This window comes from Barbatula barbatula (genome assembly GCF_947034865.1).
Source record: "Barbatula barbatula genome assembly, chromosome: 21".
Classification (NCBI taxonomy): Eukaryota; Metazoa; Chordata; class Actinopteri; order Cypriniformes; family Nemacheilidae; genus Barbatula; species Barbatula barbatula.
Window position 1 is genome coordinate 4,051,119 of NC_136784.1, and position 121,896 is coordinate 4,173,014.

Sequence of the window (121,896 nt, forward strand, 5' to 3'; positions counted from 1 at the left end):
ACAAAATTTGTGTTTGATGCTGATTTTTGTTTTTTTGTGATTTGTCTCAAAGACCCATGATAATCGGGAGCATTTAGCCATGATGGAGAGGATTTCGGGCCCTGTTCCATCTAGGATGATTCGTAAGACTAGGTAAAGTGCTCTAAGCATCTTAAGCTTTAGTTTCTGTCATACATTATAAAATGCTACTCATGCTAAATGCGACACAATGATCCCCTACCACAGGAAACAGAAATACTTTTATCGTGGACGACTGGACTGGGATGACAACTCCTCAGCAGGAAGATACGTCAGAGAAAACTGCAAACCTTTACGGGTGAGTCAAGCTAGTTGGGGATGCATATTATTTGAAGATTCGGAGGGAACTGCGGAATACTAAATAGTTGTTTATGTAAATGTGTGAGGATGTGGTATGCTCATGGCTGTTGGATAATTTTCCTTCCCTCTTTTTTACAGAGATATCTTCTCTCTGAAGCTGAAGAGCATCACCAACTCTTTGATCTTATAGAGAGCATGCTGGAGTACGAGCCGGCAAAACGCATCACTCTCGCTGCTTCCCTGAGACATCCCTTTTTCCAGAGCAACGCAACTGCCGCCGAGCAGAGCGCCGGCAAGAGTTGGGAGGGCAATCGTGACATCAGCCGGTGACAAATAAAATGCATTTAGAATCAACCAACGTCTCTTATGCCAAAAAACTTTGAGGACTCGCAAGCAAAGAGAGATGATGTGCAGTTCGACTGACTTTATACAAAGTATTAAAGTTCAAGAGAAATCAATTCATGCAGTTTTGCTTTTGCTGGATCCGCAGGGTTGTACAGCTTGCAACTGATTTCTCAATCTTCCCATAATGTGAGGACACGCTCATGTACAGCAGAAAAAGCATCATAAATGAACTGTCATGCTTTAACCGATATTTGATCGGACAATACAAGGTATTGTGTAACAGCGGCACCCCAATGAGTAGACGTGAGGTTTATTCTTCCAGTGATCAGCCAGTTGTGGCAAATGATTTTCAACAGTTAAGGGGTTCGAAGCTGGCGCGCTGTTAATGTAACGCTCCTTTTATTCTGAAATTAATTGACAGTCATAAGAAGAATCACTGTTACAATGTAGTAATTTATTGGGCTGAAACGTTTTGTGCATTTGAGCCCTAAGCTGTTAACAAATCATAAAAGCATTACAGTACACACACACTTTACTTTCAATTCAGACCACATAATGGAGCAAGCAGTGTTCTGGTGCTCGATTCCTTGTTTACAGTATTTATTTAGGTCTACCCGGACGTCTCTTTTTGTCTTTGTATAAATGTATAAATATGTTGCGACTATAGAATAAAGGTCCTGCGTCTGCGTGCTGTGAACTGTTTTCACAGCAGCTCCCCAGGCAAAATGTTTTTACGTTCACAAAGATGTTGTCATGTCGTTTCTATGTGGATTGTATGCGTGCGTATGATTTTCTTTGCATCTGTATCAATATGAATTAAAATGTATAACACGTAAATGGACATTTCTGATTTGATTTCACCTGAATTTCGAAAAACAGATGCTCTAAACCCCTCATTGCTTCGTAGTTTGTATTTAATTGAGGCTTGTAGTGCCTTTGGTTACGTTTTTCTTCAAAGGTGTCCGAAGCTGTAATTCGCAGAGACTGTTTTCATTCATGGCCAAAAGATTTACAAGGTCACAGCTTAAGTGTTGAGGTGATCACTTACTGTAGAGCTTTCCTAAAAGCATCTGCTCTCTGATCGGACAGCAAGCTTTATTTAGAAGACATCACGTTGATCTACTACAGCGATTTAAAGCTTATGTGTTGAGACCGGTTGTCATGTGAATCTGGGAACCTAAACACATTTAGCCAACAAACAATATTTGCTAAATAAATTGTTATTCATTTACCATTTCTTGGTTCGAAAAGTTGAATAAACTTGAGTAGGTCAGTAGGTCCTCATCAGGATATGGGACATAATGATCTTTTCTGTAATGTTGTGGACACAGAAAAGCATAATAAAACCATGAAATGTCTGAAATAAGATTATAAAACTATGCTTAGCTATATTGTTTATTAATAGTGACAGGTCTGTTTCATAAGATGCAGATTTGTTTTATTGAGACATCTAAATTCTTTGAGCCCTGAATGAACTAGAAACAAGTGGGCTGAACAGTGTAACAGTCGTTCAGGATGAAAATATTTGGTACGTCATATCTCAAAAACTGACATCATTCAAAACTTCCTTGTGTGTTACCCTCCTCCATCTGTTTAACCTCTTGATTTTGGCCCTTAATCGGTTAAGATCAATATTCATGAAATAGGTGTTTAACTTTTTTCCAATAACATTTAAAGAAATGTAGTCAGTCAGCCTCACTATGCTAAAACATAGATGCTTAAACATATTTGTGATTTGTAATCTCAAAAGCACAGTGTTAATAATATCGTTCCTCTCTCACATGCCTGTGAAGCTAATGTGCTTATAAAGAATGACGTCATTGGGTGATTAGCTGAGGGCAGATGTACAGAGAGAGACGGGTTTAAAAACATGTAGATCATGAACACAGTACATCAGCCGATACAGCAAGAGTTTGGACATCAAGAGTTTTGCCGATTATTGGGTATGTCTGACGTTTGTAATATGTTTTGCTTGATTTCATTGTCCGTAAAGAATTAAGCATACTTTATTATTTCAATTTACTTTATTTACAAAAGGAGACAGTTTTGCCTTTGAAGATTTTTAATTGTTACACATAAGTATTCTATTATATAGAGCTACTGTATATGTACATAATAGAGAAAGAATAGATCTTTATTATTTATTTAAAGATTAAGCTTCGCAAGATTGATTTTCTTATACAAAATAAAAGATAGCTAAATTAAAATTTCAACTAAAAGAGCGAAATGAGAAGTTGTGTATGTGTCTTTTCTAGGTTCTGGTGTCAATGCAGCATGCACATACATTGATCCATTAGGCTGGGATATATGGATATATGGAAATCTGAAAATTATTTATTAGTAAATGATTGAAATATCTAAACTGTGTCTTAAAAAAGCTCCAACATACTCAGTGCAGCAGTGGTTCAACACTTCTGGGAATTAACACGCTTAAGAAGAGATGAACTCTGTGGTGAAGAAATCCCTGGGAGCCCCCATCCGACAGATGACCAGCTGCCTGTCAGGGGTAAGGGACGGGTTCAGTCGAAAAAACAAGACGGTCCGGAGGAAGAGCGCGCCCTGTTGCTACGGTCAGACTGCACACGACTCATCTTGGATTAGGGCTTACCAAGCAGAACTGCACAGGGAAAGGCGAGTGCTAAAACACTTCTAAAACACATCTTCAAAAATTGCCACTATTCAACCAACTGGTGATCTTTGATGGAGTTTGAATGCAAAATCTTTTATAGGAAATTGAGGCAAGTAAAGTTCGCGCAGAAGAGTGCGGAGAGGGCAGCAGAGAGAATGCATTACAGAAGTCCACATCGTTTCTCAAAGGTGCATTTGCCTTTAGGCCTAAGTCAGATTTGTATTTTTCTAGAAACATGACGGACTAACATCTGATTTATTTTTAGCCACCTGTACAGAGGACACATAGCAAGACGGCCACCAAAAAGGATGACTCTCTTTTTGGTGCCTTCCAAGGGCTCAGTCTCAACATGGGTGGAGTTCAGTCTTCCATGCCAACACCAGCAAGTGCAGATCAATGTAAAGTCATGTGATGACAGAAGATAATTCAAATGACTGCAAATCTGATCATGTGACATCTTTGATCATCCTCGTCCAGTTTCTCACCTGATTATTCTTTATTATTGTTATATTGCAAACTTAAGTCCCAAAGCTGTTGAAGTCTCAGTTATTTATTATATCTACAGGTAGTTCTATGAAAACACATCCATATATCTTTTTTTCAATGTATACAAAATATGTGATTTATAAGCACTTTTAAATATTTGTAAACTTTTGTTATTTAAAAATGTTTTGAGTTTAAGGATCAAACTTTAAAAATGTGTTTCTGTAGTTTAAACTACACTAGCACTGCTGGTAAACATAATACAACATGGCTCGTACTATTTGTAGGATATCTACGGATAGCAAGTAGGCCACGTGTTAATTATTTTCATCAAGGTAAAGCACCTGACTTATGCACGGATCTGGCAACGCGATATCCGGCACTTTGGAGAATTGATGGGGTCGAAACTAGACACCGAATCTAAGAGGCACATACTCAACCAGGACTGCACAAGAACAGAAGTACAACCAAACCAGAATCCAAATATTCGGGGAACAATAATGCTAAAATCATCTGGTGTCCTCTTTTGATTGTATTACCTCTCGAAACAACAAAGCAATATAAACATTAACAATGCTATTTAATCTTGAGATTATTATTTATATTTGCGTTAAATATATCATATTAAAGTGACACATCACCCAAAAATGAAATTCTGCAATTTTTTTACTCACCTTCTCACCCTCTTCCCTCAATATCTTCTTTTGTGTTCTGCGGAAGAAAGAAAGTCATGCATGTTTGAAATGACAAGAATAAATGGTATTTTTTATCTCTGAAATAAAACATAAAATAACAAAAAAAGTTTAATAAATAAGTTGTATTCACATTTGAGTTAAATGTATCATATGAATGACTCAATCAAAATAACCACATTGAATAGTAAAATGTTCAATTGTGGCATATTCATGTAGCTAAATCATCTTAAATAAATAAAAAATCTTAACATTTGATTTAATTTGATTAAATTAGGCTAATGTAATTAAATATGTGAATGATGCATATTTATGTAGCAAAGAAATCTAAAATAAAACTTAAATAAACAACTATTTCTAAACATATATTGATTATATTTCTATACTTATCAAATAAAATGTATTCATATTTGAGTTAAATAGATCATATTTGCTATTAAATCAACATAAAACATGTAGACTTCTAAAATGTTCACATGTTACATATCCATGTAGCTGAAAAATCTTAAATGAAACCTTAAATAAATAACGTGTAATATACTTTCATTTTAAGACAAATTGATTCAATATTTAAGTAAACATGATCATAATTAAATGAATATATTTAAACGTACACGTTTTGCGTAACCATGTAGGCTATCTAAAACAACCTAAAGTAATATCTAAACTTTAAAAATAGATCATAAGATAAAATACTGATTGATTTGGTGCTTTTAAAGTGATTAAATCAACACGGTGCACACTCGGTGACGCACACACGCACTGCGCGCTCAGGTAAATACACCTGCGCGCCCCCAGCGTATTCCGTGTCCTCCAGCGCAGGTTGACCCCGCCCATTTCCTCCCAGCTGGGCCGCGAAGGTGTGACGTTCTGTACCCCACCTGTGTTCATACAGACGGCTTGTTGAACAGATAACACGCAGGTGTCAGCAGAGAGGGAGATAAGGACCGCGCCTGCTGTAAAGAAGCCGATTATATTCTCAAACCCCAGCGGGTTTCATCTCGTTCCTTGTGTAAGAACTGACGCTTAATTTGGCGATGCTCTTATAGCGGGACTGGGGCTACTGAGGAGGTTTGCGACATTAAATATACGGCAAGTGCATACGTGGAAATCTTATTGACAATAAATGCACTTATTCCCAGAGGAACTTTACAAGGGCGGATGAATTGCGCAGTGGAGGACGCCTGGATTCATCTTGACTTGGAAGTTTTGACGTCGCGCTGGATTCTGGGCTTTGCTTTTGCTTATGGTAGGGCTTAAACAAATACATACATACAGTGGCTTTTTCAAAGTGGAAACTACATTTTATATTTTATTTAAGTACGTTATTAATATAAGTTTAACCTGTCAAGGCCTTACGAGAATGAACCATGGTTTTACTACAGTTCAAATACATGGTTACTGTGGTAAAACCATGGTTACCACAAAATAAAGGTTTTCGTATCCATGTTTAAAGAACTATTGTAAAACGAGGTATACCGTAGTAAAACCATGGTTTTGGCATAAGTAATAAATACACCAAAAAAACATGGTTGCTACAATCGTACCACAAAAACGTTATTTTTCCGTAAGGGAATATTGTTAACATTGCATTGTAAAACCTCGTTCCGAAAGGAAGCTTTTATGATAAATATACTTTGCTTGCACATACACGACATCAGGATTTAATCTCGTTTGGAAAAATGATTATGACGTCCTCGTGCATCTATTTTTAAGATTCTGGACAATACGTCTGAACAACCGCGTTGACCTCGCGCCTAAAATAATGGATGCAGAGGGAAACCCTTCCAACGGTGCCTCCAGACGTAGCACCAGGGGTCGGTTCTCCCTATCCAGCTGGCGTTCCTCTCCGAAAACTATCTTACGGGAGGAACGCGGTGGGGAGGAGGTGAACAAAAGGCTGCTTTACATTGTCAACCATCAGCCGGACCAAACGGACTCTGTGACCCATCCCACCTCCAAACCTCTTGAGGTTACAGCGCGTTTGGATGGATCCACCACCACCACGACCATGTCCACTCCACCCAGCCTCCGCAAATCAATGTGTGAGTCACCAGGGCCTGCTCGGGCCCCTCTGCAGTGCAAATCGGAGGAAAGGGTCTACGCTGACCAATCCACGTTTCTCCAGAGACAGTTCGGCTCCATGCTGCAACCAGGAGTGAACAAGTTCTCGCTGCGAATGTTTGGCAGCGCAAAGGGTGTAGCAGCAGAGCAGGAAAGGATCAAGGCGTTTGGGATGTGGATTATACATCCATATAGTGACTTCAGGTGAGTGACGCAGTGGAAGGGGAAAATATGACTAGGCTGTAGATAAAATGAGGGATGGTGTTTCCAGAGGTGGGAATTGAGTTAAAGGGATAGTTCACCTCAATTTAAAAATAGTGTATCATGCCGTTCCAAACCTGGATATGATTTGTTCTTCTGTGGAAAACAAAAAAAAACTATTTCAAGAAATGTCTTCGTGGTTTGTGTTGGTACAAGGAAAGTCAATGGGGATCCATGTTGTTTGGTTACTAACATTCTTCTTAATGTATTCTGCAGAAGAAAGAAAGTCAGATAGTTTTGCAAAAACACGAGGATGAGTGAAACAATTTTGGGGTGAAGTTTCCCTTTAAGTAGTGAATGTCACTGTATATTATTCACTGATGTAAGAAATCACATTGGTTTCATTGCTATCATTAGCTGTACAACAAACACTTGTGCCCAAAACCTGACCCTTAAAGCACAAATCTTTCAATCACCACAGCAGAGAACAATGATATACAGGCCTCCCATTACACCCCTTTACCTTATAGAGTTACCATTAGCCAGCAAGAAGATCAAAGCGCTCGGACCCCCTCGGTTACAGCGTGTCGGGTTGATGTTGTCCTTTTGTTCAAAATAAGTACGGAGTTCCATTTAAGACATTAAACGGAAAGCAAGACGGGACCTGGAATCGGATCTCAATCTCAACACCGCATCAGAGCCACAGAAGAGAAAGCAGTTCATTTGATTGTCATGTTTGCATAAGTCGACCTGAAACCAAAACCAACATATTTGGATCTCTGTTTCAGTCTGTATGGGAGTAGAACCGTCATGAGAAAGAATGACTTTACTATCATTTCAGTAGTTCCTTAGCAACTTGTTCATTTTGCTTTAACAGCAAAGAACATCAGCAAAAAGCATCCTTTATTTCCTGGCTTTTAAATATCTTTATAATAGTTTTAAAATACATTTTAATATATTTATGGATTTTACAAACATATTATATATCGCATTCTTTAAAAAATAAACCATTAATAATATATTATTTTGTATTATTTATATTAATATTATAAAATACCATTAGACAGATTTTTCTTTTATATCTGAAAGATAGTTTTTGTTGAGCGCCCATTTTAAACCCCCATTTGTATGCCTTCGTTTCGTTTTGCAAACACATTATATAGCAAAATATTTCTAATATCAGCACAGCAAACCTCCAAAAAAAATTTATTGTCACATTTATTTTGTCAGCTGTGATATGCTGACTTTTTATATTTATCAATATGCAAATAAAATGCAATATGTGACAATACATAAACATAATAAATATATAAAACATAGATCATATATATATATACACACACACACACACAGTGAGGCAAATAAATACAGTGTGATAATATAAATATAATCTATATAGAAAACATAGATAAGATCTATACAGCATATATATATATATATATGTTTACACAGAGTGGGTCACATACGTTCACAGTCCCTAATGAAAAGCAATGATCGTGTACATCGGTCGAGCACCCACTTTAAGTTAACGTGCGTGCTTTGTACTATTTATCAATTTAATATCTACCAGCAGTATCACAAACATGCAGATTATGACCAATATTAATATTTTAATAAATAAGACTTACACTTACACACTTACACTTCTTAATTGGGTTGTTATGATAAACATGTGCAATATATGTTGCCAAGTAATTGTTTGTAATTTACTTATTTCTACATTAAATAACACTCAAAATGAAGACTAGTCTGGTTTACACAGAGTGGGTCACATACGTTCACAGTCCTTCGTGAAAGCAATGATCATGTACATCATTTGTTATGTTGTGCAATTGCAGATGGTTGGGAAGAGGCTTTCACTGCATTATGAGACACCGTCTGACACTGGTTGTTTTTGACAACCTGCAATCTTTTAAATGTTATTTGCCTTCCTAGGGAACAAATAGCAGGCGAAACATATAAAAAAGTAATTCGGTTGTAAGCTCTGTAGATGGTATATTCTTGTAGTAGGTCAAGGGTCACCAGAAACCTCATATTGACTGACGCTCGCTTTGGAAAATATGATCGCGTGTGGAAACCTCAAACCGGCGAGCGCATGTACCTCGCTTGCTTCCCTGAAGATTGTATGTCCAGTTGAAAAAGTGGCATACAGTACATTTACAATTCTCTGTTACCACTTTTGTAATTGCTTTCTCTGTGAACATGGAGTTGTTTGACGTGAACTGCGTGTAAGGTTATGGTCATGGAATACTGTAATGAACGAGGCAATGAAACTTTATTTGTCAAGATTTAAATGTACGACATACATTACCAGGTGTGCTTTACAGAGTAACGTCAGAAAACAATCTTTTATTCATCAACGCAGGTTTGGAGTTGACGGCTTGTTAAATTACAAGGATGATCGCCCCAGAGTGACTGACAAAAATGGTGGCGTCTTAAAGACTGTCTCTTGAATTCTTCAAACCTGCAACCATTGGTTTCCCAGTCTAGATCTTTAAACCATTAGCAAAATTAAGATTGTTTAGTTTGTTTTTTAGACTTTAAGATTCTCTGTCGCCATCTCTTTTTAAAAGTCACAGGTTACTTTATGTACTTTGTTTATGTTGGTTGAGGTTAGGCTAAGCATCGGTTTGTAAGCATTATTGCTCTCAAGACTAAATTTGTCACAAGTGCTTAATTAATTACAATATGTGTAGTATTATCACAATGTCTGGTATATTGTGACACGCATAATCAGAATGTGTTCATCGATCCTTCTAAAATTATTTTCCAACAGGTTTTATTGGGACTTGGTGATGCTTTGCCTGATGATGGGTAATCTTATCATTCTGCCATGGGGCATCACCTTCTTCGAGGATCAGAACACACTTCCCTGGATCACTTTTAATGTGGCCTCCGACACTCTCTTCCTAGCAGACCTCGTCTTCAACTTTAGGACGGGCATCATGGAAGGGGACAATGCTGAGATCATCCTGGATCCGGATGTGATCCGTCGTCGCTACCTGCGCGGCTGGTTTCTGGTGGACCTCATTTCTTCCATCCCGGTGGACTACATCTTCCTGATTGTGGATATAGAAGCTCGGCTCGAGGCGGCGGAGGTGTACCGTACCGCCAGGGCATTGCGCATCGTACGCTTCACCAAGATCCTCAGTCTGCTCCGATTACTGCGCTTGTCAAGACTTATACGTTACATTCATCAGTGGGAGGAGGTGAGTGATGAAGAGCAAGAAATGAGTACGAGACAACAATAAAGTATCCACTTTATATAGGCTAATACATTTATAAAGGATGTAAAGGATGAAATGCTGATTATTTAAAGGGACGTGATCGCACAGTGGCAATAGGGAGGCAAAATCTGACTGATTTTTTACAGATATTCCACATGACCTATGACCTGGCCAGTGCAGTGGTTCGCATTGTGAATCTGATCGGAATGATGTTGTTACTGTGTCATTGGGACGGCTGCTTTCAGTTCATGGTGCCCATGTTGCAAGACTTTCCTGCAGACTGCTGGGTCTCCAAAAACAACATGGTGGTATGTGAGATAACGTGTTAGCGAATGAACGTTTCTGTGATGCACGTAATGAAGCCCCATAATCCTTTAAATCTGACCTGTGTCAATTCTAATCTCATTACTCCAACATTCCACTTTTCATAGCTGTACAATAACCATTCAATATTGTCTAAAAAGTGACACTGACAGTCTGTCCTCTACCAGAACTCCACGTGGGACGTCCAGTACTCGTATGCCCTCTTTATGTCCATGAGCCACATGCTGTGTATTGGGTACGGAGCCCAGGCCCCCGAGGGGCCGACTGACGTCTGGCTCACCATGATCAGCATGATCATTGGTGCCACCTGTTATGCCATGTTCCTGGGCAATGCCACCAACCTGGTGCAATCACTGGATGCCTCCCATCGACAGTACCAGGAGAAAGTATATATTAGCTGCTTTGCTGACTGATTCTCTGTAGACATCTATAAGATGTTGGGTTTTGTTGACATTTGCACTGTTTGTTTACTGCAGTATAAGCAGGTGGAGCAGTACATGTCCTTCCAGAAGCTGCCTGCTGATATGAGACAGAGGATTCATGATTATTACGAGCATCGCTTCCAGGGCAAGATGTTCGATGAGGCGAATATTCTCGGAGAGCTCAGCGATCCACTCAAAGAGGTTTTTTTTATATGTTTCTGCATGATTGGCTTTTGTAATGGTTAGGTATGTGTTTTTCCATTATTGTTCTCTTTGTAGAAGAAGACCTATAGTTGAAGGAGCAATCTGTAACTTCCCTCTCTTTCAAAGATGAAATTGCAGATTACTTTACCTACTTATCTTTGTGTTGGTAAACATTCTGACCCAACGGCTCAAATTATTACTATTAGTTGTGTACTTCCTTTTTAACCCCAAAATGGACAATGTACCAATAATTTCATAATCAAAATGTATGCTCAATGGAATACATTTAGGAAATGGTGTAACACTAATCCTAATCCATCTCATATTGTGTGTTTGTCCTGCAGGACATTGTGAACTATAACTGCCGTGGACTTGTGGCCAACATGCCGCTTTTCGCAAATGCTGACCCTCATTTCGTCACTGTGCTGTTGACGAAGTTACACTTCGAGGTCTTTCAGCCAGGTGACATGGTCATTCGCGAAGGGTCGCTTGGTCAGAAAATGTATTTCATTCAGCATGGCTGTGTCAGCGTGATCACACATGACAGTAAAGAGAAGATGCTTAATGACGGCTGTTATTTCGGGGGTGAGTTTGATCTGACGAATAGCTCGTAGTGTAAAGTTTGTTCATGCAATGATGCTACTTTTTTTTTTTAATGGTTAATAAGGACCTGATCAGACAGAACACGTCTTTTGCTGTGAGACACGCCTGTTTTGCGCTATGAGCACCCGAACTTGAAAAACTCAAGTCTGAGCAGAAAAGCACTTGACCTCGTGTGCGCTTTTTTCCATTGTCCTATCAAATTAATGGAGAGGTGGTGCTTCTCTTGTGGCAACGGAAGTTTACAGATGGTCAGAATGCTTGGAGACATGGAGGAGAAACTTTGTGGCTATTTCAGGTTACCTAGCAACATAAATAATTTTTTTTCCAACATGAGAAGCGCGTTCTCTGTGATCGTACCCTAATACTGCATCTAAGTACTGATAATTACAAAAAAAAAAACATTCATACATTGTGAACGACCTAATACTACCTCTTTAAGCACTCATAAACATCCAGACTTTTAAATGTAATGTAAAATCTGTACTTTTGTTTTTTAGAGATATGTTTGCTGACCCGTGGACGTCGTACAGCGAGCGTCAGAGCTGAGACCTACTGCAGACTTTATTCTCTCAGTGTGGACAGCTTTAACACGGTTTTGGAGGAGCATCCATTAATGAGGAGAGCATTCGAGAGTGTGGCCTTGGACTGCCTGGCCCGTGAAGGTTTTGTGAACTCGCCCAAAGCCACGGTGGATGACGGAGACTGACATATTCTTTGCATGATCCCTATCGCTACCCTCCGTGAACCTTCACTTACCAGAGATCTAACAGACAAGATTAATGTAGATCGACACAAAGAAAAGTGTTCATGTAAACATATTTGTGATGCCTTGACATTAATGACGTTGTACAGATGCAGTATGGTGTAATTTATCTAAGTGAGATATTTTTATAATCGTAATAGGAATATACATTTAAGCAGGCTTTTAGTTTTAATGATGCTTAGTTGATGAGTCTAGAGCTGCTGGATCGATGAAATACTTTTCATTCAGGTAATGAGCTAGCAGAGACATTGTTCAACGTGGTAAAATATCTATGCAGAAATATTTTATAAGACTAAACTAGTTATAGACATGCAACATGCTCAGACATCTCAAACATTCGTGCAATGAAAATTTATTTATGTACTCTTTAACCCAGCAATATCTTAAATTAATAGTATTTTTGATCGGTTAGCCCCGATAATTTGCCACTTTAACAAATTTGCATTGACCAAAATGACCCAGTATAGCCCTTCAACTGATCAATGCATCAGACTAAAACAGCCACCAGACTAAAACCGTGTTCAGTTCTGGATGAACGTTTTTAGATTAATGCCTGATGGACGTAATCTAATAATAACATCAAATTGATATTACACGAGTTAGTCTCATGAGATCTCATAGTGAGGTTACAGGCGTGTTACTGCTATCCTGATCAACACTGAGCACTTAATAATATAAGAATTATATTATAAAAAGACCTTACTAAACTGGGACAGTCTGCCCAGTGTCATCTTAACTTGAAATAAGTATTAAACAACATGACTCATAATCACAGATTAAACTCATTTCAGTTTGCCCCGACTCGTAGGTCACAGTCAGTCCTGTCCTGTTGTACTGGAAAATCCGTTTGATCAAGATATATTTTTACAAATCATTGTTGTTAACCATATTGTTGCCCTACATGATAATTACAATTACAGGATGCATGTTGAGTATTACAAAATAGTGGGGATTTAAAGCACAATGTATATGTAAACGAATGTGATTGGAGAAGTAACACTCATTTTTGTTTTGTAAATATAAATGTTGAATGCTGAATATGAATGTTAAATTCAACTATGATATTGTAACCCTGTTGTTTACAGGTAGCAACAGAGATGGAGTAACTGCACTGCACTTTTTACCTGTCTGCTGTCACCTGTATAGTGAAATTGTAACCACTAGGTGGCCACAAAGATTTTATTCTTACTAGGACAGTTCTTGATAGAATTCATTCTAAATGATGCAATAATAATAACTGTAGCATACTGTCACTGTATATGGTTGTATATAACAGTGTGGTAGAGTTCAGTTCACATTATGTAACCACTGCTTTATTATTTGCCTGAAAGTACCATTTATTGAATTGTTTTTCTTACTAAATAAAACTTAACTTCAAACCAAATAGTCTTGTGTTGTGATATTATGCAATAAACATATTCATTGTATACGTCCTTTGGTGAGATGGCAAGATAAATAATACAATGTTGATTGGTCAGGTAGGTTGAAGGCCAATATAATAAATCAGAAAAAATTGAAATAAGAGAAAAAGGTTTGTATTGTAAATAGCATTATGAACTCTCACTTTTTTTACCACCCAAACCAGATGTAGTGTGTTTTGTTTTAGTATCCATTTAAAGCCAATACAATAGCCATTACATTAAATATTATTATTATGTATTATTATATTAAATCCTTTAGAGTTTCTGTTTTTCAGAAGGGGGTTTAATGGAATGATGTTCTAATAATGTTTTAGCAGGGTATTAAGAATTAGAGATCTGATTGAAAGGTTGAGTTGGATAACAGACCTGCTCTACAGCGCCCCCATCCTCTCAAAGCTGTTATCTCATCCGGGTCGGCTCGTATAGTCTTTCCGGTCTACGTTTTATAACCACAGATCCGGGGAGATCATAAAGGTAAGCAGTACTTTCATGTGATTTGGTGTGTGTTAAAATCAAGGTCTTGGATATTTCTATTGACTACTTTCACCGAATTGCTTGTTTAATTGATTAAAAATACAAACGTCGTGCAATGTCGGAAAAATCCCTCAAATGTCAAAGCGCGTCAATGTGGAGGTCACTGCGGAAAGAGCATTTTCGCAGATTTAACGTGTTTCCTTCTTAACATTTTATAATGAGTCCAACGTTAGCTTGTGTGTTTTTTGTAATGCTGTATCGTTTCCGCGCCGTATTTCTGCGCAAATGTGACTTTGTTTGCTGCTATAAACTCTTCATAGTAGTTGTCTGTCTCTTATCTCGAGTAAATTCCCGTCATAGATTATTTAATCTATAACGCAACATATTTGGTTGCATTTTAAGGACTCTTGGCTTACTTAATAAGTATTCAGTTCTCTAACAAAAGATGTCAGTATAATCTATTAAATTTTACCATGTGCATAGAGATCCTTAATGTAATGGCTGGATACTTTTTTTATTTGAAACAAAACCCTCATGTTTGAAATGGATATCGTTTTAAATAACTATTTTGTTTACAAAAAGAGCATTTAAAAGGGGCTTTGAAAAGTGTACGGTGAGTTGTTATTAAACAGTACACCACGTGACACAACCTTGTTTACGAAACTCCTTTTACACAATTTCACATCTGACCTTCAACATTTACGTAAAATGAGAAAATTAAATTTTTAATATTCTTTTAATTATGCTTTTTAATATTCTTAAAATACTTTTTGGTTTGTTTTTAATTGTATTGGATTTATTTACATTTTTATCTCTGTGTGCTCCCTGGAAATCTAACCCACAACTTTTGCATTGCTAGTGTAACTCTCTACCAATTGAGTTACATTAACACTAAATTGCCTCAAAAATATTTTCCATCTTTCAGATAAGGATGCTGTCCTGTCTTGGCTGTCCTGTTCTTAGCAGGGTGCTCAGCACCGGGGCTTCACGGGCCCCGGTTGCCATGGCAGCAGCTGGTGCATCACGTGCCCCTGTTGTCTCCACCCCAGCTTGTTCCCCAAACTCCATGACACTGGTGCGATACAACAGCACCACTCAACAGGTAACTGTTGCCATAAAGCTGTGCATCATGTGATGATCAATTGGATCAGTTTATATAATCAGTTTGTGTCATGCAGGACAAACCAAAGAAGACCAAATTTGGACCTCTTGCTGATCAGGACAGAATATTCACTAACCTGTATGGACGACATGACTGGAGGTAGAATAACATTGAATTTGATCAAATAACATGTTATAGCTATTTTTCAAGCAATATGTGTTTTACAAATCGACGTGATCCCAAAACACTGCATTTTAAAAATGCACAACGCCTTGTATTTAAGGCTGAAGGGTGCCCTGAAGAGAGGCGACTGGTACAAGACAAAGGAGATGTTGGATAAAGGAGTGGACTGGATCCTGAATGAGATCAAGGTGTCCGGCCTACGTGGCAGAGGAGGTGCTGGCTTCCCGACCGGGATGAAGTGGAGCTTCATGAACAAGCCCAGTGATGGCAGGTAGAAGTACATCCCAAATCAGACCTTGAGTTTAATACAAAAGAAATGTTAGAATCGTGTCTGTCCTATTCTTCCAGGCCTAAATATCTTGTGGTGAATGCTGATGAAGGTGAACCCGGCACCTGCAAGGACAGAGAGATCATGCGTCATGATCCTCACAAGCTCGTTGAGGGCTGTCTGGTGGCCGGTAGAGCCATGGGAGCTCGCGCAGCTTATATTTACATCCGTGGAGAGTTTTACAATGAGTCGTCCAACCTGCAGGTGAGATTGAAAGGACGTGCTTCCTTGTATATTAATGCAATTAGATTCTTTGTTAAACGGTTTTTGTTTCATTTTTTTTAGGTGGCCATTAATGAGGCTTATGCAGCCGGTCTGATTGGCCGAAACGCGTGCGGCTCGGGTTATGACTTTGATGTTATTGTGATGCGTGGCGCTGGGGCGTACATCTGCGGAGAGGAGACCGCTCTCATTGAGTCCATTGAGGGCAAACAGGGGAAGCCCCGTCTGAAACCTCCCTTCCCTGCTGATGTGGGTAAGTCATAAATGCGCGACACAAACATACGCAGATGGACTTGTTTGTATTTATCTACAGAGTTTTGTTTTAATGGTGTTGTATACTATACAAATGGTAAATACGCTCATGTTGCAGGTGTGTTTGGTTGTCCAACAACGGTTGCAAACGTCGAGACGGTGGCTGTGGCGCCGACTATCTGCCGTCGCGGCGGCACGTGGTTTCTTGGTTTTGGACGGGAGAGAAACTCCGGCACAAAGCTTTTCAACATTTCTGGCCATGTGAACACCCCCTGCACGGTGGAAGAAGAAATGTCTATTCCCATTAAGGAACTTATCGAGAGACATGCCGGTACGATGGACCTGGAAATATTTCATACTTCATGATCTGATCTTGTTCCATAAGAATATTTAACTGTAAATCATCTTGTCTCTGTAGGTGGTGTTCGAGGGGGTTGGGATAATCTCCTTTGTGTTATTCCTGGTGGGTCTTCCACGCCCCTGATCCCACGTCACGTGTGTGATGATGTCATGATGGATTTTGATGCCCTCATTCAAGCTCAAACTGGTCTTGGCACAGCAGCAATTATTGTCATGGATAAATCAGTGAGTTACCATGCGAATTAAAGGTGAAATCTGTCATTTTTGTGACAGTACTAGTGGCTCCCCTGGAACATAAAAAATCTAAATATCTGTCGAGTCGATGTTATGTCCGGCCCTGTTGGGCTGCTCAGAACAGATTGTCAGATTGTAAATGGGGTTTGGTGCAGAGAAGATTGTTTTAAACTTCAATCTGTAACAATTGCCTCTCCATAGCAATCTGTTTGTAACAAGGTTATTTTAGTTTACTAAAATTAAACCTGTGAAAACGTTTCTGTTCATTGAAATCAAATGAAATATTATTGGGAAAACGTATACTAAACGGAAACATTTTGTGTTACCTCGGAAATAAAATCACTGGAATAATTGAAAAGCACTACAATTATAATAATAATAAACAAAATCAATTAAATTAATACAATAAATTAATTAATCGTATATAGGAATATCATAAATAAACAAATAAAAGCATAAAGCAAAATGGCTAAAAATGTAACTAAAATGAACACAAATCTAAAAATAAAAGCTAATTTAAAATATGAATAAAACAAAACAATAATAACTCTGGTTTGTAACATAAAATTGCAGCTTATATTACGATTGGAGGCAAATTACATGAAACAAGCATTTATCGCAAAATTTTACATTAATAACTTCGGAAAGTGCAACTTTAATTAGTTCAATTATAATGTTTAGAAATGATCTGCATCTTTTTTTATAGATATGTATGGTATAAAAAGTTTGTCATGGTTTGTTTGCATTAATTCAATGTGAATAAGAGGGCATTAAACATTTTGTTAAATGTTTATAATAGAAATATAAGTAGTAATTGTTCCAGTCTGTGCTTGGTTATAATATTAGCAATGTATTTTATATTGAATTTATATTCATATTTATTGTATTATAATTGTATTAAATTAAACTACTCAACAGTTCTTTGCGGACGAGAAGTTTGGCCCACATAACGTTTGTTTCTGTTGTTGCCGCTAAACCGTAATAAACAAAAGCGTTTCGTATGACTAAAGGAATTTATGTTCCTTTACAGAGTGATGTCATCCGAGCTATTGCACGCTTAATGGAATTCTACAAGCATGAGAGTTGTGGACAGTGCACACCTTGCAGAGAGGGTAAGAAACTGATATCCCTGCGACTCTGTTGTAGGGTTACACTTCCAGCAGATGTGAACTGCCGAATAACTGTTTTTAGAACACAGAAACAGCCTAATGTGGTTACCAGGTACTTCTTGTCTAACCACATATAAGAACACAAATATGTGTATGAACCATTTGGCGTCTTGTGTTGCTCAGGAGTGGACTGGATGAATAAGATGATGTGGCGCTTTGTGAAAGGCGACGCGCAGTCAGCAGAGATTGATATGATCTGGGAAATCAGTAAGCAGGTTGAGGGCCACACCATCTGTGCTTTGGGAGATGGAGCTGCATGGCCAGTGCAGGTATATACAGAAGTGCAGTCTGGATATTTATTTAATCTTTTCAAATGTTATTCTTCTGAAAGGTTTTAAATGAAACTTTTCTCTTTGTTCTTCAGGGATTGATTCGTCACTTTCGGCCTTTAATGGAGGGCAGAATCGAAGATTTCAAACAGAAACAGCAGGCCCATGCTTGAAGACCCCATCTCTGCGTCCGTTGTCAATCATCCAGTCATATAAAGTTATTTAAGCAAAACCAATAATGTTTCTTGCTCACTGAAATGTGAACTTTAGTCAGCTGGCCTCACCTTGTGTATATCGGGGGCATGGAATGAAAATTACCAGTAAAGTTCTTTGAACCTTGAAATAGTTTTGACTAAATCTATTCAGCTATTGTCATAGACTTGACATCATACTTTTGTTTGGATTGTAGTATTACACATTAAAGAGAAACAGTTGAAAAATGGTTAATGTAAATTTTGCGATGTTAATAAACAGTGAATATAAGTAAATACATCTTTAACAGTCTACTCTAGAATCTAAATCAGTGTTTCTTTAATTAGCTTCGTTTTCGATTATGGTAATTCAATTAAAACAAAATTATGCTTCTGTCTAAAACATGTAAAATGTTGTGCAAATATAGTAAGCAAAAAGGAAAAACATAATTATTGAAAAATATTGTTTTTCCATTAAAATGTAATAGCTTAAATAAAGTAGTCAAGATTATTTTATTGTGGCTGACAACAAACTGATCAAAACTATAGATTTTACCGAATTTTTTTTGCCTCTCTAATGGACTTTGGCCAGGCCTGGGTGTCTACTATACACAGTCCTATTCAAGTGGTCAACATATAATTAGTAAGAAATGGACTTGGTTGGATGAGATGGTAACCTCCATTGCCAATTTCAGCCAATACCTGGTGGACACGGTTGCAAACTATTATTAGTTAGGTAAAACCTCAACTGCCCCGTGTGAGGCTCGAACTCACGACCTTCAGATTATGAGACTGACGCGCTGCCTACTGCGCCAACGAGGCTGTGACGTTAATGTCGGATAATGCGTAATTAACCAGTTATAGACTTATAGAAACTGAAAAATCATATTTTATGATGTTATCTTGTTTTTATTGTGTTAGCTTGTTGTATTTTTATTATTATTTTGGCTTAAATTAAAACCAACCAACTGCAGTTTGATTCATATTAATTGGAATGCACAAAATAAAAGTTATCTCATTTTGGAAATAAACTCATCAAATATTTATATTTAAATAAATGAATTCCCTGCCGTTGACGTGTTTTAAACATATGCTGAGCAGGTACAATTAATTAATAATGGTAGGTGTCGAATATCTTGTGTATTGCTCTTGAAATAAATTATATAAAAGTTAAAACACTTGTGTTTTTCAATGTTTATATAATATATATTTGTTTTTTGTATATATTACTTGATTATTTAATCTATTCGTTTTTTTTTTGTGAGAACAGTTTGTGCAAAAATGCAATTATTTTATAGTCTATATATATTTTATTTAAAGAGGCCTCAGAAAAAAACTAAATAGCGGTACTTTTTAAATAAATTAATAAATGAAAGTTAACTACTTTGGGATTATTATTAAAAATAAAAACCCAAAGTCCCACAATGCTTTGCGTTTCCTCCGCTATCTCGCGCCTTTCCATCTTGTTCCTCTCGAGAGCTCAGCGTCGTAGTTGTTGTTGTGGTATGTAATAATGGCGGCAGCAGGAGGCGGATTAACAGCCTCGGTTGCTGCGGCGGGTTTAAACACCTCCGCCGCAGTTCGTTGTCGTTTCCCTGGTCGACGGTGGACGTCTCGGAGCCTGCTAAAGACGGAGACACGTTCTCATGTCGGTAGGGAGAGAGATGAAGATATGAAAGGGCCAAGGCCTGTCGACGTTGGAGCTACGCTCAGAGAGGATCCGTCACTGTCTCGGCTGCTTTTGCTGGCGGATAAACACAAGCGGCAGAGCGAGGCAGGATTCTGTACGAGCGGGAGCGATGAGGTGAGGGTTTTGCTCGGCTTATGGTTACATCAAATGTCGTTATAGTACAGAGGAGCGCGAGATGCATGACAAGTGCTTGTCAGTGGGGGCGGGGGGGGGGGGGGGGTGTCAGTTTTTGCAGAGATGCCCTCACCTGCAGGATTGCGTGGTCCTGGGGTTTGCAGATTTGAGTAGTCTCTTAAAAGTATTAAGGAAGATCATATAGTGGCCCATTTGTCGGACTTTAAAGCTGTGGCGGTGTGTTTAACTGTAGAAACGCGGTTTCCCTGGATACTGGGATCGTTTCTGGGTCAGCAGTGACAATGTGGCAGAAACTTGTTAGCTGGTTTAAAAATGGGATGTTTTTCGGAGAGTGAATCTTGGTTTTTGTAATGTGACCCGGAAAAGTCAGTTTGGTTTAATTGCTCATTTTTGCAGTTTATCGTATTCTGGTTTGCAATCGCTACTAACTTGCATGAAGAGTAAAAGATCTTTCTGTAAATGTTGTTATTCTATATTAGGATGTTAGACAGCACTGTTGCTTTCTAGAAATCTTCAGACAGACAGTAGGGTGTATCATTGCAATGCAGTGAAGCCTTTAACTGCGTTTTACTTTATCACAAAACCAATCCTATTCATTCAATGTTTAGTCCCTTCATTGCAAACGTTCTCTTTAAGGTTTACTAAATTATCGCGTGCTTTTTCAAAACCTTACATCTAAAGTGGTCTTAAAGGGGTCGTATGACACTGCTAAAACGAATATTATCTGGGTTTTTTAGATGTAATGCAATATGTGTACACGATTTCAACTTTATTCATTTAAGATTATTCATACCATGCATGTTTGCAGCTCCTCTTTGCCCCGCCTCTCCTTTACAAAGCTCATTGCTCAGCGAGTTGTGCTATGATTGGTCAGTTAACAAATGCGTAGTGATTGGTTGAATACTGCAAGCGTGTGACAGAAATGTAACACCTCTTAACATATTTGGAACATCAGCTTCCACAGCAATTGTACCGACAGGTGCGCTCACCTTACTTGCGTATACATTTGGGCGGTCTTAGTTAAATCATACCACGAACTGACGTAGATTTGTGGGGGTGTGGTTACACGAGGCGTTTCAGGCAGGTCTGGGTGAGCATTCAGTTTTAGATAGAATGCATGTTTTGTTCGTACACTTAAATTTTTGATAAATGCATGGGCAACTTATAACACAGCAAAGACACAGAAAAGCACGCCACATGACCCCTTTAAAGCTGAACATAAATACTTCTTATGATGTGCTGTGCCATCACACAGATGCAATATTGTAGCCTGATGCAATCTGATTAAATGGATTGAAACTCGGGCATCTGCCGTCTACCCAGCATCACCATTCCATTCCATTGTACTGTATGCAAACTTGAATAAAATATACTGTTGAAAACAGTATGTCCACGTCTGAATCTTTCTGATCCTTGAGGAACTGTAAGTACAACATTCAGCTACTGATGACAGCAGAAGGTGTGTACAGGAGATGCAAATATATTGAGAAAGACAGTTGTATGTTAGATTGGATACTATTTTCAGTGCTATTATAAAGTTCTTTATCAATAAGTTTTCAAGTTGTTTAATCTGCTATATCAAAGGGTCATGTCATGATACTTAAATGGGATTTCAGTGTGTCAGTTCTCTGATATGGGTTACTGTACTGTATCAGCCTGTATAACTATTGCTTGTATTGAATATACAGTATTTTGCTTTTAGGGTGCTCTTATGTAGATCTGTTATCACTCTTGTATAAATATACTTGGCAGCATTAGTCGTTGTCTTCTTTTGTATCTGTTGTAAATAATAACAGTTATTAGGAAAACTGGAATTTCATAGTGCTGTCATTTGTAATTGTGCTCTGTGTACTAATAAAAACCTCATAAGAAACTGTAAAATTTTATCAGTAAAATTTGTAAAGCTAAAGTGTTTTAAAGCCACCGAAAAACAATTACTATGCATGGAGCCAACATGTAATTTTGTAATAATATCATAATTTTTCCACCTTTTTTAGGAGGGAGACTTTTCTGGCTTTAAAGGGGACAACCGATGGTCCTCACATTCTGGCAAAGGTTCTTCAAGTAAGCTATTATGATAATGTTCTTATGTGCCAAAATGTCTGGAAAATTGTATTAAAGCAGACAAAAGCGAACTTTCACTGTTGAGGAGACAGCACGTGTGATGAGATGGATTTGTAGGAATCAGACATTGAGTCCAGCTGGATGTGTTTTGTAGGCACAATACAAATGCAAATTCTTTTGAGTGCATGTTATCTGCAAATTGCATCAAGCAAAATGTTTGTTTAAAGCTGCATTGCAATATCCATATTTTATATATTTAGGGCTTTTCATGCCCTTATTGTTGATAGGACAGTATAGACTTGATAGGGAAGTACAGGGTGGAAAGAGGGAAGCAGGGCCAGCAAGGACCTCATGCCGGGATGGGGGGGGTTGCTCTTTTTGCTTTTAATTTAAAAACATATTTTAAGTCTAGAAGTAAATTTTCTAAACACTGGTTCTAATTTGAAAAATCATGAAATATATTTTCAACTCTTTTAAAGGCAGTACCCTTAAACCGGGATCCTCACAGGTGAAGTCTGTTAAAGTGCCAGCAGAAGTAAAAGCTCCAGAAAAATCATCTGACAAACCCATGAGGAGTAACAGAAATAATTCCAAAACTGACCAAACTTTCACGAGGCCCAAAATGGTTATAAAAATTACAGCAAAAAAGTTGACCAAGACGGAACCGGAGAAACATTTGAGTCTAGGCAGTTCAAAGAAGACAAACAACAGAATACTCAGGAGCCAACAGGATGCAAAATCTGTGTCCTCACATGCAGCAGAAAATAAAAGTGGAGCAAAGGAAGAGGAGAACATTTCTGAAATGTTACAAAGTCAAAGCTCTGGTGAACCGGAAAGACGGAGAAGGCGGCGAAGGCGGGGCAAGGTAGTGTGGACTACAAAATTAGTTAAAAGTAAAGAGAGAGCTTCTCGACTTCGATCCACTAAAGACCAAAGCTCTCTGGCAGAAAATGCAGAGACACTTGAAGTTAACCACAGGAGGAGGAGAAAGGAGATTGGTGCTAGTGGACAAGAAGGTACTCTATCCCCAACACAAGTGGAAAAAAAGAAGAGGATCCCAAAGGGTGCCTCTCTAGAATCAGGTAGTATACAGCAACAAAAAATACATGATAGTCTAGGACAGGACTCCAGCATGCATAGAAAGAGACGGCGGCTTGGCCACAAAAACTCGGACTCTACATGCCATACATTTCAACCGGTTGAGGAACAGAAACAGCCAATTGGAGAGACTGAGAAATCCACTTCGGCAGGCCAGACAGAACTAACGAATGTCTCCGCCAAACCAGTTGTTACTGCTCGTTCTTCCCGGGTCATCAGGGTTCCAAAAAGGTTCATGGATGACGCAAGCATGTCTGCCCTCCCAGAAAGAGGATCCCCAAAGAAGACAGCTCTGTCTGAAATCCCGATGGATACTTGCAAACTAAATATAGAGATTTCCCAATCCCATGATTCCGGAATCAAGCAGGAGACTTTGGAAGAGCCGCAGATCTTGAAGAACGCTGAGATGAGTATTTTGAAAGAGTTGAAATCTCAGCGAGGCAGACCCGTTTTGAGTTCTGCGAGGGTCACTGGTGGTCCTCGCGGAAGGGGCGGGAGAATCAGTCAATCCAACGACTACAAGATATACTGGAAGTTAAAGAAGCTCAACGCAAGCCTGGCGCGACGAAAGTTGCAGCGCATCACCAGTGCTAGTAACAGACTATACGGCAAAGATGCTGTTAAGATGGAGACCCACGATAAGGGAGAAACTGTGGAATCAGGAAGGAGAAAAATTCAGGACGTGTGTTCTCCAGGGTTGGTGCCAAAAGTAGTCATTCGTATTGGAGTACGTTCTGATCAGTCACCGCTGTCATCTTTGGCCGAGGGGTGTGACCCAGCAAAAGAGAATGGTAGGATTTCGCTATCACTTTCAAATTAAATGTAACAGAGAACATTTTTAACCTTATGCCTTAATCTTATCTGCTGCGTTCTCCCCCAATGTTTTTTTTCAGTTAAGGCTGGCAACCTTGAAGGCACCAATGAACAGATGGTACCTAGTGGACATAACAACCAGATGATGATGGGGCCCAGTGGTACCACCCAAAGAATAAATCTTTCGGGTGCCAATAAGAGGATGTTCCACCTGCTGAAGAGAGCCAAAGTCCAACTGATTAAAATCGACCAGCAGAAACAGCTCAAATCTGCTCAGGTAAATAATTTTAGTTATTTTTAAGGGAACGTGTGTCACTCATGCCCCTCGGTTTGACCTCTGTTTTTTTTACGCCTTTATAAACATCTCGATAATTATATTTACATAACATACATGCTTTGCAGCTTCTGTCCAGCTCTGCCAGAGTAAGAGATGGATTGCTAGCGGGCAGGGGGAGAGGCAGAGGCAGGGGGAGAGGCAGGGGCAGAAGTAAGCACATAGTCGCAGACGACGCAGAAGAGGCTCCACAGGTATACTTGTATAATGCATTTGTATGTACCCTGAAGCTTGTTTGCATAAATGCACATTGTAATGTTGTGTTACTTCACTTCCACAGGAGAATTTGATCTGTGGTCCTCGTATAAAGCATGTATGTCGCGCTGCGGCAGTGGCACTCGGACAGCCCAGAGCCATGGTTCCAGATGATATTCCCAGACTTAGCGCTCTTCCGCTGCATGAGAGAGAGGGGTTCACCTCCTCACCTGCTGAAGAGGGTACACACCTGTTTTGACCCATATATTAAAGTCACATTGAATCCAAAATGTACAATTCATTTTTTTAGGTGATATTAGAGTTGTTAATAGGGTTTGTGTGGGTCATTTTTATTTATTTATGTGCCTTCATGATCTAATCAAAATCAGAAACTTTCTCTCCCCCTTCAGACAACATGTCTCCTCTGCATGACTTTTTTTGTCTCGGCCCCTCCCTTCTTTTTTTCTCACTAATGAAGCTGTTACATACGTCACGATTAGAAAAAACATTATCGCAACGCAAGTTTCACATCAACGTTAAAAGTCCTGCTTGTGAAGAAGTATCGTGTCTTAATGCAGAAATATTGTACAGTGTTTTTGGTTACATAGATCATTCCTATTATGTAATTTTTTTTCACATTTGTGTTATATTTTAAGGCTGTTTTTACATTTCGCCCCAGTGGGTTTCACACACACAAAAAACTCCAAAACAAATCAAATGATCTTTACTCGTGACTTATATGAAACTGCCCTTATTCTTTTGTCAGCTACTTATTTCTTACTCTGTTTCTTGAAGATGTTGCATCTCACTCAGAACCTGAGAGTGAAGAATCTGTTGATCAGAAGCCGTCGTTTAGGCGTAAATATGAAAGCGTGGGTTTTAGCAGGCGATTAACTCGCTGCTTCCACTGCAAGGGCTGCACTAAACTGGAGGACTGTGGGAAGTGTGTGTTCTGTCTGGACAAGCCCAAATTCGGTGGACCCAACAAGAAACGGCAGAGCTGTGTGTAAGTGAAGAAGATTTATCATGCACTCAAATTTGCCACCCAAAAAATGAATACTCAACCTGTAGTTGTGCCAAACCTGTTTACATGTATTTGTTCTGTTGAACACAAAGAAAGATATTTGAAAGAATGTTATCAAGTGACATTTCTTGGAGATCATTGACTACCATGGTAAGAAAAATGTAATTGGTAGTCAAATATGCCCTAGAACCAAAATAGTCAATGATTTCCCAGTTGCTAACAGTTTTCAATATCATCACATTACCGAAGCACAAAACATTGTGGAGCTGTTTAGTTAACATATCACAAGCACTTATCATTATCAAGAGCATTTTCCTTATTTTCAACAGGTTGAAGAAGTGCACACGGATCGAGAAGAACAAGACGAGGCGATTTAACAAAGGTACGTCGTCTTGAATTGTATTGAATCAAGAGTAGTAAACTAAATATTAAAGTTTTCTCATAATGTACTACACATACAATATACACATGCATCTGGTTAAGATGTTGCAGTTTAAAAATACTGGGACCCAAGGACATGCGTGCATCCAATGGATTTTATTACTATTTACCACTTTTTGACTAATTCTCTTTGACGCAGTCCAGATGAGGCGACATCGGCCAGCAGCGGCCGCTGGCACATACAGCAGCGACGAAGAAAACGAGAAGGAGGGTGGAGATGAAGGACAGACATTTAGCCCAACCAGGAGGCAGCCCAGACGACAGGTCACGCCAATGTCCTACAGAAAACTGCTGGACTATTACTCCTCCGATACGGAGAGTGTCAGTTCTGAAAAGACAAAGACCAGCACGACCCAAAAGATTCCGTCAAGTGGTATGAATAAACTTATGTTTTATATTCACAGGACTGGGTAACTTAGTAAAACTGTGTTGCTGAGGCTAACCTCTTTTCATGTTTGTCAGATGTGTCTGCTCCTTTAGCTTCCACTGTAACTGCCCCAGAAGAAGTGGCAAAACAGAGAAAGCAGGGAGTTTACAGGGCTTTCTGGGCCCAAAGCAAAACGGATAAGGTACATAATAATTTAGCAATCGTGTGTTTTTTGAACTTCATTATTTTGAAACGTGATGGAAGATGAAGATCAAGCTCAGACTGATTTCTCCTTTTTTTCGCAGGGCTCAGCGGAACAAGTGTCATCCAGTGTTTTGACTCCACTGGCAAACGGCTTCACCCAAAGAGGCGTGAAGTGTCCACAGAGGACGACCAATAAGATTCGCGTCGACTTCAAGGTCAGGGAGAAACGATAACGGGCAACAAACTAAACAACAAATAAAAACATATGTTTCACATGTTTTTTGTACCAAGGTCTTCAAGCTTGTTCCGTTTCACAATTAAATCAAACATTTTTGTTTTACTCTATGCAGGAAGATTGTAACATCCAGAATGTGTGGTTGATGGGAGGATTGAGTATTCTCACTTCAGTTCCCATCATGCCTCAGTCTGTGTGTCTGCTCTGTGCCAGCAAGGGACAACACGATGTAAGACTGCAAACTACCTCTTAGTAAATCACTGAATAACATTAATATTCAAAATTACCAGTCAGAAAATATCAGTTTTCATTAGAATAGCATGAATGATAATGCTTATGAGATTTTAAATGTGACACTGATTGTTTTCCAGATGATTTACTGTCAGATGTGCTGTGAGCCTTTTCACCATTTCTGTCTGCCTCCGGACGATCGGCCGAAGGAGGAGAACAAAGAGAACTGGTGCTGCAGACGCTGCAAATTCTGCCACGTTTGTGGCCGCAAGAGCAGGCAGGCAAAGGTACTTCACATTTGACACTTTCAGCAGTTTGACAAGTTGTTGATGAGGCTGTACGGATGGAAACCTGACAGTGGATCTTCTGTTTCTCATTTAGCCAGTTTTGCAGTGCAAGAAATGCATGAACTGCTACCACCCAGCCTGCTTGGGACCCACCTATCCAAAACCTGCTAAAATGAACATGTCGTGGGTGAGTTACATGTCTTTCCTCAGCATAACATGCTTGATTTGTTACTGGCCAGTCGATTAATCTTTTTCTTTGTAGATTTGCATGCTGTGCATTCGGTGTAAGAGCTGTGGTGTGACGCCAGGGAAATCCTCAGATACACCCTGGAACTACGAACTGGACCTTTGCCCCGACTGTACCAAACTCCACAGCAAAGGTCTGAGAAATACTGTTTTTATACAGTTCGGCCGGAAATATTAGGATGTGTCTGAATTCGTCCTTGTGTGTTTGTCTCAGGTAACTTCTGCACTGTGTGCCTGAAGTGCTATGAAGAGTTTGACAGCAGCATGATGCAGTGTGCCCGGTGTGCCCACTGGGTCCATCCCAGGTGTGAGGGGCTCACAGGTGAGATTGTGTGTGTGTGTGTGTCATTTCCTCACTGATCCCTACACTGTTCTAGATTGTTCTCTAGTTTTTAAAAGACAGAAGGTTATGTTTTGTGGTTTAGCAGAATCTGTGACCATAAATTCCGGTCACATACTAACATGAATAAAATGGTTCTTATTGTATTTAATTTTTGTCATTTTCCATCATCGTTCATCAGACGATCTCTACGAGATCTTGGGTCGTCTACGGGGTAAGAGTCTGGTATTCTCCTGCGCCGCCTGCAGTAAGACATTCCGCAGCGGTTGGCAGGAAGTGGTTCAGGAAGCTTTGAAGAACGGCCTGCAGAAGATCATGAATGAGTTGAGGAACTGTTCGTCCACCCACCTCCTCTTTGTTTGTTCACAGGTAAGGTTAAATGGTTTAGTTTGGTTTGGAGAATAAACAGACAGCTCCGTTTTCTTTTCAGTGTCATGTCGAAACAACTTTTAAAGGGAGTGTTAAAGGGTGAAGGAACCATATCATGAAACATTTTTAAAGATTTCAATAGATTTTCTTTGTATGTTTTCATCGGAGCAGTGCAAGGCCTGTCCAGATTTGGAGATTGTGGAGGAACAGTCTGTCTGTTGTCTGCATGTTGTGGAGCAGAAGTTAAAGAAGGACCTGTACACCTCTCTGGTGAGATGTTTTTCATGTTCTTATTGTGTTTAGCTTCCATCCAATTCAAATCTTTTACAATCTTTATTTATTTATTTAGGTCTGTGAGTCATTCTTTATACTCCTGAACCTCACAAAAAGTATTTTTTATTATTTTTAAAACTAACTACGATTTACTTTGTCCTTTCAGAAAGCGTTTCATGAGGATGTGGTGACAGTCATAGTGGATAGACTAAAAAAAGAGGAATCTTATCCTGAGGATCTCAAGCTTACCAGTCAAGCCAAGATTAACTATATAAAGGCAATATATTTATTTCCTTGTGGCTTTAATGGAGTTTTTAAGCTCGATGGCCATTTTAATGCAACGCCTTCTTTTTGTGTGATAGTCGTACAACCTGATTTTGAATGTAAATTTTGCTGTTTTTATCATTTGGTCTTTGCAGGTAGTACAGCAAGTTTTTAGCTGGTTCAGGTGTCAGGACCCTAAAACATGGAATATGCAAGAATTACCAAGGTACAAGCCTAATTTGGTATTTTAATTAAGTCCATACTAAGTTCCACCTTAAGTCCTATAAACAACATTTATGTGATGCTTTTGACTACCGCATAAATCATTTTCATCCTCAATTTAAAACAAAAGTAATGGAATGTAATTGGAAGTCTATGGGTCGAACAGAAATATTGAACACGTCATTTTCACTAACTAGTTTGCAGAATGTTAAACGTATTTCCAAACATAGTTGCATTGTTTTTACAGTGGTATGCTCCCCGAGGCAGCACTTCCCCCAAGTGATGAACACAGTTATGCACAATGGCTCAAAAACCAGGACCGCACCATTAAAGGGCCCGAGGTGGACCAAGAAAACCCCACATCAAAATCACATGGTAAATTAATGTATTGTTATCTGCATGCCTTTTGCACTTCTCTTGTTTGTATCTTGTGTTTTAACTTTTTATTTCGTGAACCACAGACCTACAGAACACAAACCTTCCATCATTTGTGGATGAAAGGCAGTGCTCTCTCTGCCCGCAGCTTGGAGATGCCAAACCAAATGTAGGTGAAATTTTGGACTGTTCTGTGTTACGTTGGTTTTGCTTGAATTACTTATCTTTATGCTGTTTGTATAGGATGCTGGTAGGCTGCTGTACATTGGACAGAATGAATGGGCTCACGTGAACTGCTGCGTGTGGTCGGCTGAAGTGCGGGAGGTGAAAGGGGCATTGCTGCATGTTCACAGTGCTGTCACCAGGGGCCGTTTCATGGTTAGTGTTAAGTCATTTTTTATGATTTAAACACTAAATGTTTAATGAAATAACATTAAACAAATTGCAGATAGATTTTTTTGTAAGGGGCAAGACTGAATTTGTTCAATGGTTTGCTGTCTCTTTCTCAGCGCTGTGAGCGATGTGGCCAGAATGGGGCAACAGTGGGATGCTGTCTTAGCTCTTGTCAAAGTAACTATCACTTCATGTGTGCTCGTGCAAGCAACTGTGTCTTCCAGACCGACAAGAACGTATACTGTTACAAACACCATGACCTCACAAGTAACAAGGTACAGAGCACCTATGTAATGTTTTATTTAGAGTTGCTGTATAACTGAAGTTCAAAGAAAGCTAACCAGCTTTCTTTTGTAGATCGAGCAAGGAAATGGTTTTGAAGTTCTCAGGAGGGTGTATGTGGATTTTGATGGAATCAATCTTCGTAGGAAGTTTTTAACAGGATTGGACCCAGAATCTATAAATGTGATGATTGGTAAGTCAAGTGATACCGTATTTATTTTGCCTTGTCGAAGGGAAAAGACGACAAGCCATGTGTTGTGTCGCACTTTGCGCAGGATCTCTACACGTTCAGAAACTTGGTGTTCTGACAGAGCTGTCTGCAAATTCAGGAAAATTGTATCCAGTTGGTTACCAGTAAGTTATCTGATTAACATATTATGCATTCTTTTTAATATTAAAAAGTTATAAATTAACTTGTTTCATAGAAACCTGTTCTCATCATTTGATGTGATCTCAGATGTTCTAGATGGTATTGGAGCACTGTCAATCCTCGAAGGCGATGCCGATACACTTGTAAAATCACAGAGATGCATCCATCGTCACGGTGCATAGCTCCTTACTGCAGGATGGATCAGGGAGAAAATCATACTATTGTGCACAGCCCAAAAGCACACAGTGGTGTGTATATAAATGTTTGCATGTCAGTAATCAAACAGTTCGGTGCTGTCGTGAAACCTTTTTAAAAAGTGATATTTACAAAGTTTCTGCCTCATAGATGAGAATGCCACGGACAATGAGCATTGTTCACCTGGGCTGTCCCCAACAACCCCCTCCAAGTCCAAACAAGACTCAGGGGCAGGAGCTAAGATGTCACATAGCAGGAGACCAGCAGGAGGAATGTTCAGACCTTTGCCTTCTCCAGGTGAGAATACTTGACAAATAACGTCAAATTTCAATGTAAGCTAAGCCGCAAATATTCATCTTATGTTTTTTCCAGGAAATGCCATTTCCACATCCCATCATATTTTGACCATCAGTGACCTCGACGAGACACGACGGTCAACGCGGAGGCACTCCACGCGCAGTCAAAACGCCTCTCCTCCCCCTGCTGTCCTGTCAGGCCCGATGACTTTGCGATCAGGGGGTGCACTTCACCCTCGGTCACTGTCGTTTAGCCCCCCCGTCTCACCCGTTGGTGCAACCGAGAACCTCATTAGCGCCACCTCGCCTCGAAGAAGAGGCAGGCCTCCCTTATCTCCCTCTTACTCCACCTCAGGGCCCTCACCGCCACGAGCGGCTCTCCGAAGTCCTCGGTCTGTCTGCCTCTCTCCACAACATCAACTGCCTTTTAAAATGACACCACCTGAAGATGCAGGAGCAGCCTGTGTGCCAAGCCACAGAATCCCTGTGATGGATATCATATCATCATCTCAAGAACTGATTTCAGACGCAGATGTTGCTGTGGCTTCTGTGCTGAATGCTAAACTAGAATTTGATGAGGCTTTGCTTAATGAGAATGTGGCTCTGCACTGTGACACACAAGGTGGTGATAATGATGCTGAAGATGCTTCCAAATACAGCGCAGACGTGAAGGGCACGTCGTGTCCTGCGACTGCAGAGGTGCAGATGGGTGTAGACTCGGTGGATGAGGATGCTGACCATTACTTAAACTTCTCTCGCACGGTAGTGGTCCGCGAGGCCGCCAAAGACTCTTCACAAGTAGGACATAATGTCCATCCTAACTCAGGGTCCATCTCACAGCTAGACGGAGCTGATAATGATTCCGAGAGCGACACAAGTGATGCCAACGCAGAGGGCGATACTCAGGAAGTAGGGAATCGTTTTCGTAGTCGGGATTCTGAGCCATTGAAGCATCCAAACAAGGGCAGATCCCTTGGCAACGGGCAGCTAGTTTGCACAATATCATCTGTTGAGAATCAACGTCCTAGAGATTCCGTTGATCAGTCCAGGACCTGTGAAGAACCGGAAATAACTTCTTTACAGGAGAACTTGATTGTTGTCTCTAGCCAACATGAAGCATCTGGAACCGGAGGGCTAGAAGATCAAGATTTGTCTTTGACACATCTTGTTACAACTGGAGAGGAGGTCTTGTTGGAAAGTGAATCAAAAGAGGTGTTTCTCGATGACACCAGTGGAAATTTTATATCCGCTGACGGCAGAATTTTGGACGTGGAGGAAAAATCTGCAGGTCCTGGGGAAGTGTTAGATTCCTCATCCATGAACAAGAATGAGGTTTTAAATAAAGCTTCACCGCTGGCTGTTACAACGAGTAAAGCTCAAAATATTGTGATCGTTAAGCCGACCACAACTACGCAAAGACGTTACATTACCGTACAACCCAGAACTCAACTATTAAAAGCTATTAAGATGAACGTACCTCCTAATTCTGTGCCTGTCAGTGTTGTCTCAACATCTCCTCCCGTGTCTGTTACTCCACTTGCCTCTGTAATAAATGGCTTTGGACAAGCCCCAAAGGAAACCGCAAAGAGTCGTACCATCGCCATACGCATCGCCATGCCGAAACCGGTAGCAGAACAGTCTCCGCGGCAGTGTTTACCAGGTACACCCAACTCACCCCAGGTCCTGCTGGTGAACCGCGCCGGACAGATTCTGGTGAAAAACCAGCAGACCAACACGTTCCAAATACACAGCGCCAATTCCCCCTCGTATGCCCACATCAGCCAGATCGCCAGGATAATCCACAGCGGTAACATTATCCAGCGACCCGTTCCTAAGGTTACAGTCATACCCGTCCCTCAGGACAATCTCGCCAAAAGCGCACCGGCGCGTATCATATCGTACAGCAGCGGTAATGGAGCCGCACAAGCAACCCAAGTGTTGATCCGCAGCTTACCTCAACATTACATCGGAAGCCAGTTGCAAAGTATCAGTCAGCCGATAGAGGGGACGGACAGGGTAATGTTTAGAAACGCACGGGAGGGTGGGGAGGAGGAAATGGCCCAGGCGATAATAGACAAGGCGATGGCAAGTCATCGAGAAACGGCAAGTCTTTTGAATCCTCCTCGAGTGTCTCCCCACCTCAATGAACATCTTTCGTCGGAGTCAAGTCAACCATCTCAGTTTCGTCTGCGGAGTCCGCCGAATATCTTGGCCAACTCGAAACCTCAGGTCAAGGTTAAGAGAGTGTCGTCGGTGACCGATCGAATTGGTGTGAAGAAGTGCAGGACTGACTTTATGGACCACACGACCCCTAGTTCGCAAGAAGACTTAAACAGGCAAGGACCAAAGTTTGTGAAATTTAAAGAAACCGTCATCATTTATTTTCACTTATGTCATACCCGTGTATGATTCTTTCTTCTATGATACACCGAAGACAGTATTTTGAGAAATGTCTCAGTGGAGGTCAATGTGGTCCAATATTGTTTGGTTACCGACATTCTTTAAAATATCTACCTTGGGGTTCTACATTAGAAAGAAAGTCATACAGAAAAAGAAAGAAAGTCATACAGCTTTGAAATGACATGAGGGTGAATAAATAATGCAAGAGTTTTATCCCTTATACTACTTAACAATTATACCAATTCTGACATGTAATAGTAAGAATATTACTTTGAATATGTTTAGATCAAATAGGGTTCGGATGAAGACACCAAGTGTTAAGGATGTCCTCGACTTTGACAACCCAGACACTGGATCTCCCAAACAGCCGCCACATGAAGAATCCAAGCTGGTTGAACCAGACAGGTTAGTAGTGATGAAAATGAAATCCGATTGTTATATCAGCACAAGCAGAAAAATACAATACTGCTTTTTCTCTCTCTTTAGGAAGACTCCAGATGAAGTGGAGCCCACCTTACCACAGGGAAGAGAAACACAAGATGGTGGAAAAGCTCAATTGATGAGCTCCAAACAGGGTGACACTTCTGACTGGGCTCCCTATGCAGGTGATCATATGAATTTTTTGATCATCTTAGAATTGTCTGTTTATAGCTTTAATGTGTACCCATCATACTTGTTTACGATGTAAAACCAAGTATTTTGATTCCAAGTATTTTATTTTTCATAATATATGTCTGTGCACTGTGCAAATTAATTTTGAATTTATAAAGACATGAATACATATAAAAGTGAATATAAAAAAAAATTATGCTCAGGAAGCATAAAAGGATGAGCACCAGGCCTGGAATTCTCTCGCTGTACACAAAATTGATATGCACAGTACACAGACATAAATTATGTAAATAAACGGAAATTATGGATCCGATTAATCGTTTGACGGCCCTCGTATTGATCACACTTCATGTGTCATTTTAGGTTGGAGTTCAGATGAGGATTCTCCATCACCTGGCAAGCAGGACAAATATGTCAATCAATATCAGCCTCAACTGCGCTTTCAGATAACCAGTGATGATGGTTTCTACATAGAAGCGGACAGCGTGGATGGTCGGTTAGCGCAAACTCGGACATTAGCTTCTTTCATGCTTTGGCTTCTTGTAATTTCTTTTCACTGATGTGCTTCTACAGTGGCATGGAAGGCAGTGATTGATGGTGTTCAGGAGGCACGAACAGGCTGTCGGCTGGAGCAGCTGCCGGTTACGAGGGTGAGCGGGGCCAGGGTTCTTGGCATCCTTCACGACGCCGTTCTCTTCCTGTTGGAGCAGCTGCAGGGTGCCGCCCTCTGCAACCAACATCAGTTCCGTTTCCATCAGCACGACAACATCGAAGAGGAGCTGCCCATTAACCCCAGTGGATGTGCCCGCGCTGAGGTCTACGAACGGTCAGTTAACTGAACCCCGATGTGACTGTAAATAATATTAAAAGCTTGGACTTTATCTGTGCAGTGCAGATTGTTTGTAGGATGTTGCCTAAAGATACTTTATTAGTGTGTTATTTCAATCGGAATCTGTTTTATCTTGTTTCATTTTGGTTTGAAATAAAAAAACGCCTCTTACCCTACAGAAAATCTACTTTTGATATGTTCAATTTCTTGGCGTCGCAGCATCGCAAGCTTCCCGAGTCTAGGCCTTGTGATGATGAAGAGGATGATATCACGCTCAAATCCAGCAGGTAAGACATTGAGTAATAAGATTTTTGAATAAGATGTTTTTTACACGATTTGTTTATAGAGTTGCAGAACAGCCCCAGAACATTATATATAAAGCAGCTTTATTGAGCTTTTTGTGATATCTTCAACTTCTTTTTAGACGGGCTACAAGTACTGAGTTACCCGTGGCGATGAGGTTCAGACACTTGGAAAGAACCTCTAAAGAAGCTGTAGGTGTTTACAGGTAATGGAGAAGGAGGATTGTAGTTTGTTGGAAAATAGGAGATGATGTTGATGACATCGATAATGACCGATCCAGCGCTACTTAAAGGAAAAGTTCATCCTGAAAACTCTGTACATTAAATCTGCATACATTTCTTGTTCTGATGAACACGGAGATAAATATTTGAAAGAATGTTTCGAACCATAGTAGGAAAATTACAATGGTCGCCAAAAGTGTCTCACGGAAAACTGTTTGTTTTCCTACAATCTTCAAAATATCTTCTTTTGTGCTCTGTTTTTTGAAGAAAGCTAATTTTCCTACTATGGTAGTCAATGGTGTCCAAGTACTGTTGGTTACAAGCATTTTTCCAAATATATTTCTCTGCGTTCATCAGAACAAAGAAATGTATACAGATTTGAGTATACAACTCGAAGGTGATTTAATGATGACAGAATTTACATTTTTGGGTGAACTGTGGTATTTTTTTCTTGTTTTAGATCACTTATTCACGGTCGCGGCCTTTTCTGCAAGAGGAACATTGAGGCTGGAGAGATGTTGATCGAGTATGCCGGTAATGTCATCCGCTCCGTTCTCACGGATAAAAGAGAGAAATACTACGACAGTAAGGTATGCGCTACTGTAATCTTACACGATCTGGATTTTTCTGCTCCGTTTTTTGTTTCCTTATCCTCCACTGTTTTTGTATTTTTTGTGACCACCTGCTTTTCCCTAAAGGGTATCGGCTGTTACATGTTTCGCATTGATGATTTTGATGTGGTGGACGCCACCATGCACGGAAACGCCGCGCGATTCATCAACCACTCCTGCGACCCTAACTGCTACTCAAGAGTCATCAACGTGGAGGGCCAGAAGCACATCGTAATCTTCGCCCTGCGCAAGATTTACCGCGGAGAGGAGCTCACCTACGACTACAAGTTCCCCATTGAGGATGCCAACAGCAAACTGCACTGTAACTGTGGTGCCCGCCGCTGCAGACGCTTTCTTAACTAGAGTCAACTATCTAGGTGGAGTTCTGGAACGGAGTTGTTTTTGAAGGAGGGGACCCATGTGATAAGTGTTAGAGATCAGTGTATTCTGAAGGAACGTAAGGGAAACATTAAGAAGAGTGTTTTTGTTCTGCAGATGGTGTGTAGCGACTTAAGACCACCAGCATGGCATGAGTGGTTACCTCATATGAGCTGTTTTTATTTCCTTGATCATTCAACCATGCTATTTTAACATCCACCTATGTCTAGCGCTTTATTCCCAAATGCATTTAGCTTCTGATGGAGAATTGTGACCTAAGAACTGCTCAAACTGTTGGGTACCCTTTGTCTTTTGTCTTTATTCAGCATGCCTTTCAATCCTTGCAGGTAATGCAGTACATCTGAAGAATGGTATAAATGAGCTGAGTGACATTGTACAGTAGTTTTTATAGTGGAAGATACCCAGAGGTTTATAAAAGGAGCCGATTATTTTTGCTACTGATTCAGAGGAGCTTCCAGAGATGGGTCGTCCTCAACAGCACCTTAATAATCTTTGCTCTTTTCCCCGAGAATTGTTAGCACTGTATATATGAACCAAGGCACCAAACCACCTTTATAGCAGAACAGCCCGACAAGATTAAATTCCCTTAACTGTGTGTTTTAATTTAAGTTAAATGTTTGCTTCGAACGCTTAAGATGATAACAGCACACCATTCGTAGTATTGAAATTTCGCTTCTTTATGCATAATGTCTGATTCCTTAGATGTGAGTAGGTACCCCAATTCCGAACAGGTTTAAGAATCTGTTGTTTTTATGTTTTTTATATATTAAGGCCAGTCTTTTGGAGGTGTTTGTCGTAATGTCTTGCATACTTGGATCACTTGTGCGATCCCCATCTCTGTTTAACTTCGAATCTGAATAACACCATGCACAAGTATTAATGGACATCTGCTAAAACATACAAATGTGGGTGTGGCCTACCGTTGTCTGTTTTTGGGTTGACTACCTCAGTAGCTCAGTACGCCAGTGACAGCTAGTGAAGTACAAACAATAGCAAGTATGCTGGGATAATCCCACACTAGCTTTGATTTTATGCAATGTGACTGTACGTCTGTTTGTTAGGTTTTTTGTTTATTTGTTTATCCTTGAAATTCCCAGATCCCTTTTTTCTTGTGCTGTTGTACAGAATTGTGGTTTATAATTATAAATGAAGACTGAGGCTTGATTCCGTCATTGCGCATGAGGGAGCAGAGTTCATCCAGCTCAGTCTTTGTATATAGTTGTATACAAGAATTTCTAAATCTGTAAAATTTTCTACGCACTTTTTTATTTATGATGTTATATACGTAATAAAGATTTACAAATGTCTGAACGAATTGCAGCCTTGAATGTTTTATATTGTGCATCTCACTTTGTTTGTTGGTAGAAATATATTTACTCATGAGGGTCAAATAGTCAAGCAACAGTTGAGCAATTCTATGTGAACATACTATTATTTAAAAACAACTTAAAGACATGTACTGTATACACATCGGCTGAGGAAGTTGATTATAAAATTGAATTATCAGTAGGAACGTACAGACTAAACATTTTAATATTTACTCTGATTTACACACTACCAAATAGACTTTACTGTGGACTTGTATTGATCTCAAATAGTGCTATCAGTTAAATGTGTATTTTACAATGTAAGAAGAGTCGGACTGTGAGCGAGACTGTATCTCCCAGAGTCCCAGATTGAGTATTAGCAAAAAGGTAAGTGTTGGTGGAACAAACTATTTTGTTTATGATTAATGTTATTTATGATTATTTAATAAATTATTACTGGTCTGTATAATATATGAAATCTGTTTAATTCTCTCCTTTAGTAGAAAAAACTATCATGAAGCTTTTGGCCATCATAAGCTTAACTGCATTTCTCTGTTGTGGTACAGTGACGTTTACATTATTACCATACTTGTGGTTTAACCTTTTGTAGACTATAATCAGTTTTCTTTGGTTATTTAAGTGCAGAAACAGCATGTGTGTTGTAGCAGTGATCATCATGACCACCTGTTTATTTCACTTATTTATTTGAGACAGTTATTTTCTTTGTCTTTAGTTGTTTATTGTTCTCTTTTGGAAGGGATTCAGAGTTCTGGCTCATCAGAAAGAGAGTTAAAAGAACGAATAATCAACTCTGGGATTGCGGTCTTTATAGACTTCTTGGATAAAGTCAAAAGCGCCACCGAGAAAATAGTCGAAGATGAACAGTTTAAAAAATCAAGGTATAAACAATAACACATTACATTATTTAAAGCGCTCAATAGTTGCCTCTTATTCTGCATTCAACACTTACTATGTTTTGCAGGATTGTGATCCAAGAACGCTTGAAAGAAGTAAAACAGATTAATAAACAAATCTTTGATGTAGCTAAAGATGATTCTCAACGGTATGTCTCATTTTGTATGTAGACATCTTTGGTCAGACCATTTTCAAGGTTTAAATGCAGGTTAATTATAAATTGTAAAAAATGATATAATTTTGCTCAACTGGGGATGATGTTTTAGATTGTTGATTTGTTTGTTTGCATGTTTCACAGCATAAAACAGAAAACGCTCGCATTCTCTGCTGTTCTAAGAAGTGGAACAATGGTGAAGGAGATCGCTGACAATTTCTTCCATCCGTAAGATGTGCACATTGTCTACTGTCTCCATTAAATGCTTAAAAGCCTCATAAGTGACAAATGGAATTTCCTTTCAACAGATTTATGAACATTTATCGTGACACCTTAAAAACTGAGACCAGGGCTGCGATCTGGAGGTAAGCCTGTGTTTGCACTGAAAGAGAACATGCGTTTCAAAATTGCATTGGCAAGACGTTGTTAAAACTTTAGAATGGCCATAGAAATCCGTCATTTTGTTTTTGTTATTTATTGCAGAGAAGTGGAGTCGGAATACCTGCAGGGAGCCCCGCCCGTCCACGATAAACCTATGGGTTTCTTAAGTTACCTTCTAGCCAAACTGTATGTCCTCAAAACACATTTTCCGCATTCTATGCTGTTCTACAAAAACACAGTCAGCTAATATTGTTAACTGGTCTTACCTACACCAACAGTCAACTTTCTATATGTTAACAGGGTGGTGAGATCCGGGTTGTTGAATGCGCTTAAAGGCGGGGTGAATATTACTTTGGAAGTTGGAAAAATAGATCTTGACCAACTTCATGAGGAGTAAGAATTTCACGTCATGCATTGCAGTCTGGTTTTGGTGTAGGGTAGGCCTATTTTATGTCATTGATTTACACCTAAAACTCTTCTAAACCGTCAGCATTTCTGTGCTAATATGTGCATGTATACTGTAGGGGAGAGCGGGGTAAGTTGTCACATGGGTAAGTTGTCACACTGTTCATAACTCCAACACTAGAGGCACTATCTCAAAAATCAAATAGCCACTTTGTGTGACTTCTTCTTCTATAGTAAATTTCCTGTTCACATGTGGTCAAGATCGTTCTAATCTGAGGTTAGCACAATTTTCTTTTTTTTCTGCTTAAAAAGTAAAAAATTGGCACTTTAAATTTTATGCAATAGAGCTTTATTAAATAAAATTGTTTAAAAATATTATTTTGCACAAAATAAAGGAGACAATAACAAGTCTTTTGATACTTTTGCTGCCGTGCTATTTTGAGCTAACCTTGAGATTTAGCCAACATTAGCACACATGTCAGTTTGGGGCAAGTTGTCTCAATGACTTTGGGGCAGGTCGTCACATGTGACAACTTGCCCCAGTACAAATAAACACATAAAACATTTTGATATTGTTATTTATTTGTAATTGCAATACAGTTTTGGAAGAAAGGAAGGGTAAAATGTGTGAAATGCAACAAATGGGCCCATGATGCTTGCACCTCAGGCCAGGCAATTTATGTGTGCCAGAATTGTGACTCTGAAGATGAGTCTGATTAGTCAGATACAGGATTTGTTCAGATGTTAAAGATGTTAAGTTAAGAGAGTTATCTGCTGCATTCCATTCAGTTGTCATGGATAAAGTTCAAAGTAAAGTGGTCTTGCCATTTTATGTGTTTTATTCAAATGTGTATTGTTTGAATTGAAATAATTGTTTTTCCAAATTCTCTTGGCCTGGTTGTTTATATTTCCAGTTCTGGATTGTTTATATTTCCAGTTCTGGATTGAATTTAAAAATTAAAATCAATATTCACAATTAAGTAGTTGTTCTTTTTTTCAGATAATCTATGTGACAACTTACCTGCCGATGGGGCAAATTGTCACAAGTGCACATTCTCTATTCAACAGTCTACAACTCAGTAATGAGATAAGATATGAAAATGTAATGAATACAAATTATGTGCCCAAGACGTTCTTCTTTCATTTGGTATGACATTTATACAATTGTGATGTATGGTGCTCAGTAAATGTTAAACAGTGTGAAAAGTGTGACAACATGCCCCGCTCTCCCCTAAGGCTTCCAATACATTTTTAAAATCGAATCTTTGTATCCATTAAAGCGCGCAGATGTTTACGAATAACGTTCGCGAGAAAGCTGCTGAAATTTCAGCCTTGGAAAGGCAAAAAGAGACGAACGATTTTCTTGCATCACTAAGGTAAACGCATTTATCAACTTTAATTCCTGAATTCGTTGAACACATTTCCAAAGAGGTCTACTTTTCTTTGTGTTCATCGCTTAGAACTGCTTCTGGACTGACAGTTTATTATTGGGATCAACTTTTGGAACACACTGAAAGCTGGTCCTTCCATGAAAAATACTATGACTCTATTAAGTAAGACTTTTCATTTTAATACTTTATATACAGAGCTAATGTAGATCGAGTATGAGAATCAAAACTTTGTGTGTTTTAGACGATGGAGGGAGCTTACGAAGCTGAGAAACGCACGTGAAAAGTATAACGTACTTATAAACCCTGAAACAATGGATGATTTTTTGAAGTAAGGCTGCAGAGATTTCTGCAGTTATATTTAGTTTCTTATTTAAGTGCAAGTATTAGTCTATATTATATACAGCACCTATACATTGTGTGTAGACGTTGTCCAATATACCTGCTAACTGGATTTAATTCTTTTCTAGTTGGTTTGACCAAACTTTTGATACATTTTCCGAAGCCATGGCCCTGAAATACTATACAGTGGGAAATGAGGTTTTTGGTTCCGACCGCTTCAATCAATCCAATTGGTAAATCTAATCTTTGCTTAATATTGTATTGCAATTAACTGGCATGTTTATATTTAATATTCGCATATTTAACAGGTCAATTCTTAAGATCGCTACTGTTCACGGTCTCCCTGTTTATGAAAAACTGACTGAAAGTGGTTTTGGGATTTCAGAGCTCAACAGTTTGCTCAACAGAGTGGATCTTGCAATTCAAATTCTAGATAGAAATTATGTTTATATTTCAAGGTATAAAACCTGTACAAGACATTTCAATTGAATCATGCAAAATGTATATTAAAGGTATATGTGACTTTTATATAGTAGAAAATGTTTGAACTGTTTTGCAGACAGATGTTAGCGTATCTAGTTACAATGATTACTTACATAGCTCAAAAGGAAAAAGAAAAAGGAATAGATGATGGAACATTACTCCCTTTTAAGTAAGTATATTAAGTATTACGTCATTTCTTTCAGTGAATAAGCAAATCACTTGTTTTATATCTGAAGAATGTCTGGTTGCATGTTCTATATATTTGTGTCTACTACAGAGTGATCAAGAACATTGGATTAGAGGTTTGGGACCGTTTCCAAAGTCACATGTATATTGACAGCTCTGAATTTCAGCGAACAGAAAGGTAAAACAAGGCTACTGTGCTTAAGTGTGATATTGAGTGTGTGTCTGTTTGTGTGTCTCTGTGTGTGTGTGTGTGTGTGTGTGTGTGTGTGTGTGTGTGTGTGCGCGCCTGTGTGTGTGTCTGTGTGTGTGTCTGTGTGTGTGTGTCTCAGTGTGTGTGCCTGTGTGTGTGTGTGCCTGTGTGTGTGCGTGTGTGTGCGCGCGCGTGCATGTGCATGTTAATTATTTTCTAATAAAATGGTTAATGAAAATATCAGATGGTGTTTTCAACAAGTTTCTGTCTAATGAACCCACATGGTGGACACATTTGTAGGGAATGGAACCATGCGAGGACCATCATCATTAATGAGTTAATAAAAAGTGGAGAATTTACAGAAGAGCAACTTGAAGAAGCTAAAATGTAAGAGCAATATATATATATATATATATATATATATATATATAATAAACAATCAATAATGTCCTATATATAACTACATTTTAGACATTATGTTATTCATTGATACACATATACAACGATTTTTGATGCATATAAAGACTTTAAATCATATTTACTCATTTGTTTATAAATATGATTGTTAAGGAACTTTATCAATGGCATTCGTGGGACAATAGAGAAAGTGATGAAATTTGCTGACATGGCTGAAGGGCTCGATAAAAGGATTGAATGGTCGATTTTGTAAGATTTACTTTTCTTTTTTTTAATTTGCATTATCAGAACACATGATAATATTTTAAATCCTCGAGTGAATAAAAAGAGTACAGTTAGTAACCGATAGAACTAAATATGTTGTGTTTTACTTTTGCAGAATCATCAAAAAACTGATGCACCACATAATGTTTATTTTTCTCGAAAACTGGAACGAGTTGTTGGAGTAATTGTTCTTTCTGACAGTACCAGAAATACATTAAAAGTACAACATTTAACAAACATTTGGAAACATGTTGTGTAATGAGAGCAAAACAATAAGCAACATTTTGATCAATGCTTTTACGGAAGTTCTCATAAAAGGGAAAAAGTCTCAAATTGTGAGAGTATGAAATAATAAAGCATCTTTTTTTATATAATCTTGAATCCTGGTATGTAACAATGAATATTGCTTTGTTTAGTTGAATGCCTTAATAAAAGTTTTAAACACAAAGTATTAATTTAAATTTAGACATATAATTTCATATATTTCATACACATTGTCCATGTACAATGACGTATAATAACTACTTATCATGTGGTGCGAACAAAATATCAATAATTGTATTAAATAAATATAAAATACATCATATTTTGGATTCTCTAATACAGTAGCTTTAAGTGAAAATACGTTTTTTTTAACAATTTTCAGGAAAAAATAGGTTTGTCAATTTTGTTGTTTTATAAGGACAAGAGTTAATGTAAGGACAAAATTATGAGATGATAACTTAAAAAACTCAAAGAATTGGAAATATGTTGTTTCTTAACACTTTCAAAACATTTGTAAACAATATTTTTAACAGTCATATTTTAATCTGCATTTATGCGTACACCGCATTCTAAATGTTAGAATAACTGCAATGCATCCTATTATTTATTTATATCATATCAACTGGTGACATGCACATTGAAAATCCTTTCGGATATGCACAGATGAAAGCTCAAATTAAAAATACTGAAAAAACCTGCTGATAAAGAACTCAATATGCCAATATGCCTGAGCATCAAAACATAGACTCATCTGCTTTGCTAAACTCGCTCAATGGCCTTAAACCCTCAACAGAGAACAGTTTACTGTACTTTGAAACGCTTTTCTTGTGCAATAGCCGTTGCAGACGACGAGATTTGTTTTGTAGGGGTATGTACACTGTTTCAAGATTGTATAGCTGGAGATAAAGTTCAAAAGGGGTTGACTCATCTTTAACAACAGACACCAGTCCAAGTCATATTGGACCTAACATGATCTTTTTCTTTTAATCTCACTTTGGTTCTGAGAGAAAACCGCAGTATGAGGAGGTCACTGTTCATCTTACTCATAGTTGTGCTTGTCTTCAATGGTAAGTTTCATGTATTCCTAAATTAATTGTAACATGCATTTCCTTTTATGTTTGATTTTGAGTGACATTTTACAGTATATACTGAATGTGTATTGCAATTGGGTCTAGTACTTAACAAAGTCACTTTTTATTACCACAATTTTTTATTATTTGATTCTGTTTTGATTATATTAAAGATGTAAAGAGCACTGACCCAAAAGATGAAGATCAAGAAATAGATAAACTCTTTGTTTTGGGAAGTGAAGCGTTTTTGAAGTTCTTGGACAATGTTAAAATGAAAGCGCAGAATGTTCTGACAGAGAAGAACTTCAACAGAAAAGGGTAAGACCAGATATGTGTGTAGATGTAGAATGAGTGTGATGTAGTACGTTCAATACCTTTTAGCATGACTGATGTTTTCTCATATGGGGACAGTAATGAAATGCAAGACATGTGGAAGTCTCTGAAAGAGCTAATGGAGAGAGTCATTGCTAAGGAGCGAGCTGAAGGAAACCATGATGATTTTCTTATAGCAACAAGGTGGGTTCAACTTTGTTCACTTTGACACATAAGTAATAGTGTCATCATTTACTCTTTTGTCATATCATATGAATTTCTTTCATACGCAGAACACAAAAGAAGATATTTTGAACAATGTTGTTTATGGAACCCCATTCATGTGCACTAATTTTGCGTCATAAAATAGAGGTGAATGGGGTCCAGTGCTGTTCGGTTACCAACTTTCTTCAAAATATCTCTTTTTCTGTGTTCTGCAGAAGAATAAAATCATACAGTTTTAAAATGACAAGAAGGGGAGTAAATAATGACAACTTTAATGTATGTTAGTAACTTTGTATTAGCACCTATGGTACTATTGCTCTTTGTATGACATATCGCTTATTGCTCCTCGAACTCTTTGTAAGTCGCTTTGGATAAAGGCGTCTGTGAAATGTAAATGTTAAAAACAGTAGACCATAATTTCCCTTATATGAAGGTCTTCAAATGAACTGTTAACTAATCTGATAGTCCTGATAATTCATAATGAGAAAAGCATTTAAGTCCTCCTGATCTTGTTGTTTTGATACGCTTTATAGCATGTTTCATCATCTAGGCATGATGTTTGAAAAAGGTGTTTTTGAAATAATGAAACAGGACTTCCATGTAAGGTAAGGTGGCTTTTTATACAATATTTTTTTCATTATCATAGGTTTATATTCTGACCGCATACAATAATGCAAGGATGCACATAATGTACATGTTTAGACAAATGGGATTTGCTTTTGAATCTCTGACAGTAGTTTGGGGTTGAAGGGGATCCTCAAAAACGAGACGCTAGTGGAGCTCTGGAGGTAAGCAGGTATTCTTTCTCTTTTTATTAAATGTTTCCAACATGATCTTCTTTGATCTTAAACCTTTATAATTCCATTAAACCATCCATCATTTTTTATCTGTTTGTTTATCACAGATATGTGGGGTCTGAGTATTTTCCAGATGCCCCACCAGTCTACAGCGATCCTGTCGGGTTCCTGAGTTACCTTTTGTCCCAGATGTAGGATTTTTTTATAAAACACTTTTTTTCCCTTTCTTTGTGTGAAAACACATTTTATTTAATGATCTCAGTTTTTACTGAGTTTAACATACTGTGGTGATACATCATGTTACTAAATAAGCAGCTGTGTTTTTAGATTTAAAAGATTTAAATCTGAATACAATGGAGATGTTTTATACAATATTTGATAACTTGATCTCAAAATATTGATTGGAAATACCAATTCTTTGTTTTGAAAGTTTGGTGAAACCCCACATGGTGCAGAGCCTCAAAGTTGCTTCAGAAGTAATGAAAATAGACATCGACCAGCTTTATAAAGAGTAAGAGATGTACACTTTTACTGTTAACTTTAAGCGTTTCATTGTTAGTTACTGTGATTCCTGAAAAGGTTTTATTGATTTAAATATAATGTTTGGTAAAAATGCACTCGGATGCCAAACTCTGCATTTTTATATATTATAGCTCTCAGTGTTTTCTTTGTAGGGCACAAGTGGCTATAAATCAGGTCAGAGAGAAAGCAATGGAAATCTCTGCATTAGAGAGGCAGACGGAGAAGAATGATTTTGCCGTATCACTGAGGTAATTTATGAAAAGCAAAACAATTAACAAACATTTGTTTGTTTTTCTTTCATGAGTAAATAAAGTAATTGATCAACCAATTATGCTTGTGGCTATGCACAATGGTTAAAGGGACAGTTCACCAAAAATAAAAATGCATTCATTTAACCTCAAGGAACCTCATATCATTCAAAGCCTTCATACGAGACTGTTCTGGAACACAAAAAATATATTTTTGTCTCAGTGGTTTTTTATGCTTACAAAATAAGTCAGTGGAGGCCAATGTTTGGTTACCAATGTTCTTCAATCTTATTTTGAGCTCTGCAAAAGAAAGTCATACAGGTTTGGAATGGCATGAGAGTATATGATGACAGAATTTTCATTTTTGGGTGAACTATCACTAACCTTTTTTAAAGTATTTTCTGTAATTTATTGTTTGGGTGGTTTATAGAACTGCCTCTGCGGTCCTCGTGTTTTACTGGGATACATTTTTGGAATACACTGAAAGCAGTCCATTTCATGACAAGTATATGGACTCCATAAGGTAAAACATAGATTTAGTCCCTCAAATTTCACTTAATGCGTCAATAGTTGCAAAAGAAATGCGGTGATGGTCTCTCTCATGTACGTTTGTATATACAATATAATAAATACTGTAAAGCAAGATGAGTATTGACTATAAAGCCCTTTTTGTCTTACAGGCGATGGAAGGGGCTAAAGATGTTGAGAAACATATCTAAAAATTGTCACTCAGAGATAGAACATCAGGCCTTGAAGTAAATAAATACAGATCAATTATAATAATAGATACAGCTTTACATAACATGACATATTAATAATATTGCGTGACCGCTGTCTTTAAGATAAATGCGATTTAACCTTCTCTTTCTAGTTTGGCGGATGAGCATTTTGGCAATCTTTTTAATAATTTTGGCCAGGAATATTACAGATGGGGGGATGGAATTTTCGGCAGTGAGAGATTCAATCAATCAAACCGGTTAGCACTTTCAACTCATGATCATGAAATAACCTCTGGGGGTCTCTTTTTTAAACATTATTATTAAAAGCACTGTTTTATAATGTGATTATTGATGTGTATTGTACATGTAATCTGTTCTTTTATTCCAGGGCCTTTCTTAAAATGGCCTCAGTTTACCGTCTCCCAGTTTACCAAAAACTGTGTGATAGTGGTATTGGAATTTCAGAGGTCAATAGTTTTCTAAAGACTGCTAATGGTGTACTTACTGAGCTAGGAGGAGAAGATTTTGCGCACAAGTCGAGGTGTGTGTGATTGAAGTAACAGTAGTCTATTAGATTGACCCGGAGAGGGACAGATTGTAAAGTATGTGGGGCAATGTGATGCAAATTAGCCAAAATCTTTTCTTCTGATTTCCTCCAGAGAAATGATTTATGAACTATGGACTGTTTTTGAAAATCAAATTAAAGCATTTGTAAACCGATAAAGCCCTGAAGTGTATATGCTTAATGTCTCTATCTGAATGTGCCTGGTTCCTCTGATATGCAAAATTTAGCAGCCAGTGATTGTTGGACAAGTAAGATTTGTGAAAACATTTTAACCACTTTCTCTCTCTGTGTTCGCAACAGCACTATAAAAGAAAAACTCTTTGACATCTGGGATCAAGTGCTTTCTGGCATCAACAGCAATATTAAGGAAGATGAAGTCCAGCAATCAGTAAGGTAAGACCTATGACAAACAATGTTCTATTATCCATTTCATTTTATATACACAAACAATAGGCCTGCTGTCTTTTTTTGGTATGGTCAAATCAATATATAAGGCTCTGATTTAAGGTAAATCTGGTGTAATGAAGTGTGTAATCTAAAGATATCTGAAGATAAAAACAGAACCTCTTGGCTTCACATTTCACAGGCACTGGGATGAATTGAAGACCGTTTTCTTGAGTGTGTTAACTGACAGCGGAGAAATAACTCAAGATAACATCGATGAAGCACAGAAGTAAGAAAAATTTGCCACTATTCACACAAATTGATTTTATTTCAACCTGTATGACTCTTTGTTTACAGTCGGTTTCTTTTCTAGTTGTGGAATACAAAAAGATGCAGAATGTTAGTGACTCCAGCCTCACTCCCATTCGCTTAAGCATCGGTTTAAATGCATTTCTATAGCGCTTTTTCCAATTTAGCATTTTTGCAAAGCAGCTTGAGAGTAAAAAGAGATTATTTGGTTGGAAACTTTACTTTACATTTATAAAACACGACACTACTATTGTTTTATTGCTCCTGTATGACACATCACATCACATCACTTATTGCAACCTGAACTCTTTGTAAGTCGCATTGGATAAAAGCGTCTGCTAAATGACTAAATGTAAATGCACATAAATATATTACCTTTAAAACAAATATTTTAGGCCTAGATGCAACAGACACTGCATGAACACAAATAAATAAAAAGAATGAAAACTGTACTACCCTTTTTATCCGTAACATGTACACTAACAAACTTTTTACCTTCCTTTATGAAGGACTCTGAAAAATGTAGGACGCATGGTTTTGGAGAAATATGTAAAAATGATCGATGGTCTGGATACAAGGATCAGTGCCTCCATTGAGTAAGCATTTCTTATTTGTTCATTATTATTCATAAGAATGACAAAATCAGTATTTTTCTAAATTGACTAGTTATTTTGCATCTAGTATAAAATTGCATAGATGTACATATACATATATTTTACAGATCTCTTGGAAAAGTAATGCTGCAGACTTTTGCCGGCACAAATAATGCCCTGATCAATACTCTGCTGTTCTTGCTGTCGGATTAATTCTCTAAGCAAGAACAAACAGCACGGGGATTTTATTACATTTCCATGTGGGATATATCAGTAGTTATTCTGGCTTTCCAAATGGATGTAGCTAGTGGAATATCGTTAACATCCTCATTTGCATTAGTTATTTGCCTGGCACATCCTCTCCTAAATCATTTCTGCAAACTGAGATTTTGAGATTGTTATGCATTGGATTACCTAGACAACATTCGACAGATTTATCACTGCTGTTAATAATGGATAACACAGTTCAGGCTGTGGTATTGTTTATGTTGCTAACCAGATTATGTGATTAAAAAATGTTGTGAATAAATTCATTTGTTTCCTGTCTGTTTTTGATCTTTTAAACGCATAATATGACAAATAAAATGAATTTAATGAAACATAATAATTAGTAACTTTTTGTTGAAACTAGTATCTTTGTATTATCACATATTGTATTATTGATCGTGTTTGACACATCGCATATTGCTCGCTTAACTCTCTGTAAATCGCTTCGGATAAAAGCGTCGGCTGAACGACTGAATGTAAATGAAGGACATGACCATATTTGGAGCTGTGCCTTTAAGATCCCGCCCTCTTTGCATGTGCAATGAGGTGACGCTCTTTACCTCACTAATGAGCTGCGCGTTTGTTCTGTGTGAGTCGTCGGTAATTCATCTTTAAAATAAAGTCTTTTTGCAACCCTTGAAAAAAATGTTGGTAGCATTACACAGAGATGAGCTGCACAACTGTTGTTTTGTGCAAAGCGACCAAGAATTTAGTCGAAAACAAACTCACTGGAAATGTTTGAAATCCCTGCGAAGGAAGAGCGAGAGCGCCAACCGCCAGGTGCGACACACGGCCAGAAACACCTCAAGGTTTGATTATCTTCGGTTCACGATTAGTTTTTGACTTGTGTTGTTAAAGAATGAACATAAATAGTCTTTGTAATGGATTAATAACAGTCAAACGTCAGTTGTCGCAAAATAAGCTGCAACAGTCGGGTTTTTACAACGTTAAAGTTAGTGTCACGTGACGGTAACTTCGAAATACAGGTCCACTGACCAATCAGAATCAAGGATTGTATTAGATCGTCTGTCTTGTATAATATTTAGTATTTTTTATGGCATGTACTTTTTAACAGTATACTTTTAACATTTTCGAGATTTAGGCAATAATATAAACATACTATGTGCGTTTTGGCTAGAAGGAATACAGCAGCCTCCACTGGGCATGCGCACTTCAATGCCGCATAATTTAAGTTATTTATTTATTATAAGGTTAGGTTTAGGGTAGGTGTAGGCCTTAGCTAATGTAATTTAGTGTAATTTTATGGTTTTGCATCACTGCCGGCTGGAGCTGTATATTCAATCTACCCACAACCTTTTGTGGCCCAAACTTAACTTTGGAAAGAATCTAATCTATAACCGATGAATAGTATTGGTTTATTGCAGTTAATATATAATGACATGTCCATGTAGATTAATTACAAAATTAACTGTTATAAACAAACGCATACCAGCAGTTAAGATGAAACCGTCTTGAAGTAGTTTAAGTAAAATCAACAATATTAATTTTATAGTTAACTAAAGATTTGTGTCTTGCTGTTTCCTCGTTCACTTATTTTAGCTAATTAATTTTTGTAATCAGATTATTTAACTAATGTAATCAATATACTTAATATACTAAAGTGCTGTTGTAACTGGCACTATAATATAACATGATACACCATTGCTATAATCTACTGTGTTACTTGTGTATTTATGAATTTATTAAGTTAACAAAGTCTTTAAAGATGATTCCTAATTCTAATTGGTTGAAGCCACATTATTCGTTTTTCAACACATCACATTTGTGTTTTATCTATTTTCCTCTACTTCCTCTACTGTCAAGTCAGTTTCAATTTATGCCTTGAATTTATTGTACAGGCCACCATCAAACAGCAGAGAGCGCTGTAACCTACTTCCTCCACCTGCATCCACATGACCAGATCCCCTTTCTGTGCCGCCATGATAGTCAAATTTTACTGATGGTGCCCGACCTTAACTGCAAAGAGCTGGCAAGAGTCCATGTCTTTGTCCTAGTCTTATACGCGATTGTTTTTTGCTTGACGTTGCCTGTAGTTCTGTGAGGCTGGATATCTTTTAAAGGAACAGCATACATTACATCAGATAGGAGAATAGACGTGTGCAGTGATATTATAATGAACTGGCACTAGATTGATGTGATTTTTCAGTTCAGGGTTGGGGAAAAGGGTTAGTTCACCGAAAAATGTCATTTATCCACCATCATGTCAATCTTAATCTGTATTTACACAACCTTGGCTTTCATTGTGTGGACACAAAACCACTGGGACATTTCTTAAAATATCTTCTTTTGTGTTCAACAGAAGAAAAAGTCATATACAGGTTTTGAATGACATTATGATGAATAAATGATGACAGAATTTTTATTAAACTTTTTATAAGTATACTGTAAGTCTATTTGAATAAAAGATAAATGTCTTCTGATTGATTTCTTACTTAGATGGTGCTCATACCTAATACCTGAATACTAATCTTCATTCACACCGATAATCAAAATGATAATGTTGGTCTTTACTTTTCATTGTATTTCAGGTTCTTGAATCAAGTGTGGTAGGACAGTTTTTGTGTCTAAGAAGTTGTGTCCTGTTCTGATTTAATGAGGAGTCTTGTTTTTTTAACTTGTCATGGCTGGCACTTCTATTAGCTGTAAATAGATCTCTGCAGGTGTCTCAGATCGAATCACAGTGCAGTCTAATTTCCAGATTTGACTATCTATCTTATACCACAATTTTAGATATGTGGTATCTAGCATGAAGTAATTCACAGGATTACAAACTGAACCCAGCAATATGTTATCTTAACATTACCTGTTACATGCCATTTAGTATGCGCTTTTCATTTACGATGAATTAGAGGGCAATAATTGTAGGGATGATCCCTCTGGGACGCCCCAAGGTTAAGTGTCTTGTTCAGGGGCACAATAGTGGCGGAGAAAAGGTTGTTATCCCAGTAAATTTTTAGTGGCAGGGTTACTTGAGGTCTTTTTAATATTAGGCTACTAGACTACAATTAGGGCTCAGTGTGGACTTCATAAAATCTGAGACCTCATTAGGTCTTATTTACGTAATGTTAAATTTTTTCCCCTTTCTTAGTGAAGGTGCACTCTTAAAAAAGGTGCCTTGCCATGCCATAAATGTCTTATTTTTGGCAGATTTTCTGAAAAAAGGAACCTTTAAAATACAGATAACCGTTGAAATACTTCTAGTATGAATAACTGGAGATAGATTGATAAAGGAACAGTTAAAATTGCTCAAACCTGTATACATTTCTGTATACAAATAAATGTTAGCAGCTGAGATTTCTGGGTAGAAACATTGCCTACCATAGTAGAATTTCTTCCCCCTTTCTTTCGTTAAACACAAAAGAAGATATTTTGAAGAATTTAGGTAAACGAACCGTTCTGGGTCACCAGAATCTGTTTCATAAAATTCTTGTTCTTTCATCTGATTCTAAATTCTTTCTTTGTGTTCAACAGAACAAAGAAATGTATACAGGTTTAAAACTACTCGAGTGTGAGAAATTCATGCCAGAATTTTCATTTTTGGGTAGAGTAGTCCTTTAAATTGTGCTTTTGTGTGATGATGATGCTCTTAGATATCCATTCTGTAGTATTCCCTATGCAGTAAAGTTCATGTTGTTGGTAACCTGTGTGACCTTTGAGAGATTTAGGTAATTGAAGGCTTTCCGTCTACTCCATTCTGATGGGTAATATGTTCTCTCTCTCTCTCTCTCTCTCTCTCTCTCTCGCTCTCTCTCTCGCTCTCTCGCTCTCTCGCTCTCTCTCTCTCTCCTCCCTGGCTGACACAAACACACACACACACATGCACGTGTAAACCTCCCCTTCCCCCACGTCTGTCTCCCTTTATGTCCCCCTCGCCACCCCCCCAACTCTCACTTATAGCTCGCGAGCACATTTTCAAGCCTCTGTAAGAAAGAGTGAAGGAGAGTGTGTCACTGAGGTCGTGGGGGGAGGGGCTTTCAGACAGGATTTGAAGTTCAAGTGCATGTGCATGTGGAGAAAATGACCCAGAGACGGCAAGACACAGACCGACAACGGAAACAAGTTCCTTTATCTTTTTTTACCAAGGTAGAAATATTCGCCCCGGAGTTCAGAAGGTGGGATTGAACATCACAAGCAAAGAAAATCGAACGCTAAGAGACGAGAGCAGAGGCAAGACAATATATTCCGGCCCCCTCCCCTGAACGTTCCTCTACGGCTCACTCCTCCTCCTGTGACCCCCCTAGCCTTTCTCTATCTGTCGTTCTCTTTCCCCTCCCATCTCCTCATGCGGTCGCAGGCGTACACATGCGCCTTCACCGCCTACCTCTCTTTCTCTCTCCGGCTCTCTGCCGAGCCTGCAGATCGCCGGCTCTCCTCTGGCAGCTTCGTCCGTGTGCCTCCCTGCTGGACGGAGAAACACGCGCAGCCCTTCTACGGTTCCCCCTTTCTCGTGCCTCACTTAAAAACCCAGGCCCCTAAAAGCGGCTCACTTTCCTACTTGTCCTAGCGTCTGGTTACAATCCTCTCTCTTAACGTTTGGTGACTGATTTTCCAGCCCTTATTCCAAAATCTCAGTGACACAGGCGCGAGGAGAGCAGAAAGCAGTCCGGAACGCTGAACAGTAGGAAATGGGCTGATGGGACGAGTTTTTTAAAATGAAGAGGAAAACGTGGTTTGGGAGGAAACGCTGAGAAGTGACTGCTGCTGGGATAGCGGACAGGAGACCTGGAGGAATGAGAGAAGAACGACAGATGAGGTCGTCGAAAATGCGGGAAACGGAGGAGAACGTTTGACTGGTATTTTTTGCTTTAACTGTTTCATTCTTTTCCTGCGTAACTGTTGTTTTTCACATTATTATGTTCACTTTCTTTAAACTTTTCCTCTCGCTCAGCTCATACAGCACACATACGCAGTTTCTCATTCACTTTTTACTCTTTTTTTTTGTTTTTGTTTTATGAAGTACATGCTCTGTACGCTAATATTAGATTTTTACCTCTCTGTATCTCTCTCTCCTTGCTTTTAAATTCTTTTCAGTTTTTAGTTATTCATTTTTTTCTTGCCTCCGTAATGTTGTCTTTTCATACCCATAATTCCCTCTGGAATGTTTAATATTTTGCAAGGCTGGTTTTCGCCATATGCAGTATTTAGGTATCAACGAAAGTTTGAATTTAAAGAGATGTACATCAAGAACGGACAATTATTTGTTAATGTCTCAAAGTAACGTGTTTAATTCTGGTGCCGTTGTGCAAATACGGTACCAGTTTGTTGTGTACATTTCCGTTAGATGTGGTTGCATGTGCGCTTTTGTGTGTCGGCGTACATATATGTGTGTGTATGTGTGTAAGTGGGTGTGCAGGTCTCCATGCATGCTTGAACATGCAGGAGGGTAAACTGTGCTTTGAATTGTGGGGGTCGCCCGTGCTTCTTGCGTTCCAATCCCAGTGTGCCCCTACGCATGCCCCCAACTTCCTCTGTCCGTCATCCCTCCATCCGGGAACCCCCACAATCGTCCATCCATCCGGTTGTCTGCTAGCTCAGAGACAAAAGACGCAAATCTCAGGCCTGTGCATATGTGTGCCATATTTATGAGTAGGCAAAAAGGACTGGGTCCTTTAGTTAGAAGTCATTGATCGTCTTACTGTTTTTCTGCAAAAAGCTCGGATCAGAAAACGGCAGAGAGCGACTTAGCTGGTAATATGGCACGTGTGAGTAAGTAGTGTGTGTTGAGGCATTCAGTCAGAGATTCTGTTTTAAAATGCACGATAGACACATCCTCTTGCAGGGTGAATAACAGGGGTGTCTTTTTCCTACTGCGTGTCGTGATTGTCATGTCTTTGCGGACTGTTGCCTCTATTTAATATTTCTATTTCTGCCTCGTTCTGGATTTTTGTGAGGTTTTTGTTTTTTCGTCTCTCTGCGTTACAGAGGGAGTATTCGTGGTTTATGTCACGCTAAATAAGTAGGTTTAATGTTTGTGTGTGTGTCTCTATGAACAGATTATAGTAAGAATAATTGTGTTCTGTGTGCAATGTCAGTGACATTTGCACTGCATTTTGTATTCGAAATTTTTTCTATTCTATAATTGTAAAATATTCTATATTATATTCTATAGTAGCATATCTGTATTAATGTGAAACCTCATTGGGCACCAATTTTACTGTGTTTCCTGGAGAAACAGAATATTTAGTGGAAATTTAGGGTAGTACTGCATTATTTATTGATTAGGAATTAATTTTAATCGTAAAAATCAGTCATTACACAACAAACCAATGGCCAAATAGTTATAAGGCTATAACATCATAGGTCATTATCAGTGCAAAGAGCAAGTTTTGATAACATTTTACAATTTTGGGTGAGTAAAAAATAAGTCATTTTGTCATGTACTGTGTACAAATTCTGTCCTAACTGTATTCTATTTGGAAAAATAGCTTGTTGTTGTTGTTATTCATTAATCTGCAGATAATATGAAATCCAATATGCTCAGGAAAGCATACTGAGAGTGGTTTGGCCGTCCGCTTTCTGCATTTGGTCGCTTGCCATGGCCCGTTGGTGCCTGCCGTGGATCTGTGCCATGACCCCGGCCTGACCCCTTTAGCACCCAGAGGGACTGCAGGGAGAGAAACTGGGAGAGCAGAGAAGAGGGTGTCGGATGAACTGAAAGACTCTTTGATATAGAAATTCAGATGAGGCAAGCGTCTGGGTCTAGTGCTAGATGGTGAGTGGCATAGAAAACCGTCTCGCGGTCGCTTTTCATCAATGCGCGTGTTTGATATCGAGCCATCGCCGGCCGAGACTTCGGTGGAAAATAATGCCATTGATTTTATCATCAGACGAAAGAAAAGAGCATAGAAGAGATTATGCCAGGTGTCAGGGTTCCTAGTGTTATGAAATATTACTCATACCGCCTGTCTGTTATGTAACGTTACATAACCCAGGCTTCCGTGGTAACTATGTTATTGGAGCTCAACTTATGATCAGGGGGATATTTGAAACTGGGGCTGAAGAAGTGCTCTACTCTATTATTTAGGATGTAGATGAAAATACAGTCATTGTACCAGCTTTTTATTGCATTCAATATGCATTTTCTCCATAATTTAGTGTGCGTACAGCTTAAATAACTGCTGACTTTGAATTAAAACAGCTTTTAAAGGAAGGGTTGTTCACCCAAAAAATATAAATTCTGTCATCATTTACTTAACCTCTTGTCATTTCAAAACCGTGTGACTTCTTTCTTCACAACACAAAAGAAGATATTTAGAAGAATGTTGGTTATCGAACAACGCTGGTTCCCATTTACATGAATTGTTTTTTTGTCCATACAGCAGAAGCGAATGATGACAGAATAAAAAACATTTAGGGGTAAATATCCCTTTAAGGATGTGTTTCTGCTTTTGCCAAAGCTGCAACCTAACTTTTGCCTCTGGGGGATATCTTTACATGTGTTGAAATAAAATTAGGTAAAACATTTGATGTAGCCTACATTTTGCAACATTTTGTGTGAAATCGTTCCTGCACAGCACAGATTTTGAATGCCTGTCAAAATCTTACCCTTGTATGAAAAAGAATGAATTTTGCTTAGTTATTTGCAGTTCTTTGTTAGTAAATGCAAAAAAAAGTTTTTGCATTTACATTTACTCTATTTGTACTCTACAAGTTTTACGTAAATTTTAACTTGTTTATTTTTAACAATAATAATTCCATTTCTGAAACGTAGCTATCCATGTAGCCTTGTTTTAGACTCATCATTCATAGTCAGTGATTATGATGAAGTGTTTATCTTAAACAGAACAGTGAGTAAATTACCGTCGACCTTCTCCAGGTCCAATATCGAGGTCAGATTCTCCATCAATCTTTCTTCTGTTTGTTTATCTTGGAGCTCATTGGTTTTTGGTTTTAAGATGCATTTAGGAGCTTAAATTCACGTCCAGTGCTTCCCTGAAATATTTAAACACTGCGGTTTTCGACTATCATGAATGACTCAACAAACATAGATCAATATGAGTTGACTGCAGCAGTGCTTGGTAGACCTGCAGATTATAATTGTTAAATTTCTAGATGATCATGAAACAGAAATGCTTTACTTTTAAATAATTCACATTTTATTGGTCGACAGGTGTGTATATTAATACAGTTAGTTTATATAACACAGTCGCGTCCGTCATGTGTATCAGACTGGAGAACATTTCAACATCTCATTGCCTCTGTCATACTGTCCCGTATCTCTCCTTCCACCCCCTCCTCCTCTTCATCTCATGTAGTTCTCATTCATAATGGATGAAATTCAACCGCATACTGTACCATACTGTAATGCATTGCTTATACCTCAGGATATCCCTGGTCTGTGTTGGATTTTCTTTTTAAAGAGAGATGGATGAATGCTGATGAAAGTGCTTATGAGAAACCTTCCTGATACCACAGCAATGCCCCCACCGCTTAGAATTTTTTTTGCGAAAACTCAAATATCACTAACATGTATTGTAACTTTATAAGTGTATGTTTGGCAGTAACAATGCGGTAGCAGTGCCAAGGTCACAGGTTTGAATTCCAGGGAATGTTTTTGATGTAAGCATCTGCTTAATGCAAATATGTAAATGCAGGTATTTCAGATGTATGTCATCATCTGACTTTCAAGACCGTATGGCACAACACCAAAATATGTTTTAAAGAAAATTTGAGCTAATGATTTCTAAAAAGGAAAGTTTAAACAAGACTAAAAATTCTATCATGATTTATTCATTCTGATGTTGTTCAAAACCTGTATGACTCTTTGTCCTGGGAAACACAAAAGAAGATTTTTTGAGTGGTTTTGTGACCATACATGGAAGTCAATGGGGAGGCAATGTTGTTTTGTTACCAGTTTTCGTCAAATAATCTTCTTTTGTGTCCTGCAGAAGAAAAAACTAATTGTCGTTCATTTGGATGAATACGATAGCAAAGGGAAAAATCTATGAGATACCTTTTTATATTCTCTAAAATCTCGGATGTTTACATTTAGTTCATTCCTCAGAACTTCATCCGAATCGCTCATGTATGCCGTTTGATTTCTGGAGCTGCAGAAATGAAGCAGAGGCATCAAAAGATCTCTGTGTCAGTGTCAGAAACTGATGCTTTGATGTCTCAATTCGCACGTAGCCACAGGATACGTTTTAAACTTGGTTGCGCTCCGCTACCGTGCGGTGAGATGAATTCCTCAAGAAAGATTAAAACAAAAGGCTATGGGGAACTTTGCCAGCTGAGATCTGATGTGCTTGTCCAAACTTGAAAGGAAGCCAAAGAGAGCACAGGTGCATTGGTGTTATCATGCCGTATACAGAGCTGATGTCTTTTGTGTTGGAAAACTCTGTTTCTGTATTAATGATGTTTATGTAATTGTGTAGAATAGGCTGCAAGCTGTCAGTTTTGAATTAGTTACTATCAGCAGATGGTCATGTGGTTCAGTGCCAAAATGAAGGAGTTTGGTTTTGCACAGAGGTTGGAGTAATTGTTCATTGGCATGGATCTTTGCCAACGGATTTCTGCACAATTGAACGCCTGTCATTCTACACAGTTCCACCTGACATTTGTCTGTTTGTGTATTTAATATTTTGGCGACGATAACAATGCTTACAGCTAAAAAGATCTGTCTGGGCACAATTTACTAAAAATGGGGATGTTTCATATCACCTCTCGTATTAGTCTTCTTAAGGATGCCATAATTATACTTTTCATTTCGTTTTGACATATCATCCATTCCCGCATCCCATCACATCAGGGCTGTGCTGGGAGGCTGTGCGTAATTCTTTATTCAGACACAAACTCAATACAAACTCACAGCGGCGTGTGATTCGGCCAGATGTCTCAATTAGCTGAATGATACAATTTCCAGTCAGTAGCCTAAAACAATGCGTTTGGAAAACATGGGCTGAAAATTAAAGAGGCTGTTTACCAGTTTAAAGTATCAGGTTCATTGTTCCCGCTAATGCGATCAGAAGCGTTTTTGAAAAACATTGAATATGCATCTTAGGGAAATGGAGGATTGCTGTAAAGGGAGGGGATGTCGCAATGGTGCCTTGTTATATAATCTTTCCATCATTTAAAACCGGAGTACCAATGATGCACTAACAATAGATTGAACTACAAATACTTATATCTTATCCTGTTCATACATGGATGTTTTGCAACAAAATGGCAAAGAATTGCGTATTTAATGTTTTGGTTGCATTTCATTCCATTTAGTTTTGTTTCATCATTAGCTTCTCAGTTTTCCTATTTGTTTCGAAATTAAGTTTTCACAAATGCATGCTGTTTAGAGAACAAGCTATTTGACAATAAAAGATAAAGGAATTTTACAGCTTTTATAAGATGAAATGTGCCTGCTGTGAACATTTTGAGATGGGTTTAGCACTTACGTTTGCGGCTTTAATCCATCGTATATTAGTACACCGCTGTGCTCACTAATTCGTACATAAACTAGATTTTGTTTTTTATCACCAAATAAGTTAGCAAGACCCTTTCAAGGGTACGAGAAATGGCTTTGTATGGTTTTGGATTATTCAAAAAGAGAAATTAATAGAATGCAATATGTTTTTGTGTTTTTTTTAACTGACACACATTTAAGAACATTTCTTAGTATCAATAATTATATTTTATTTGACATTGGTTTTAATAATAGTACTATATACTGAATGATATAATGTAAGATTACATGATGCTCAAAATAATTCAGAGAATCCTTCATTTGCAGGCTATAGCCAATCTCATCGGGTGCTTACACTTCCGGTCCGTTTGGTTATAATATAATTTTTGTATATATTTATATTCATATTTTATTAATTGTATTAAACTACTCAAGTTATTGATTCTTTTGTGTAGGACTACCGAACGCTAAGTTTGGCATAAATAATGATCGTTTAGGTTGATGCCACTGAAACGTCTATATATCGCCGCTGTCCTTCCCAAACCTGAGATGTCTAAATTCATTTTTCAGGTAATGACGAAAACACAATTTCTTTCACAAAATATGGAGATACAAGGTTTTAGAAGGATTTTCCTGAAAGTCTTTCCTTTAGAAGGTTTCCGTGATAGTATAATTGTGTATAATGTCTGCGTATGATTTCTTTTGACATTGACACTGTTATTTGTTGAGCGAATGACATTTGACTGTAGGGAAGATTTTGTGTAAATAGTGTTGTGTGTGACACTGTACTTTATGACCGGGGGGAAGAAGGGGGCGGTGGTCTGTCTGAACATACGCTTCTTTGTACAAGTAGTAATTATGAAATTAAAGTTGTGGTGTAAGGGTTAACATCTGAAGCTTTCTGGAATGTGTCCGCATGTTTCTGTGTAAGTGTGTGTGTGTTGGAATGCGTCCAGGCTGATGCAAAGAATTCCCCAGCGCAGTGTAAGTCGTACCTCTGACAAGACCCCGCCTTTCACTAGATATCTCTCTTCCTTTTTTATAGTTTTCTTTTTCCTCATTGTCCTCACGTGTCAGTATCTTCCTGCTCGATTTCCCCTCCCCCCTTCCTCTCTCTTTTCCTCGCCAACCTCCTGCGTTACCCCATGTGTTCTCTCTCTCTGACTGTCTGTCTCTCTCTCTATTTGTTTCGCACATGAATTTCAAACCCTGAGGTGCTGGGGGTTGGGTGTGAGCGAGACAAGGAGACAGACTGTATTTCTGTGAAAGAGGTTGGGTACTTGTGTCCTCTATATGCATGCATATAGTATGATAATTCCCATGCAGATTCTTCTGTATGTTCATCTGCAGTAGACGCATGTGCGTGTGCGAGAGCGAGGGGGAGAGAAACTGAGAGAAACAGAGATTGTCTGTTATCAGTGCATTCGAGTGCCTGGTACTGTTGGTGGTGTCTGATTTGTGGTTTGCATTCTCAATGGCCTGCACATATGTCTGTTACATTTTATGTCTGTTTTTTGTTACGTTAAAAAGATGATTCGCTTTACTATGTGACTAGAATCTGACGTGTCAACCAAATTTCACTCATCACGCTTCTCACACACATTTTGTGTAAGCAGTCTCAAACGTTGTGTATATATCTGAGAGGCTAAACTGATTCTCAAGGGAACTATGATATACTTGTAGAAATTCAATGTTAGCATTTTAAAAGAGTTTATTGTAAAATGAAATGTACTGCCAATATACTTTCTACACTATACGCTATTACTTATTTTAAGGGAGCACAGACATAGGAAGAATCTTTGCATTGCTTTTGGCATTCAATGAGAGTTCTTGGAGTTCTTGGCACCGTTTCATGCATTCTGACTTCTTTACAATGTTAAACCGTGATGGCTTCTCATGCTTAGAATGGTCAACTTGTCAAAAAATGAGTTGGACATAGCTTTCAATTTTGTATCATCTTTTCATATTTGTCCAAAGAGGTCATAGGCTAAAGTTAGCTTGAATTGAATCATTGCGTAGGTGAATATTGGTAGGTCCATTTACACCCGGTTGTTAAACAACATCGTTGACTAATGGCGAAATGCAAGTTTTCGTGCAAATGGTTGGAGGATAAAGAGTTGGAACCATGGCTGAGGGCCATTTCTGGGAATAACTGCGAGGCGTAGTGCTTGTGTGTCGGAAGGCATAGCCTCATTTTTCCTCCTAAGAAACCTTGCATTGGGTTAGTCTCTGTAGCTTTTTTCCCATCCTTCTGAATTATGTTGCATTAAAAAGGAGTTATCACAAACGAAGACTTTTTAGTTGTGCTATCTTTCAACCAGTCAGTTTATAGTTAATTTAAGTAAAAGTGTTGCCAATATACGATTAAAACTTAAACTTAAAATGTATGGAAAGAGTCTTAAAAAAGGTCTTAAAAAGTATTAAATCTAGCTTATATCCTGATTTAAAGAATGACCAAACAGTTACAAACATTGACTACCATAGTAGGAAAAATGCCAATGGTAGTCAAAAGTGCTACAAGAACTACATTCTTAAAAATATCTTCTTTTGTGTTCAACAGAACAAAGAAATGTATAAAGCAATATTTCCTACTGGGGTAGTCAATGGGACATTCTTCCAAATATCTTTCTCTGTTCATCACAACAAAGGAAATTCATACAGATTTGCAACAACTTGAGGGCGAGTAAATGTTTACAGAATTTTCATCTGAACTGTTGCTTTAAATCAATGTGACACCACCTCTGTTTGAAACATAAACTTCCAGATTTCTTTAAGTATCTGACTTTATGTGGGTTAAAGTCAATTTACATAAAAATGACATTTCTCATGAAATCGTATCCAACAATACTTTTAAATCATTGGCGTTATTTGCTTATTGCTAATTGGGTAAGAAAATACGACATTATTTAATAACTGATTTTTAATTTGTAAATAAAATTGGATTTAAGCTTAAATGATACAAATATTAATATTTTTGATAGACTGCTCTGTTACTATGAACTATTACTATTGTATGGCCAGAGCAACTCTACATCATGATTCAAAAACGTCTAGCCTTCGTTCTCCACTAACATAATAACAGCATACACGTTTGGAACAACTGAGTTAAGTAATTATTACTTCTTATCTTTAGGTGATCTTTTACTTTAAGCATCTCTCCAGATGTCAAGGACCACTTGAATATTTTTAAAATAAGTTTAATGAGGAGTTCACGGACAGGTTTTCACATTTTTCACATGCGTAATGTTCTTTGCCTGATAAACTCGAACGTGTTTTGGGATTTTCCTCGGAGTGGCTTGAATGTAAATATAATGGATCTTAAATTGATTCATGAGTCAGAAGTTTTCATCCTTTTTTTTCTTTTTCTTTTGTTTCAGATTGGAGTTCTTTTTCTAATGGAAGAAATGGTGGTTGCATAACAAATGTAAGTAATGTTTGAAAGGGCATGGTGCACAGAATCAATCGATTTTTCTGACTAATGTCATGAACATTATGTTTTGTACAATACTGCATTATAAAAATAGTTAAACGAGGCTGGATAATGGATATTATATACTGTGAAGTTTCTTTATATTTGTTTTTACATAAACATATACACATACATTATATTTATATGAATGCATTTATTATATAGACATTTGTTATATGTTCTGTACAGCTCTTAATAGCAGCGGTCAGGGTCAAGTGTACACTACATTTTAAATTGCCGTAAATTGAAGTAAAGCTTTATGAAGATTCTGCACATAGAAAACACCGCACAGAAACCCAATAGTTTATTCACAGAGCTTTGAAAATGAAAATTAATGAAGTTCAAGTCCAATAAAGTTCAAGGATCTAACACATTTCAAAGCGCACCGGCCACTACTAAATCTCCCATCACGACATGTGAATTCATAATCTTCTCTCTCCTTCATTCATTGCTGCCTCTCTCTCTCTCTTTTCTCCCACTGCATGAGTCACATATTTAACAGAATGTTGATTGCAGAATAGTTCAATTACTATAGATCTCAACCTCTCCTTCCTTTATTGCTTTTTTTATTTACTTGCATAGTTCCCAACTCGTTTGACTTTCTTGCATGGAACACAAAAGGAAATCTTTATACAGTGGAAGTGAATGGCGACCAGGAATGCAACAAGAGACATAATCTGTGACTAGATATGAATGTTAACTCATAGAATATTATTAGTAATATATCTAAAGTAATATAGCAGTTTATGCGAGCCAGTGTTGTATGAAGGAGATTGTAATAGGGGTTGATGTAATACTGTAGGTCTTTGTCTGACTGTAATGACATGAAAAAAGGCTGAAATCATGTTTATGATGTGGTATTCTGCTGAAACAGATGAGGTGGTTTGTATAAGCGATGGAGGAGGAGACAGACATGCATTGGAGTTTAAGTGTAATTACAAAACATATGTCATAAATATAATTCATTTCGCAATATATCAATAGCATATAGAAAACCTGTTTACCACCCACCGTATACACCATCTGAGACCGTTCATATTACAGTACGATTTTAAGACATGAACTTTGTAGTATGACATTTTTAATTTAAGTATGGTTACCATGGTGAATTTCTATTGGTGGTACCACATAAATAATGTTTTGCCATCTTGCCATGTTGAGCGTTATGTGGGTTTTTGCATAGATCAAGGAAGGTGCCAAGGAAGAACTTTTTTGGTTCCTTAAAGAACCATTTACTCAAAGGTTTTTATACAAACCCTTTCTTTCTTACTTTTTCATAATCCGAACATTTTCCCACAACAAAGTTTTGTAAAACAGAGGTTCTTTGGATGTTAAAGGGATAATCCAACCAAATATAAAATGTCTGCATCCTTTTCTCCCCTCCCCACAAGTTCTTACAAACATGCATCAATTTTATTTTTCTGTTGAACATGAAGAAAGAAATTTGGAAGCATATTACCAAAGGTGCCCCAGAAATGTTTTGCTTTCCTAAATTCATCGAAATATCTTCCTTTGTGTTCAACAGAACAAAAAAAGGTAGTTAATGATGGCCCAGAGCTAACAGTTGCTAACATTCTACCAAATATCTTTGTGTTAAGCCATGTGCTGTATCCCTTTAAAGGTTCTTTATGCGACCATTTACACAAAAATGGTTCTTCTATAGTTTCGTGAAGCTCCTTATTATAAGAGTAAAAGACCACTTGCAGTCCATAAATGACTGTAAATCATGAATGAAGGTTTATCAAATCTTGAGGATACTAAAAGAACGTTACACTGTCTCACATGGAAGTGCATAAGTATGTTTAAAAGACATATTACTCTCGCTCTCTCTTTCTCTGTCACTCGTTCTCCTTCACCCGCATTTTATCCATCACTAGACTCAGTATTGATCTGAATTAATTTGTTTCTTATCGATTTAGTTCTCCGCCCTCTGCTGCATTGTGCAAACACAAGGACACATAGACTGCTCGGACTGGTGCCAACACACACAAACACACACACACAAACACACACACACACACACACACACAATTATTCAATCACATCCGTGACACATATCACTTGCACTCAAACTAAGAGAAATCATGATTTCTTTAACTATCTACAATGATCCTAAAACACAGTACAGATTCAAAAATGATCACTACACAGTGTGTGTGTGTTTCTCAAAATCCTCAACACCTCTCAGGCTGTGTAATGATGTAGTCTGGTCAGGTTCAGATGCATCTTTTGTTTGAGAAAGAAAAGGATTCCAAGCATACTGTATATCATTTTGAAGGCATTTGTGAAAATTTTTAGTTTGAGTGCTCGACAAACATTGAATTGGACTGATATTCCTTTTTGTATGATTTATATTTAAATGCCCATATGCAGTTGTCCACTTTGAAGATCTGAGATTTAAACCTGATCATTACAAAGGATTTTAGAATAAAAAATAAAAAAAAGTTATTGTATCAGAATAAGCAAAGAATTGGATTTGCAAACCTTATAAAGGAATTTATGTTTGATTAACTGGAAAGGCTTCAGGTTTTTAAACAAATTACATCACTCATCACAATGACAAAAACAGAAAAGTGTACTGTGTGTGAGACTACTTATAGTATAGAAATGCATTTCCTTGCCTTTCATCCACTGACTTTTTTATATCACTGCACATAGATTTATATATTGCTGTCTCGGTACATTAAGCCGCAAAGCTGTTGCTATATAAACAGGTTTTTTAATAAAACTTTGTCCCGTTGGTTACAGTAAATTGTGTTTACGATAATGCAAATGTAATTTGGTTCTTTAGTCATTGTTTTAATACATTAAGCAACATAACGCTTCAAGATATAATGTCCCTGTGTTTAAATCAACCCAGATATGCATTTCATTTGATATATATTGCATATTCAGTTCATATTTTATAACTCATCTTTCCATACAGCATAAACACTCTGTTTTTTTTTGTAGTGTGAGATTGTTCTCATTGTTGTAGGAATGGATGATGTTTATGTGGCATATGGGCGTTTCATTTATTCCGTATAAGTGTAGCTCTTAACCTGAAGACCTTTTCATCAGCAGACGTGGGCCTCTGTAAATAACTGCTCCTCATCTAATGCAAAGAGATGAAGCAGATTTTTTAACAATGACAACAAAATGTTAAGCGACAGTGTACACTGATAAACCAAGGTCTGTATTTCTTGAAATCCGTAAATTTTTGTATTGAATGTTCTTTCTGATGGCAGGAACGCACTGGAGCTGCAGTTTTGAGTTGTCAAAGTTATGTCTTCCCCAAGACTGGAATGACGCAAGAATTGCAGCATGTACGGTAATGAATCCAAACTCACCTTTTTGTTCAATTGGGTCTTGATTTATTTTTGGGAGATATTTTACTTCGGTTTAAATTTGATCCCTCTTTTGCATTAAAGTAATGATAGTGAGTCATTTTTGCAATACGGTAATGAGAATATTGTAAGCACGTGAGCACAATTACCATAAACATTATGTCATTATGTACAAAATCCTTTTAAAAATATGATTCTAAAATGTACTTCATTTTCTTTCATTTCTTTATTTTGGGTCAAATATGATCAGGATGTGTTCTTGGGGATCTATCTGTGCTTTGCTCTAGTTTAGGCTTTCGTCTTTTACGAAAAGATTTCAAGAAACAGAAAGACACTTAATAATGCATACACAGATTTTGTAAATGCATTTTTATTCGTCACTTAAACACAATTTTCACATGGATGAATTAAATGAACGTGTATGTAGCTACACATCCAGACGCACACAGCTGGCACTTAGCTGCCGATGAGAACACTGCCCTGGCAACCGATGGGCACATCGCCAAGCCAGCAAGTTGCCATGCAGCGAGTTCCCATAGCAACCTGCCATTTACTGGCTTTTGGAATTAGATATTCGGCAAAGGCAAACACACACACACACACACACACACACACACACACACACACACACACACACACACACACACAGGCTTATGGGAAGAAGTTCAGGTTTTTGGTTAAAGAAGAGTGATAGCAGATGGAAGTTATAAAGTTCAAATTTGTTTATCGACAATTTTACACATTAAATAGTGTTCGTTTTCCTTTTCACTTTTCATAAATGTAAAATATAACACGCATGATTTTGTTTCAAGAGCTTGAAATTTGAAAGTAAGAAATGCTTCACTTCCCAAAATGTCTGCCATCTTTGCTGGTTGGATTAAAAAAAACGTGTGACCTGACGTGTTGTCCCAATGATCCGTGCTGGTAAAGACACACACACGCACGCTTTCAGGTTGGCAAAAGCTGGCACTGGTACCACCCGTGCCGCATTCGCACGTGATTGGACTGTGAATGTGAGCAAAAGAAAATAAAGAGATTGGGGTGGAGCCCAGCCAGAGAGAGAAGGACAGAAGTCTTAAAGGATATTCAAGCGCAAAGAGAAACCAAGAAAGTGAACTAAACAATAGTAACTGTATGAAGTAAGAAATGTATGATTTTGATGCTTAGGTGTGTTGTCTTTTTAACTTTTTACAAAAACGAACGGCTAGAAAAGGCGAGTGTAAAAAATGAGCTGCATTGAAGATACAGTGCAGTTGGTGGAGCAGCATTATTATAAAACAAATTCGACACAGAGCAATTTATATATGGAATAATGCTGGTGCATTGAGGAAAACTTTTATTTGTTGTTTTTCTAATTAAAGCTAAAAGGGCAAACCTTGTTTTTGATGTAACCATGCAGCAAAGATAGGTTGATCTATAGGCTGAATTCGTTTTCTAGGGTATCAGACACGGTAGTTCAATAAGAAGCACATAAAGGCCTCTTTCTTTGTTGAACTGCCTATGAAATGGATTGAAGTCTCCTCATTAAGCATGTGAAAATCCCAAGAACTTCAAAAGATCCAAGTCAGATGTTTATATTGGCCTTCATGTTTGCTAGAACAACCAAACCCTTTGAACAACAACACTCAGTGTGATGGCAAATGAGGCTTAAACTACATGTGTAACAAGTTGATGTTTTTATCTCGTTGTGTGTTGCTACATTCATTTTCTCATATTCGCGTTCAGTCTGTCATTCTGTCTCTTGACATGATGTTCACAAGAAAATCATTTGTGACACTGTTTTTCAGACTTCAAGGTTGTAGCTGTGAAGATGTGTATGTCTTTGGATAAGTTAATATTTAATTCACATTAAGTCATTCAGACGGGCACAAAATGTCGAGTCGAGAATTTGATGTGGGTGGCTAACAGCATAAATGAAAGGCATTACGCAGTTCATACATTTTATATTTTACAATTTTGTGTATGGGTTTTGTAAGACTAAGTCTGTTAAGACTTTTTGTTAATGTTGTCATTAGACTGATTTTTTTTATGTGTGCTTTTTGTACATTTAGTGTAGGTAAGTGGAGCTATAATTGCAGAGATTAAACCACTTTGATATTTTTAAAATAATCCTTTGAAATGTTGCTTTAAACCGCTTTTACATTAGCAGGTATTACTAGTGTTCATTAAATATATCACCCAGTAACGTTGGAGATAGTTTAACTAGAAGTTCTTCAAAGCCAGCATTACATTCATAACATAGCTTGAAGGTGAGTTGTGCCTTTGTATGATTCATTTAAAAGAGTAAAACTAAAACCGTAGTAAAACTAACCACCACTTTCATAAGGATGAGATTTTAACCAAAATCCATTACTTTTGCAGGAGTTTTAATATTATTTTTTTTTTATTGGAATCTTTATTTTTTAATGTGACATTTATTTATTATTATTTATTTGTTTTAGTATTTCTCCTTATACTGTGTGCATATTAGTAATGTTATCATTCGTGATGTACATGGGATTACATAAATTGTCCACTAGGGGGAGACATAGCTCTGATGGTACGAGTGTTTCATTTGGACCTGCAAGTCATTGTGCGCTGCAGGCTGAGGTAGTTGGTTGTATGGTTTTGCATCATAATCAGCCTGGAGTTAACTGTACAACCTTCTAGCTTTCCCTGCGGTGTCACCATTACATCGAGGTAAGTATCATTGACCATCCTCTGCATGTAGACATACACGTTTCCCTGATTTTGCCTTAAAATTGAGCAGTTACATTGAATTTGTTGTAAACAAAACATGTGTGTGGCATTAGCACAGAAGGCTCTTTGTTGTTGTTTCACTATCATTAGAAGGCTGTTAGTTGGCAGTATCTGCCATGTGGATGGTTTGGGTGAGTGCCCGTTCCCCCGTCCACAAGAGGGCTATAACAAATCGGTCAAGTCGAGTAAATTGCTAATTGACTACAAAAAGGACGAGGTAACCAATAAGAATGAACTTTCTCACTTTCCACAGAGATTTGATGATCTCTTTAGATGGAGGGATTTACAGACTTGTTCAAACAATGTTGGACTTACATCATATAGAAATATATCCGCTTGTTAAAACATGGCTTAAACGTGGTTCACACAAAAATGACAATTCTTTCATGAATTACTCTCTCTAGTTGTTCCAGATCTGTATACATCTCTTTGTTGGTTTAACACCAAGACACTCCCTACAGTGAAACATTGTCCTGGTTACACAAGCAACACGCCTGTGGACACTGATGCCAAGTGGCCATTGGCTGTCGACGCGGACAACCGCGCACAAGAATAAACGAAAACTGGTGCACAAGGATAAACGGAAACCGTAGAGACTACGCCGGAGGTCTGACGCAGAAGTAAAAATCCTCCTTGAGCACTGAGGGACAAGCTCGACACGTGCAGAATGTCATGCTGTGGACTCGGCTGTCAACATTTGTCATTGGAATGTGCTGTATGCGTAAGCGGACGGCCGCGGATGCTCTTCATGACGAAAATTGCGTCATGCAGGGGAATCACAATACCGGGCCAACATCGGGATGGCTGTCAGCCATCGGCGATGAACTACGTGATCATCTATCGGCCCAACCCCTAAGAAACATATTTGGACGAATGCTTGTAGCCAAACAGTTCTTAGACCACATTGACCACCATAGTAGGAATTACAATGGTAGTCAAAAGTGCCTCATAACCCTTTGCTGTCCTACATTCTTCAAAATGTCTTCTTTTGTGTTCAACGGAATAATTTTTACAGAACATAAAAAGTATAACAGATATATATAAAGAACATAAAAAATGTATAAGACATTTTTCGTACTATAGTTCACCAAATATCTTTCTGCGTTTTCATCAGAACAAAGAAATGTATACAGATTTGGAACAACTCGAAGGTGATCTAATGATGACAGAATTCTTATTTCTGGGTGAACTATCCCTTTAAGGAATACGGTTTCCATGTTCAAGTTTGGCGACTATCTACTATTTATTGATATTATACATTTACGTGAAAATTGTATGAACGTAAGATGTACAATACAGTCTCATGGAATCTCTGACATCAGTATTTTTATAAATTGTACAAATGAACCAGATTTCGTTATGGAGATGATGGTAAGGGTTGGGGTTTTTCGATAGTTTTAAAGGCAAACCATTCATCTATATCAGCATTTTTTTGTTCTTTGAACATTGACACTCAATGCCTTCCATTGTATAGACACAAAACCACTGATACATTTTTCAAAATATCTTCTTTTGCATTGTTTAGATAGTCATATAGAGGTTTTAAAAACTACTTGTTTAAAATCACTGCTGGTTATCTCTGCATTATAAGCTAAATCATTCTTATACTGAAATTAGGTAAGTGGATTTACTTCTCACAAAGAGTATTTCAGACAAACAAGGTTTAATTATCCGTCATCCATTATCCATAATCTGTTCATTAGCAGTATTTTCTCAACTGCGAACCGCTGTTCAGACACGTACATTATAATAATTACCATAGTTAAAGCGTTTTCAGATGGCTTTCTAACTTGCGAGGTCGGTATGTGCTTGTGAGTGTTTGCCCGCTCAATCATCTCTCCTGCACTCTTAGGAATTATAAAGGTCTCCACCTGTTTTTTTCTGTCCCGCTGACTGTCTGGTCGCTCTCACGGGCTGCCAGCATCCGCATTGCGTTGACCTTCTCCAGCGCGAGATAAAAAGCGCACATATCAGCACTCTCTGCCTGTCGTTCCTTAGCAGACACACACAAAGACATTCAGACCCACGCTTCAAGATACAAACTGACTTAAGAAAGAACACACGCACTAGCGCACACACCTGAATCAATGCTTGCAGAAACTGATCTATGGGAAATATTCAGTTTGCTGGTGTTTCGACAAATGAAAAGCTGCCGTGTTGACATTAATCCATTTTAACGTTATTTTATTAATATGAAACGACATTCAATCATCATGTGGCATCTGATCCTTTCTGCCAACTGTCTCAAACTCTCCCTTTGTCTGTTTTTGTGTTTCGGCTCATTAGCATTTGATGAGAGCTCTTAATTGTTTAATTTCCTTTTCAGTACAGAAGTGATTAGTTGTATAGCCTAGTTTGTTTGTTTGTTTGTTTATTTGATAAGCTTTGTGCAGTATGTACTCTGTGAATTCACAATGTGGATCATGAATATTTATCACACACAGGCTGTTTGTAGACAGATTGGCAGACGTGGTGATTATGACTCAAGCTTTGTATTTTAGGTGACAATTTGTTAACTTACTCAAATTTCCATTACATTATATGTTTGTTTCCATAGAATTAATTAATGTACAGAATATGTAGATTTGGTAATGAATATCAGTTTGATCTGCATTTCCATGAAAGGTCTTAATGATATGTAATACTTTTGTATATCATGTCTAAATTTGTGCAAATCATGAAGACTCTCGAATGTTCCTGGAAGCATTTGATCTTCTAACGGAGGCATGACAATGTGATTTCTATGTATAGAGTTAAAAAATTATAATTGTCACATGCAGATGTCTGAATTGTGACCTATAAATAGTGCAGAATTGTATGCATATTTCATTCAAAATTCTTCACGTTACTTGTGTAATTTTATATCTCACTCATTCGTCGTTCAGACATAAGCGTCATTGAGTTACTCCAACCTTTCATTACATCAGATCTTTCTGTCAAAGGAAAGAGTTCGCTGTAATGCGGTGTGATGGCTAGTGACACTTTTCATTACTGCAGGGTAATCACCTTCAAGCTTTTGTTGTCTGGGAGAGGTATCTCTGTCTCGTTCTCTTTCTTTCTTTCTTTCTCTCTCTCTCTCTCTCTCTCTCTGTCTCAGTGATGCTATATAATTCCCAACCTCCCTATATAACCCATATGCCTCAATATCTTCCATTTCACACGCACTTTACAGCCTTTAGATCAATCCCAAGGTGTTCGTACCGTTCACATGTTTAAGTGCCAGACGTTGTCTTGGGGGGGGGGGGGGTATGCTATGGACTAAATGCAGAGGAGATGTAGGGGGGTGGGGTGTAGCAGAGCGAGACACCCAGGCAGAGGCGAGGCAGGGACAGTGACGGAAGGAGCGAGACTAAGTCCGAACGACCATGGCATGCACCGACCGGGCGCGTTAATGTTTAGGTGACGTTGATTTATGATGTTGGGGAGATTAGGCATGGTTCTTGTCGGACGTAATGGGAGCAGAGGATGGGAGAGAGGAAGCTTCAGATAATGGTGGGAGCGCACCTTCTGGAGCTCACGAGTGTCAGAACGTCAACGGTAGGAGGGACTGCTGGGAGGGATGGAGAGAGAAGTAAAAGGGAGGTGGAGGAAACAAGTTCGCATTTGTTTTCTCTCAACGAACCGATGTGAGGAAGTACAGGAGCGAGGATGCATGGCGTAGATTTCGTGATAGTTGTAAAAGTATATTACGTACAGATTTTTTATTTATCTATACACGTAGGTTAGCTTGAGCGAGAATAGTTAACTGCAGGACAAGCATCGGCGCTTTGGGGACTGTGACGTATCGGTCTTCTTGAGTCCCACCTTCAGCTTTCTAGCATTTCTTTCGTTTGTTAACTGCAGCTGAAATTGTCGTCTTTCTCCGTGTCTCTACGTTTCATTAGTCTTTTCTGTTCCTGGCTGCTGTTTTCCCCCACTCTTCTTTCGGCTGACACATGCAGCCAGAATCTGGGACACTGAGAGTTACAGACAGAGGAGTAGGTTGCTGCTATTTGGCATCCTCGATCTGCGCCGCACAGCCTTTGTTGTACGAATAACCTTACAAAGACCAGGCGGCTTTTTCATACGTAATGCTTTTATAGATATAGCACGTCTGTTGTTAATCTTTGCACATCGTCGTCACACACCACCAGCTGTTTGTTTGTGTTTAAAAGGGTTTGAAGGAAAGTAGGGCAGCCAGAGAGAGAGGGTCGAGACGGTTTGCTGGGATTGCATATCTGTCTTTTGAGTTCATTCGGTTCATACCCAATGCCTGTCGTCTGCCACCAGGGGGCCAAAAATCTGCGCACTCATTTATGGCGTTGTTACGCTTTAATTTCAGCATCTGCAGGGGGTAGCTGTTAATACCCGAGTGTTTAATGTTAAAACGCTGTGTTTGTGTTTTCTACAGGTCGCAGCTTCAACAGATGCAGGATGAAAGAGTTTGGGTGATTAAGCCGTATGTATTCTTTTGAGGTAGGTCCTGTTGGATGGTAGAAGGTTTGTTTTCCCATCTCCGATCATTAAACGTATAGTGGTTTAATAAGGAATTGGAGGTATACGGCTTACGCTAAATATAAGATATTTTTATTTAGGATGGTCATTAAATGTTTCAAAAATAAACTAATAAAAAACTCTGAAATGGTAATGGATTTAAAACTGCATTACAGATACCACATCAGTGTGTTAATTTCATTAAAAACATGTTATCTAAATATTTCTGTGTATATTAGTGACTGCCCAATAAATCATTTTTGGGTTTCTAAATGTTTATTTTCTGAACTCGACTAGTTCTCAAGGTTTTTTTGCCTATCCTTTAGTATATGATGTACTGAATTTTTGCTTTGCTTGTTCATCTGAACACCTGTAAACCGCAGTGTACATCTTTGTCCCTGAGACCCTTAACCTGTGATGTCTTCAAAGGTCACAGGTTAGGTCCTTGGGAACACAGCTGTATATGATAAACAGCTTATAACATACAGCATTTATTCTTCAATGTGTATGTGAGCTGCATACACGATACATGGTCTCTTGAGACATGCCTTATATTGGCATTATTTATGGTGTCACAGACACCTTATCAAGTCTACCAGTGTATCTGATAAAACTGCTAATTTATAAAGACTGTGGTTTCTGCGGAACAACAAGAGGAGTTTAGTCATTATTAGGTGTTTTTAAAATGGGAAACAAGACAGTTGCCAATTCCCAGTTCCTTTCCCATTGAATGGTTGAAAAACGAATAACACACCTATTGGCTTCCTTTCCCCATTTCTGTTTGGCCGGTTGAAAACCACCAGTCACGTCTGTATATGCCCAATAATCGAGAAACACCCCTTAAGTGTTTTGCAGAGATCTGTACATCAATTTATATACTTTAGTGGCCAGCTATGATGTTCAACTATGGAAAATCAACATCTTTGCTTTTTATTTAAAATATTTTATTAAAGATGTATTAAACATTTGATATGCATGTTGCTTTGGTGTGTTTGGAGTGACATTATGAAATGTGACATTTGTGAAAGGTAGAATATAACATTTTACTTTTTTGTGATCTTGTTCTTTGCAGTTTTGTACATGGGAATAAATCCCATATTTCCATTTTGTACCACACACCTCGTATTAATAAAAGCAAACATTGTACAAATATGATTTTTGGTTTTATTTCACAATTTATTAAAAGTGGCAGACACACTTATCACACTTACATTGCATTTTACTATAAGTACATGCCACTAAATATGGCCTCTGCCTCGTTTTCAGCCTCAAACCCAGGGTCTGTTTCCTTTAAGAACATCATAAACTGTGACTGACATTATCGCAATACAGTTAGCTGAGTGTGTCTTTCTATGCCACTTTCACTTCGTGTTACCCTTGAAACGGCACAACTGATTTCCGGAAACCGGTTATATCAGCTTCAGGCCATCTTGATGCAACTGACGGGGGCGAATCCCATTGGCTGACTTAGTGGCCTGGCATCTCCGAGCGACAAATCAAAAGCCAGCCTGGGTTTGTGACCTCTATACATTTCGACGAATCCATTTTATATGCCGTACCACCATCACGCGCTCATTATTGTCAAATGCTGTGATAAATGTTCCCCTGAAGCAGCTTACATGAGAGCTGGTGTTTTCTTTCTGCTGTTAGGATAATTATATTATCAGTATACTGTATATATTTATCAGTGAGCGAGCGAACTCAAACATACACAGAGGGCATTTATCACATTTGCTTTAATTAAATTAGATGCGGTTGTATCCGTTAATTGTGTAGGCGTTGTGATTTATCAAGCGTTGGATGTGATATGTATGTTGTTGTTGTCCTATGAAATGATCATGTCAAGCTTGATTCGGTTCTTGCTGTCATGAGTTTGCGAATGACCCTTGGTATCGTTCTTATTTTACGATTATTTATTCAGACATTCCCATATCGACATTGAATTTTATCTTCTTTAAATTATCTTTTCCTACAAGAAAATTAAACAATGACCTGAAATGAATTTGGTAACACTTTAGTATAGGAACCAATTCTCACTATTGACCAGTTGCCTATTAGCATGAATATTCTTAGCATATTCGCTGTTTATAAGTACATATATAGCACATATGCTACCTGACCATATTCTACTTCCCTAATCCTACCCAATACCTAAACCAAACAATGATATAACTAACTATTAATAAGCAAGAAATTAGGAGTTTACTAGGCAAAAGTCGTAGTTTCCTTTACTCACAGTTAGTTGTAGGCACTGGAAGCACTTGTTTTTGCTGCTGCTTGTGTGTGTGTAGGCTATACGAAACACAAGATATGGAACATCAACTTTCCCGTCTGGTATTCAGTATGCATTAACAGCTATACCACATTTGTTTTTGAACATTGGAACGAACTAATGTGACTGAGGAATAGTCAATGTTTTCTTGTACAGCTGCTTTGTAACAATGAAAATTGTAAAAAGAGCTATATAAATAAAGCTGACTTGACTTGACTTGACTCAGCAAGTGGTCTCCAAAATTATAGGCTCCACACATGCATGCAGTGTCTTTGTGAATCGAGTTTGATTTTGCAAGCCTCTTAGTATTATCAAGCATGAACTGAAGTGATTGCTTTCAAATGTCTTGCTTCAGAAGACTATTTGGAGATACATTTGAACATTTACAATGCCAAATAGCATTGAGACTGTCAAATAGTATTGAGAATGTCAATATTAAACGCTGAACTGATAAGAAACATCAATGGCTATCAACCAATGAAGTTCCAGCTCCAGAACACTTGCACAGTCCCAATGAGGCACCTCAGGACCTTTAGTGCCAGCAGTATTTTCACCTTAAGTCTAAAATACACTTCGAGACTTGCTCAGATTTTCGGTCTGGACTTGTCGCAGGAAGTCTGTGCCAGTCTGCAGATTTGATCAGTTAATGTGTTTCTATCTGAAACTTTCAAAAAGTCTGCAAGCGTGTGATGTCTAGTTTAAAAAATCTGTTCAGATTTTAGAAATCTTGTAGTGTATTTCAGACATTATTACATATCATAAAAACCTTTCTGTGGGTGGCCAGTGTACTTTCAACACTGGAAGCAGGTGAGTCATGCAACATTTATGAATATGTAACTTAGTCACATAATAATAGGTAGATTGATAACCATGTATGTGATACAACAAATAATAAACGGTTTACTGTATTGAGACCATGGAAATTGTTGTTTCAAATGAATACCTACTAATCCCTACAGGTGTTAACGCAACTTTGAATTTGGTTGCCAATGTGTCCATTGGAATAAATGACACACGTCACCCATTTTTAAAGAAAAAATATAGAATATTAAATATAAAGTGTGTTGCATCGAAAATAGACCATCCACCCCTTAGGAAAATAACACGTGTGACCTATAGGTTTTGGTGTACTCTCCTGTACTTTACTAGGCCTACTGTAAAACCACGGGTACTCTTCAGCGACACGCCCTCTTTCTAAAAGCCCCGCCCTTAGGACCAAACAAAATCTGTAAAGAGACAGGTGTGACATCTGGACCCCCTACTTCACTATCCAATAAATAGACATACATTTGACTATACGTGGCGCTGCCCAGACCGCTCGGATCATGACATCAAAGTACCGCGAGATCTATTCGGACAGAACAGCTTTGGACTTGCTCTCGCGGTACTGTGCTGCCACACGCCGATCGATCTGCGCAGCGCCGTGTCAAATCCAACATCAAATATTGAGACAATCGCAGACGGGCATTTCCATTGTTACCGTTTTGAGGTGTTTTGTAATAACCGGTCACTGGAATTCGTGTTCTGTGTGCAGGTCGGTATTTTTGATTCGAAAACACCACACGACTTTAACACCGTATCGATGTTTATTTATGCGTGCGAATCCGCGCACTCTTTGTTCTCGGGTTTGCACGCCATCACAGTAGGCGGCGATCTGCTATCAGCCTTCGGAACCGAGTCCGAGTGAGAGGCGAGAGAGAACTGGCATTGCCTTTCAAATCCTGCCAGTCGCCCGCCCGCCCACTGTCCGATGCCGTGTTTGCATCCCAAAACATTGTCGAATGCATGAAAAGATCAACCTCTGCAGTTGCCCGAGCGATTTATCAGTAAGGTGCGTTGTGTTTCGAATCTTTCCGAGCGCCGAGCGAACGAACGCGGTCTCTTTTTCCATTGAAAACTTGTCTTGTTCGGGTTAGCTGGCGGCTAACAAAAATCGCCAGTGGTTTACCTGGAACCTCGCGGGCTTCTCGGTGTCGGACGGTCTGCAGCATCCGCGTGACACACCGCATGCAAGAACGTGTTTTTTGGTGCATTCTTTCGAACGTCGCGTTATTCCGTCAATGAAACCGCAGAAGAAATGCAAATGTTTGTGGTTGAAAACGATGCTTTTTCGTGTGTTGTGATGCTGACGTCGGTCTGTTATAAATGCACAACGTGTTTAAACTTCTTTGGGTGTTCTGTCTTGTGACACGTACTTTCTGTGGTCTTATTTCTAGTTTAACGGATCCCCCAAATTATGATGAAACCCCCACGCCCCCCTACACTCCAGTGAATGGGCTGTTTTATTATAATGAAAGAAAACATTTTAGGTTTGGAAACTGAATTGCTGCAATGTTAAATGTATTGTCATATGGACAGTACGCTTTAAACTCATTTTATTATTAAGCTTTGATAACCATTTTAACCTATACAACCTTTACACTGCTTTTTCAATATGTTATGTATTGTGGCTTTGTCGGCCAGTTAATTTATATAAACACAACGTGTTATATTAAAAATGTTTTACATAAATATTGTTGTTTAATTGATGTTATATGAAGGTTTATTTCGCATTTTAACATTGGATGTATCGGCTGCGTTGTTTTCCTTTTTAAAGGAATGTTCACCCAAAAATGAAAATTCTTTCATCATTTGCTCACCCTCATTTCAAACCTTTATGACTTTCTTTTTTCTGCAGAACACAAAAGAAGATATTTTGAAGAATGTAAACAGGACAGTGGCCGTACCAATTGACTTTCAATGGTTTTGTGTCCATATAATAGAAGCGATTGGGTAGTAATAAATTACAGAATTTTCTTTTGGGGTCTATCTCTTTAATGTCACGGTAATACAGTTCAGACTCTTAATTTCAATGGATTGAATAGATTTTGTGCAACCGAAAAACACATTTGACTTTATTTCTGGCATTTCTCTTATGGCAGGATGCAGTAGCCTATTTTAAATTCGCTCCTTTTTCAATTGATGTTTTTTTCAAAAATAAACGTCTATTCCAAGTAAAACCTTATAACCTTAAGCTTTACCCCCTTCACAGTTCAATTGAATATTGTGTGCAGTCTGTAGTGTTCTGTAGTGTTTGTTTAAAGACTCAAGTTATGAATTCACAAGGGAGATAATGGAAAATAACGTGAGGTTACTGACCGAAACTATGTTTGATATGTACAATAATGTGTCTGCTCATATTTGATGCTATCTTGACTTGTATAAATAATGCTCTATTAATGGAATGTTCTGTTCCAGTTTTACAGTCACAAGTCTTAACATGATCTCCAAACCTTACAATTATAATTAAAGCCTCACAATTATAATTTCCTTTTCTGTTCTTGAAAAACAGAATCTCAGGACCAGTCGAGCAAGGGCACCAACACGATGGAAACTGAGAGCCAAGATAGTTCGGAAAGTATTCTGCCCAACGGCAGCACCCATCCACCCAAACGTGGTCGGGGCAGACCGCGGGGGTCGCTCAACAAGAAATACAAGCAATACATGGAGAAAGCAAGTCCCAGGTCACCCAAAAAAGTTGACTTCTTTGCCCCTGAGATAGTCCTAAAGTCGAAGAAGAAACGTGGTCGACCAAAGAAGATAAAAATCCGCGGTAGGCCAAGAAAGATCCCGCTCACGCCGGAGGAGGAATCCGAGATACTTCTAAGGCAGACCCTACACCGCAAACGAAAGTTGTCGAAACCCCTCGGAAGGCCACGTATTCATCCCGTTACAGTAACCCCCAAGATCAAAAGGGGAAGAGGAAGACCTCGCAAATACGAAGCCGTGGCACGGTCACCGTCGCAAAACGATACCGACAGCGGAGAAAAAGAGTACATGTCTAGTGTTGAAGTGAGCATCGACGGTACTAATGACACCCCCCGCAAGAGAGGTAGGCCATTAGGTTCCTTCAAGAAGAAAAGGGGTCGGCCTTTGAGTTCTGCCAAGGTTCCAACCAAAAAAGTCTCAGATGGCATCCCAAGAAAAAGAGGCCGGCCTCCAGGCTCGGGTTCCAAGGTAAAGAAAGTTATAGCGGTGAGTGGACCACCTCGAAAGAGGGGACGACCCCCAGGCTCCACGAATAAAGTTAAGATCGAGAGACGGGAAGCCGATGGGACTCCGCGAAAGAGAGGACGACCCAAAGGCTCCGGGAAAAAGATCACCGTTGTTAAAAAGGACGTGGGAGGCGCTCCGCGAAAGAGAGGTCGACCGCCAGGTTCTGGTAAAATAAAATTGTGCGTACCGGATGAAGTAGATTTAGATCTGTGCAACTTTGTTGGTACCAGTGCTCAGCATCGGAAGAGAGGCCGTCCAAGTAAAGTCAGACTGGCTGTAGTGCTCCAAAAACTCCCCTCATCGTTCACAGTCGGCGCTAAGAAGGAGGTTGACCCTCCCTCTCCCAAGCGAATCCGTGACTCTGATTCTCCGTCGCAAGTTCCAGATGAATCCACAGAAGAAGAGCCAACATCTGAGGAGAAGGATGCAGAGGTTTCAGACGATGAAGATAACACGGTCGATGGTCCGATAGTGAACAACATAAGCGAGCAAGAGATGGGAGAAGAAATGTATTCAAGAGTGGGGTCAGGTAAATTCAAGAAAAAGAAATAATAGGACCATTGAAATGAATTGGTATATTTTTTGACACGCGTGCTGTTGGTGTTGCTTGCCATGCCGGACTGTGTTGAGTACATTTCTCCTACTTTGTAATTCATTTTTGCTCCGAATCTCAGCGAGCACAATGATTGGCTTTCTTTTTCTTTTGCACGGTTAAAAAGTTTGTCTGCATATTAATTGAAAGCATGCTAAATTGGAGAGGTTTACAGCCAGTTGTTTGGGGAGCCAAAAAGATCATACTCAGATTTTAGTTTAATTTAAAAAGTTGAAATATCACAATTAATTTGTAACCGATGCCTTGTGCCAATGATTTTAAAGCACAAGTGTGTGCACAGAATCTGATAACTAAATTCAATGCTTAAATTGCACTGGCAAAGGGTTTTACTAAAGCTGTGAGAATCTCCAGCTTCTTGGAGGGATGGAGGGTCTCTTGGCTCTCTTAAAGGGTTCACCCAAAAATCAAAATTTAGTCATTATTTACACATCGTCGCCTTTTCATACTAACTATGGGTGTCTTTGTCTTTCGAAATCAATTTTTATACAGTATTTCATTTTTGGGTGAACTGAAGCGCATCTGTGTAGTGGTTTTTAAGTATTTCAAAAAATATTTTTCAGCGTAAATTGTGTTTTATAGTGAAACTTTTTTTATGCTTTGTGTCACGTTTGTCTGATAGTTTGCTCATATGTAGGTGTTGACCGAGTGCTTAGTTTATGGCGTCCATCTTGAATGTCATTTTGCTCCGATATTGTGATTGCTTCGATTGTATGTCATTGTTTCGTTTTTCAAAATGTGAAAATACTTCAGTTCTGCTTTGACAATAGGTTCATTGGTCATTTTAATTTCATGTCTGTTTCATTGTATACATTTTTTATCATGTTAACCTTCTTCATTTGTGTATAAAATATAGACATCTTGCTATAAACTGTAGATTTTAATTCAGTCATTCATACATTTAGTTTTTTAACCTATTTATCAATAGATGCTGATAACATGTTGTTTTAGGTGAGATCTTGCATTTAGAAATATTAATAAAACTCACTGTTCAACCGTGATGTGTTACTTGACATTGTGTATTTCTTTAACGAAAGTATTCTGAATGAACCTATTCGTCTGCTATGTTTAAAGAATTGTGTTGCTTTTCATACCAGGTCAGAACTTCACTTGATGTGAAAAATATTATGAATTTCAGGAGCAGCATCTGTTCCCCACTTCCAAATGAAAAGACAGAGATGGCAAGTAAGAGCATTATCACTTTATTAGAATCAGCACATGGTGGGCAAGCAGACATGCTTTAATGAACCACAGAAGTTAGCAGCATGGCTCAGAATGCTCAGGGAGCTGTTATTCGATTGCATTTCTGCAGCAAGTATTTACAAACGCATAGCTTGCATAAAACACTACGCTCCTGAAAGCATTCAGGAATCTAAAAGGAAAATTATATTCACTGCTCTTCATCAGGTTTGCGATTTTTGAATGAATGCTCTAAGCAGGGGATTCGATGCACAGATGGTCTTGCATTAAATTCCAATAAAGAGCAAATTCATTCGGTGCTGGACAATATGTCCATAATACCTCTACAATGCTTGAGAAACTTGTCATCTATCAAACTTACGATCACTATGACGATGGTGGTGGTTAAAGTGCCCATTTAATGCATATTTAACACAAACACATGCAGCGGTGCATCCCTGAACATTGTCCAGTGCTGACGGGGCATTTGCTCCCACATGAAATATTTACAAATAAATTTAGATAACTCTTTCCAGTCTGTATTCAGTCAATAAATAACCACATTTGTTTTACACAATCCTTCTAGTTCAATAGTTTTGTGTTGTGTATGCTGCTCTATAGCATCTGCGAACACAGGTCAGTATTTCTAATATCAGGACATAAATCCACAAAGTATGGCTTACATTAACACATCACAAAAATACCAGGAGCCGCCTTAGTTAGATGCTATCCTCATTTTGCACCGTGTATTTTTTTTGAGATGCCGCTGATCTTTTAGTTGACGTAAAGAATTAACGTGGCAATGATCGAATAGTCCTCTTAGCCTCTTAGTACAAACTTAACCTTTGACTTCACTGCGTGTGTTGTCACTGTAAGACATTATTTATTACACATGGTCACTGGTTTATACTCCTACGTAAATCATTCAGGTTAAGGTCCATCAGGAAAAAAAATTAAAGTTGCTTTTAAAAACCTAAATGGGTAAACTAATTTTTGCACGCAACCAATGAAGGAAAATATCTGTTAACTTCAAATGAGCATTTCTTGTATTTTTACTTTTGTCACTCCATAAATTGCAACCATATCAGACCACTGCGGTCATCTCTGGGCAAAATGGTAAGTTTGAGCATAAACGCGTAACCTTAACAAACTTAAATCAGTCTTAATTGACTTTTTCCTCTATTTAGTTATGCATTGGTTTATTTGGACCAGCGCTACAAATCTACATCATCTATTTTGGCCTAACAAGGACCATGTCTTCAAATCCAAAACCACAGACATTCCAAACCAAAAGAGTTTTTGAATGAGCTCGGGCACTGATGCAAAGCAGTAAAGAGTTGCAAAGGAAAGCGGTGATGGACAAAAGGAGGGAGAGGCACTGCGTCAACGACGGCACACACACACGGTGGATTGAATAAAAGGCATTGGTGGGGAGAGACGGGGGCAGAATTGAGTTCACACAAAGCTCAGTCTCCTGTCCATGTGTGTCCCAGGAGACTCTCAGTAGTAGAAGTACACTGTTGACAAAGAGAAAGAAGCTCTTCAAATTAGTTACCATTCTTTCTACCATGAAAGAAAATGTTTACATTTTTTTAATAATAAATATAAAAAATATAGCATATTAGTATGTATCACTCAAGTGATAAGAGTGTGTACTCACTGAAAAGGACACCTATCATGATGACTCCAATAATGCCCATGATGATCATCATCTATAGAGAAAAACAAAATCCATCACATGGAGGAAAATATAGTGATAATCCTTCAAACATGCTTGAGTAATTATATTCACATTTCAATACAATAATAAATATATATTAAATACAATTAATTAGAAAAACTATTCATTTCCATTTTACTTGAGTCCTGAATACACTGTTAAATGAATATATATGAAGAGTTTATTTGCAAGAGTACACATTTGTTTATATGTATCTTAATTTAAACTTTAATACATTTCGTTGCACTGTACTTGTATGTGTGTAATGACAATAAATTGAATCCAAATCCAATTTTAATTTAACTTGGTTTTATGATACTTTTGGTTTCTATGTATCATTAAGAAAAAATACAACTTACAAAAAGTAAGATTTTAAGGTTTTATGGTTTTTTTTGCACATTTGTAATCTATATCAAAGGATGTGTGTTGCTTTTAAAAAGCATCTGATGCATAATATGCATTTTTCCCTACAAAAAAACATTTATTTCGTACCATCAAACAAAAAAACTTCAATAAAAGAGAGTGTGATTTATTGATATGGTATAGTGACAAGACAGGATGAGTAAAATAAAATAAAACATTTAAATAAAGGAAGTGGGTCCTTATAAACATATATGGAATACGACCGTGAAAATAAAAAGGGAATGATACTAGAGGGTTACATCACAAGCACCATCTGGGTTTTAATCCAGCAATGCCGTAATCCAGATTGAGACTATGAGCCACCTCCCCCCGTCCCAATGCAGGGATTCGATTGGACGGGCATCTGTTCGGCCATCTGGGGCGGGCGGTGGGGGTTGGAAGGGAGTAATAAATTCATGCTCTCCGGAAGGGAGAAGAAAGTGGGGGAGTTTGTAAATTTACTGGGATGGATTGACATAAAACTGGACGGAGAGATAAAATTGTAATACGTAAAGTGAGGTTGACAGAGGGCCAGAGGAAACGCTAATGACTTGTACAGGATGTCCACGACAGGTCGCAAGATTGTTTCGCTATAAATTAAACATCTAAATGTATAATCTAAAAATACTTAATTTATTCAGGTTATCTGAAAGAATATACACCTGATGCCCCGTGAAGCTGAATATCGATGGAAATGACAACTAGCATCTGAAAATTACAATAAGATCGGACGGTTGCCAAAAAATGAATGGCCGTGTAAGTGTGTTCTGCTGTAATGTACATCAGGGGTGTAGCTGAATCCGCTCTGCTACCGCAGTACATAGGAATGCGTCAGAACTGCAACTTGCCTAATATATCTCAAATGCTAGCCAGCGCTGATTTATGCTGCATTCGGGTTATATCCAAATGAGAATGTTCCTGCATTAGCGTTGACTCAGCTTTACTACACAAACCATCTTTCGTCACAAACCATTTCATGCTGGAAATGAAGAATAACCAAAGGAAGCATCATGACAGCCACTAGAGTTAACACTAAGAATGTATTATAAAAGCGTAATAGCATAAATTAAAGGTAACATATGTTTAATCATGTTTAAACATTTTGGAAAACCATAAGTAGAATACTCAATTCTGATTGGCCGATTGCTCCATCCACCACTCTCCCTTTCCTCAATAAGCATTGTTCTACTTCAATATTAAACAAAATAATCCAATATTTCATCAAGATGTTACGGTCCCAGAGAAGCCAAATGTCTGTGGACGAACTTGACAACGCATGATATTTCTCAGCACGCACCTTAGCATTCTTCCACCAGTACTTGTTTTTCAGTTTAGCGGCGCTGCTCTCGAACTGCGATGCTCCGGCCTGCAGCGCATCCGCCCGGTCGTCCAGTTCTGATAGCTTCTGATCTCTTTCCAGGACCTTGTCCACATTCACACGCATGATGTCCACCACCTGAGCACATTTACAAAACATAAAGCATGAGGACACGGACTCAGCAATGAATCAGAATGACATCACTGCAATGCAATACTAAATGTAAAAGTCACTTCGTCTCCATAGACATCGACAGTTATAGTAAAACCGACTGCATATCAGATCAAAGAAAATATATTATCGGTTATCGTATTACACTCTTGTTGGTACCTTAACATTTCATTGTTTTTATGAAGACCATAAGTCAGGAGGCAGATTTTAAGTTAGTCATCATGTATAATTTACACGATCTTCGTTATTGTTGTTGACAAACTCACTAGTTTTGTTTATTAGAACTAACTTTGATGTATGCGCATTTTATTAAGATTTACTTTTTGTTATATCCGTTGTTAACACTGTAGGCTTTTACCTCATCTACTTGGGCCTGTGTCTGTTGGAGACGACGGTTGCTGGTGAGGTTGGGTGGTTGGCCAGGGGCACCTCCCTCACCCTCTTGGCCTCCAGGGGCCGCATTGGCATCCGAGGCAGACCTGGGGGAAGATGGGACAAGCCATGATGCTAGACGACCCGAGTGTGGCTTCGGTGCATCTCATCTCAGACACTTGACGAAATTGTTCACGCATTTACGTCGAAGCTCACTAAAACCTTATTCAAGTAAATGTTGAATATGACAAAATACAACAAAAAAGACGGCCAGCAGAGCCGCTGGGATTTAGATGAATATGATGCTGTGTGCAATTGCACATAAATTCCCATAGATGGCGCAGAGGAACACTCAAATCGACGCAATTTTCTGTTGTATCAGCTGTAAACCTGTGAGAGATGCTGCGGTGCTATTAACGGGCTGCATTGAAAACAAATGCCAGAGAAAGGATGTATGAAGTTATTTTAAAAACTCTCGATAAATACAGAAATCTGACATTAATACAATTTGATTTTAAAACAGATATAAATAGTTAAACAGAAACGCAGGCTACTCACATTTTGTTGGCAGGTGCTTAATAAAATGGACCGTCGTCACCAAGGATGCAGAGAGAGAGAGAGAGAGAGAGAGAGAGAGAGAGAGAGAGAGAGAGAGAGAGAGAGAGAGAGAGAGAGAGAGAGAGAGAGAGAGAGAGAGAGAGAGAGAGAGATTAGTAGTCAAAATCCAAACTTCCAATATTGCACAAAACCCTGAGCACAAAAGCAAACAATCGTTTCCTTTCATAAAAACGACATTTTTACATAACATCTAATATTCCCACGACGACGGAAGCGTGAAGCGATCATGTAACGCGTCATCACAAAAAGTGCTGCATTACCGAAAGAGCTTCAAGCGACGAAAGCCTCGTAAGACAAATCCAGTCCGCTGGCTGTCGTGTAAAGCCCTTCCTTCCGTTTGTCACGCTGAATGCGATTAGATGTCCTGCCGCGAACACGGGTTTAAAAACGTGCGCAGTGAATCCGACGACCGGCTCAAAACGACAGCATTCAACTTTTGTTTATGCGGCTGGAAAACGCAGCAAATAGGGAGACATGCGCATGACTACGCGACTCTTCAGAACGGACAGATTATAGCGATCACGACCAAAAAACACCCTCTCTTGTCCGCATGAAAGTCAGCGTATGCCCGAGTGAAGAGGGGAGGGTATGAGAGCGAGAGATCACGAGCAGTCTGGGTGAACGTCTCTCTCTCTCTCTCTCTCTCTCTCTCTCTCTCTCTCTCTCTCTCTCTCTCTCTCTCTCTCTCTCTCTCTCTCTCTCTGTCTCTCTGTCTCTCTGTCTCTCTCTGTCTCTATCTCTCTCTCTCTCTCACACACCCCTCCCGCCCCTCGCGGTAACGTTAGCGGGACAGCACTGCGGTGGTTGAGCACAATGTAGTTACACTTCCAACCCCCTCACAGATCTGGGGTAATAGCGAAGGAAAGGTTGGAGAGGCACCGTACAATGGGTGTATGCTTTGCATCATCATCATCATCATCATCATCATCATCATTTAAATCCGAACATTATATGCGCATATGATATAATCGTATATAAACTTTCAAGCAATTCCCAACACATCTGTGTACAGGTATAGGATCCGTTATGTTAGATTGAAAAGGCTAGACGTTGGGAGACATATTGGTGTCGTTTTGGCTGCATTTGCACAGACATAAGCAAAGAGAGGCAGCGCAGCCAATAAGAAACATCAGCAAAGTGCTACAGACAGTTCGGTCGCTGTGGTAACAGCATCACTGTGATGACTGCTGAGCTCACAGCACCAATCGATGGGAGAAATATTGGGCCCTGAGCCCAAAGAGCTGAGCACTAATGGCTGAACTGAGCCGGCAGACAATCAACAAATGTAATGAGTTGGAAAGAGATTCTAGGACGAGCAAGGAAATGCTGATTTTGGAGACGACGATCGGTTACTTTGGGATTTTGGTCCTTTGGACAAATTGTGTCTTGTGTGAAGGTAGGGTACACACAAAAATGGTTGGTTCAAATATGCACATGTGCCTCTGAAGGTTATAGGCTACCAATGGTCAGTTACTGTGTATGTAGCTATGTACATGTATGCTGAATATTGACATGTTTTTCTGGTGTGTGGGATTCTTTAAGGTTCAATTTATTTTAGGTATTGATGATCACCAACTGTTTTCAGCTTGCTTGCAGGCTACTAGTCCCTCACATTCAGTTATGTTCATGAGGTCATACTAATTATTTTATATATAAAAGTCACGCAGCAAGTAATGCACTCCACGGAAAGATCAATACACGAGAATGTCTTGATGAAAATACTTTATTTTTCAGTTTGTCTTTCTCAGCATTTATCAGCAGCACATCATTTTTCATGAACTTCATTCTTATAAAGTTTAGTCTTTTATAAGGATGAAACCCAACAATAGTTTGGCAAGGAATATAGACAACAACATTCCTCAATCCATCCACACCATTTAGAAGTACATTGCAAACGCTGTCAATGCGGTCATGTTCAAAACCAATATTTATAACATTTTGTTTAAAGGGACGGTTTACCCAAAAATCCAAATTCTGTCATCATTTACTCACCCTCAATTTATCGAGAACTATTTGCTTTCCTAAATTCTTCAAAATATAAAATTGTATGTTTAACAGAACAAAGAAATAAGCAATATTTGAATATAGCGAATTATGTCCCAGAATTGAAAATGAATAACATTCTTCCAAATATCTTCCTTTGTGTTTAACAGTACAAAGAAATTGATACTGGCCTGTAACAACTTGAGAATAAGTAAATAATGACACAATGTAGATTTTTGGGTGAACCATCCCTTTAAGTATTTGTATTGAAATTCTCACATTCTCACATACTGTCGAGCACTCCGACTCAAATAAATATACTTTTTTCATCTTTAATCAGCTGTTAACCTAATACATTTAACACCAGACATTACAAACTGAAACTATACATGGTATAAGCCCATGAGTTTAGTTTGCAACCAAATGAAGTGTCGCTCGCACACTGCGGTTCACTTGCATTAATGTTAATATAATGAAGTACATTGTTGTATGAATTGACATGGCAATTTACTAGTTTACTTAAGATGGATGAAATTATTACAGAAGCACTATTAGTTAAGTGAGTTATGAGAATATATCAACATGTATTATCTGTTGTTGTTTATGAGATCTAAGAGTTTTAAGCAGACGGACATTGAACTTTGAATATTATTCAATCATTGATTATGTTCCAGAGCAGATGTGATTTTTTAAACACTTCAGAAAAGTATTCAAGTATCAATACAGATTACAGAAGACTTTTAAAGCCTGACACTCACAACATCTACATTTTTGAAACCTCTGAGGCACCTGCACCTTGTGTTTTTCCTTTACAACGTGTTTATCCAGTTATTTTAAATAACGCTGAAAAACAGGGTTGTATGTTTGCTAAACGAATTGAATAAGCAAACTCAGGAAAAAAAATGTTTACACATTTTTTTAATTGATTTTTGTTATTTTTTATTGAAAACCCTTCTCTCTTTATTTAACATATCTCTTGATTTTTTATCTGTATTTTGCAAAACACAGACGAACACTCTTGCAAGTAAATGTGCTATAAAGGGTCCATTACAGTCATTCCAAAGAACCTTGGCTCCCCAAAGCACCTTTCAGTCACCGGTTCTTAACTATTCTTGTCTGTACAACAGAGAATCCTTTATTATCGCTAAAAGTAATTATGTAGATGTTAAGGTTGTATATGGACCCCTATAGCCCAACAAAAAGAACATTTATTTTTAAGAATGTAGAGTGAATGTATTGCTCTTAGCAGAACTTCTCATGTACAATCATCACACATCCATAAATTCATAATGGCCCACTGCACATTGACCTTTTGGCGTAACTAGCCAGTGTTTTTCGCTGTACAACACTGACTTCACTTGCCGTTTTGGCTGCGTTTCAAACCAAATGCACATTTACAATCACCATTCTTAACTGTTCATGCATCCCTGGCCATCTCAAAGTCAATCTAATGAAATTCGCTTTAGCAAAAGCATTTGACTAACTGAATAGCAATGAACAGAGATTGACAACTAAAAAACGAGTTAACCGAAAACCAATGCAGTCAGTTTATACACAACACATTTCACAGAGATTCAACGAACAGAAAAATTAGACCACCTGCAAGGCTCACTCTTCATGTTCATACCACGCTCAAGTGTTAATTGGTTCAGATGCTGCGCCAAAATTTATTCTGTTCACAGATGCAATTTGACTATGAATATAAATATCATAAAATATCAATTATCATGGTTGGCATTATTGTTAACTGATGCATAAACTGCATAAGTGCTTATTCATTTACTAATAACTTACTCTTGCTTTTAAGTATCCAAGGTTAGAAACAAGAGCAGTTAAAAACAAGTGTTGATAAAATTATCTAGAAATTACTTAGAAATGTGAAAAGCCTTCAATTCTTTAAATTGTAATTCTACATAATGTATTGCACATATTTTTTGAAGTATATTTGTGGTGTATTCCAATAGAGGGCGCTATTGAAACCAAACAAGATGACTTGCCTTTCAGGTAACATTACTGTTGAGGTTTTCTGCAGTCATGTGACTCTGGTGGTCTATTTTGGTACTAGAAAGACAAAAAGAGGCTCTTAAGACTTTTTCCATGTTTGGTCCTGGACGACAGCAGAATTTGACTGCAGGTCATAATATGGTTCAGCGCTGTCAGGATTCGCAGCAGATGTATTTTTTCTGTCCTTCTCTGAATTCTCTCCATCCTCCATGGCAGCTGGAACGTGGACAGGGGATTTTCTGTGAAGGAATGGAGATGTAATGAGTGACAATGGATGTGCATTGCACTAAGAAGGGCACAAAGTGTATGTGTGTGTACCGGTCTCCACTTTGAGTGATTAATCGTCTGCATGTTTCCATCTGCACATCCAGGCCTCTTTTCATGCTACACATCTCCATATACTCGTGCAAATGCCTGTTCATATCCGACTTCGCCGTTGCCAGCTCCAACTATGGAACAAATATGAACAAAAATCTTAAAACTATAGTTCAGCCAAAATGAAAACTCAGTTTACTCACCCTCAGTGAGTTAAAATAACCAACCAGAATGAATCTTGTAATATTGTGCCACAATGGTTAAAGCGTGGCATACAGGTTTTTATTTGAATAAAATACCAAAAGAATTTTTTCCACATAATTTGTACAATTCAACTCAAGACAACTATAATATTTCCAAATGTTCTAAATTTCTGGATCGTTACAACAAAACATTACTCATTTGATAGCAGAGCCATTACTTACTTTAAAAGAGAGAATGCCCTTTCTTCCTTTAAAAGCTCATGCAGTATATCATAAGAAACCTCTTTGTTTTTGACCGTGCTTTGCTTAAATGGCGCAATGTCCTTGATAGAGTTACAAAAAATGTGCACACACACACAGAGACCTTTACCTCTATTTGGTCAATGGTTTCTTGATATTCCTTCTCGCGGGACTTGAAAAGGCACTCTGTGTCCATTATCACTTTCTCTATGGATTCCTCTTGCTGTGTGAATGTACATTAACAAACAAGAAAAAAATGTTGAGGGTCATTTATAAATCGAAAGATTTACTTTAAAACACTGTGAGCAAAACCTTGCGCAAATAACACAAAAAATTAAGTAAATCCTACAAGTCAGGGTTATTTCCACAGTCATTGATTTTTACAGATGAAGTGATGGGGCAGCAAAACCTCAGTGTTTTCATATTACACTTTGATGAATACATTTAAAAAGATGTTTATAACTTTATGTTCATATGTTTCATATTCAGCTTTAAATGCGATACTTTATTCTGATCGATTTGTCGACAAATTCACAGATTCTTGAGAGACAAGTGAGCTTTTCAGTTTCTTCCAATTTAAATTGAGAAAATTCCAGATTATGAAATTAAGCGGCATCTAGCGGTGATGAGCTCCACCCCTCTCTTTCGAAGCACTATGGTGGCTAACACAAGACTTTCAAGATTTTGTCACGTTTTCGCTTCTTGCCGAAAGAGATAACGTATTTACGAAACGTTTAGGGCTACTGTAGAAACAACACAGTGAATTCCATGTAAGGCGAACCACGTTGTATTTTGATAGCTCATTCTAAGGTAATAAAAACATAACGCTTTATTATGTAAGGTCTTTATACACCTCTGAAGACATAGATATGTATATTATATTCTGTCAATAGATCCTCCAGCACCTTTAAAGGGGGATGTACCTCTCCTTGGGTCTCAACACTAAAGGTGTATCCCGGAAAATCTTCCCAGAGTAACAGAGTTTCCTCAGTCTCCTCCCATGCAAGACTGTCACAGTCATCTTCAAACTCAGACTCGCGTCTATGACAAACAGTAAACAAATATGAAACACACTATACACACTATAGTTAGTTGATTTGAACATTATCTTAGATATTAAGAATTTATTTCTTATATTTAGGTAATAATAATAAACAATTATGTCGTCAGTTTGATATCTTCTTTTGGCTGTAGTTTTACTTAATAATCCTAGTTTTGCTACTCACAACTGGTTGAGCATCCTTTGCATTTCCTCATTGATCTGATTGGTGGATGAGCAACACAGCTCCGCCTCCTTATTCACGCTCTCCTCACTTTCCGAGATGCTCACTGTATCATCGCTCTCATTCCCTCTGATTGTCTGTGCAGCTGGTTTCCGAGGACGGAGAGTCAAGGTTGTGGGAGGTGTGGCCACTTGCTGTTACACAATGCAAACATAAAACCTTTAGAAATGGTCCAAACCAAGTGGCACTGAAGAACACAAACCACAAAGGAGCCTTTGATGAATATGTGAGGTCAGCTTAAATTTAGAAAAAGCAAAACTGCTCAAGCAGCAAACTGTAGCGCCAGGTCAGCTGTCTCTGAAACGTCTTTGAAATCTCTTTACGAGTGACGTCGAAAGACAAACCTGGAAGATTTGAATCATATCTTCACAGTTCCGCTGCTGGGCCACGTCACACAGGCGGGCTGTGATGTCGATCCTGCGACAGATATCCATGTCCACTTTCATGGCCTTCTCTTGGATCTTACTGTCCAGATCTGAGTGATTCTAGATGGAGAAAAGACATGATACAGAAAATAATGGAGCTACACTGTAAACATTTATTTGTTGTTTTAACCTAAAAAATTAACCTGGCTGCCTTAAAATGTTTTGTTCGTTCGACTTATATTATATTAAATATTAAGTGACGTAACAATTTTGCTTCAAATTCATGTAATAACATGAGTAATATTTTTACGTCGAATTAACTCAAAATTCTAAGGCAGCCGGGTAGCTTCATTTTTTAAGTTGAAACAACAAATCAGAATAAATACAACAGAATAAAAGACATGTGTGGCTGTTGTGTGGCATCAAGATTTTTGAGGTCAAATGATGACTGACATGAACTCACATTGCTCATGAGACCTTTGAATAGAACAAGATCTGCTTTAAGCTGCTTAACCCTCAGAGCAAGCTCATCCTGACACAGCTCGCTCTCCTGGAGGTCCTGCAAAACAAACGCAAATGTGTCACAAGATGGAACATGTGTAGACTGAGGTAAGTGTTATGTGGTGATATGATTGTTGTTCTTAAGGTTTTACCTCCTCAAGATCATCAACTTTTTCCTGTAGATCCACCCTCATTGTGTATTCGTCTTCCCACCTATTATAAAGATTAAAGTTAGAAAACATTGTGCTCAGAATCAGCAGGTCTGGATTGTGTGACATGATGACATCAACAAGGACCTACTTAACTTAAAGAGACGGCCTACCCAAAAATGAAAATCCATTTGTTTCGTGGTGCGGTTATTTTTGCTTTAAACATACAATTTAACAGAGTCAGGCCTTTTGGAACACTACAGTATCACCAGCTAAGAGTGAGTGAATCACAGCTATAAATAACATCTCTCATGTAATATGACTATACAGTTCGGGTTGATAGTACTCAACTCTTGTAGTACATCATCTTTTTTGTGCACAAAAGCCATTATGTAACGTGTCGCCACACTGTTCACATAAAAACCTCTTCCCTTTTAATCTATGACTGCAGTATCACTGCAGGTGGTGTAGTTAAAGGGATACTTTTTTCATAGTCAATGGGTGTTGAGATCTGTTTTGGTTATAAGTATTATTCCCAATATCTTTCGCTGTGTTCCACAGAATAAAGAAATGTATACACATTTTGAAATCGATGGTGAGTAAATGATGATAAAATGTAACACTCAGAACACAATAACATTCACACAACCTTCCTAACGCATCAAAGAATCCACAGACCTGACCATTACTGTAATACGTAAATGTGAAACAGAGAGCAAACAGAACATATGAAAGACCCTTGAGGGATTGTGTGTAATACACCTGACTGCTGACATAAAAGAAGGTTGGGCTTATGTTCAGTGCCCCGGGTAACAGGGTGGTCTGGGGAGGCAGGACGGGACGATATGAGATAGAAAATATGACCTATTCTCTAGTGGCATGCTGGAAGAAGCACCGCTCTGCACAGTACTGCATTGCAGATGCTGGGGCGCAGAGGGGAGGTGGCTGAAGTTGGAACGAGACAGAGAGAGACAGAGAGCAAGAATGAGTGAATGAGTTGTGGTGAGGGATGGGTTATACAAGGTATTAACTTTAAAACATTAGTGTTTTATTTATTAGTCTTGCTGTTTTGAAACCATGTTGAAATTATTATTTAATAGTAAACTCTTTTTTGTTATTCCTTTTAGATGTCATTTAACACCAATTTAAAATCTATAGATATTATTTCACATAATATAATTAGCCTAACATAATATATAACATAATAGGTTGAAATTAAGAAAGAAGTAACATTGTTTATTTAAACCTAACATAAAAAAATGACAAAATATTAGGGCTGTAATAACGTTAAAATAATTACAAATAATTGTATTTTACTTTATTTAAAAGCTTTAATAAATCCAGTTACTTGTAAATAATATTCTGTATAATTATTTTAAATAAACCTTTAAACTGGATTTAAGACCAATATTTGACAATAACTGACAATCCTACAGCATTTCCTCTAAAAATCTAAGCATCTTATAGTACTACATTTATATTTCTAAATAAATTAGATTCTTGCCATTCTTGTCATAAAATGTACACTACATTATTACTAAACTGAAGCACAGGCCAGACAGCACCTGTTCTTGATCTGCTTAATCTCACACAAAAAACAATATGAACCTTATACGTGTAAGATGCTTTATTAATAAAAACATCTGCTAAAAAACTGCATAAGTAATTAAAACTAGCTCTCCACTTTACTCTATTTAATCATAAAATTGTTTCATTATAAGACTATTGCTCCATGAACTCTTAGTAAATCGCTTGGATAAGAGCGTCTGCTAAATGTCTACATGTAAATGACTAAAATAGCAATTTGATATTTTAACAATCCCTTTTTAAACCGACATAGATTGAAGACATAGACGTAACAACGTGCGTAAAAGTTACAGTTTGAAGACGCTTTTACAATTACTTCCCAGACTTTGAGGTCACACACATACTTGCCTTCGTTTATATTCGTCTCTCTCCCTCTTAACTTTAGCGAGCACATTGTACAGGGCCCGAATCTCTGGGGTGATGGTGTCGACTTGAACACCCACTCCGTCCGGAGGCACCCATGATGACATACCCGGACACGTCAGCCGCGACTCACGCCCGGTACCGAACCTCTGAAAGTTATTATAAGACCAGATTGACCCGGGATGAAATCTGGGTGGAGGGTTGTGTGTACAGCTTGTCCCAGTGTTGACATATTTCCCATAAATATTGCTGATGTTTTTCTGTACTGGATCAATGGGCGATGAAGGACTGGTGGGGAAATTCGGGGTGAGATTAAAATTGGAGTCCGAATAACTGGAGGGGTTGAAGTTTTCGAATGTCGTTTTGTTATTGGACTCCGAAGGCAGGATGGTGTTACTGAAAATAGGTGACAGCAAACCTCCAGTCATATTTGCGTTCTGAATAGGGATTACGTCTGGTTTCATAGGAACGAATCCAACTAAACTTGACGTTTGAACCCCGACATCTCGAGTTAAAGGCTTGTTTGGCGCACACTCGTCCCTGTCGTCCAGAGCCATCTGCAATTGCTTTTCCAACACTTTATTGCGGCGTTCCAGTTCGTGCACTTTGGCTAAAAAGCAGCGAAAACGCAAGTTCAGAGTCTTGAGGACGCTTATATTAGACCCCAGGTCGTTGCGCAGGGCCGTGGCGGCAGGAGGAGGTGGAGACACCCGGTAAAGATAATTTCCCAGGTTAACATACGGTGTCCCCGAAGGAGGTAAAGCACCCGGGTCCAACCCAAACACCCCGTCTTGCCCGATACCACCCGTGTGTTCACCCAAGAAGAGGCCCGGGTCAGTTGCGCCATACGCACCATCTGTCCAATGGCCCGGAGACGCGGAGTCCGATAAGCCCGTCACCTGGTTCTGCTGGACCGAATACACGTTCTCCCCCAACACGGGATTCATTCTGGAGTAAGAAAATCTGAAATGCTCAAAATCCGGCATGAACACTGATTTAACCGAGTGCCTTTAAAGCCGTTGCTTATTCTGAAGTTGGTCAACCGAACACGGAAAAACAAATGAATGAAGCCGATCGCCTACCGATCAAATGAACCTCACAGGAGTCCTCCTCTGTAAATGACTATGACCGTGTGTATTTCGATATGAAGGATGCGTCACGGGCATTTGTACGCCATTTGTTATCACATTACATTACTAGATGAGGCTTATTTTCTAAAAGAGGATTAATCGCTTCTTGGGAAGTAGCGGAACAGCTGAGCTCCGTAGCAGAAATAAACACGATAGAGCAACTGCGTCGCTCTTATACCGACGCGTGTGTAAAACAAGCGCATCACATGCGCGCTTCGTGTCAATTTGGTTTGTAGGTTGTCGGTTTCATCGACACGGGTTTTATACATAATGTCGGTTGGGATACTTAACAAGGGGAATGTTCATTTTAAGTCCAGAGCTGTGATGCATTTCAGAGGTTTACGGTAGTTCAGGTGTCACTGGCTGCGCATGGAAGGGAGCTGAGAGCGCGGGTTATCTAAACGTTAAGTTCATTCAGATAAAGTGAAGCAAGACTACGTGGTTGTACTGTCTTCAGCGTTTGCTGGATTGTAATACATTTCCTCAAACGGTATTATATTAAACAGGGGCGTAGCACAGAATTTCGGGCCCCGTGCAAAGGCAATGTGTGGGGCCCCTCAAAATATATCAATTCAAGTCCATTAGTATATATATTTATAATACAGCACTGAATATCATTTTGTAAATATCCAAATGTTTACCTCAATACGCAGATATAAACAAAAAGCGTGCGATGTTCCGTAGTCTGGTGTACATTGTTTTCAAGGGATTGTTTTTAAGTTAGCTGCCCTGTACCCGTTCAGTTTCAACTATGTTTTGTTTGTCTGCTGAATATAACTCTCACAGTCTCCTGCCTAATTTTTGTGAAGGCTGAGAAAAGCTAATTTGGCGTTTATTTGGATCCCCCAGATATGAATTCCGACAGAAAGTTAATATGCCTCAAATTTACACTGCTCCTCTTTTACTCCACAAGTCATCTCTGAGATTTTCAGCCTGCTGTTACTGGGTTTATCCATCATATCATGGGGGAACACATCCTGACAACTGAGAATATTGATGTCTGATAAGGTTTCAGATGGAGAGACAGGCAGGGTTCAAACAAATGGCCTGCCACAAGACAACAGTAGCCTACTAACAACACTTCTTCAGTTTTAAGCACATTTCTTTTATATAACCTTAAATGTATCCTTTACTGTAGGGGGAAGGCATCCTGATTGTAATTATCTCATGGAACCGAAACCGTATCTGACAGAGTCAAGTTCACCGCCACCGCACCACAAAAATGTCTTCTAAAGCTAAATGCTAGGTGTGTGAAAATATATATTTTAAATGTCTTACTTTGTTTTAAGTTTAGTTTGGTAAAATAGTCAAATTGAAACCCATAGTAACGATTTGATACCTTCAAATCTCATTGGTTTGAATAAAAAAAAGTCAGGAATGACAAAGTCATTCAACAGCAATGTGAAAGACTGAGAGCAGGACAAGACACATGAAAACAGTGATAAATATCAAGGTTATCACATAAAAAAAATATTTTTTAACTATTCCAAAAAATGACTGTGTTGTTTAAAAGTAAACATGAACTTGTTTTCTTTGCAGTATTTGAGGTCTGAAAAAATACAGAGCATCTTTTCTCTTATTTTCACCTGTTTCTCTACTTTTCATTTTCTGCAAATAAATGCAAATAGAAACAATATTTTTATTTGAAATTTGGAAGAAATATTGTTAGTAGTCCACAGCATGAAACAACACAGATTTTTACCTAAACACATAGGCCTACCTATAAATAGTAACTTCAGAAAAAACTAAAAATAATTTTGATAATGGTCTCTTAATATTTTCCACGGCTATAGCTACATCTGGAATGAGATGACAGTAAATAATGACAATGTCATTTTTAGTGAACTACTCTTGATGTGTTTAGCAGCATCACGATTATGAGTGTGTGTTTGTGTCCGAGTCAGACTGCAGCACAGTATAAAATGAACCTCTTACGCCTAGCGGTGTGTCTGAAAACTGCATTGCAGCACCCATATTTAACACAGTCACAGAAATACATTGCCTGCCACAGGCCATGGCACATAAGGCCAAAACAAATAAATGAAAACATCTTTCAAACTATTTCCTTGCACTAAAAAAACAACCATAAAATTGACTAAATTCAGGTTTCAAATGCCAATTTATTCAGAATGTAAGGCACCAGACCCAATAACAGACATTCATACAGTACTTTAGAATATCTGTAACCGTCAAATCACAAAGTAACATGACAAAGGCAAGGAACACGTGACACATCTTTCATCATGGATCAGACAACACCATTTTTTTAAGTATTTGATAACAAGCAAAGTGTAGCACCAGGTTTGGAAACAACTTTACACAACTGTCATTGTTTTATCAAAACAATCGACTGATACATTTTTCAATCTGATCTCACAAAATTCATCAAACTGCTTTTAAATCACACATTTTAGAACCAAGTGTTACCGCATTTCATACATATTTTTATCTCCAACATAAGCACCAAAGTCCAGTCTCAAAGAAAGTTTTGTTCATAGGATACAATAAAGAGCATTGCCATTTAATGACAGGGTTTGAATCCAACATATTGACCACATATGCAAATGTTAACGCTATTCAACAGTCTATCAGAGCAGTCTGAAACGCAACCAGTTAAAATCCAAGTGTGATAAGCACCAAAAAATGTCTGCATTGAACAGTTGACCAGGAAAAAACCTGAAGAGGTTTTCAAGTACACGGCTATTTAAATGTGTATAAAACAGAAGTAGTGATACTCGAAAGGTATTGTTTACAGCACGTCTTTGTGAATGAGTAAAATACCAGTTTTACATCAGCAATACCCATTGAAGCACCCATTTGCGGTTAATGCTGGTTTGAAAAATTAAAACCGTCTGTGTCAGTTCAGGTTAGGTACATTAACTCATGCCCTTAATAAATATTGAAACGACAAATCAAGTAAAAGATTGGTTTGGGGTAGTTCATCCTAACTCAGAAACCACCTAAGAGAGATACTGATAACATACATCACAACAGTAATGGAGAACTGTACATGAGCGTGAAGAGATTCTGATATCCCCTGACAGACTTGAAAATAATGCAACATTTAAACGAGTTGTAAAAAACTGCACATAAACAATGAAAACAGAATATAAAAATGTAGAACCAAAATAAAAAACAATACTCCATACAAAAGTAATCTTCATTACTGAACACATAAATTAAGCTACGGTTTTAACTACTCCTCCTTCATTTTCACCTGTCACCCCTTCTTTTTTCAAACCAGACTGAGGGATGTGAAGAAGGAACAAAGGAGGACAAGCACCAGAATAAAGGAATATTTCAGGGTTACATACGAGTAAACCAATCAGCAACATTTGTGGCATATTTATTTTATGGAAAAACATTTAGTCAGCCCTTATTTAAATAAAAATAGTTACAGTCAAGCACATATAATGTAAAATGAACAGGGCCACTTCATAAAAGATAAGCTAAAAACTATTTGTCTCTATTTCAATCTTCACTCCATTTAAGTGCTTCTCCAAAATCCTCATTTTTAAATAAACAAGGGACGAGTAGAAAAGATTTGTTGTGGAAATCATAATATGCCAAAAATGCTGTTTATTAAGCTTAACTTGTATCACACCTAACATATTAATTTAAGCAGAGTATAGATCTATATTAGTGTCTACAGAGAGCATTAAAACACAACCATTGCTTGCTTCTCCCTCTTAATCCCTCTTTAAGAAATCTTTTTTTGCATGTTCATTTTTTCTTTCGCTCTTGTGAACATCTTGGGCAGTACCTGTAGAAAACAAAGAAATATCTGAATAAAGATCACAGTGAAATATACACTTTATCAAAAACACGATCACATGGGTACTTACCATTTTCCTCTGGGTTTGGTGGTCAGTCCAACACAGGCAAAGTGGAACCACTCGATAGAACACTAAAGAGATAAACACAATTAAATGGTTTACATTTAAATTAGACAACGAACGCAGCTCACATTCCAGGCTGTAAAACAAGTACATACGTCTGTATTGTCACAGCCAATCATTTCACCATATGAGACCTGGTGACAGAGGCAATATGTGGGTTCGTTGGGGTCAACAGGCATGTCCAACACATCGGAGGGATGCACGTTCCCAAAGTTCACAGCCGGGGTGGAAAACTCAGCGCTAGAAGGTGAAAGAAACTAGTAAATAGGAATTCCTCTTTTTAACATCTTCCATTAGGATTTGTTTTGGGCACTTTAATCGATTGAGATGGGACAGAGGGGTCAAATTATTTTTGAGGAGAAAGAAGGGTAATAGGAAAGAATGCTAATCGGATTGTAAGGCTAACTGCTAACTGATGATCAATATTTGATCCAACATTTAAGTGACTAAGTGTTTATGTGTTTCTCACCCTTGTGAGAGTTTGACCTTCTTCTGCCCGCTCTTTGAGCTGCAGTCATCGTCAGAGCTCTTGACCTTTGACCTGGTCCGAGTGACCTCCTTCTTCTTGGGTACACGATGGTCACCTTTAAAAAACAAACAAACAATCAATGAACATCACTGGTGATTTGCAGAGGCCATCAGTCAGGTGTGCACAAATCGAAACGCCACCTGCTATAACAAACAATTCACAAGCATAACACTCACTCTTGTTGCTCTTACTGGAGGTTGAGTCGTAATCGGTGCTCTCTATCTGTTTCTCCTTCAAGTCAGCCTCAAAGCGAGCCAGGTCTGTATCCAACCTCCGTATATGCTTATCCACCTAAAATGCACAGAATAAATGACCCGTCCTTCAAGTTCAAAAGCAGGACATCAATTTTTGTGTATAAAGCAAAACACTATTTCACACAATTTTTGTGTATTAAGCAAAACACTATTTCACATTAGGATAATATACTAAACAAAATGAGGGCTTCAAAAATATCTATGCCTAGGTATGAGGATGCAAAAGATTGCTGAATAAATCGGAATGACCGGTTTGCAGATAATTCTTATAAATATGCTGGACAATGGAGCGTTGTTTTGGTGATCATGTCATGTTGACCATAATATGACTAATATTAAACGTCAATGAGACAAATTCGGACCAACCATCTCATAAGTCTGCATCGCAAGCTGGACCTTGTCATCTCCAAACTCTTTACACTTCCCATAAGACTGCTGGATCTGTCTTCTCTCTTTATTTAACATATCTCTTGATTTTTTATCTGTATTTTGCAAAACACAGACGAACACTCTTGCAAGTAAATGTGCTATAAAGGGTCCATTACAGTCATTCCAAAGAACCTTGGCTCCCCAAAGCACCTTTCAGTCACCGGTTCTTAACTATTCTTGTCTGTACAACAGAGAATCCTTTATTATCGCTAAAAGTAATTATGTAGATGTTAAGGTTGTATATGGACCCCTATAGCCCAACAAAAAGAACATTTATTTTTAAGAATGTAGAGTGAATGTATTGCTCTTAGCAGAACTTCTCATGTACAATCATCACACATCCATAAATTCATAATGGCCCACTGCACATTGACCTTTTGGCGTAACTAGCCAGTGTTTTTCGCTGTACAACACTGACTTCACTTGCCGTTTTGGCTGCGTTTCAAACCAAATGCACATTTACAATCACCATTCTTAACTGTTCATGCATCCCTGGCCATCTCAAAGTCAATCTAATGAAATTCGCTTTAGCAAAAGCATTTGACTAACTGAATAGCAATGAACAGAGATTGACAACTAAAAAACGAGTTAACCGAAAACCAATGCAGTCAGTTTATACACAACACATTTCACAGAGATTCAACGAACAGAAAAATTAGACCACCTGCAAGGCTCACTCTTCATGTTCATACCACGCTCAAGTGTTAATTGGTTCAGATGCTGCGCCAAAATTTATTCTGTTCACAGATGCAATTTGACTATGAATATAAATATCATAAAATATCAATTATCATGGTTGGCATTATTGTTAACTGATGCATAAACTGCATAAGTGCTTATTCATTTACTAATAACTTACTCTTGCTTTTAAGTATCCAAGGTTAGAAACAAGAGCAGTTAAAAACAAGTGTTGATAAAATTATCTAGAAATTACTTAGAAATGTGAAAAGCCTTCAATTCTTTAAATTGTAATTCTACATAATGTATTGCACATATTTTTTGAAGTATATTTGTGGTGTATTCCAATAGAGGGCGCTATTGAAACCAAACAAGATGACTTGCCTTTCAGGTAACATTACTGTTGAGGTTTTCTGCAGTCATGTGACTCTGGTGGTCTATTTTGGTACTAGAAAGACAAAAAGAGGCTCTTAAGACTTTTTCCATGTTTGGTCCTGGACGACAGCAGAATTTGACTGCAGGTCATAATATGGTTCAGCGCTGTCAGGATTCGCAGCAGATGTATTTTTTCTGTCCTTCTCTGAATTCTCTCCATCCTCCATGGCAGCTGGAACGTGGACAGGGGATTTTCTGTGAAGGAATGGAGATGTAATGAGTGACAATGGATGTGCATTGCACTAAGAAGGGCACAAAGTGTATGTGTGTGTACCGGTCTCCACTTTGAGTGATTAATCGTCTGCATGTTTCCATCTGCACATCCAGGCCTCTTTTCATGCTACACATCTCCATATACTCGTGCAAATGCCTGTTCATATCCGACTTCGCCGTTGCCAGCTCCAACTATGGAACAAATATGAACAAAAATCTTAAAACTATAGTTCAGCCAAAATGAAAACTCAGTTTACTCACCCTCAGTGAGTTAAAATAACCAACCAGAATGAATCTTGTAATATTGTGCCACAATGGTTAAAGCGTGGCATACAGGTTTTTATTTGAATAAAATACCAAAAGAATTTTTTCCACATAATTTGTACAATTCAACTCAAGACAACTATAATATTTCCAAATGTTCTAAATTTCTGGATCGTTACAACAAAACATTACTCATTTGATAGCAGAGCCATTACTTACTTTAAAAGAGAGAATGCCCTTTCTTCCTTTAAAAGCTCATGCAGTATATCATAAGAAACCTCTTTGTTTTTGACCGTGCTTTGCTTAAATGGCGCAATGTCCTTGATAGAGTTACAAAAAATGTGCACACACACACAGAGACCTTTACCTCTATTTGGTCAATGGTTTCTTGGTATTCCTTCTCGCGGGACTTGAAAAGGCACTCTGTGTCCATTATCACTTTCTCTATGGATTCCTCTTGCTGTGTGAATGTACATTAACAAACAAGAAAAAAATGTTGAGGGTCATTTATAAATCGAAAGATTTACTTTAAAACACTGTGAGCAAAACCTTGCGCAAATAACACAAAAAATTAAGTAAATCCTACAAGTCAGGGTTATTTCCACAGTCATTGATTTTTACAGATGAAGTGATGGGGCAGCAAAACCTCAGTGTTTTCATATTACACTTTGATGAATACATTTAAAAAGATGTTTATAACTTTATGTTCATATGTTTCATATTCAGCTTTAAATGCGATACTTTATTCTGATCGATTTGTCGACAAATTCACAGATTCTTGAGAGACAAGTGAGCTTTTCAGTTTCTTCCAATTTAAATTGAGAAAATTCCAGATTATGAAATTAAGCGGCATCTAGCGGTGATGAGCTCCACCCCTCTCTTTCGAAGCACTATGGTGGCTAACACAAGACTTTCAAGATTTTGTCACGTTTTCGCTTCTTGCCGAAAGAGATAACGTATTTACGAAACGTTTAGGGCTACTGTAGAAACAACACAGTGAATTCCATGTAAGGCGAACCACGTTGTATTTTGATAGCTCATTCTAAGGTAATAAAAACATAACGCTTTATTATGTAAGGTCTTTATACACCTCTGAAGACATAGATATGTATATTATATTCTGTCAATAGATCCTCCAGCACCTTTAAAGGGGGATGTACCTCTCCTTGGGTCTCAACACTAAAGGTGTATCCCGGAAAATCTTCCCAGAGTAACAGAGTTTCCTCAGTCTCCTCCCATGCAAGACTGTCACAGTCATCTTCAAACTCAGACTCGCGTCTATGACAAACAGTAAACAAATATGAAACACACTATACACACTATAGTTAGTTGATTTGAACATTATCTTAGATATTAAGAATTTATTTCTTATATTTAGGTAATAATAATAAACAATTATGTCGTCAGTTTGATATCTTCTTTTGGCTGTAGTTTTACTTAATAATCCTAGTTTTGCTACTCACAACTGGTTGAGCATCCTTTGCATTTCCTCATTGATCTGATTGGTGGATGAGCAACACAGCTCCGCCTCCTTATTCACGCTCTCCTCACTTTCCGAGATGCTCACTGTATCATCGCTCTCATTCCCTCTGATTGTCTGTGCAGCTGGTTTCCGAGGACGGAGAGTCAAGGTTGTGGGAGGTGTGGCCACTTGCTGTTACACAATGCAAACATAAAACCTTTAGAAATGGTCCAAAACAAGTGGCACTGAAGAACACAAACCACAAAGGAGCCTTTGATGAATATGTGAGGTCAGCTTAAATTTAGAAACAGCAAAACTGCTCAAGCAGCAAATTGTAGCGCCAGGTCAGCTGTCTCTGAAACGTCTTTGAAATCTCTTTACGAGTGACGTCGAAAGACAAACCTGGAAGATTTGAATCATATCTTCACAGTTCCGCTGCTGGGCCACGTCACACAGGCGGGCTGTGATGTCGATCCTGCGACAGATATCCATGTCCACTTTCATGGCCTTCTCTTGGATCTTACTGTCCAGATCTGAGTGATTCTAGATGGAGAAAAGACATGATAAAGAAAATAATGGAGCTACACTGTGAAAATGTATTTGTTGTTTTAACCTAAAAAATTAACCTGGCTGCCTTAAAATGTTTTGTTCATTCGACTTATATTATATTAAATATTAAGTGACATAACAATTTTGCTTCAAATTCATGTAATAACATGAGTAATATTTTTACGTCGAATTAACTCAAAATTCTAAGGCAGCCGGGAAGCTTCATTTTTTAAGTTGAAACAACAAATCAGAATAAATACAACAGAATAAAAGACATGTGTGGCTGTTGTGTGGCATCAAGATTTTTGAGGTCAAATGATGACTGACATGAACTCACATTGCTCATGAGACCTTTGAATAGAACAAGATCTGCTTTAAGCTGCTTAACCCTCAGAGCAAGCTCATCCTGACACAGCTCGCTCTCCTGGAGGTCCTGCAAAACAAACGCAAATGTGTCACAAGATGGAACGTGTGTAGACTGAGGTAAGTGTTATGTGGTGATATGATTGTTGTTCTTAAGGTTTTACCTCCTCAAGATCATCAACTTTTTCCTGTAGATCCACCCTCATTGTGTATTCGTCTTCCCACCTATTATAAAGATTAAAGTTAGAAAACATTGTGCTCAGAATCAGCAGGTCTGGATTGTGTGACATGATGACATCACCAAGGACCTACTTAACTTAAAGAGACGGCCTACCCAAAAATGAAAATCCATTTGTTTCGTGGTGCTTTAAACATACAATTTAACAGAGTCAGGCCTTTTGGAACACTACAGTATCACCAGCTAAGAGTGAGTGAATCACAGCTATAAATAACATCTCTCATGTAATATGACTATACAGTTCGGGTTGATAGTACTCAACTCTTGTAGTACATCATCTTTTTTGTGCACAAAAGCCATTATGTAACGTGTCGCCACACTGTTCACATAAAAACCTCTTCCCTTTTAATCTATGACTGCAGTATCACTGCAGGTGGTGTAGTTAAAGGGATACTTTTTTCATACTATGGTAGTCAATGGGTGTTGAGATCTGTTTTGGTTATAAGTATTATTCCCAATATCTTTCGCTGTGTTCCACAGAATAAAGAAATGTATACACATTTTGAAATCGATGGTGAGTAAATGATGATAAAATGTAACACTCAGAACACAATAACATTCACACAACCTTCCTAACGCATCAAAGAATCCACAGACCTGACCATTACTGTAATACGTAACTGTGAAACAGAGAGCAAACAGAACATATGAAACACCCTTGAGGGATTGTGTGTAATACACCTGACTGCTGACATAAAAGAAGGTTGGGCTTATGTTCAGTGCCCCGGGTAACAGGGTGGTCTGGGGAGGCAGGACGGGACGATATGAGATAGAAAATATGACCTATTCTCTAGTGACATGCTGGAAGAAGCACCGCTCTGCACAGTACTGCATTGCAGATGCTGGGGCGCAGAGGGGAGGTGGCTGAAGTTGGAACGAGACAGAGAGAGAGAGAGACAGAGAGCAAGAATGAATGAATGAGTTGTGGTGAGGGATGGGTTATACAAGGTATTAACTTTAAAACATTAGTGTTTTATTTATTAGTCTTGCTGTTTTGAAACCATGTTGAAATTATTATTTAATAGTAAACTCTTTTTTGTTATTCCTTTTAGATGTCATTTAACACCAATTTAAAATCTATAGATATTATTTAACATAATATAATTAGCCTAACATAATATATAACATAATAGGTTGAAATTAAGAAAGAAGTAACATTGTTTATTTAAACCTAACATAAAAAAATTACAAAATATTAGGGCTGTAATAATGTTAAAATAATTACAAATAATTGTATTTTACTTTATTTAAAAGCTTTAATAAATCCAGTTACTTGTAAAAAATATTCTGTATAATTATTTTAAATAAACCTTTAAACTGGATTTAAGACCAATATTTGACAATAACTGACAATCCTACAGCATTTCCTCTAAAAATCTAAGCATCTTATAGTACTACATTTATATTTCTAAATAAATTAGATTCTTGCCATTCTTGTCATAAAATGTACACTACATTATTACTAAACTGAAGCACAGGCCAGACAGCACCTGTTCTTGATCTGCTTAATCTCACACAAAAAACAATATGAACCTTATACGTGTAAGATGCTTTATTAATAAAAACATCTGCTAAAAAACTGCATAAGTAATTAAAACTAGCTCTCCACTTTACTCTATTTAATCATAAAATTGTTTCATTATAAGACTATTGCTCCATGAACTCTTAGTAAATCGCTTGGATAAGAGCGTCTGCTAAATGTCTACATGTAAATGACTAAAATAGCAATTTGATATTTTAACAATCCCTTTTTAAACCGACATAGATTGAAGACATAGACGTAACAACGTGCGTAAAAGTTACAGTTTGTAGACGCTTTTACAATTACTTCCCAGACTTTGAGGTCACACACATACTTGCCTTCGTTTATATTCGTCTCTCTCCCTCTTAACTTTAGCGAGCACATTGTACAGGGCCCGAATCTCTGGGGTGATGGTGTCGACTTGAACACCCACTCCGTCCGGAGGCACCCATGATGACATACCCGGACACGTCAGCCGCGACTCACGCCCGGTACCGAACCTCTGAAAGTTATTATAAGACCAGATTGACCCGGGATGAAATCTGGGTGGAGGGTTGTGTGTACAGCTTGTCCCAGTGTTGACATATTTCCCATAAATATTGCTGATGTTTTTCTGTACTGGATCAATGGGCGATGAAGGACTGGTGGGGAAATTCGGGGTGAGATTAAAATTGGAGTCCGAATAACTGGAGGGGTTGAAGTTTTCGAATGTCGTTTTGTTATTGGACTCCGAAGGCAGGATGGTGTTACTGAAAATAGGTGACAGCAAACCTCCAGTCATATTTGCGTTCTGAATAGGGATTACGTCTGGTTTCATAGGAACGAATCCAACTAAACTTGACGTTTGAACCCCGACATCTCGAGTTAAAGGCTTGTTTGGCGCACACTCGTCCCTGTCGTCCAGAGCCATCTGCAATTGCTTTTCCAACACTTTATTGCGGCGTTCCAGTTCGTGCACTTTGGCTAAAAAGCAGCGAAAACGCAAGTTCAGAGTCTTGAGGACGCTTATATTAGACCCCAGGTCGTTGCGCAGGGCCGTGGCGGCAGGAGGAGGTGGAGACACCCGGTAAAGATAATTTCCCAGGTTAACATACGGTGTCCCCGAAGGAGGTAAAGCACCCGGGTCCAACCCAAACACCCCGTCTTGCCCGATACCACCCGTGTGTTCACCCAAGAAGAGGCCCGGGTCAGTTGCGCCATACGCACCATCTGTCCAATGGCCCGGAGACGCGGAGTCCGATAAGCCCGTCACCTGGTTCTGCTGGACCGAATACACGTTCTCCCCCAACACGGGATTCATTCTGGAGTAAGAAAATCTGAAATGCTCAAAATCCGGCATGAACACTGATTTAACCGAGTGCCTTTAAAGCCGTTGCTTATTCTGAAGTTGGTCAACCGAACACGGAAAAACAAATGAATGAAGCCGATCGCCTACCGATCAAATGAACCTCACAGGAGTCCTCCTCTGTAAATGACTATGACCGTGTGTATTTCGATATGAAGGATGCGTCACGGGCATTTGCACGCCATTTGTTATCACATTACATTACTAGATGAGGCTTATTTTCTAAAAGAGGATTAATCGCTTCTTGGGAAGTAGCGGAACAGCTGAGCTCCGTAGCAGAAATAAACACGATAGAGCAACTGCGTCGCTCTTATACCGACGCGTGTGTAAAACAAGCGCATCACATGCGCGCTTCGTGTCAATTTGGTTTGTAGGTTGTCGGTTTCATCGACACGGGTTTTATACATAATGTCGGTTGGGATACTTAACAAGGGGAATGTTCATTTTAAGTCCAGAGCTGTGATGCATTTCAGAGGTTTACGGTAGTTCAGGTGTCACTGGCTGCGCATGGAAGGGAGCTGAGAGCGCGGGTTATCTAAACGTTAAGTTCATTCAGATAAAGTGAAGCAAGACTACGTGGTTGTACTGTCTTCAGCGTTTGCTGGATTGTAATACATTTCCTCAAACGGTATTATATTAAACAGGGGCGTAGCACAGAATTTCGGGCCCCGTGCAAAGGCAATGTGTGGGGCCCCTCAAAATATATCAATTCAAGTCCATTAGTATATATATTTATAATACAGCACTGAATATCATTTTGTAAATATCCAAATGTTTACCTCAATACGCAGATATAAACAAAAAGCGTGCGATGTTCCGTAGTCTGGTGTACATTGTTTTCAAGGGATTGTTTTTAAGTTAGCTGCCCTGTACCCGTTCAGTTTCAACTATGTTTTGTTTGTCTGCTGAATATAACTCTCACAGTCTCCTGCCTAATTTTTGTGAAGGCTGAGAAAAGCTAATTTGGCGTTTATTTGGATCCCCCAGATATGAATTCCGACAGAAAGTTAATATGCCTCAAATTTACACTGCTCCTCTTTTACTCCACAAGTCATCTCTGAGATTTTCAGCCTGCTGTTACTGGGTTTATCCATCATATCATGGGGGAACACATCCTGACAACTGAGAATATTGATGTCTGATAAGGTTTCAGATGGAGAGACAGGCAGGGTTCAAACAAATGGCCTGCCACAAGACAACAGTAGCCTACTAACAACACTTCTTCAGTTTTAAGCACATTTCTTTTATATAACCTTAAATGTATCCTTTACTGTAGGGGGAAGGCATCCTGATTGTAATTATCTCATGGAACCGAAACCGTATCTGACAGAGTCAAGTTCACCGCCACCGCACCACAAAAATGTCTTCTAAAGCTAAATGCTAGGTGTGTGAAAATATATATTTTAAATGTCTTACTTTGTTTTAAGTTTAGTTTGGTAAAATAGTCAAATTGAAACCCATAGTAACGATTTGATACCTTCAAATCTCATTGGTTTGAATAAAAAAAAGTCAGGAATGACAAAGTCATTCAACAGCAATGTGAAAGACTGAGAGCAGGACAAGACACATGAAAACAGTGATAAATATCAAGGTTATCACATAAAAAAAATATTTTTTAACTATTCCAAAAAATGACTGTGTTGTTTAAAAGTAAACATGAACTTGTTTTCTTTGCAGTATTTGAGGTCTGAAAAAATACAGAGCATCTTTTCTCTTATTTTCACCTGTTTCTCTACTTTTCATTTTCTGCAAATAAATGCAAATAGAAACAATATTTTTATTTGAAATTTGGAAGAAATATTGTTAGTAGTCCACAGCATGAAACAACACAGATTTTTACCTAAACACATAGGCCTACCTATAAATAGTAACTTCAGAAAAAACTAAAAATAATTTTGATAATGGTCTCTTAATATTTTCCACGGCTATAGCTACATCTGGAATGAGATGACAGTAAATAATGACAATGTCATTTTTAGTGAACTACTCTTGATGTGTTTAGCAGCATCACGATTATGAGTGTGTGTTTGTGTCCGAGTCAGACTGCAGCACAGTATAAAATGAACCTCTTACGCCTAGCGGTGTGTCTGAAAACTGCATTGCAGCACCCATATTTAACACAGTCACAGAAATACATTGCCTGCCACAGGCCATGGCACATAAGGCCAAAACAAATAAATGAAAACATCTTTCAAACTATTTCCTTGCACTAAAAAAAACAACCATAAAATTGACTAAATTCAGGTTTCAAATGCCAATTTATTCAGAATGTAAGGCACCAGACCCAATAACAGACATTCATACAGTACTTTAGAATATCTGTAACCGTCAAATCACAAAGTAACATGACAAAGGCAAGGAACACGTGACACATCTTTCATCATGGATCAGACAACACCATTTTTTTAAGTATTTGATAACAAGCAAAGTGTAGCACCAGGTTTGGAAACAACTTTACACAACTGTCATTGTTTTATCAAAACAATCGACTGATACATTTTTCAATCTGATCTCACAAAATTCATCAAACTGCTTTTAAATCACACATTTTAGAACCAAGTGTTACCGCATTTCATACATATTTTTATCTCCAACATAAGCACCAAAGTCCAGTCTCAAAGAAAGTTTTGTTCATAGGATACAATAAAGAGCATTGCCATTTAATGACAGGGTTTGAATCCAACATATTGACCACATATGCAAATGTTAACGCTATTCAACAGTCTATCAGAGCAGTCTGAAACGCAACCAGTTAAAATCCAAGTGTGATAAGCACCAAAAAATGTCTGCATTGAACAGTTGACCAGGAAAAAACCTGAAGAGGTTTTCAAGTACACGGCTATTTAAATGTGTATAAAACAGAAGTAGTGATACTCGAAAGGTATTGTTTACAGCACGTCTTTGTGAATGAGTAAAATACCAGTTTTACATCAGCAATACCCATTGAAGCACCCATTTGCGGTTAATGCTGGTTTGAAAAATTAAAACCGTCTGTGTCAGTTCAGGTTAGGTACATTAACTCATGCCCTTAATAAATATTGAAACGACAAATCAAGTAAAAGATTGGTTTGGGGTAGTTCATCCTAACTCAGAAACCACCTAAGAGAGATACTGATAACATACATCACAACAGTAATGGAGAACTGTACATGAGCGTGAAGAGATTCTGATATCCCCTGACAGACTTGAAAATAATGCAACATTTAAACGAGTTGTAAAAAACTGCACATAAACAATGAAAACAGAATATAAAAATGTAGAACCAAAATAAAAAACAATACTCCATACAAAAGTAATCTTCATTACTGAACACATAAATTAAGCTACGGTTTTAACTACTCCTCCTTCATTTTCACCTGTCACCCCTTCTTTTTTCAAACCAGACTGAGGGATGTGAAGAAGGAACAAAGGAGGACAAGCACCAGAATAAAGGAATATTTCAGGGTTACATACGAGTAAACCAATCAGCAACATTTGTGGCATATTTATTTTATGGAAAAACATTTAGTCAGCCCTTATTTAAATAAAAATAGTTACAGTCAAGCACATATAATGTAAAATGAACAGGGCCACTTCATAAAAGATAAGCTAAAAACTATTTGTCTCTATTTCAATCTTCACTCCATTTAAGTGCTTCTCCAAAATCCTCATTTTTAAATAAACAAGGGACGAGTAGAAAAGATTTGTTGTGGAAATCATAATATGCCAAAAATGCTGTTTATTAAGCTTAACTTGTATCACACCTAACATATTAATTTAAGCAGAGTATAGATCTATATTAGTGTCTACAGAGAGCATTAAAACACAACCATTGCTTGCTTCTCCCTCTTAATCCCTCTTTAAGAAATCTTTTTTTGCATGTTCATTTTTTCTTTCGCTCTTGTGAACATCTTGGGCAGTACCTGTAGAAAACAAAGAAATATCTGAATAAAGATCACAGTGAAATATACACTTTATCAAAAACACGATCACATGGGTACTTACCATTTTCCTCTGGGTTTGGTGGTCAGTCCAACACAGGCAAAGTGGAACCACTCGATAGAACACTAAAGAGATAAACACAATTAAATGGTTTACATTTAAATTAGACAACGAACGCAGCTCACATTCCAGGCTGTAAAACAAGTACATACGTCTGTATTGTCACAGCCAATCATTTCACCATATGAGACCTGGTGACAGAGGCAATATGTGGGTTCGTTGGGGTCAACAGGCATGTCCAACACATCGGAGGGATGCACGTTCCCAAAGTTCACAGCCGGGGTGGAAAACTCAGCGCTAGAAGGTGAAAGAAACTAGTAAATAGGAATTCCTCTTTTTAACATCTTCCATTAGGATTTGTTTTGGGCACTTTAATCGATTGAGATGGGACAGAGGGGTCAAATTATTTTTGAGGAGAAAGAAGGGTAATAGGAAAGAATGCTAATCGGATTGTAAGGCTAACTGCTAACTGATGATCAATATTTGATCCAACATTTAAGTGACTAAGTGTTTATGTGTTTCTCACCCTTGTGAGAGTTTGACCTTCTTCTGCCCGCTCTTTGAGCTGCAGTCATCGTCAGAGCTCTTGACCTTTGACCTGGTCCGAGTGACCTCCTTCTTCTTGGGTACACGATGGTCACCTTTAAAAAACAAACAAACAATCAATGAACATCACTGGTGATTTGCAGAGGCCATCAGTCAGGTGTGCACAAATCGAAACGCCACCTGCTATAACAAACAATTCACAAGCATAACACTCACTCTTGTTGCTCTTACTGGAGGTTGAGTCGTAATCGGTGCTCTCTATCTGTTTCTCCTTCAAGTCAGCCTCAAAGCGAGCCAGGTCTGTATCCAACCTCCGTATATGCTTATCCACCTAAAATGCACAGAATAAATGACCCGTCCTTCAAGTTCAAAAGCAGGACATCAATTTTTGTGTATAAAGCAAAACACTATTTCACACAATTTTTGTGTATTAAGCAAAACACTATTTCACATTAGGATAATATACTAAACAAAATGAGGGCTTCAAAAATATCTATGCCTAGGTATGAGGATGCAAAAGATTGCTGAATAAATCGGAATGACCGGTTTGCAGATAATTCTTATAAATATGCTGGACAATGGAGCGTTGTTTTGGTGATCATGTCATGTTGACCATAATATGACTAATATTAAACGTCAATGAGACAAATTCGGACCAACCATCTCATAAGTCTGCATCGCAAGCTGGACCTTGTCATCTCCAAACTCTTTACACTTCCCATAAGACTGCTGGATCTGTCTTAACAGCGACAGCTTCTGTTCAGATGACAGAGACCGAGCGTTGGCTGTGTATTCCCGGGCCAGAGAATCAATCTGTCCTTTCAGATCTAGAGGAAAAATACAACAACTTCAAAAGGCGTGCATTATTGTACATATGATCTGCCATAAAAACGTAAACGTTCACAAATTTATTTTTGCAAGCTCAGCAAATCACGGCACAGAAATAAATGACTGGCTTCAGCCTTGTGGACACACCTTCTGTTCTCTGATCCAGATCCCGCATCAGCTGGAAGTTCCTCTGCAGTTCAAACGGGAGGTTCTCTATGCCTGAAAAGATCAAGTGATGTATGAATCCATTCACACTTTATCATCGTAACAAACAAGATCATAACGCTATCTCCACATATTTGAGCCGGTTTAACCACCGTATGAAAGTCGTGACAGTCTGCTTTTAATGTCAAAACAATCTGTGTATTTATTGTGTGTTACAAAGAGCTACATTACATTAATAATGGTAACGGTAACGGTAACCCGCCCACCCACCAATCAAAGCTACAAAAAGCCATCCACATCACCATAGTGTTATGCACATTTAACCCGTTAGCATCGAAGCACAACAACCTTAAATACGCCTTCTTTATTAACGTTTGTTTGTTTTCTTAAACGATAAACATGTCCGTGCGTATGATAACAACACAAACGCTAAACAATATGATCGCGGGAGATATTCGCTGTGTCGCATTTAGATTAAAAAGACAACATTCTTACTGTCCAGATAGTGTTCTAGATACATCCCAGCCGCCATCTTGACAAACACAAATAAAGGTACTTCCGGTATTACCGGAAGTCCTCTGAAGGAGGATATTTGCGGGGGCGTTGGAGTCCGTCGACCCCTTTCATGTACACGGTGGGCTTTGAAAGTATGTTGAAACAGAATATAATTCTTTGGATGTTCAGTGGCGTTTCTGTGGTTATTCAGGGATGTGAAATGTAATTTATATACGCCTACTATAGTACAAAATAATGTTAATATTTAATAATAAGATTGTACATTAGGTAATGCATTAGCTAGCATATTTATTCATCTGAATATTTATTTCAACATTTATAGTTTTGAAGGTCCAGTGCATGAAATTCTGCAGCATCTAGCGGTGAGATTGCGAATTGCAACCAAGGGTTCATTTAGAAGATGCTTTTATCCAAAGCGATTTACAGATGAGGAAACATTGGAAGCAATTATAACAACATAAGCAACAATATGCATAAGTGCATCAAATCTAGTCCATTAAAGCCTAGCACAGTATACAAAGCTAAGAACAGTGAGGTTAGTACCATTTTTTTAGAAGACAGAGAAGAATTAGAGGTTAAAATCAATCAGCTACATGTTGACGGAAGAGATGCGTTTTCAGGCTTTTGAATCACTACGGTGGCTGATACAGGACACAAGCTGAGTTTCGTTTCGTCTCATTTGAAGCCTGCTACATCATCGAGGCTGTATCGTTTCATAAAAGCAGGTTGGACACTCTTTCTTTTCTTGTTCTCTCTTTGTTTAATGTGTTTATTGATTATTATAATATTGTAAGCTTCAAATTATACCAATAAAAAGCAGGTATGACCCTTCTAATGCGACCTACTTTCACGAGTATTCGGAGGGCACATGAGGTGTATACTTTGTTGCTAGACAATTGTTTGCGTCTGTTATTTGAATAAACGGCAGCAGCTGCACATTCAATTAAATATGTGGTGTTTAAATGTTAACAGTTTACCATTTGTGTCACGTTTTTTTAATCTTAGCAAGCATATCATGTAGTAAATAGGTTTAAAGTGTTAAGTGATTTTTAAACGTTTTAAAACAGTAATGCAAAAATGGTAGATCTGTTTAACTCATTTTGGCATTGTTTTGGGTAGAAAGTAGCACAATTTTCATCTCTTTAAATCATGTAGAAATCCTTTTAATTAATTTGACGGGTGTGCGAGTAACGTATTGTCATAGCAATGCGGTACTTCCCGTTTTCTTTTCTGCCAGTATTTCCATTGAAGGACTTTTAATTCTAAAGGCTAAAGTACACTACAATACTTTTGCTCAGATTTTGTGACTGGTACAATTTTGCCTGGCTAACGCCTACGTATCACATATAAATTAGTAAGGCCGAGCTCCCTGTTTAGGGAGCGTTGTCAGTGGTCTCCCTCAAGAAGACTGTGGCATTTCTGTGGCAGTACGCATTTGTGCTCCCTTGGGCATAATAAGAAAGAAGAACACAATAAATATTTTCTAGACATAGTAATCAGAAAGCCCACGGCACTATTATTTAAGTGACTTGGTTTTTACTGTAATTACCGCTGGAGACTATTGGGGGACATAAGACGTTGTTTACAGGAATCGAATGTTATGTGTTTGGTGCCTCTGGATTTGGCAAATTGATGCCACTAGAAGTCAATCACTAAACTGAACTGTGAAATGTAGCTATAGATTATAACTCATACAAAAACTCACATTTTAGCTTCTTTGTCAAGGAGATAAGGTATTTACGAAACGCACTCTGTAGAGCAGTTTGTTTGTTTAGGGCTACTGTAGAAACAACATGATGAAATAGCATAATATATACAGAGACCTCTGAAGACACAGTTATGTACATTATATTGCATTTCTGTCATTAGATCCTCAAAAAAATTACACGTTGGACCTTTAAAATCAAAGGCTAATCGTTATACCATTATAATGCACAATGAACTAACATAAACACATATTGGCGTAAAGAATATTCAATGCTGAAATACTTGAATACTCACTGTTAGTTGATGCATAATGTTATCAATACTGTCTTATTGTAAAGTGTTTCCACAATAATAACCTGAATTGAGTTGAGTTAGACGTTAGAAATCAATTCTGTTCTCTAATGAGTTTTGCCATTAGGAAAAAAAACTATAGTTGGTTTTATTAGGTAAATAAATTGGCTTTACATACATTTGTGAGTTATTTGGTTGTTTTGAGTTGTCTCTACTCTGTAGAGCAGTTCATCTGTTTAGGGCTACTGCAGAAACAACATGATGAATTCTGTGTAAGGGGACCCGCGGTGTAGATAGAAACAGCTCATTCTAAGGTAATAAAAACATAATGCTTCATTATATAACTTCTTTATACACCTCTAAAGACATAGTTATGTTTATTATATTGCATAATTGTCAATAGATCAAAAAAATTACACACTGGACCCATTAAGTTTGTTTTGATAATGTTGTTAAATTGTTGTATCACCAGCAGAGGGCAGCACAGTCTATAGTCTTTATAATGTTTGGTAATACCTGGAGATTTCACTCTTGGGAGTGCCAGTCTGTAGGCAATCTCTCTCTCTGTTCAGTCATTATCTCAATAAACACATTACCGAAGTGATGCTGACAGCCAGACAACAATACAACAGTTAAGATGTGACAGTGTTGTGCAGAATGCAAGGGACACTCAATCTCATTTAAGCAAGAGCTGGCACAATGTTTCACCCAACTGGACAGCCAAAAGAACATAATTTCTGCTGCTTTCCCAGCTGAGACGCATGTCTAAACAGGTTTCCGCCTTATTTTAAAACCTGGCCGCATTGTCATACTCGCATATGCATCGCAGGCTGCAAAGTAAGAACGCCACTGTGAATCAGCTGTGCTGCTGAGTCAGATTTCTCAAACAGCGGTAGATCAAATCTTGTGAGATGATCATTTGCCAAGGACAATTTCAATGCTGCTAGTTGCATGCAAATGTATGTTTGCATATTGGTCTTTAAAAGTTAGCTCTTCAAATGTGTATTCCATCTAGCAGGCTTAGAATAAACGTTGCTCTTGCTGTGACTGGTACAATTTTGCCTGGCTAACGCCTACGTATCACATATAAAGTAGTAAGGCCGATCTCCCTGTTTAGGGAGCGTTGTCAGTGGTCTCCCTCAAGAAGACTGTGGCATTTCTGTGGCAGTACGCATTTGTGCTCCCTTGGGCATAATAAGAAAGAAGAACACAATAAATATTTTCTAGACATAGTAATCAGAAAGCCCACGGCACTATTATTTAAGTGACTTGGTTTTTACTGTAATTACCGCTGGAGACTATTGGGGGACATAAGACGTTTACAGGAATAGCATGTTATGTGTTTGGTTTCTCTGGACACTAGAAGTCAATCACTAAACTGAACTGTGAAATGTAGCTATAGATTATAACTCATACAAAAACTCAAATAATTAAAATAAACAAAACGATTGTAAAATTGCATGTGCAGGTCAGATTGTTTATGTTTTAAATATTCTTATTATTTTATTAATTTAGTTTTTTGTTTAAAAGATCTCCCAGATTAAGATGATCTATATGGAACTGAAATACTTTTATGAAAACATTAACAAATTGATATCACTTGTATATTGTTTTAAAGCTTGAAAAGGTGATCACAATCCACCAGAAAACCTGAACACCAATGATCAAAAACTATGTTTCTGTGCTGAAGATCAAAAAAAGCCATAAGGGTGAGTAATAAATAACACAATTAATTATCGCAATATACCGTCAACGACAATAACCGTGATATCAAAACACATGATTAATTGTATAAGTAAGATGGTTCGTGAAAGGTTCTTTATTGTTGCCTGCAGACCGTAAGTCACTTTGTATAAAAGCATATGCCAAATAAATAAATGTAAAAGTAATCAGCTAATAAACCTTGTTGTTTTTCTTTTTTAGCATTTCATTGTATTTTTATATTCAAATTAAAAAAATTTAAACTTTTAAATATCACACTGTATGTAAATTGATTAAAAAAAGACAGATACCAAGTATTAGCTAAAAGGCATTTTAGTTGTACATACAAAAAACCAGAACCGGATGCCATGAGACCTGTTTTCTGGTTTTCTGCATGTGATGAACTCTTTTTGGTGCTATATACCCTTTTTATGAAGTGCTATATAGAACCTCAGTGGTTTAAAGAACCCTTTTAGTATCAGCTTGTTTTATATCTATGTCTCATCTTCAGGCTCCTAAAAACACCCGACTGACAGACACAGCTCCGGTTTGGCATAATACTCAATAATGATGACCACAGCCATAGCCGGACAGTGGAGGGACACAGCAAACAATACATGATCATTTTACTGCCTGGTTGGTGTGCTTGCTATTTAAACTTGTAGCTCGGGTAACTTCATTTGTAATGTATTTTTATATTTTTTATAGTTATATTTCGAATTTATCCTATACAGTTTTTTCAAACATTTCTACTGCTTTTGAGCTTTAATATGCTAAATCTTATATAATTGACTTATGTCTCTATTTAGGGCTCATATGTTTTTTCTGCAAAATCTCTGCACAATTGTGAAAGGAACACCGTGTTATAAATATATTGCAAGGTATTATATATTCTCAGCAGTAGGAAATATAATAAATAATAATAAATAGATAAATATATATCATAAATGAATTAATTCATAAAAATAACTTAATAAAACCCCTCCTGTCTTCTGATACTAAAAGGGTTCTTTAAACCACTGAGGTTCTATATAGCACTTCATAAAAAGGGTATATAGCACCAAAAGAGTTCATCACATGCAGAAAACCAGAAAACAGGTCTCATGGCATCCGGTTCTGGTCTTTTGTATGTACAACTAAAATGCCTTTTAGCTAATACTTGGTATCTGTCTTTTTTTAATCAATTTACATACAGTGTGATATTTAAAAGTTTAAATTTTTTAATTTGAATATAAAAATACAATGAAATGCTAAAAAAGAAAAACAACAAGGTTTATTAGCTGATTACTTTTACATTTATTTATTTGGCATATGCTTTTATACAAAGTGACTTACAGTCGAGAAAAACAACAAGCGATTCGTCTACGTAAGGCATTACACACAAGAAGTGACAGTGATATCCTACAAAGTTTCAACATTCGGATGATATAAGCAAGCATACAGAGAGAAGTTGATCAGGAAATAGAGATCAGGCTTTATTTCTTAAAGATTTCGTTCAAGATTTATTTCTTAAAACAAATACATTCCATTGATATTGTTATAATATTGTTATCGTGTGTTCTTTTGGCTATGATAATTGTGTACTGGAAAAAACACTTAAGGTTTTGTCATGGCACGTGCAGATGGTTATATGTACATCAATGACCGACTACGGAAACATTTCAAGCGAATAAAATGCTTAGATTGGTCCAACATGGAGTTATTGATCGTGGCCAGTAAAGCTGGGCCGGAACAGACCTCTCTGTCTGAATCAAAGCTTTGTCGGTGGAACACAGGGTTCTGTGCAAATGTAGAGGGAAGAAATTGGATTTGTAGCAGCCGTACTGCCGTTTACAATGGGGATTGTCGAGAGCATTTTTGCACATCATCGTGCCTTCTATAACACATTAGGAGGTCAGTACATGTTCAGTGCTATTTATAGTTATGCAATTATCATAATAGCATGTGCTAATGGCATGTTATACAACTAGTTAATGTAGTGTAACGGCATGGTTCAATTGAATGTTAATATATAAGTTATGAGACAGAGATCAAACACAGTAGATAGATTCTTTGTTTATCTTTAAGATTTCTTGCAGTGTAGTTTAAATTCATGTTTTGGAATAAATGTAAGAAATACTACAGTAACATACAAAATAATGAAAAAAATATTAAAAGAAGCTGAAAGCGAGACAAACGTGATATAAACAAGAGAAAGTTTATTAGTATGTGCAAACATTAGCGACACATCGTGTATGCACAGACAGACAGATACACATCACAAGGGAGACATTGGAGCTCCCGACCTCGAAGTGAATATGATTTCTGTAGCTGCTTTGAAAATGAGAGATGGCGTGGAGAAATGGAGAGAGACAGAGAAAATGAGTAATAGAAAAGCATGACTCACTCTTTCAGAGAGCCTCCTGTATTTTCAGGCAAGCTGTCGGGGGCATAAATAAATGATGATATGGTGTCCCAATGTTGGTTTTGTGATGTCAGGATGAGCCCTTTCTCTCCCTCTTCCTCTCCATTCATCTCTCTCGGGATCAGGTGGTTGCCTTCTTGTTTCGTATTAGGGAAGGTTGAGTCATTGGATCAAGTATGAAAACACTTTGTATTGTATTTGTATGTGTCTACACTGCTGAATGCATAGAGCAATGTCTGCTGTATCCTAAAGTTTGCTTGGCAGAGCATTACGCTATACACTAAGATAATGAATTTGTCATAAAACGCAAGTTCTAATAAAATGATGGTTTCGTGCACTGTGAATTAGAGAAACTCAAATGCATACATACTGTTGACCATTATATTAACACCAAGGAAGTAAAAGTCTTGATATGATAACATAACAGCTGATAATTCAAAGTGAACGTGTTAAATTTGACATTTCATAGATTGTGGTTCATTTCAAAATACATTATCGCAAAAGGGGAAAGCAGTGAACCCTGTCATTTGTTTGGACAGCTCCTCTGTAATATTCCCACATGTGCACATACTTCATCCATTCCTTCCTCCTCCCATCCCTCTCATCTCTTCTTTCCTCTCCTTGCTCCTGCTCTGTCCTCCTCCATACTAATTCAGCCGCACAGTCCTTAATACGATTCAAAGCACACATCTCGGGTTAGCCCTCACTATATTTCCTTCCAGAGGTTCTTCTGTGGGTGCACGCGTTGACAGAATTGATTTAAAAAAGCCCAGGAAGAAACATTTTCTGGGTGAGTGCGCATGTACGATCCGGACAGCGTATGTTTATAGTCAAGGTTACAGATCTCCACGGACACACCAGACACGACAAGCAAACAAGATGAGCCGGCACAGGCTTTTCCGAACATCTGAACTCTTCGATTTTAGCAAGAGGGGAAGAGAAGCAAGGGTGGAAGGAGGTAGAGGGATGAATAGATGTTTGTGAATGCTTTGAAGAGTGCAAGCGCAACAGGAAAACACAGAGGGAGGGGC

The 121,896-nt window shown here is 38.1% G+C and overlaps 12 protein-coding genes across 25 annotated transcripts in view; 7 read left to right on the forward strand and 5 right to left on the reverse strand.

Moving 5' to 3' along the window:
* clk2a (CDC-like kinase 2a) overlaps positions 1 to 1,504 on the forward strand; it is a 7,879-nt gene extending 6,375 nt beyond the window's left edge. For all 3 annotated transcript variants that reach the window (XM_079485194.1, XM_079485192.1, XM_079485193.1), the window contains 3 exons: positions 53 to 132; positions 226 to 316; positions 457 to 1,504. In XM_079485194.1, coding sequence (XP_079341320.1) covers positions 53 to 132; positions 226 to 316; positions 457 to 648 — 363 coding nt within the window. In that variant the 3' untranslated portion in view covers positions 649 to 1,504. The remainder of the gene's footprint in view (positions 1 to 52; positions 133 to 225; positions 317 to 456) is intronic.
* A 3,769-nt stretch (positions 1,505 to 5,273) lies between these two features.
* hcn3 (hyperpolarization activated cyclic nucleotide-gated potassium channel 3) lies at positions 5,274 to 13,656 on the forward strand. Of its 3 annotated transcripts, none has more exons than XM_079485516.1 (9): positions 5,361 to 5,538; positions 5,610 to 5,716; positions 6,184 to 6,735; positions 9,509 to 9,941; positions 10,106 to 10,267; positions 10,451 to 10,669; positions 10,760 to 10,906; positions 11,254 to 11,494; positions 12,010 to 13,656. In XM_079485516.1, the coding sequence occupies exons 3-9, from the start codon at positions 6,233 to 6,235 to the stop codon at positions 12,216 to 12,218; spliced, it is 1,914 nt and encodes a 637-aa protein (XP_079341642.1). In that variant the 5' UTR covers positions 5,361 to 5,538; positions 5,610 to 5,716; positions 6,184 to 6,232; the 3' UTR covers positions 12,219 to 13,656. The 3 variants fall into 3 exon arrangements, with proteins under 3 accessions (XP_079341641.1, XP_079341642.1, XP_079341643.1); XM_079485517.1 differs by having other exon boundaries at positions 5,361 to 5,479; XM_079485515.1 differs by having other exon boundaries at positions 5,274 to 5,716.
* Positions 13,657 to 14,067: 411 nt separating this feature from the next.
* ndufv1 (NADH:ubiquinone oxidoreductase core subunit V1) lies at positions 14,068 to 19,652 on the forward strand. The gene is made up of 11 exons (XM_079484767.1): positions 14,068 to 14,170; positions 15,096 to 15,272; positions 15,349 to 15,431; positions 15,556 to 15,726; positions 15,804 to 15,987; positions 16,069 to 16,258; positions 16,376 to 16,588; positions 16,676 to 16,842; positions 17,882 to 17,963; positions 18,144 to 18,289; positions 18,385 to 19,652. Exons 2-11 carry the CDS (start codon positions 15,102 to 15,104, stop codon positions 18,460 to 18,462), a joined length of 1,485 nt encoding a protein of 494 aa, XP_079340893.1. The 5' UTR covers positions 14,068 to 14,170; positions 15,096 to 15,101; the 3' UTR covers positions 18,463 to 19,652.
* Positions 19,653 to 19,867: 215 nt separating this feature from the next.
* kmt2ba (lysine (K)-specific methyltransferase 2Ba) lies at positions 19,868 to 37,907 on the forward strand. Of its 2 annotated transcripts, none has more exons than XM_079485330.1 (37): positions 19,868 to 20,284; positions 22,303 to 22,369; positions 22,849 to 24,258; positions 24,361 to 24,557; positions 24,683 to 24,808; positions 24,895 to 25,051; positions 25,605 to 25,815; positions 26,163 to 26,215; positions 26,414 to 26,647; positions 26,737 to 26,843; positions 26,947 to 27,060; positions 27,196 to 27,309; positions 27,452 to 27,598; positions 27,693 to 27,785; positions 27,861 to 27,978; positions 28,059 to 28,166; positions 28,366 to 28,553; positions 28,722 to 28,823; positions 28,993 to 29,103; positions 29,246 to 29,316; positions 29,560 to 29,687; positions 29,774 to 29,856; positions 29,931 to 30,065; positions 30,197 to 30,355; positions 30,438 to 30,555; positions 30,638 to 30,716; positions 30,820 to 30,980; positions 31,078 to 31,224; positions 31,300 to 33,559; positions 33,909 to 34,028; positions 34,110 to 34,228; positions 34,599 to 34,727; positions 34,809 to 35,061; positions 35,244 to 35,351; positions 35,489 to 35,572; positions 36,049 to 36,178; positions 36,287 to 37,907. In XM_079485330.1, exons 1-37 carry the CDS (start codon positions 19,994 to 19,996, stop codon positions 36,560 to 36,562), a joined length of 8,508 nt encoding a protein of 2,835 aa, XP_079341456.1. In that variant the 5' UTR covers positions 19,868 to 19,993; the 3' UTR covers positions 36,563 to 37,907. The 2 variants fall into 2 exon arrangements, with proteins under 2 accessions (XP_079341456.1, XP_079341457.1); XM_079485331.1 differs by having other exon boundaries at positions 28,725 to 28,823.
* A 118-nt stretch (positions 37,908 to 38,025) lies between these two features.
* On the forward strand, positions 38,026 to 43,479 carry LOC306910738 (uncharacterized protein). Its single transcript, XM_079485527.1, has 18 exons — positions 38,026 to 38,292; positions 38,406 to 38,465; positions 38,663 to 38,804; positions 38,888 to 38,968; positions 39,119 to 39,202; positions 39,283 to 39,339; positions 39,458 to 39,541; positions 39,656 to 39,748; positions 41,041 to 41,136; positions 41,221 to 41,313; positions 41,393 to 41,479; positions 41,619 to 41,723; positions 41,799 to 41,948; positions 42,050 to 42,142; positions 42,251 to 42,337; positions 42,650 to 42,736; positions 42,920 to 43,015; positions 43,146 to 43,479. Exons 2-18 carry the CDS (start codon positions 38,420 to 38,422, stop codon positions 43,213 to 43,215), a joined length of 1,551 nt encoding a protein of 516 aa, XP_079341653.1. The 5' UTR covers positions 38,026 to 38,292; positions 38,406 to 38,419; the 3' UTR covers positions 43,216 to 43,479.
* On the forward strand, positions 43,146 to 49,584 carry LOC306910739 (uncharacterized protein). 2 transcript variants are annotated; one of them, XM_079485528.1, is made up of 16 exons: positions 43,146 to 44,361; positions 44,538 to 44,682; positions 44,776 to 44,880; positions 45,435 to 45,506; positions 45,636 to 45,689; positions 45,806 to 45,889; positions 46,129 to 46,209; positions 46,373 to 46,468; positions 46,899 to 46,991; positions 47,149 to 47,223; positions 47,340 to 47,444; positions 47,576 to 47,728; positions 48,053 to 48,145; positions 48,339 to 48,425; positions 48,955 to 49,041; positions 49,167 to 49,584. In XM_079485528.1, exons 1-16 carry the CDS (start codon positions 44,313 to 44,315, stop codon positions 49,249 to 49,251), a joined length of 1,464 nt encoding a protein of 487 aa, XP_079341654.1. In that variant the 5' UTR covers positions 43,146 to 44,312; the 3' UTR covers positions 49,252 to 49,584. The 2 variants fall into 2 exon arrangements, with proteins under 2 accessions (XP_079341654.1, XP_079341655.1); XM_079485529.1 differs by having other exon boundaries at positions 44,036 to 44,361; positions 45,639 to 45,689.
* A 261-nt stretch (positions 49,585 to 49,845) lies between these two features.
* On the forward strand, positions 49,846 to 81,711 carry LOC306910761 (uncharacterized protein). Of its 4 annotated transcripts, none has more exons than XM_079485573.1 (5): positions 49,846 to 50,114; positions 63,097 to 63,143; positions 66,416 to 66,498; positions 73,644 to 73,708; positions 79,330 to 81,649. In XM_079485573.1, exon 5 carries the CDS (start codon positions 79,365 to 79,367, stop codon positions 80,583 to 80,585), a length of 1,221 nt encoding a protein of 406 aa, XP_079341699.1. In that variant the 5' UTR covers positions 49,846 to 50,114; positions 63,097 to 63,143; positions 66,416 to 66,498; positions 73,644 to 73,708; positions 79,330 to 79,364; the 3' UTR covers positions 80,586 to 81,649. The 4 variants fall into 4 exon arrangements, with proteins under 4 accessions (XP_079341699.1, XP_079341701.1, XP_079341700.1 ...); XM_079485575.1 differs by having other exon boundaries at positions 49,849 to 50,114; positions 66,416 to 66,493; XM_079485574.1 differs by lacking the exons at positions 49,846 to 50,114; positions 63,097 to 63,143; positions 66,416 to 66,498; positions 73,644 to 73,708 and adding an exon at positions 77,310 to 77,532 and having other exon boundaries at positions 79,330 to 81,655.
* Positions 81,712 to 81,824: 113 nt separating this feature from the next.
* vamp1a (vesicle associated membrane protein 1a) lies at positions 81,825 to 87,277 on the reverse strand. Of its 3 annotated transcripts, XM_079485419.1 has the most exons (6): positions 86,684 to 86,791; positions 86,364 to 86,379; positions 85,792 to 85,912; positions 85,242 to 85,400; positions 83,483 to 83,534; positions 81,825 to 83,339 (listed from the first exon to the last, which is right to left on the reverse strand). In XM_079485419.1, coding segments are annotated over exons 2-6 (351 nt in total). In that variant the 5' UTR covers positions 86,366 to 86,379; positions 86,684 to 86,791; the 3' UTR covers positions 81,825 to 83,322. The 3 variants fall into 3 exon arrangements, with proteins under 3 accessions (XP_079341545.1, XP_079341544.1, XP_079341543.1); XM_079485418.1 differs by lacking the exon at positions 86,364 to 86,379 and having other exon boundaries at positions 86,667 to 87,277; XM_079485417.1 differs by lacking the exon at positions 86,364 to 86,379 and having other exon boundaries at positions 81,831 to 83,296; positions 83,479 to 83,534; positions 86,667 to 87,038.
* Positions 87,278 to 88,129: 852 nt separating this feature from the next.
* Positions 88,130 to 96,725, reverse strand: LOC306910740 (non-homologous end joining factor IFFO1-like). 2 transcript variants are annotated; one of them, XM_079485531.1, is made up of 9 exons: positions 95,402 to 96,725; positions 93,470 to 93,530; positions 93,280 to 93,375; positions 92,796 to 92,936; positions 92,395 to 92,585; positions 92,092 to 92,209; positions 91,299 to 91,391; positions 90,729 to 90,859; positions 88,130 to 90,649 (listed from the first exon to the last, which is right to left on the reverse strand). In XM_079485531.1, the coding sequence occupies exons 1-9, from the start codon at positions 96,400 to 96,402 to the stop codon at positions 90,490 to 90,492; spliced, it is 1,992 nt and encodes a 663-aa protein (XP_079341657.1). In that variant the 5' UTR covers positions 96,403 to 96,725; the 3' UTR covers positions 88,130 to 90,489. The 2 variants fall into 2 exon arrangements, with proteins under 2 accessions (XP_079341657.1, XP_079341656.1); XM_079485530.1 differs by having other exon boundaries at positions 88,136 to 90,649; positions 92,074 to 92,209.
* A 1,919-nt stretch (positions 96,726 to 98,644) lies between these two features.
* LOC306910460 (inhibitor of growth protein 4-like) lies at positions 98,645 to 101,693 on the reverse strand (the record flags this gene model as incomplete). Its single annotated transcript, XM_079485037.1, has 6 exons — positions 98,645 to 100,309; positions 100,392 to 100,453; positions 100,541 to 100,685; positions 100,915 to 101,029; positions 101,151 to 101,265; positions 101,595 to 101,693. 6 exons carry the CDS (start codon positions 101,691 to 101,693, stop codon positions 100,270 to 100,272), a joined length of 576 nt encoding a protein of 191 aa, XP_079341163.1. The 3' UTR covers positions 98,645 to 100,269.
* Positions 101,694 to 102,719: 1,026 nt separating this feature from the next.
* On the reverse strand, positions 102,720 to 109,043 carry LOC306910721 (non-homologous end joining factor IFFO1-like). The gene is made up of 9 exons (XM_079485496.1): positions 107,720 to 109,043; positions 105,786 to 105,846; positions 105,596 to 105,691; positions 105,112 to 105,252; positions 104,711 to 104,901; positions 104,390 to 104,525; positions 103,615 to 103,707; positions 103,045 to 103,175; positions 102,720 to 102,965 (listed from the first exon to the last, which is right to left on the reverse strand). The coding sequence occupies exons 1-9, from the start codon at positions 108,718 to 108,720 to the stop codon at positions 102,806 to 102,808; spliced, it is 2,010 nt and encodes a 669-aa protein (XP_079341622.1). The 5' UTR covers positions 108,721 to 109,043; the 3' UTR covers positions 102,720 to 102,805.
* Positions 109,044 to 110,958: 1,915 nt separating this feature from the next.
* ing4 (inhibitor of growth family, member 4) lies at positions 110,959 to 114,840 on the reverse strand. 2 transcript variants are annotated; one of them, XM_079484228.1, is made up of 8 exons: positions 114,742 to 114,840; positions 114,229 to 114,300; positions 113,914 to 114,080; positions 113,470 to 113,584; positions 113,234 to 113,348; positions 112,860 to 113,004; positions 112,711 to 112,772; positions 110,959 to 112,628 (listed from the first exon to the last, which is right to left on the reverse strand). In XM_079484228.1, exons 1-8 carry the CDS (start codon positions 114,776 to 114,778, stop codon positions 112,589 to 112,591), a joined length of 753 nt encoding a protein of 250 aa, XP_079340354.1. In that variant the 5' UTR covers positions 114,779 to 114,840; the 3' UTR covers positions 110,959 to 112,588. The 2 variants fall into 2 exon arrangements, with proteins under 2 accessions (XP_079340354.1, XP_079340355.1); XM_079484229.1 differs by having other exon boundaries at positions 110,964 to 112,628; positions 114,517 to 114,753.
* Between the last annotated feature and the right edge of the window lie 7,056 nt (positions 114,841 to 121,896).

What these genes read in the sequence shown, in the direction of transcription:
- hcn3 (XM_079485515.1), top strand. Translation starts at nt 6,233, where the DNA reads ATGGATGCAGAGGGAAACCCTTCCAACGGTGCCTCCAGACGTAGCACC. An exon ending in CATCCATATAGTGACTTCAG is followed by an intron (nt 6,736 to 9,508) that starts GTGAGTGACGCA and finishes ATTTTCCAACAG; the next exon opens with GTTTTATTGGGACTTGGTGA. An exon ending in ATCGACAGTACCAGGAGAAA is followed by an intron (nt 10,670 to 10,759) that starts GTATATATTAGC and finishes TGTTTACTGCAG; the next exon opens with TATAAGCAGGTGGAGCAGTA.
- LOC306910761 (XM_079485573.1), top strand. Translation starts at nt 79,365, where the DNA reads ATGGAAACTGAGAGCCAAGATAGTTCGGAAAGTATTCTGCCCAACGGC.
- LOC306910738 (XM_079485527.1), top strand. Translation starts at nt 38,420, where the DNA reads ATGAAGCTTTTGGCCATCATAAGCTTAACTGCATTTCTCTGTTGTG. An exon ending in CGCTTCAATCAATCCAATTG is followed by an intron (nt 41,724 to 41,798) that starts GTAAATCTAATC and finishes CATATTTAACAG; the next exon opens with GTCAATTCTTAAGATCGCTA. An exon ending in GGAACATTACTCCCTTTTAA is followed by an intron (nt 42,143 to 42,250) that starts GTAAGTATATTA and finishes TGTCTACTACAG; the next exon opens with AGTGATCAAGAACATTGGAT.
- ing4 (XM_079484228.1), bottom strand. Translation starts at nt 114,778, where the DNA reads ATGGCGGCTGGGATGTATCTAGAACACTATCTGGACA. An exon ending in TCTAGAACACTATCTGGACA is followed by an intron (nt 114,301 to 114,741) that starts GTAAGAATGTTG and finishes TGATCTTTTCAG; the next exon opens with GCATAGAGAACCTCCCGTTT. An exon ending in TCTGGATCAGAGAACAGAAG is followed by an intron (nt 114,081 to 114,228) that starts GTGTGTCCACAA and finishes TTTTTCCTCTAG; the next exon opens with ATCTGAAAGGACAGATTGAT.
- LOC306910740 (XM_079485530.1), bottom strand. Translation starts at nt 96,402, where the DNA reads ATGCCGGATTTTGAGCATTTCAGATTTTCTTACTCCAGAATGAATCCC. An exon ending in AGAGACGAATATAAACGAAG is followed by an intron (nt 93,531 to 95,401) that starts GCAAGTATGTGT and finishes TCTTTATAATAG; the next exon opens with GTGGGAAGACGAATACACAA. An exon ending in ATATGATTCAAATCTTCCAG is followed by an intron (nt 92,586 to 92,795) that starts GTTTGTCTTTCG and finishes ATTGTGTAACAG; the next exon opens with CAAGTGGCCACACCTCCCAC.
- kmt2ba (XM_079485330.1), top strand. Translation starts at nt 19,994, where the DNA reads ATGGCGGCAGCAGGAGGCGGATTAACAGCCTCGGTTGCTGCGGCGGGT. An exon ending in GTACGAGCGGGAGCGATGAG is followed by an intron (nt 20,285 to 22,302) that starts GTGAGGGTTTTG and finishes CACCTTTTTTAG; the next exon opens with GAGGGAGACTTTTCTGGCTT. An exon ending in ATCTATAAATGTGATGATTG is followed by an intron (nt 30,556 to 30,637) that starts GTAAGTCAAGTG and finishes CACTTTGCGCAG; the next exon opens with GATCTCTACACGTTCAGAAA.
- ndufv1 (XM_079484767.1), top strand. Translation starts at nt 15,102, where the DNA reads ATGCTGTCCTGTCTTGGCTGTCCTGTTCTTAGCAGGGTGCTCAGCACC. An exon ending in ACAACAGCACCACTCAACAG is followed by an intron (nt 15,273 to 15,348) that starts GTAACTGTTGCC and finishes TGTGTCATGCAG; the next exon opens with GACAAACCAAAGAAGACCAA. An exon ending in TATGGACGACATGACTGGAG is followed by an intron (nt 15,432 to 15,555) that starts GTAGAATAACAT and finishes CTTGTATTTAAG; the next exon opens with GCTGAAGGGTGCCCTGAAGA.
- vamp1a (XM_079485417.1), bottom strand. An exon ending in CACAGGCCCAAGTAGATGAG is followed by an intron (nt 85,401 to 85,791) that starts GTAAAAGCCTAC and finishes AAATGTGCTCAG; the next exon opens with GTGGTGGACATCATGCGTGT. An exon ending in ACTGGTGGAAGAATGCTAAG is followed by an intron (nt 83,535 to 85,241) that starts GTGCGTGCTGAG and finishes TTTTCTCTATAG; the next exon opens with ATGATGATCATCATGGGCAT.
- LOC306910739 (XM_079485528.1), top strand. Translation starts at nt 44,313, where the DNA reads ATGAGGAGGTCACTGTTCATCTTACTCATAGTTGTGCTTGTCTTCAAT. An exon ending in AAACAGGACTTCCATGTAAG is followed by an intron (nt 45,507 to 45,635) that starts GTAAGGTGGCTT and finishes AATCTCTGACAG; the next exon opens with TAGTTTGGGGTTGAAGGGGA. An exon ending in GATTTTGCGCACAAGTCGAG is followed by an intron (nt 47,729 to 48,052) that starts GTGTGTGTGATT and finishes TGTTCGCAACAG; the next exon opens with CACTATAAAAGAAAAACTCT.
- LOC306910721 (XM_079485496.1), bottom strand. Translation starts at nt 108,720, where the DNA reads ATGCCGGATTTTGAGCATTTCAGATTTTCTTACTCCAGAATGAATCCC. An exon ending in AAACCATTGACCAAATAGAG is followed by an intron (nt 103,176 to 103,614) that starts GTAAAGGTCTCT and finishes TTTGTTCCATAG; the next exon opens with TTGGAGCTGGCAACGGCGAA. An exon ending in ATCACTCAAAGTGGAGACCG is followed by an intron (nt 102,966 to 103,044) that starts GTACACACACAT and finishes ATTCCTTCACAG; the next exon opens with AAAATCCCCTGTCCACGTTC.